The sequence below is a fragment of the Falco punctatus genome (genome assembly GCF_963210335.1).
Source record: "Falco punctatus genome assembly, chromosome: 9".
Classification (NCBI taxonomy): domain Eukaryota; kingdom Metazoa; phylum Chordata; class Aves; order Falconiformes; family Falconidae; genus Falco; species Falco punctatus.
The window spans coordinates 38,418,252-38,562,430 of NC_137589.1; the positions used below are offsets into that span (position 1 = coordinate 38,418,252).

General features: G+C 39.3%; 3 protein-coding genes and 1 long non-coding RNA gene across 6 annotated transcripts in view; 1 reads left to right on the forward strand and 3 right to left on the reverse strand.

Moving 5' to 3' along the window:
• Positions 1–252: 252 nt before the first annotated feature.
• On the reverse strand, positions 253–61,010 carry VCL (vinculin). 2 transcript variants are annotated; one of them, XM_080401206.1, is made up of 22 exons: positions 60,092–61,010; positions 40,160–40,230; positions 33,243–33,393; positions 31,178–31,286; positions 28,629–28,751; positions 28,206–28,366; positions 22,235–22,325; positions 20,859–21,006; positions 18,138–18,291; positions 16,966–17,141; positions 15,567–15,757; positions 14,904–15,103; positions 14,239–14,367; positions 13,054–13,203; positions 12,351–12,459; positions 11,044–11,346; positions 10,360–10,484; positions 9,851–10,036; positions 6,636–6,845; positions 4,271–4,474; positions 3,545–3,649; positions 253–2,823 (listed from the first exon to the last, which is right to left on the reverse strand). In XM_080401206.1, the coding sequence occupies exons 1-22, from the start codon at positions 60,257–60,259 to the stop codon at positions 2,677–2,679; spliced, it is 3,411 nt and encodes a 1,136-aa protein (XP_080257332.1). In that variant the 5' UTR covers positions 60,260–61,010; the 3' UTR covers positions 253–2,676. The 2 variants fall into 2 exon arrangements, with proteins under 2 accessions (XP_080257332.1, XP_080257331.1); XM_080401205.1 differs by lacking the exon at positions 6,636–6,845 and having other exon boundaries at positions 60,092–60,991.
• LOC308069261 lies at positions 43,599–60,085 on the reverse strand. The gene is made up of 2 exons (XR_013930327.1): positions 51,796–60,085; positions 43,599–51,332 (listed from the first exon to the last, which is right to left on the reverse strand). It is a non-coding gene; the product is annotated as an uncharacterized lncRNA (long non-coding RNA).
• Positions 61,011–109,296: 48,286 nt separating the features above from the next.
• PLAU (plasminogen activator, urokinase) lies at positions 109,297–118,476 on the reverse strand. Its single transcript, XM_080401246.1, has 11 exons — positions 118,427–118,476; positions 116,824–116,932; positions 115,668–115,722; positions 115,389–115,493; positions 114,691–114,856; positions 114,277–114,362; positions 113,988–114,177; positions 113,214–113,365; positions 112,083–112,223; positions 111,360–111,508; positions 109,297–110,526 (listed from the first exon to the last, which is right to left on the reverse strand). Exons 2-11 carry the CDS (start codon positions 116,881–116,883, stop codon positions 110,332–110,334), a joined length of 1,299 nt encoding a protein of 432 aa, XP_080257372.1. The 5' UTR covers positions 116,884–116,932; positions 118,427–118,476; the 3' UTR covers positions 109,297–110,331.
• Positions 118,477–119,807: 1,331 nt separating this feature from the next.
• Positions 119,808–144,179, forward strand: part of CAMK2G (calcium/calmodulin dependent protein kinase II gamma) — a 164,893-nt gene continuing 140,521 nt past the window's right edge. For both annotated transcript variants that reach the window (XM_080401228.1, XM_080401229.1), the window contains exon 1: positions 119,808–119,832. In XM_080401228.1, coding sequence (XP_080257354.1) covers positions 119,823–119,832 — 10 coding nt within the window. In that variant the 5' untranslated portion in view covers positions 119,808–119,822. The remainder of the gene's footprint in view (positions 119,833–144,179) is intronic.

Genomic DNA, 144,179 nt, shown 5'->3' on the forward strand with positions numbered 1-144,179 from the left:
CCGGTCAGGCAAAGCCCAAACTCCCATTTTCTCCTCCTGGACCACCACTTCCAGTAAGTTTTTTAATGACCAGTTTTACAGGCACAAAAGACAGAAGCAACTTGTTTTAATCTTCTGGTTGAGAAATGTTGCACTTTTTCCTGTTCAGAAAAATGCAGAAATAACTGTTGTTTTGCTTTAGTATTTCTGCTGCTTTGACTTGCTGCTGCTACACCGTTACCCACTGCTCCATTACCATTAAGGGTCACAAGCTGACATTTGTACAAATGCATTTTTATTGTTTCAACAGAACCAAAGAAAAGTTGAAAACATTAGACTATACAATACATTTTGGTTTATAAACAAAGTTTTATAGTGGTAAAACATTTCTAAGTGACATTCATGGTCTCTTTCAATTTTTTGCTGCATTTCAGGTCTGAAGACCAATAGTGTTCAAAAAAGCAGTAATTGCATAAGGTGGACAAGTATCTTAGCTGCTACAAAACAGTTCAAGAACTTAGAGCAAACATTCTGGAAGAATATCAAAGGCAACCATGATTCATAACTTTCCTGCAAACATTCCTCAAGAAACAAAAACTGATCTTTGGCATAAACAATTATGTATTAAAGGCATTAGTAATATTGCATTAATATCAGTCAAGCAACTAAACAGTGATGCTAAAAAAAAAAAAATCACAGAGAAGCTTGAATTGGGGGCGGGGAAGGGAAACATGAGGAGCATTGAAAAGTAATACGGGAAGACTATTTAGAAAATCCCTTCAAAATACCTATTCAGTGTTATTTACTATTAAATAGAAATGACTAGATCACCATTCTGTTGGAGAGCTGGTATAAACCAACCAAATGCAAGACATTCAGGTTAAGGCTCTGGCACCCCGGCCTCCCTCCTCCCCTTGCAGGTAACCGCAGGAAGGGAACGCTACGGGAAGACCCCAGGTACCGCGTATTCCCTAACAGCCAGCACACGGAGCCGGTTACAGGCGCTCACTGCCCCTGCCCAGCTCCGTTTGAGGCAGATTTATCGCAATCGCTTTAACTTCCCTTTTTAGCCATCAGTGCATCGAGGCGGGGGCAGGGAGCGAGCCCAGGGCAGAGTGACACTGCCAGGGGCAAAGGACAGGCACCTGCCCGGTGGCTCTTCCTTCCAGCTGCTGCCACTGAGCAGTTTTTCCACGAGGGCACTTCTGTTAGGGTGGGTCTGATCGTGCCACGATTGCCAGGGGATGCAGAGGGCAGCGGGTCTGGGCAAAGTGTTCCTCGCACGTGTACAGAGACTCGTGCTAAAATAATTCTCCGTTCTGTCAAATGCCAAAAGAGGCTGCAGAGCAATAATGTGTGTGCGAATATATATTCATATGTGTGAAGGCATGTTCAATTATGGAAGGATAAAAACACCCCCCAAGACTATTTTAGTAACTGGAGGGTTGTTTGGGGTTTTTTTATTGTCATTTTGTCTGGGGTTTTTTAAAGATACAGTAAACACTTTGTTCGATTCACTATTAATGGAACTTGATAAAGATTCTGAGCCTCCAAACTCCTGCTGTCAAGACCAGTAAAAATCCCCCAGTACGTTCAGCCCTAGGAACCACTGTCTGCTGGTAGCCGTCAGACTACCTGGAAAGGGTTTCATGTCCCTGCGGCGCTTGGCTTTCAGAAAGCTCATGCATTGTTGTAAACAAGGGCAGTGAAGCAAAAGCTCTTTTTCAATTGACGATCTTTCAATTCCCACCTTGAGTGGCTGGAGTAACATTAGATGGAGGGAAGAGTTAAAAAAGAATTAATTGCTTGTGCTCATTTGGTTTTCAAAAGGAAAGAGCCAGCATTGGAACATTGGGCATATTCTGGTCCTGGACATGCAGCAACCTTAAGGGAACCAGGAGTTTTCAGCTCAATGCATTGCTGAACTGAGCAAGAAGGGAAGAGTTCCGTGATTTAAGGTCTCCAGCTGTAAGGCTCAAGCTGCCAACAGTGTGCCACCAACATCCCTGGCGACGCATTTCAGTACGGACCAAGAGCCCTGGAGCGCCTACCCACAGGGTGATGGGGGGCTGACAAAGACAGCTCCAGTTTTTGTCAAAAGTACTGTTGCCATGCAAAAATCAAAAGCAAAAAAATACCATTTCAGACATGGAATTTTAATCCTCAGTTTACAACTGTTCTGCTGCCCCTCCTTTAAATGAACCCACACACACCTTCCATCATTTCTGCATGGTTTAAGAACAGCCAGCTAAAATCCTGTGGAAAAGTTGAATGTTTCTGTATCGATTGTCCCTAAAAAAACCTGCCAAGTAACCAGTCGTGTCCTAGACTCTCATCGCTAAGCTTAAAGTGAGGTCCACGTTTTATATCATCATGTGGGAACTACTGGAATACACAGTGCATAAATGAAATGTGCTTCTGGGAGTACAGAACTCATGAAGAGACTCTTCAAAAGGAAAAAAAAAGATAAAGGATAAGAACTGTCTACTGTCGGAAGCAGTTTTGAGGTGTTTGATATCAAATGCGTTCCGAAGACATTTGAAATGCATTCTCTTGTAATTCACACCCTTAGAATGGGGCATCAGCATAAGCTAATCTTAAGCTCACGTATACAGCACCTGTTGCCGTGACTGTATCTCTTCTGTTTCCAAAAAAAAAAGGCATTTTATGTTACAGAAAACGATACTCCTGTGGTGTTTACTGATACCAAGGGGTCTTTCTGACCCAGCGAAGAGTGAATCCAGCATCTGTTCTTATCTTAATGGACGCTGCTTCAGCTTCTCTCACAGTTTCCTTCACAGACTGCATGAGGTTCTGGGCATTATGAACCAACATCTCAGTTGCCTGTCAAGAAAAAGAAAACTTGCCAGTAGATCAGTGAATACCATGTGCAGGACCGCAGCATGGACACCCACTGTGCATGAGGGCTCCCAGTACAAACATCTAAATTAGTTTATTGCCGATTTAAACCGTGAAGAAGGAAATGAAACCACTAGCCTCTGGAAACCAGCAAGTGTTATCCCTGACTCAGAACAAGACTTCCCCATTTCTCACTGTGTATTTGTTCAAAATCTGAATAAGAGCTTAGTGTCTCAAAGCGGAATCATCTCCCTCAGAAGCCCAAACTGCAGGATTTCAACGGAAAACACGCATTTGGAAGGTAACACAAGTGCACGGCAAGCGCTCGCGATGTTGCTGGAGAATCAGCTGAAGTACAACCCACCAGAGCGTGCTGCTACGCCTCCCTCGTCAAACCCGCTCTGGAAGGCAAGTTCTTCCCTTGGCTTGCTTTTCACTCTTACTTAAATCAAGGAGACGAACCAACTGTTCGTATAAAAGTTTGAACCAGAGAAGCTTTTTGGCTTGGGAAGGATTTTGTGTTCCTCTATTAAACTGTAGCTTTTGAGCCAGAAAGCAAGGTGCTTTGCTAAAATTATCTTCACTGAACAGTGAGGTAAGCTTCCAAACACCGAGTTCCCAGAACAGCTGATAGTACGTGTTGTACATTCTTCCCCATAAAACTGATCAGCAATTCCACGCTACCATCAATTTTTACACTTCTTACCTGCTCCGACTCTTCATCGCTGATGTTGGTTCTGCCCAGCATGGTAGCTTTGACAGTGGAGAGAATTTTCAGTTGTGTGCTGATGGTTGGGATTCGCTCACAGACCTAAGGAAGGAATGGGGATAAAAACCACTTGGCATTGTAAAGTGAAGCCATACATTATCTGTTGTGTTTTCAGATATAGTTTCTTGTTTTGTTTTACTACCAGATAAGGAATAAGCACGGAGGCAACCTTATAACCTTTAAGACTGTCTGACAAATACTGGTAGGATACTTGAATCTGATTTTACATGCTTTAGGATTTTTTTGGGATGGAGCCAACTTTTTTCCTTTCTTCAAGATATTCTTTCCAAGGTCTGCTTGGTTAGGAATGGGATGACGTATATTTAGCTAAGACTGCAAAACTAAGGAGTGTTATATTTCTGCTACTACCCTTTGACACAAAGGAGTGAGTAGATGAAATACAAAGCAACACAGGCTTAGGTCAGAGCAGTGTTCCTAGCACAGTGTTTTTCAAAACCTCTTTGGACACAAGCATCTTCCACTCACCTGTAAACAAATCCTGACTTTACAGAATATATACGGCCATGGGATCTAAAACCAGACACAGAACCTGACAAAGCTTTACAAGCCCAGGATGTACACGATGTACTGCCACAACTCCTGTGCTCACTCACGCTAAGAAAGGCACAGAAAAAAGTATTTGAGGCATTTACAACCCATTACCTGCAAGAGGTTTGTTCTTATGCGCTTGTCAGTGCACTGCTTTGCCACCTCTTTGGCTAATCGAGTGACTTCATCCGACGCCTTAGCAATATCCTTCGCACACTGAATAAGGGCGCGCTTGTTTCCACTGCCTCCTCTCACCAGGCGCGACATCTCTGCCATTAGCAGCGCCATTCGTTTAGCGGCAGCAATGATGTCATTACCCTGAAGAGAACAACACGAGTTAGTGTTCATGCCGGGGCAGAAGCTTCACAGACGTCACGACAACAGCAGCGTACATTTTGGTAGCAACCCTTTCAAGAACTTAAGGATGGAAGAACCATTTGTGACAGAAGAGGTTTCTTCAAGGAACAGGAAAGATCTGTACTAATTATAGGTTTCTGACATTTTTCTTTCTAACACTCAGGAAAAAAGGTTCGCTTCAAAACTGGAAAAGAAGTGGTAAAAAAAAGTGTTAGTTTGTCCATGGAATGAGAGTTACTGCTCTGCTGGCTAGGTTTTAAGATAAAGCATGTTATTAGCATTTGAAATTCCAGATTTCCCATAAAAGGCTTTTTTCTCAATTAAAAAAAAAAGGTGCTAAATAGCTTGTTAAACTAAATAGCACTAATTAAGTTAAATAATTAGTCATAACAGTCAAGCATAAAATTTCCAGTGACATCTGAAACTGAAGCTGTGAAAGCATCAGAGCTATGCTGCTATAATGCTAAAGGACAAATGGAAGAGAATCTGTAACATACAAAAACTTTTGTCACAGGGAGATGCAACGATTACTTTTTTTTTAAGGTTATTTCTTGAAAATAAGTCTTCCTTTTTGACAAAATCTCCCCCTTTAAGATAAAGCTTCCAGGAGAGAAGAACATAGGCGCTCAAAAGATAATCTAGAGACGTTTCTTCATTAAAATCCAGGTTTCCTGTACATCAAAATTACAGTCACAGAAATACTCCTGAGAGATTAAGTAGGACTGAGGCTAAACCATTCCTTCTACACTGTTCCAGAGAGAAACCTAGTGCAAGGACAAGCAGACCCAGAGGATCAGTTGTTAGTAGTCTGTTAGTGTATGTAGGGACAAAAGCGAACTCTTTGGTGCCATGAAGCATCCCTATTGTGTGGGTGAAATATTAGCAGAGTGAGTTTAAGTATTAGCACGCTCTTTCCTCAGCATAATTGCACAACTAATGACCGATGCAGTTCGCAGCAGCGAGTACACAGTGAGAACCCAGCTTAGCACATGTATTCTCTATCCCTGTGGACATACCTCCCTGACTCACTACCAGCAAATTCAAGTCATCCCAGATATTTTACAAATACAGGCGACAAAAAGCTGAACTATTTGTTACCGTGACCTAAAAGCTAAACAGTTTGCTAGTGTAACCAGACAGGATACAAATGACATAACACAAAGCTTTTCCATGTTTTCACGTAGGAGGACCAAGAAATGAGGACCAGTGTCATTTACGAAGCCCTCTAACAAGTTATCCAAGCATCAGAATCTGAAAAGGACAAGAACAATTTTAAAGCCCTTTTTATTAAAATAGTTTAGTATGTCTATCTACGTCAACATATGCACGCACATATACATATACATACACACACATCCCTAACCCTTTTTTGTTATGGGACACCAACCTTACTTTTTGCAGCATGCTATATGAAAAGTGACCAGTCTTGCAAACATTTGTGTTCAGACAGAAGAGACAGGCTACTTGTGAATGTCTGAACCTCATGTTAGATTTCCATGGGTTCCATATAAACACACCCTCAATTCAGCAGCTACCAGCATTCAGTGCAGCTTCTTCATAAAAGAATTCTCTCAAGACCAGCAACTGCAATACAGCCAAGTGCAAGCCAGCAGACAGTCAGTCGTCCTCCATAAACACTGCCACACAAAGCCATTCCTCCTTGGAAGGTATTTTAATTGCTGGCATCAATGGAAGCAAAGCACAACAGACACATTAAATGACTTCTTGACTGCTGTATACTCTGCTGTATCTGGAAGTCATTAAGAAACCATTAACCATGGCTTCCCAGGTAGCCCAAACGAATGAAAAAAAGAACGGGGCAGGGGGAGGGAAGACGACCCCTACAACAGTCTGAAAACTGCCATAACAGAGAAGAACAGGCAGGTGCAAAGGGAGAGGAAGCCGCTGAATATTAATAAGTGACCCAAATCAAGCTTCAATCCGGCACTGACAAACAGATCTAGCAACTTGTGAAGCCACTCTCAGTCCTTAGAATGAAGTGCAGACACACTTATCCATTCAGAATGGCCGGGCCCAGCAGGGATCAAGAGTGATGCAAATGTGTCAGCGTTCCAAATGGCTGGATGCACACGGATCAGTCCCCGGGGAGACTCAGGAGTACCTTACTAGACCACTTGGTTGCTTCCCGATGTAGAGACTGAGCAGCAGCCAGAATGGGCTGGTTAACAGGCTGATTGGTTGGCATTAACAGCAGCTCAGGCTCGTAATCATCTTCAATGTCAGAGGGGAGAGTGAATTCAACATCTGCATCATCCTCCTCAGCTATATCTACACCAGCCTCAGCCGCTTCATTAATCACAGTCACATCAGGCTTTGCAGGTGGCAGCAAGGGTGGAGAAACAGGGGACAGTTAGTACAAGAAGCAGAATTTGGTAGAAGAGCATGAACTGAGCTGTTTTAGTGACCAAAACATCCTCTTGGTCTCCCAGGATCTGATAAGGCAGCTCTCGGTTCAGGTCAGAGGGAGGAGGGGAAGGAATACAAGATGAGCAGAAGGAAACAAACATTTCACCTGTGAAGCGAAGTTACCAAAAATTTTAAGAAGTTACGGTTCAAAGATGCAGCAACAGTTTTCATCGGAGCATACAGCTTCTACAGACAGAGGCTGGCTTGGAGAACAACATTTTACTGGCAAGACAATGGTGAAATGAATGGAGTTTCCGTTTCCACGAAAGCCGTTTCGACTGCATAGAAGCAGGCACAGCAGCCGATGACTGTGGTATCTGTGCCAATAGAAAGCTTTGTATGGAAAGCCGTTCATGTGTATGTTGCAAGGAAAGAGCGCAGCATGATAACAGAAAAAACACGGACACTGCTTGCGGTAGGGTTTAAAAAAAAAAAAAAAAAAAAAAAAAGGTGGGACAAGGGACACTGTAGAAGCGAGTATTGAACTACCGCAGATAATATGGAAAAGAAAAAAAGTGTTATGGGAAGAGGAGGTGATGCTGAATGCTATGAATGCTGTAGATATTACAGTTCTTAAAACCAGACTGGTACAGAATCAGTAGAATAAGAAGATTATGAAGCATGTGATACTGTTTTGCCACAATATGTTGTATCCATTACCTTAAAAAAAAAAAGAGAGGATGCAAGTATATTATAAATATAAAATATATTAATATATTAAATATATTGTGTTAGGATAGATCCCAAGGAAGAGGTAAGTGTTATAACAATATAGACATTTATAGTACAGCAACATTTCAATGCAAAAACATTCTACAAGTTTGCTAACTGTATTTCTTTTGACTAAAGCCAAGAGCGATAGAAGTCAAACTACCCCTACCAAAAACTACGTGTTTTCAGCTGTGTTTTGCTTAAGATATGGCCTTTTATAGAAAAAAACATCTACACGAATAAAAACACATTGAAGCTTTGGAAGGAAGCTGTAACTTTTATATACTGCCAAATTCACCCATCTTAAAAGACAACTTCTGTTTATGTCTTAATCTAATGAAAAGTTTCCAAATATCCCTCATTCTGTGATTTATCCGGATGAGTGGAAAGGCAGGGGAAGCTAAAGCAATAGGCAGTGTTCAGTTTGTGCTCCAGGAGAAACATGGCGTACACAAAAGCCCAGAATCCACTCAGCAGAGCTTTTGTAAAGATAGAGAAAAACTAAATCCATTTTAAATCTTACAAGAATGAAGAATGTTATCAATTTTTTTTTTAAGACTAAGCACTTGTTCATCCCCACTATAAGCGTAACACATGATGATGTCCCAGCAGACTAATGTAATTGGGCAAAAAAGTAGAAGACAGTTGACACACAGTCTGGTGCGATTTAGTATGAGCAAGAACTTACATTTCCGTCTTTCCAGGTCTAACCCATATTCCTCAGCACCACTGTCCATCAGTCCCTCTTCCACCCAGTAAGTGACTTCAGAGACTACAAAAATGTTTTTAAAAAGAACTTCTTCCCCCAAAACTACTGTCAGAGTAACTGTACTCATTACTAAAATGGGACTTTTCTAAAAAAGAATTAAAAGGACAAATGTAGGTCTCAAATCAAAGAAACAGCAATGAAAATAGTGGTTCATAAAACTAAAGGCACTAAGCTTAGAGCTTTCATAATCAAGGAGTTTTAAGGTCTGCTGCTTGACTCTGATAAATATTTTAACAGTTGTGCTATTTAATTTAGCTTGTGTATAGTATGTGTAAGTAATTTAGCGTGTATCTAGTAAAAGCATTTTATAACCTATTGTGTATTGTTGTTACCATTTTATGATTCAAACATCAAAACACTTTTAGGAAGCTGAAATTAAGGCTTTTGGCCTCAAAACTACCTTCTGAGATGACTAATACATTCCAATACTATCCCTTCAGTAAGATAAATAGGTATTTGGTATATCCAGAAGTATGGGGAAAATAGAGCTTTTTGTTTTATGGAAGGGACACTCAAACAGATTTGCAGGACGACTTCATAGTGTTTGATCTGTCCTTCCAAAAGAGATGTTCTCTAAGCACAAAGCACTGAGGTTGATGCTGTAAGCCATTCAAGTTCATCTTCTCATTCACCGCCTACTTTGGCAGAGAAAAAAAGTGGAGATTTGTAAAAGCCAAATTCTGACCTTTAATTTATACCTGCAGAAGCCTAAATCTCGGAAGTTCTTACTCAGTTGTTGCCAGAGGTAGAATGTAGCTCTTGGGGGAACAAAAAGAGTGTAAGCAAAAAAGTTATATTAGCGTTTATAATACTGATGAGTTCACGCTGCTTTGTCATAGCACTGAAATGGTAAATTAAATCCTTCGATTTTGACCTTGACAGTGAGTGTGACTCACTACAAAAAAGAATGAGACCAGTCTATCTATATATGGTCATTTTTCCAATCATAAATGTACCAGATTAACTACAAAGTAACTTGCAGCTCCTTCTGGAATTAAGACAAACCAGCTCACGATTCCTGCAGCTGGCATCTGCAACATCCATACAGACTTTTCAAAGTCACTTAAATATAGCAATGAGCTTGTCAGCCTAGAAAGGCGTAAGTATTAGTGGCTCTCGAGGCAATACCAGCACCAAGGATCACAAACAGCTTAGCGTACAAGGCATATTTGCGTTCACAGAGATATGATAATAAAGCATTCGAGCAATTCTGAGTATTAGAACATTTGACCCTAGTTCACTCCAACATTGAAAGGGTTTCCAATTCCTCCTTCAGCAGTGTTTTTACTATTTGGTCTATAAAAGGCTTTCTCTGTCATTGAGACAGCTGACTTTGGACCAAACACACTAATAAAAAAAAAAAAAAAAAAAAGAAAAAGAAAAGAAAAGAAAATTCCTTTTGCCACAAGACAGCTGTAACAACATCTTACCTTGCTAGACCATTTCCGGGCTTCATCATGCAGCTGCCTAGCAGCCATCATCATGGGCTGATTAATAGCTTCTCCTGCTTTCTGCTCTGGGAACTCTTCATCCTTTTCTTCAGGTGGTGGTGGTCTGGGTGGGGGAACCTCACCTTCTGGAAGTGGTGGTTTTGGAGGAGCCAGTTCATCAGTCAGCTAAGAAAGGCAAAAATGTTACTTAGTGCAATGGAATAGTATACAGATTGAGTAAAGGATAGTGTCACGGCAAGATGTGATTGCGTGGCCCCATGCCTCATCCATTTTTTTCAAGTGCGCCCTGTTAAAGGAAATACAGTCTTTAAATCTCTTCTTTTGAAAGCTGGATTGGTATTTTTTTAGACTTAAGGTTGCTTGTATGCATGGCTGGCCAGACAATGCATTTTATTTCTAAGCAATAAAAATATACTCAAGTAGTGTCAGCATGCAATCCACATGTCAGTGACAACTGTGTATTGTATTACAAACTATGCTGCACTTACATGAAGCTGCTCAAGGTCAGGAGGAGGAGGGGGAAAATCTGGCTCCTGAGGCTGGAAGGCTTCTCTGACTTTGGCCACAGCTCCCAGAATTCTGTATCCAGAATCCAAGAAACTCTTCTGCAAACCTTAACAAAAATCCCATTACCAGTTTAATGCCATCTTGTAATATTTAGAACTACAACACTACCCCAGAAAATTATTTCTATATCATACCGTGCCAAGTACACTTATATCTGGGAAAAAAATACATTTAAAAACTACCAAATTGTTCATAGTGAATTTACATGTTTGAAATGTTATTGTCATATGCAACATGCATTAGATAAAGCCAAAGTAATTCCCCAAACAACTTTTAGAATAGAAGAAATTATGTAATATTTTCTTATATGAAGTAGTACTGCTGATAACTCGTAACAAAACTTCTACTGAAGATTATGAAATCACATAATTAACGAGAATGCTGATTCCTTTTCCCTTGAATATGCCAAAGGTCTTTGACTGCATTTTAAAAGAGTAGGATTCAGCAGTTGGTGGTACAACCCCGATTTCACCATTCTGGGATTTGAGCGTACACAATATTTGCGTAAAAGGTGACACACAGCTGTAGAAGACAAAAGGAGCACTACTTCACATCATCTTTAGCCAGTAAACAACACACCTGAAATCAGCTGACTGAACCCTTACCAGGATCAGAAATGTTTCCTGCCACAGCTTTAGCATCCATTACCATCGGTGATATAGTTTTGCTTAGCTCATCAGAGGCTGCTTTAACAGCCTCCCGGAATTTAGGATCTTCTGAATTTTCAACCTCCCGTTTTGCTACCAGTAGGATGCGGTTCGCTCGTCTGGCAATGCTGGTGGCACCAGCTACCAGCATCTGAGGTTGCATGTTGGCCATTGCAACTTTACATTTATCAAGATCTTTCTTAATAGCCTCTTCTGATGCATCCAACAGAGATTTAGTATCAATGGCTTCATCCACTAACCCTAGAATAAAAGTTAGACATGTTAATATTCTAGTTTCATCTGTGGAAAGGGATATTTGGTTTTCCAGAGACTGTTCACAACCATAAAAGTAAGTATTTCCAACTCAGGGGGTGGGGAGTGGCGGAAGGGGTCATGGGATTCAGACCAAATGTATTACTGCAGTTTTACTTGTGATTATGTGGCACTTCTGTCACAGTAACCATGCTCAAGCTTGCTCCCACCAATGACCTCCCAAGCTCTTACCCATCTACCACAGAATGCTGCTTGAGTCAAGAACTGGCTTACACAATATATGCAGCAGAGTTTCCTTCCTCCCACCAAATGTCTTTAAGCATTTTCAGTACTTTCTGTACCTCTCCCATTCATTCAAAAGGAAAGATCCCTCTGGCTGCAGTTTTACTTAAGGGTCATATATAGCGATAAGGCAGTAAGATTTAAAATACCCACGATTTAATTAGGGGGTTGGAGAACGAGGTAGTATACAGTCAGATTAGCAGACCAGTGCAAAGGATCCGCACTTTGGAAGGACTGAAACATTGAAGTGCCTCAGCAAGATTCAGCACATCAGCAGCTTTCTTTTATTCACTGCTTTCATCAAGCTGGCATCATTCGGAGCATGTTTTCTTACCCCCACTTAATTATCTGTCCTCATTCAACGTGCCAAGATTCTGCAGGAAACCCCCCCCCCCCCCCAGTTTCTACAGTGATACGCTGCTAGCACAGCAATCGCAGGAGGGAGTAACGCTATTCTGTTTTTCCCACAAAAGAACTAAAACCAAATTTGCTCCCCTGCAGCTCAAAATTAACATGTATGAAGCAAGCTATTTTGTTTATGTTGTAACATACACATATTTCTGGATTTAGAGAGCTCATTCCCACTTCTCTTTATTTTTAATCAGTCATTACTCTTAGGCATGTTTCATCAATCCAAACAGAACGGGGAGAAAATCTATACCAGCTAGTTAGCCACAAAGCATAATCTTCAACAAAAATTCTTAGTTTACCTGTCATTTTTTCTACGTTATCAATCCATTGGTTTTTCATGGTCTCAAAATGTTCATAGGCAGCTTGATTTCCAGGATTTCTCAGGAGGATACGAGCAGCTGATACTACCTGCCAATGGAAACCATTTTTAATTATAGAAGTATCAGTATGTAATGACTTCGCACACAGTCTTGGAAATGCTTGGGGTTTTTTCAGGACTGGACATGTAGGTCCTCATTTGGAAAACTAGTTCGTTGATTCTAGTTCAACATCTAGCTGCTCAAAGATTTATGCTGCTTCAGGAATTTGTTGATACAAATACTTTTTTTCTGGAACTCCAATTACACGTAATATATCTTAAAACCACTTCTTGAAAGCACTAAAGTATAATACTTCCTACACTGCCAAAATTTGAGATGCAAGTTTAATCTGGAAAAAATTAATTAAAGAGCATTTTTTCCACTTATTTTACTAAGCTTCAAAGTAGTTCAAGGATAAGTCAGTAACACTTCTGTCCAAAAGGTGAAGAGTTAGGCATGTCATTTAATCAGTTTGTTCTGCTTGGTATCATATACACAAATATTTGCCATTCCCTTTTAGGGGCGTCAGCACTATGTTCCTTGCTGGTGTTAACATTTCTCTAGAACAGAGGCATAAAGGAAAGTCCACAGAAGCTGTTCCCAGCCCTTTTAACATAAGCCCTTTGAGACAAAGGAAGCAAACCTGCGGGGTAAGTTCCCTTGCTGATTTCACTGTCGCCTGAATGCCCTCCACAGTAGTTTTATTCGCAGTTCCAACTGCAGCTGCTTTTTCTGCTGTAGCTCCCAGTCTAGCAGCATGATTTTCAAAGTTTGCTGCTCTTTCATCAAACACCTAGTTGTCAGAAGAGAAAAGCCATTAAAACCGCCTAACTTCCCTAATAGAATACTATTTCTTCAAATTATCAAATACCAGAGACACCTTCGTAACATCCAAACTTAATTCATCTCCTGAGAGGATGAAAGAGGACACAAAAGCTTTGAGGCTGTTCTAATTTTTTAATCTTTACATTACTGGACTTTCTTCTTTACTAACTCATTTGGGCAACAAAGCATATTACCACACTTTATAGCTTTGAGATATTAAGGTCACTAATTCCTGACGACTACTGCTTTAACACATACCGCGTTAAAACCATTTTAGCTCACAGACATTACAAATTCGTAATTCAAAAGTAACTACATCTGAAAGACAGATACGGGGTTTTACCCTAAAAAATTGAAGGTTCGCATTGGAAAAAACCTCCCTCCCTCCACAGTCCTTAGCTATTCAAGGCACAGAATACTTTGACAAAAAGCTATCCTGTCATAAAGCTAAATTCCCCAAGGCCTTAGGAATCGTTGTGACCATGTTTAAATCAACTAGCCAAAAAGAGCTGCCAGTCAGAGTTTTAGACACTTCCTATGCACCCAGCAGCTTTGAAGTACAGGCAACATTATCCAGCAATAGAACAGATTAAATCTGTTGATCAATCCTGGCATAAATTTGACTATTATAATCAGCTTATATAATGCTGAGAGATACAGTCCCCTAACTGGTATGTCAGTGATTTTTGCACAAGAATTTTTAGCTTGCTGAAGGCAACGTGGTACAAACATCACAGGGAGAAATCTTTGACATTTACTGAAGTCAGAGACAATACAGTTTCCAGGGGTGTACAGCACACTTTGCAATCTCCAAGAGTCCTGAGAGATTTGCATGGCAATCATTCTGCTGTCAGAATTAATAAGCATGTATCACAAGCTTGAGAAAAAAAAAGTATCAATCCATTTTTCAAAATACTGCTTCATTTTTCAAAAGACCAATTCAGGCAAAATTAAACAATAACTGAAGGTTCACACGGGGGAAAGACCACCTGGGTATACTTGCCTCGTCTCTATTGGGAGCATCAGAGGGAGCAGTGGCTGCTACTGCTAACAATTTAATAGGAGTTGTGGTGTCACTAAAAACGTCAGAAACCTCCTGGGTCATTGCCTCTTGCATCCGTGTTTTAAGGTCCTTTGAAAAAAACAAAAAAAAAAAAGGAGAATTATTACTATATGGTACAGGAATATTAAGTTTGTAGGTATTCAAATCCCATAAAACCTCTTCTACAAAAAAAAAAAAAAAAAAAAAAAAAAAAAAAAAAAAAAGAGCCCAAAACAATGGCAGCCATTAAGATACAATGATCTTAAAAGCATGATCAATGATTCATTCTTTATGTAATTTGAAATACAAGAAGCTTACGTACCGCTCCTTGAAGTAGCATCAGAAGCTATGAACAGCACGATTTGAGACCTTGCCCCTCAAATCTGCAATGTTAGCATGCTATTTTCTTTTAAAATGAACTCAAATTTTACTTCTATAATTGTTCATTTGGAATTACAGCTTGATATCACGGCCTCCGCAGAAAGTTAGCTTTAAGCATCTCAGGTGAACCAACTGGGGGTTTGCTGCACTTTTTTATTGATGCCTCACACACACAAGCACTTTATCAGAGGAGTGCAAATACTTCAGCATGTCATGTGTTTCACTGCACAGGAGCAGATTTTTACCTTCAGCGAGTCCTGAAGCTGAGCAGCAATCGCCCTGGCCTGAGGGGATTCTCCCTCCCCTCTGGCCGCGAGGTCAGCCAGCTGGGCAGCCAGTTGGTCTACACGGTCACATTTGGCAAGCAGATCTTGACGATAGGGTCCCATCATGACATTGGCTAAACGACGGCCTTCTGCAACCAGACCCCGAATTGCTGCCTGGCCTACAATGCAAGAAGTGGTGTTGCATTAACAGACGGTGAAACAAAAAATTAAAAGCATAAGTTGGATGCACCATGAAGTAAGTGATGCTTCAGAATTCTTGGGTTTAAGAACACTTTTCTAAGTAGTGGAAAGGATCTTCTGCAGTTTATCACTGAGTAACTGCAGTTCAAACCCATAGAAAAATTCAATTCTCATTATGTTCTTTTTGCTTATTACAGCAACTCTGGCTAGAGATGCATCTTTTTGAACTAGGGTGGTCTGACAGGAGTTAACCATGACGGCTGTCAGGTACTCCTACATAACTAGCCTATTGACTCCACTAGAGAGCACTTAGAAATTCCAAGCACTGCAATTCATCTCCACATCATTACAAGTCATCAGAAGAGCAGGAAGAGGGGGAGAAAAGCCAAGTAGAAAACATACGTTAAAACCAAGGTGGGAAGAGCATGCAGAAGCACTTACCTACTCCCCGATCAGCAACTGTAGGATTGTCTATCCACCTTTGAGCTTGCTCAATCTTTCCCTCCAAATGGACAGCTGCTTTAACTGGCCTAGTATTTGCTACAGCCCTGTTTGTTTTGGACTGTAAATTCTGAAGTGATGTAGCTATTTGCTTAGCCAATGCACGGGCCTCAGGAGAGTCACCTTTCCCACTAAGGATTAAAAAGAAAAAAAAGTATAGTCGCATAAAGATCATTTACAGCTTATCCCAAATTCAGCAGGAAGGCACAACGAAAGGTACTTCATCTGCTTAAATAAGGTAAAATTTGACACTTCAGTCTCCAAGCAAGTAACGCAGATCTGTCATCCATAAATCCCTACCTCATGTTTCTCTGCTGCGGTACCTGGATATTACGTATGTTCAACAGAGCCCTGAGATGGGGGAAGGCATGGTACTGTCATTGATAATGCTGATTTATGACTTTGATTTCCCATACTTGTGGCTGTCTTATTAGCAACTGCAATAATGCCACACATATTACAAGCAGAAAAGTATACAGCAACAGACCCAAGGCTATATATAAACTTGAAAAGAGGTAAGCACGTCAAGGCCTCAAGCAGCTAAATCTCATGAAAATCTTGATTAAAGTTTTCAGCTGGTGAAGAAAGAAAGTTTTCTCCATGTTGCAGCTGGTCATAGATGAAGATCACAGTTTATACAAGAACTGTTTCTCCACTTCCATTCTCAAGCATCCTCTTTGCAAAACTGATACAGAAATATCATAATGTCTTATATATAGTTTGCAGTTGCAGCTTAGAACACTGACACTGACTGAAGTGGTAGATACTCCAATGTGCCATTTAGTGAACTGCTTAGCAAAAAAAAGTGATGACATTTGTCTGTATAAACCAACTTAAATTTCCCATTACTTCATTCCTTTGAATTGCCTTGACAGTACAAAGGAGCTCACTTTTGGCTTCAGTTTGCCTGTCAAATATTCCACAGGTAGGAGCAAGAAAATATTTTCTAGGTAATAGCACTCTGGTTACTTTCTTTGGTGTTTTTGGGGGGTTTGGGGGTTTTGTTTTGTTTTGTTTTTGAGGAGGGTAGTGCAAGCTGGGATTTGGAATAGAATTCATTAGGTTGAAGCATTAAAAAGGATACCATATTTTATAAATTGAATTTCTTAAAGAACATTAAAAAGTTAGCTTCCCCCCTCCAGGAAGTGTAAAATTCTTCACATTCAGTTTTTACTAAATGCAGGACAGAAACTCAGAAGTATAAGATGTCCATTCCCAGTTCCTCTTTCAGAGGAAAATATATTCTCCGATTAATCTTCAATCATCTGATTTTGCTCAGCACTCTGAGCTGCAAATGAAAGTAATTCAAATAAATCAATGGTGATAAAATAATACGTACTGTCGTCGCAGATCTGACAGCTTAGCTGTCAAAGCAGAGATTTCACCCAAGGAACGAAGAATATCATCTCTTTCTTTAGGCTCCTCACATAATTCTGCAACTTTCCTCGCTTCAGCCATAATTCCCCGAATACATTCTTCTCCTTCGCTGCCCCCATTAGGGTCTGCAAGCCAATTCTTAAAAGAAAGAAGTTGCGTACGAGTGAAGATAAATAGTAACATTATTTCTATAGAGACTTTTAAACAAAAATAAATACCAATACAGCTTTCAAAACTTTATTTAACAGAAAATACATTTCAAAAACAATTTATTAGATACCATGAAGTTGTTCTGTTGTCTGACAGATCCTATGTTTTGAAAAAGATGTCAAACTAGATATCTATCCAAAGATTTTACATTCTCTCTCTCTCTCCAACATTCGCCAACGTTTTTTTCAGAAGTAAAATTTAATGAGTGGCTCTAGAGACTCATGATCTGGCTTTCAGTAAAAGAAAAAACAAAACGCAGATGCTCTTTACAAAGCTTTTCCTAAAAAGTCTCATCATTTTATTCAATATTATAAATAATATTAATGTATTTTATATATATATATATATATATTTATAATTATATAGACATATACACATTCAGATAAGGTATATATAGAATTTCATTATTTTATGACCAACATCATCCCTGGGTAATAGGCTGACCACTAAGAGAAATTTAAGAGTTACAAAAAGAAAGGATCAACTAAAAGAAAAAGTAGTTTCATTACCATTGTTTCGGTTTTGTCATGAGTACAAAGTTCTAAATCCTGAACTCTGCTCCCAAAACATTGCCCAAGGAAAGGGCTCACAGGTAAATCTGTGCAGTCTGAAACTCCTCTTTTCTTTAATAAAGATCAGTTTATGTCCAAATTTAAGGTGTTTCCTCTTTTTAATGTCATAACCTTGAAATTTTTAGCAATGCTAGAAAAATTACAAAAAAATGTTCATAAGCTGTAGAAAAACTCATAGCACCCTGTAAACTACTGAATTTAAGATTTTTCTTTGTAAAAGCAAGAATCTCCTATACGTTTTTCCTAACAAGTAACTGTTGTGCTTGGAAACAACTACCATAGTTCAGTATAGCAGCTCTAACAACAGCAATGCAATCATGTTCTGATGTATTTATTAAATCATTAGTGGTACCTGAGCAGCATCAATCTTCTTAGCAATTGCCTGCTTCGAGTTTGTCATGGCCTCCAGTTTGCGGGCTGCATTCTCCACTTTTGCAGTGAGCAAATCCAGACCTTGAGAGACCTGCTGTGCTTTCTGCATAGCCATGGGTGTCGCACCCTGCCCTCTGCCCGAGACAAAAAGAGCACCACAGATTCAGCTCAGGATTGAACAAAGCTCTTTTCTAATGATGAGGCAACAAAACCTGTTTACGAGCTTTCCCATCAATTATTGCAAGAGATACAGTATTCAATCAGGTATTTTTTTTCTGTGGGAAAACAAAAATAACTGAGGAGAAACACCACAACAAGAAGAGTTTAAAACTAATAGCATATTTTCTCATTTCCAGAACTGGACTTATAGCATCCTCAGAAGAATGAATATTTCAAGTGTCCCAAACGAAGGTTATTTGAGGGTACAGGTCCATTAAAGTACCCACGGCAAGGCCTGTTATCTCCTCATTTATAGATCGCTGCAAGTCAGTCAGAACGTGCAGGAGTGATGTCAACATACCTGAGGGAGGACAGCAAGTCCGTAAGTGAAAACAAGATGCCTCAGTTGCCTCAATCACATTGACCAAGTAGATTAAAGGTTATGGGCTGTCAGTAAAACTTCTTAAAATGGTGAAAAGGGAGCTAGCAATAAAAATTTACAGGACTGCAAAAAACAATTTGAGCACTACCACTGTTTGTTCAAATGCTTAGGAGTTAAACGCTGGATAGAAAGATAACTTCAGATACATATGCCTGAGAACATTAGTTTTGCGTAAGAAATCTCATACTTCATTCCAAAATAACCTGACTACTGGAAAGCTTTTTGAGCGTGTTAACCTTATCAAACTACTAACTTTAAAAAGACCATAGTAATTGGAAGGATGAAAAGCATGCCTCTGAGATACTAAGGTGTATTTACACAGTCAGGCCAGAATCTCAAGATATGTTTCTTTATAATCTTTTTTCTCACAGGCTGCATTGTATTTATTTACACATTAAACCAGCAAATAAACTTCTTTGTTAGTAATTCTTAGTTCTGTCTCTTGCTCCACCTCCAAATATTTCACACAATACGAAGCTGACACCAGCTGCTACCTTACAAGAAAAGCAAGAGTTTAGCCTAACTTCCAACACTCCGTGCAAATACGGGTACACAGCAGCTCTTACGTTCTCTCAGATCAATCAGCTGGAAATCCAAGATAAACTATAACCAGCTTCCCATCCATTACCACTGTTATAACTAATATACATCAGTTTAATGACTATAACCAGTGTTCCTAAATTTTGGCCTGTTTTGCGTTTATATAGCAAACTAACCACTCTTCATGGAATTAAGTTATAGAACTATTCCAAGCTTGTGTACGTATCATTGCAACACTTGCGAGCCTGGCAGTCTATGGATTTAAAGTGATGGCAGGGAATCTGTTCTTAAGGTAATTCAAAACACAGTTCTCCAGATACTTTACATTTGCTCACGTCCTGTGCTTCACAAGAGCCTTAAGTCAGAAAAGCTGCTTATTTTCATAGAATCATAGAATGGGTTGCATTGGAAGGGACCTTGAAGATCTTCTAGTTCCAACCCCCTGCCGTGGGCACCTTCCACCAGCCCAGGCTGCCCAAAGCCCTGTCCAGCTTGGCCTTGTACACTGCCAGGGATGGGGCACCCACAGCTACCGTCTCCCCAGTTTAGAGACAAGGATGCCATGCAGGACCTAAAAGCTTTATTATTATTGTAATAAATAAAAACATCCTAACTTGCATTGCTTTCTTTAATTGAAAGACACATTAACATTTAGGATAAAATATAATACCACAAGACCATTACCTATATCCCTAGTGGATCACAATTAGTAGTTTTCTGGGGGTATGAGTGTTATATTTTTAGAGGGGTGGGGAGAAGTGTTAAAACAAAATAAAGAAACCAGTGTTAGAGAACTCTAGCTTAATGATTTACTACATTGATAAGCAGCTGAAAAATTCCTTATCCTCAAAGGAAGGGTTATAGTGTTCAAATTACATGGAGTAGTTATTTCTTAGCTCATTGCCTTTATGCCTTCACAAGGGATTATCATGCTTCCTACTTTCTGGCCAAAGAACAAAAGGCCATAGTACCCAACATTAAAAATATACAGTAAATTTAAAGAGACTCATCTGCTGCCTAAAACCAAAACCCCTTAAATTCAAAACACCATTGTGAAAGAATAACCAATTTCTAATGAGGAGGCAGAAGACTGATAACAGGCTCTGGTTAAATAAAACTGTGCAAGAAACGCACATGGAGTTCAGTAGAATTTATCAGTGCCTGACAACTTCAACAACTACTGCTTGTAGTCTAACATCCCCACAAACACCTAAAAACTAGAATATTCATCTATCTTATAGTTATTGGGGTATATCCTCATTGGAGAACAGATTTAAACAGAGTTTAAAATTTCATTTCTGCCTAATTTGGAGGAAGGTTATGTGTTTGACATTAAAAAACCTCCAAATTATCTACCTGAGCAATTTTGCTCATCATATTATATAATTAAGATTTCACATATTAAAACATATTAATATTTTCAGAAAAGATTGAAGTAAAAAAAGGCAAAATACAGCTACTGGCCTGCACTCCTACAGGTGAGGGAGTGACACAACTGCAAGTTCAGAAAAACTGTTTTAACAGTACTGGAAGATTGTGTGTTAAAAGTAATAGATTTACCTTGCTCGGAGGTCTGCCAGTTGATCAGTCATCTGGCCCAGAGTTTTGCATGTTCCCAGAATCTCTCTGCGTTCTTTGCCTGCACACAGTTCTCCTGCTTTTCCAGCTTCATCAAGGATCTGCCTGATTGCCTGCTCACCAACATCACCTAAGACGCAGAGTTAGTTAGTAAAACAAGCAAGACATTCCTTGACATGTATCAGTAAACTGCTAGTCTCATCATGTCCCATCACATTAATTGCACTAGGTTCAGCCATGAAAATACATATATCACAAACTATGAGATATACACCAAATGTGATAATTACAATGTGACAATATTTCTGAAACAATACAGCATAACCTTAATGTGCATCATGTATTTGAAGTAATTTAATCATTCCGTTATCATAGCTCAGTTTCTATAAATACCTTATTTATAGAATCTGTAACTCAGGAAGAGCAACATGGCAAGATCACGTAGAGTTTACTTCAGCTGTGCATCTGACTTCATTTTGGCTAAAGAAGATGCAAGACCATTCCATTTACTTGCAACCCACCCTGATTCCATAGTAACACAGCCAGTGAAATCTGATTTGCAGCAAGTTCTACAAATATATTTGCATTTGTCCTTAGCTACTGAATTTTTAATAGTTGATTTCATGAATTGTCAGTGGTGATGACAGAAGGCTTTGAAAGTAACTTTGAGGCTTCTGGAATTGAGTGTGGCAAGGGGAATGAGGTCAGAAGTAGTATAAGCAGCAGCTCGACAGATAACAATAATTCACGTCCAACTTCTACAACTATATTATTTTGGCTTCAGTTCCAGAGAGAGTCTTTCAGACTTTCGAAGTCCAAATAGAACAGACTTATATCCGGTTCTATATGTTTTAAAGAGGCACACAAAGGTGAAAAACCTTTATGTAAGTAAAGGTGATTGTAGTTACAGTATTTGTGGCAGATTTTCATGTTAAAAATCTTATGTCGAGACTGAAAGAAAAATGCTTAAAGAGATTCTGTTAGGCAAATCTGAGGTTACACAAATTTGAAAATACAAAAGGAGGAATGTTAAGTATTAGCAACGACTGCAGTTAAATACTGATCAATGCAAGTTACAGGGTTTTGATTTTACTAGTGGGATGCAAAGAAAAACCATGTATGTTATACACAGTATATTATATAGGCAACTGAAAAGAAGCCACACTTTCCAGGTCATTAGACACAACTTGTCCATCTCCAGTACCCACAGAAAGGAATAAATACAGGCTCCTTCAGCATGATCCACTATGTATGGGTTATTAATGCTTAAAGGCAATTTTGGCTTAAGCAACACAATTATTCAGACCTGTAAAAATCAAAATACTTTGTGCTGTTGGGGTCTTTTTTTAAAATATTACCTGGAGGTGCATTCGGATCTCTCAGCCAACCTTTTGCCTGATTCATCTTTGAATCTATTAAGGCTAAAGCTCTTTTCATGGCTTCAGTGTCCTTCACAAAAGAGAAACCACCAAAATGATTCTCAAAAAAATCAAAGCACAATCAACACAGCCAAAGCAAACAGAAGTTCTATAAAGCAGAGTCTGCTTACAGAAACACACCTGTATAAGCAGCTCAAAACCCAGTTTCAAACTAGCAGGTCAAAATCACTTATTTCCAATTAAGACAGACATTTAAATTTCACTCAAAATGCAGAAAATATGCATGCAATTTTAGTGATTTTTCTATTCCTTTACTAGTGTTTTAATTGCTAAAGTCAGAGCTCTAATAAGCACACATCTTGGAGTTAGTTCAATTTTTTTTCCTTAACGTACAGCAGGGCACATAGAAAAGTTGCAACAATGAGATTAAACTTTTTTAAAAAATGAAAATTGGCCAGTGAATTTTACTACTTACTTCAGTGTAAAAGGCTGCACATCTGCATTTTTCACCTGCTCTGCTGCTTAAAGTCAAACAACTGCTGTTTGCAGAGGAACAAACTGCCAGCTAATTCCTGGAATTCTCAAATACGGAGTTTCATGTCTTAGGAGACAAACACATCTATTCACATGTGGTTGTTTTAAAGTTAGAACTTCTCTGCTGGAGCATCAGAGAAGCTGCTGCTTTTGACTATTATGCTGCTATTATCGAACACCTCTTTCACTGAAGGAGATAAAACCATCCAGTTCTCTTTTCTCTGCACACTGTTAATTGTTCATGTGTCATCTGACCACTAGAGGCCAGAAGTTTTCTATCGACGCAAAGAATAACAAGTACCTTAAGTAGAAAGTTGGGAAAAAGCCAAAATAGCTTTTTACCACACATGGTATTAAAATAATTTGAAATACATCTAACGTCCCTTGATTAGCGTACAGATGATGAAAAGAAGCCTGGCTCTTGCATTAACTGAATTGAACTGTCCATGTCCAGCTCTTACAAAAAGCCTACTAGCATCAATGGTCAGTAACTGGTACAGCACATGATATCCTGACAACATTAAAGAACTGCCACATTTTTGTGGAGTTGTTCATTCTGCATGCTTAGCCTCAAAGATACATCACTGTAAACGTTTTGGCATTTTCATTCAGACAAGTTGGTCTGTCAACTATCCATATGGTGCTGTAATTCAGCAACCAACTTTCTAAAAGGTCATGAAACACTCTGCTGGATATTTTTAAGGGCTCTTGAATCACAGCCTGAGAGAGATCACCAAAAGCAGTATCATTTTCACCTGGATGGCTGGTTCTCAAATCTAGAAACTGGGTCTCAGAGCTTGGGCCAGGACCTTCTTTGAAAAAACTTCCAAAGGGTAGGATACACAGCTAGGGGCGGGAGGTGGGCACATTGTTTTAAAAGTCATCATCTCCATAGCTTGAGAATTATGCATTTAATAGATGATGATGAGACAAGTAAATAACCACTTAAGTATTCAAATGTATGTAAAAACCTTACTAGCTATGAAGGTAGGTGTTACAGCTTTCTGTTGTTTTATATATGGGCTGACAATACTTTAGTTCGCAATGAATGGTCTACTGCAGGCCTGTCTACCCAGAAATCATCCGAAACAAAGAACTAACTGAATTTTTATTGCCTCATGTGTTGATGAGATGATAGGTGTGGGATGGTTGAGCAAACCAGTGTGTTGGGAAAACTGTCTTTGCCCCTCCCTTTCTACTAACAGGCTTTTGTGTTGTCTCAGCTGCCCACAGAGCTGCAGTTTCAGCAAAATTAGACAGAAGCCTCTGAACCTAAATTCGTCTATCAGGGGATAAGATCAAGGGCATTTTAGCTTTTACTCTCATGATTTTGTAATTGCTAGGACTTCTCAAGCAATAACAGGAGCCATCTGCCCTATCATATGAAAGCTATATAACAGGATTGCTCTGCAGTGTACAGCGTGCCCTCCTGTGTGCCTCTGCATTTGCACGGTACCATCCCTTTTTCCTATTTAAAAAAATCTGGTGAAACCCCAGTGTTAGAGGACATCTGCTCTTAGAGCATAGATTGCTCATCTTCACAGCTCTAACTACCACAGCACGGAATCCTTCTCAGCTTTAGCTTGATAAGGAGTTTTCATTGCAATGAGACAACTTTTACATAGGTAATTAGAACACATCCTTCGCTAGGTTTGTTGGCATTGCACTTTTGTTTCTGCCACAGTGGGACGGTTTGTTCTGTGTCTGGTGTCAGATACCTTGCAAGTGACAAGGGTGTAGCAATCCTGAAATGTCTGGACTTATCCACCAATTCAGGCTATTAAGCAGGAAGATAAAAGTAGAAATACTCAATTTAAACAAAACAAAGCAACTTGCTCAAGGTTTTACTGGCTTGAAGTGTCTTGATACTCCTGATTTCTGGAGCTGTTTAAACATCTTGTTCCTTCCTGAACAGCTAAATGTTTAAAATTTTACTCCCTGGGATTTGCCAGCAGAATATCAATTGCTAGTAAGAAAAAAAAAAAAAATCCTACAGCTATCCTGCAAAAAAAGTTTCATATAGAGTAATTTTATCAGTAAAAAAGCATTCTTTCCGTCCTCTCCCCACAGTTCCCCTTTTGGCAAAAGAAATTTCATTAACAAAAGCAGCAGTATTACCTTTTCAGATGAGACAAAAACTTAAGTTAATCAAGTTAAACCAATAGGGCAATGTTTTCTGAAGGGAAAAGAGCAAGCTCGTGTTTTGTAAATCAGCTCCCCAAAGCAAATAAGCACTTATTCAAGATACCTTTATGCATCACTTCTGCCACTACCAAGAATTTTGAAATTATTCAGGGAGTAGGTGGGACTGGCACTGCTTTGAGAAGGAGCAAAATAAATCCTGCACAATGCCTTGTTGAATATAAAACACAACCTCTGACTCAATTAAGTGGTCTAGCCTACTGATATCTGCATTTCATTACCGAACAAGGCAATGTTGAAGGAAACGGGCAAAGCCAGCCTTCTGGCAGAACAGATAGCTTAGTCACCATCCTGGGTTCAATGCTGCAAGATGCAAGATACTTCTCAGCTTCCTCCAACTTTAAACTCCCTCCATTTCTAGAGAAATGGAAGATGTTTGAATTGAGTGTTACTTCAAGTTTATTTAAAAACAAACACTAGGAATATACAAAGAAAGCTAAACTCCTTTGTAAAATGAGACTTTCAAGGAAAAAAGGAACAAAACTATGAACAGAAGAAATAATTGCATATTTTTTTACTTTTTTTTTCTCTCCAAGATTTTGTCAGAGATCAGTATTTGCCCAGTATTTCAATTCTAAATCAGTACACTATTTTTAAAAAAATCAGTGTTGGTGCAAACAGAGGTTATTGCAATCCATTAACAGTAATGTGCATTTCAGAGTCCTGAAAGACCAACAAAATAGTTTGCAAAAAAGCCTGCAACTCTGGCTCCAGACACTTGTTCATTCTCCACTATCCTAGGTAGATTTTGTGATACTTCAATGTATAAACAAATAAAGATAAATAATAAACATAAAATAAACTCCAACATCAACAATAGGATGTACCACACAAGTGAAAATTCAAGGCTGTACATCCCCAAGCACACCTTACTTTGCTTGGGGAAAAGCATGGGGAAAATTATCTTTCCCCTGACCGCCAGGCACAAAATGCATGCAGCAGTAATCTCAAGCAGAATTAAAGAGCTCCTCCAGCTCCGTTCCAGAAAAATGAGTAAATCAACCATTAGATACATATGCAAATAGAGGAAAAGGTCTGTGATAGGTGCCATTAGCAAATGAGTTCCTGCTTCTTCATTCCACTGCAATTTTAATCTCAAATTCTTTGTCATAACTGTTTGATTAATGCCCATTGCTACAGTTTCAAATTGTCAATTAAAATTAATTGAAAACCAAAACACAATTAAGAAGTTCTCAACTCAGAACAGAATGATGCTTTGATTATACTAGTCCACACAACATATTTATACATGATGCCTAATGACCAGTATTTTCCACTTAGAAATACTGCCAATACAGCAACTATTTTCTTAATAAAATCCTTTGTTAATCTGCCTCACTAGCAAGAGGAGTAAGCATTTCCTAAGACTAAATTGCCAGCTTTTTGCAACAGTCATTTTTTTACCACATAGATTTCCAAATTTCTTGTGTAAAATAAAACCATATTTGTATTTCATAAAATACAGGAATGCTTAAATAAAAAAATAAAACTAAATGGAAAAAATGCACATACAAAACTGATGTTTTAGGCCTAGACCCGAAGAACACAAACCATTTGAACTGAAGGAAGCCTGCTGGCGAAATACTATGGAATGGACAAAATTCCTGATTTAATAAAGCTTTCTGGGCATGCAGAAAGCTTGTTCCTGCATGACTGGACCCTTTATTTGTAGCTACAGAGACTAGTAACATAAATTAACACAAAAGCATTCAGCAAGAATGTGCCCTGAAATCTTGGGGTAACTCTAATCAGGCTCATAAAGACAGTCAATGCAGTTCAGCTTGCGGTTACCATTCTCTCAGTGACAGCCGATTCTACACAGAGCTAGACAGAGCTACTAAGACCCTTTTAAAACTCCTGCGTGTATATATGTAAGTATGGTGTCACAGCTGGCACACAGATAAAAAGTTGCACAGCACACAGTCTGCACGCAGAACAAAATCCCACATACATGCTTTCCGGGGTTTAGTACAAGGTAGATGTGTAGGGTGTGGAAGAAAGCTTACCTTCTAAAGGTGAGAAAAGGGTAAGAAACAGGAGAATAAAAACAAAGATGCATAAAGTAGTCATAATAAGGAAGTGATAGTGACAAAATAACTCAAAAGGCAAACTAAGGGTCAAGTGCCAAACAATATAGGCCAAAGTGATTTTAATGCCTAGATGACATCAACGTTAGATTTTCTGCAAGATTTCACTGGTTAATACATCCAGCTTCAGGTCTCAATGTTTTTCTTTATATATATTTACAGTTACTTGCTGCTCACAGCACTAACCATTCAGAATATCCCTTCAGCAATTTACTTCAAGGTACCCAAAAAATAGGTAGGAATTTCAGTTATGCAGCTACATTTATTTCTAAGCTCACAACAACACTTTTACGATTTTGTCTGTCAGACCTGCTTTATGGTCTCCTAGACATATCTTCGGAGGTATCACTTAAGAGCACCATTTAACTCCAGGTAAGTGGCTGCAGTCACTTAACACCGAGTTGTAAGGAACAAATACTGTCCATGTGTCAGCTTCACAGACATCATACTTAACCCAGAAAGGATGTTCAGTCTAACATATATTTATTTGAGACAAGGCAAACACTTGAAATTTACTCCCATGTCCAGACTAGAAGTCAGGCAGGTGGAAAAGGAAGCAGTGTTCAAGGAGGGACCCCCAAAAATTCACTAAAATTTCTCAACTTCAGGCCTTTTGCACAAGGAATATGACAGCAGCCTATCTTTTTAGTAGCGGCCAGGAGAAAAATCTCAAGTAATCTCACTTATGAATGCCTAGCTACAAAACTAGTTTAACATGTAGAACAATAACTTTTATACCTAACTTTGTCAAATATGGTTATATAGGGTAGCTACATATAGGGAAAAAAATCCTTCTCTGAGAGGTATACACTGTATTCCAGGATTTTCTAGTAGTGTCAAAACTAAACAATGAACAAATCTGTCTTCTGTTTGACCATTCAGTTGCAGCAAATCACTGAGCCACCTTCAAATGCCATGATCCTTTAACTTAGCTTATTGAGAGAAAGCTAATTTTGAAAGATACATTAATACAATCATCTCTGAAAATGTTCTTTGACCTTGAAGAGATTATAATCATACAAATGTTACAAAATAGATGCACAAATAGGTATTTCGACAGTCTCCAAGCATATGACACAGTAGGTAAAAATTAGACTTCTATAAACAAATGCAGGTGGGAAACGTACCTTGCTTGCCCAGGCATCTTCATCCCAGGAAGTGAGTTGTAATACACGGATTATTTCATTTATCTCAGCACTCATTTTCTCTACTGTAAAATTGCGGTTTTTCAAGGCCTCTTCTATTCCCTGGCTTTTAGAATTTTTCGTGGTTACAAAAATCTTCATAGCTGTGAAAATACCACAGATTCGAAAAAGGTACATGCAAGATACGATCCATGCTGAATCTGATCTCATACTGCATTTATGTGGAGGCAGTACATTTTTTTTTTGCATGGACTGTTTTATCTCAAAGAGATTGTAGTTGTATTTCAAGAAGCACAGTTATTTGCAACGTCAAGGCTGTTACTTTTAATAATCATAAGACATTGGAACTCCAGCTCAAAATGGACAGCAATTCAGAGTGATATGAAAAATTAAAGCCAAAAATACCTGAAATAAGTACTGGCAATAGCTCCTTCACGGTATTCATGGAGTTTACCAGCATAACCCTGTGTTCCTGATGAGTTAATTCCTGTTGTCTCTCATCAATCATTTTGGCCATCTTTGTCATTCCTAAAGATTAAAGTAATTTAACATAGTCATAAATAAAGAAATGTAATATTAAGTCTAATTTGCAACAGTTGAGCTTTCTCTAAACAAGAACAAAGTGTAGTGAGTTATGACAACTATACTGAAGTTTAAAACAATTTTTATATTAGTAGCTGTTACTTAAAACACATTCCAGATGCTTCAGAGAAACCACTGATTCAAAACCTAGCCACTATGCAAAGCAGAACGGTCTCCTCAAAATTCTTGATTTAAAATCTCAGCAATAGAATAGGAAAATACCTGAAATGACTGCTTTAGGACATGAAGTCACTTCATGAACTCTGAAAGCTAATGTGTTTTTTTTCCTTATCTAATAAGACTTGATCCAAGACTTCAGTGTGAATGGCAGAAAAAGGAAACATCAGGGTCTTGTTTGCCTTGAGGTTCTACCATAATTCAAGAATTGTATCTACTTATATTTCAGTTCTACTAGAAATATTTCAGTGCTCTAGAAGTGTGGAAAGAATACAATTTATTCTAGAGCAAATCTGTTTTCAATAGCTAAGACTTGTGAGGTTTACCACACAGCACATGTGGAAACTTCAGACACAGCTTCATAAAAATTTAAGCTGATTTAAATTGCTGCTGCTGTGGTCCTACTCTCTCTGCTACAGGGGACAAAATTGGAAGAAAGATCTATACTCTTTGGCTGAATAACTTTTCTGCTGGTTAGCATCTTAGGCGTCTCAATATAAGAAAAAGGGTAAATGAGCTTTAATGGCAACACTGAAAAGTAGTAGAATCCCGGTATGTATGTCCTCTGAACCACCTTTCCTTTCAAATGACAAAAGCCTAAATAAGTAATCATGTTCTCCTCTCTACTTCCAACATAAAACCTATAAGCAGCTTGTTGATTTTAAGTGTACATACTCATAATCCTGTTATTTATATAGAGCTCACATTAACAGTTATGTTCAGATGTCCATTGATATAGTTGAAGGGAACAGGGACTACAGGCATAAAAAGTTTTGTGGGCCTGGGCTGAAAGTGTTGAGCAAACGAGCTACAGGTTAGCTCAGGCAAAGACAGTGCTTCTGGAGCATGCCAGAAGCACAAGACTAGCTACTTATTCACAACAGCAGAATCTAGAAAAGATTATTTGCAATTAAGGTACAAGCCTACGTTTCACTCAGAAATTAAGACACTTGCCCATCACCTGTTACCTCTATCGTATGCATGTAATAGCAAATTATGTCTGTAAGGTTCAATGAAAGCCAAATAAAGCAGTCTGAAGTTTGGGGAAACTTCCATTGTAAAGACACAGAAGACAATAACCACAGAGAAACTGGATTTGTATATACCAAATCAAAGAAAAAGTTTCATGGAAAGAGAAGATTGCCCTTTTGGCTTCATCTTTTCCTATTCAAAATGAGGCAAATTCTATTTAGTTGAAGGTAACTCCCCATGGGACAAAAAAAAAGTTTGTTTAGAGAACACTATACCTTCATACAGAACTTAAAAGTTTTTCACATCTAGAAACAAGGTAAAGTGTACATATGTCAAAAACAGGATGAGCTGCTAGTCATTTAATTTATGAGCTATTCTTACACTAGATATTTATTCTTATTTATATATACAAAGTACTAATGAGGTTCCTTCTCTGTTTATAGAAGCATTCTTTAGTTCAGTGTCACATTAATTCCAACATCTTCCTACAATACCACCACAACATCTAGATTTCATACATTGCTTTTGTTAAGTACCTGAACTACTTTATGCTTGCTGAAACTAAAGCATTTGGAGTAGCAGATGACAGAGATTAATGGTAGGTTTCCTCTGTAGCAACCCAGTACTTCACTTAATTTCCACCAGTGAAAGTGTGAGTTAACACAGTGTAGTAACAAGTAGTGAAGAAGCATCAAATAAGGAACAAAAAGAACCGTAGTACCTGGGCTTTTGTATTATACTGTAAGACAGCTATTTCTACAACCTCATTAAGATGCTATTATGACACATAGCTTTGCCTACTCCAAGAAATTCCTGCTAGGCCTAACCATCTCACTTAGTACAGATGTTTTATCAGCTTAATGGACTTTATAGCTGTGAGCACTTAATTACACAGCTTTTTTAGTTTGTTTTACTCTTACTAACGCATGCTTACTTCCCTCATATAATATAGTGTAGCAAAAGCACAGTGCACATCATATCTGTGTAGTATTTACCCACATCTTGATTCATCTACATTCTTAAAGAGAGAATGTGAATCAGAAAATAGTCACCATTCACACTGTAGCTTAAAACTCTTTCCAACAGATGCATTCAAAGCAACTGCTTTATCACTGTCCCAACACTTGAAACTTGGGTGAGGAAGGTGCTGGGGGGGGTGGGGGGGAAAGGTAGTGGAAAAGACTATACTTAGTATGTTTATGATAGGCTGTAGCAAATCAAACCTGGCCCTAGATTCTTTGTGTATGTCACCAAATCCTCCATAGTCTCTACTACTTCCGCCACAGTCAGATATTCCAATATTCCTTTGCAGACACGGATGATTTTACGGACCTAAAAGAGGAACATTCCATCATTTGTTAGATGAAGCCAAGTTACACTTGAATTAGAAATGCAAGCCTGTTATTAGAATGGAATACATACAGCATTTGCTAACGTGACGTACAGGCCAATCACAAAGGTCTGGGATACTGATTAAGTTACCCAAAATGTCATTACTCAACAGTGCTGTATTGACAAAGGTAGTATTTAATCAGCATTCTATTACTCAGAAATGCAAAATCCTGCTTCCAGTGTTTTCACTTTGTATGTTAAATGAAAGATAGCATTGGGAAAATAGGTTATAAGGAAGTGCGTTTCAGTGTGCTGGTATGCTTTTTCATTTCAAAGTTTTTCATTGCAATTTCATCAGTAAAGAATATTTAACTTAAATCACAAACCAACACGACATAGAAAACAGACTCCAAGCTTTCAGAGGAAGTATTATTCACCATACAGCTGTACATATGGATAAAGCATTATACAGCATTCCAGTGGGAAAGGTAGTTCCAACATCTTAAGCTTTCCAGAAAAATCTGTGAAGACTGTGCTTTATTTACCTCTAGACATCTGCTTCAGCTTAACTTTTTCAGTTCATACTTGATTCCAAAACAGAGTTCTCTGTCAGTTAATCTTTTAATCTCCTGAACAGCATTATTTCTGAGAACACCACATACAATTCTTATTGAAGAATGAGTTAATTACCATTTAATTTGTATCAACCACATGCAGTGTTCAGTCCCTAGAACAGATCATAGTTTCCTCTAAAACTCATTTCAGTTCTGTCCCAATGTTAGTTATCTTGAAACATGGTAGGACAGAGACATGCCAACTTTTGTGTTTGTGAGAAGTCAATCATTCCACACCAGTGTTTTTCTTTCAGTTAACATGCAGTTGTCAGACTAGTTCAATAAACCATTAACTCCATGGAAGTCAACACATTTCCTAAACACTGGAAGCAGGGAGATTAAAAGCTATTAACTTCCTTGCAATTCTGTCCCATAACACTTTGTAGTATCTATTAAAAAACACTTAAAGCAATGAGAATCACAAGCGCAACAGAGAAACCCTAGCATTCTCCTCATTTCAGAGGGACATGCTAACAGCACCATAAGCCGATTAAATGAGAGACAAGGATCCATGTTAGACTACTCAGAACTAGAGGAAAAGCAACACAATTTCATAGATTAACAGATTGTTGCATGGGTACAGTTTAGAATTAACATCAGCTTTTCTAACAGTGTGAGTTTCATTTCCTTATAGTAGCATGATATTTAGAAACAAGCAAGACTCCACACTCTCAGAAAGACGATTACAAGAGCAAGACTTGTAGCAAAGAAATGTTTTCAAAATGTTTTCAAAAGACACACAAAACCTCTCTTTTAAGTTTCCTTGCAACTCTGGCATTTTTGTCCATCTGAGGATGGGCAAACAGCACCTCAGAGCCACTTTTTGGCTTGTGCAGCAGACAAAATGTAGCAACTGTTAACATCTAACAGAACACATCTTCTGGCTGACCAGCCAGACAGTCCAAGTTTGTATTACCTCCCATGCCCCAAAGCCAATTAAACTGCCAAAGCTAATGAGTCAGACAGACATGTTCGGCAGTAGCCTAGGGCTTTTCAGTGAAGGGATACAGAGAATATAAAGATTAGTAATGGGTATGGTGAAGGGAATACAGGAAAGTGTAAGGAAGATCTAAGACAGGGTTGATGGGATCTGGCCTTTTTAAAGAACAATCACAAACAATGCCTAAACATTATGTCAAACAAAGATGCTCTTAACAAAACAGCAAAAAGCCTGAGCTCCTTCTGACAGAAAGCAATGCAAAATATGCTTCCAATCAAGCTGAAACCACCAAACCCACATTCATCTACTCAATAGTTGAGATTAGCTAATTCTGTTATATGGATATTTGAATTTATAATACTATTGCGCAGATATCTATGTCAGTCATGTTGGGATTCCTACCTCTGCTTCATCAAATGTCAAAAGTAAGTCTGACGTTCCAGAAAGAATGCCTCTTGATCCATCAATTAGATAGTCACGAGCTGGTACTGAATAAGGATCTGCTTGCAGCATCTGGGCTGCCCGAACAAGTTTGGTGCAGGCGTTCTCCACTCTGTGGAAAGTCATCAGACAAAACTTGATTATTTTCGGTCTGTACGACAACACGCTTGAGAAAATGCTGGATTTGTTTTCAACTTTCCTACTTAAAGCACTGCAAGCAAGCGGATCATTCCACACCTTTACAGTTTAAAAAGCAAGAGTATTCATTGCACGTGTTTTAACAAGAAAGTAACCAGCAATTGTATGACACAGTTTTTCAGAAATCATGCCATCTTCCAGTGCAGGGAATGTTTAAAGCATCCCACGTGCAGCAGTCAATACAGTGTCATTAGGGAGAGGTCCCAAGACAGCAAAATACCTTTCATTCTTAATGACAAGGACAGGGGAAAAAACAATTATTCTTTTAGGACTTCACAATCGAAGTACTTGCTAACCTTTATCAGCCTTATATTTCCATTGTCATTCAATAAGCAATTGCTATTAATAAATATTAAATGATAGCTATGCATTAAGACAAAGGAACATAGTATTAAGAAAACCAAGACACTGTGCCCTGTTCATTGAAGCTGTAGTCCAGTTCTTCAGAGTATTAAAACTCATGACAGAAACAGCATTTTAAATAGCCACACGATTCAGTGATAAGGTATAAACTTTAAATGCAGCTTGCACTTTCAGGCTTAAAAAAGGGAGTTTTGCAAGACATTACACTATGCAATTACAGTAACACAGAAGGTACTATGATAAACAAATGAGCTTTAAAATTAGTCCATCAAGCCATTTAACACAACAATTTTAAAATACCAAGAACTGGAACACTGAAAAGCTTCTGGTTTTGTTCTTTTGTTGTAATTGCTTCATGATAGCTTAGAGAAATACAAAATTCAGACTTCACTTCCACGTTAGCTATGCTACTCGTGACTGTACTTACTGACCTCACTGTGACTTGCCTCTGACAGAATGTAAGTGCAGTCTAATACATAGGCTCTATGCATGAGTGCCACGTGCTCATTCAAGTTACACTAGGTTCTGACAAACATTAAAACCTTTTATTAAAGCAATACTGTCTAGCCCATTTTCTACTGACCACTTGGACACACTCTTTTACCATACTTTCAGTTAAGTACTATTGGTAAGTTAGTTACCACATTTTCTCCCTTATGTTCCTTATTAACACAAATGGCAGAACTTAATGGTTACATCTAAATTTAACTATGTTAGAAATAAGACACGTATTACAGGAAAACATTATTGTTACTCAGAAAGTGAAGTTTTCAGCTAATGGCTCCCTAGAGTAGAACGAATTGGGCCATCTGACCCTATCATAACCTGCTCTTTAGTGAGACATCTGCTCAGCACATCAGATGGTGGTAACTCATAACTGAGTAAGAAAATACAGGAGAACTTCAAGCAGAAAGTGGGAATGGTCTGCTCATTACTATGCAGTGTACTTAGTTGTATTATCAAAGTCAACTGACTTCACCAAATTAGATTTCCGTGCTTGCTTCTCAATTTTATTCTTTTCAACTCTGCCAAGAAAGGGATTAAACAAATCACCTGTTCAGCCAGCTCAGAGCTATAGGCTCAGAAATACTTAATTTCCTCCAGTTCACTTTCATGGTCATCTGTTTAATACTAATAATTATCTCAAGGCTGGCTTTTTCATTTGTAAAGAAGGGAATTAACATAAATGTGTATTACCCCAGAAATCTCTGTAATTAACAAAAATAAAGTTTCTAAAGATTCAGCATTTTCTTTAACAGTTTTTAGAGTTTGCTCTGAGAGGCAAACTTGCATTTTACTTGTACACTGCCCATTTTGTATAAATTTCCCAAGGCATTTGAAAGACATCAGGAGTGTGCACTACGTACAAAAAAGCAGAGTAGTGTTTAAAAACCAGGCACACTCCATCCTCTGCAAAACGTACATGCTAGGAAACAAAAGATCAGATTTTTGGGAAAAAAGTAATTCAATTACATAAATTAAAAAAAAAACAACAATCACCAAACCATATCAAAAAACACTAAAAATATTGACTGCAATGAACTGCTTGGTCTATCACAAGAATCAAAAGTCTTGAATAGAAGTTCATTGCTATCATGTATTTTCTTCCTTGTATTATATCACAAGCTAAAAAAATCCCACGTTTATAAAAAAAATATTTTTTTGAGCCATGATTACAATAAAGCTATGTTAACACCAGCCAAATTCTTTGTGGAGAAGACAAAGGTCATGATATTTCCAACCATACTACTTTTGGTCGTCAGTCAGCTTCATTCCTGTTAGTGTGTTCCTTATGAAATGCGAGGAAAACACTGAAGCTTATGCTTAGCTACCGTTTTAGGTTTTCAGACTGACTTCTACTTTTCCCAGAGCTGCCTGCCCAAAAACACCAGACCATGCCTTTGATGCTTGAACAGTGCTCATTTCAGTTTCTAATCGCTTAAGTTGTAGTGACTTTACTCACTACAGTTTAGATCACTTGCAGTTCTAGAAATACAAATTAAAAGCAAATATTGTACATTAACGTCAATTTGTTAATACAATTACCAGCAACGCAGCCCCAGCTTGGCTACCAAAATGATGTTAATATAGACGAGCATTACTGCTTGATTTGTTAAATGGGTTTGTGTGTGCAAGTTAAACACAGACAAATTCTCAGTGTAAACAAATAGGGTTTTACTCTGTTCTTTGCCTAGAGATTTTTCCTTCCTTACAAAAGAAGTAGAACAAGTAATATGAACACACTGCAAAACATCTGATGTAAATTATATGCATTACTCATACTCCCTGGTGATTAAGACAATTTAGATAAAGAACTGCATTTTTTAACTCTAGGTCAATAGTTCCAACGTGGTTTATGTCAGTAGCAAGCAAAGGGATGCATGATAGCTTCTCAGAAGCCAAAAAACTATTTTGCTGCACAATCACACTCCTACCAAAAAACTTCTACAGATTACCATCATACATGCTCATTATGAAACCTCAGCACTAGGCTTAGGACAAGCCAAACCCCAAGTCTTTAAAAAGAATAAACAGATCTTCTCCCTCATCCTCCACCAGTGGTTCTGTCAAGACTGGTGGTCCTCTTGAATGCAGTAAATACCATCAGGAAATGCAGTGCTAGTGCATGCGCACTGCTCCTTACCCCATCATTCACGTGCCAGTACAAATTCTGCTGGAGCACCCCCTTAAAGAGCAATGCCAGTTCCCAAACAGTTTAGAAACAAAAATCCCTCCTCTCAGGAAAGAGAAGAGGAAAAAACCACACCACCCTCATCCGTTTCACTTCCTGCATCCAAATCCTGTCCTTCAACACTGGAAAAGGTGAGAATCCCTTAGCTCACCTGTGACTGTCACTTGTCCCTACAACAAAGGTATCGGTGAGAACACACTCCATAGTACTAACAAGGAACTGTCAACATATAGTAGTTTATTTAGATATAAACTCCAGATACACAAACCCCAACAAATACAATTCATAAAAGGCCACTGAATACTCCTAATTCACGTTATTGCATCTAGAATAGTAAGCGCTATGTGAAGTAGGTTACGTTACTGTAACAGGTAGCTTTGTTTCCCATTTTTCATTATGTCACAATAAAAGCAGTCATGAATTGCTGCAGGAAAAATTTATTGCACCCAGCATGAAGTGGTACTATTCAGCAGCGCTTGTATTACATTTCTACAGTAATTTAACTGTTTCAGTCTCCACAAACTGCTAAGTGTTGATCAAAGGCTGGATGCAGACAGCAATTAAAAAACATCTCTTTTCCTTCATCCCTTACTTGTCTAGGTGAAGAAGAAGAAGCTGGAATTTAACGAAAACCTCCACACGTCCTAGAAAATTAGCACAATCAAAGTTATATGTTTATATACAACTCATGAAGAGGCAAGAAAAAAGCTGTGGTCTCATTTCAATACATAAACACTCCCCTCAAAAAAAAAAAAAAAAATTAAAAGAAAAAATCAACCCCCTCTACAGCCAAACAAGATCACACACCAGGAAGACAGCATAATAAATACTGCAAGGATTGTTTCAAAGGCCCCATTTAGCTCAGTATCCTGCCTCCAAAAGTAGCTGCAAGTAGATGCCTGAACGAAGTTAAGCACAGAATAAGCATTTATCATACTTCCTCTGGGCGCTCTCCCATCCTTCAACTGTTTTCAGTTCTTGGGATTTCCTGCAGCTTGTCTATTTGATAACCCACAATGGATTCCTCTAAGTGCTTATCTATTAACCTCCAAACCTATATAAAGAATTTCAACAGTACGTGACTTGCTGTGCAAAGCAGCTCTCCCTATTGGTTTACAAACTATTAGCTTAAAGCAATGCCCCCAAGTTCTTGCACAGCAAAAGAAGTACCAATCCCCATCTCCTCCATGCTACTCATACTTCCTTAGACCTTTGTCAGGGCTTCAGGTCCCCCCGTCACCTTTCCCAGGCTGAAGAGTTCTAGCCTACTTAAGCTTTGCCTTATACAGAAGCAATTCCATACCTTTGTTCTCAAAGTCCTTCCATGAGCTTTTTCCAGTTCTACTAAAGCCTTTCTAAAATTTAGGGACCTCAAGTGCATGCAGTATTCAAGCTACAGGAGCAAAAAATAGTGACATGTTGGTCTCGTCCTTTGCTAATAAACCTAATTTTCATTTACTTTTTGACCACTACTGAGCATATAATGGATGCTCTCACCAATATATCACAGCTCCAAGACCTTGCTCACTATTGGTAACAGTCATTTCAGAGTCAATCATCCTATTTAATACTAGACTTGCTGCTCTCCCATAGGTTCATTATTTCAAACTTTCAAAATAATTTAATTCACATTTGATATCCAGTCACTCAGTTTAATAAGGTCCTGCTGTAATTTCTCAGTCACCCATTAATCTCACTGCCCTGTGTAAGACTTCAAGTTCTCAGCAAGTACTTTTGCCTCATAGCTCATCCTCATTTCCAGGGAGTTTGTGAACATGGTGAAAAGCACAATCCTAGCAGAGACCTGTACAGTCCTACTGCCTACCTCCTACTATTGTCAGGGTTAACCCAAGGAATTTTTCCTTCCACTAATAAGAACGAACCCTTCTTACTACCCTGTGGCTACTTAATTTTCCTAAAAGCCTTCAGACTTTGCCAAAAAGTTTAGAAACCTGTGTATACTGTATCACCCCTATCCCCGTTATGGTATTCCTAACACCAACAAATTTATAAGGCAGAATTTCCCTCCATGGAAACGCTGTCAATTCACCCAAAACAAAGCATTGGCATTTGGGATCTGTTAATTCTCTTCTCTAGTATAGAATGTCTAGTGATTTGCTCAAAAGGTATGTCAGACCTATAAAGCTCTTGTTCCTCAGAGTCCCCTAGAAAGTTTCCCAATCAGTAGCACCATCTTGACTGACATACTGGGTGGTCTCAAGTGGGTAACTGTACCTCACTAAATTTAGCTATTTCATTCTGTGACTCTTACACTAGTAGTGCCTGGTCCTAGGCATTATTTTTGTTAATTCATGTTGTTAGTGTACAATGCAACAAAGGAAATACTTTTTTACTGCCTAACAAATTTACTTTTAGACATAATCTCTGTTTTCCATTTTAGCATTTTGTTAGTTGCCTCGATGCTTTCTTGTTCTGAGTATGTGCCTGTTCCGTGGTGCTGGATCTAGCTCAGCCCTGAGTGCTGTGCTTGTACTGCTAACTGGAAAGGTGGAGATAACACACCTGTGTTTTGACTACTGCTAAACAGTGTTCTCACAGCATCAAGGCTATCTCTCCACCCCCAAACCAGTAAGCTGGATGGGATATTCCATACCATATGACATATGGCCAGATGTAAAAACTAAGAGAAAGAAGAGGAAAGGGGGCATTCTTCATTTACATTTGTCTTCCAGAGCAACTGCTACACACACACTGAAGCTCTGCTTCCTGGGAAGTAGCCAAACAACACCTGCTGATGGGAAGTAGAGAGTAACATCTTTTGTTCTCCTTTGCTTCCGTGCATGTGACTTTTGCCATTGCTTCATTAAACTGCCTTTATCTTGACCCACAAGGGTTTTTTTCATCTTACTTTCTCCCACCACCACCACCACTCTGCAGAGGAGGGGAACAATAGTGCAGCTTGGTGAACACCTAGCATCCAGCCAAAGTCAACCCATCAAATGTGTTTGGGAATACAGTAAAATATCCAGTCATTCTGTACACATTGGACAACACTAATGAAGTCACTACATTTAGTAGGTTGTAGGACAAAGTCACTTCAATGAAAGTTTGTCAGTTGGCAGTAAGAAGCTTGGCAAGTCATGCATCACTACTTGTTGTGGAATTAAGACTTCAGACAGCAGCAGGAGAAAGTCAGTTGTCCTTGACACAGAGCCATGGAATTAAGTGTCAGTCACCACTCCTCAAATGTCTTAGATTTCCAGGCAGTTATATCATGCAGCAGCTGCCTATACTAACAAATTCACACTGTTCCACCAACCAAGTAAATAGAAAAAAAGATTGATCATGTTATTTCTGACACCATTGGACAAAACTACAAGAGCACACAGGTAAGTACCACTGTTAATCTGATTTTTTATTTATTTTTTTTTTTTTTTTTAGAGGAACACATACTCTAGATATGTACCTGTGTATACAAAATATAACAGGAAAACTCACTGCTGCCAGAAAGGTCATTCCTGACAAAGGTCAGCCTCAAGACCCAAAAGAGCTATTGTAACAACAGTATTTTTTAATCTGTACAGCAGAAATTAGTAACAATGATCTATCATTGGAACATGTTTAATGTACCTACAATAGAAGGTTTACAATAAAATGAGTTTACTTGATAAATGCTGGTGGCATATCCCTTTTCAAGATCTGGTCTTCTGTTGTCTGCACAGTCTCTTTTCCAACCTGCAGGAGAAAGAAATCATACTTAAGAATTTCACTGCAAAGCCTAGATGAAAACAAATAGCAATTAAAAATTGATTTGTACTAATTCCTTTTGCTGGGTTTGCTTTGCTGCATATATTTTTCAGACCACCGTATATTGTGGTTAATCTACCTTTATCTAGCTTCAGAAATCATACACTGTTTCCTGCCAACATGTCTACTAAATTAACTGGGGGATACACACACTTTTCCCTCTTCCCACTCTCCCCAGAAGCAATATATTTGTCTGCTGCACTTAGTTGTAAAAACTTAAGTACTGTGAACTCTGTAGGCTTCCTTCCTCCCTAATCCCCACCAGTCAAAAATAGTGTTCCAAGTTAAAAAAAAATTACCCCCATTTTTCTATTCAATAGTCTATCAGAAATATATAGTTAAATACTGAGAACACACCCCACATCCACAGCATCCTCTAGGCAAAAATAATTATACAGAAGCTAATAAAGGAAGAGATAGAGTTAGATCTGGAGTTTTCTATGCACTAGCTCTTCTGTTACACAATAGAAGTCTTTTATAATTGGCAGTGGCTCTCTGAACTGTGAGATCACTAACTTGACAAAATATTTCCAGCTCCTTTGTTCACTGTACTTTCTAGCTGAATAAGCTATTCAGGAAGGCATCACAAAGCAGAAGGTCTTTAACCCAGACACTAGCTTGTGTTAAGAGCTGCCAGGCCTGCTCAAGCTAGACAAGATAGCCCTGAAAAATCCCTATCAGCTGGTATTTAAAGCTTTTCTGGTTCTGGACGTAAGTTGTAGTGCGCCAGTAGGCACAGCACTTGCCAATTCTCATGCTGTACAGCATTCCAGAAGCACCATTTCCTTGCAAATTTAAGCTGCTTGCCAAAACCGATCTCCCTAGTCTGGTCCTTTTTGGAGGGGCTTTACAGAAGTACATTGGCCCAAGTATTTTACTTGAATCAAACACAAAGTCAACCTAGCCTACTTTTTTTTAAATCTATTAGTACTAAGCTCATGGGTACCCACACAGATTATTTTTAAGTAAAAAAGGGAAGAGCAGAGAGGAGGTTAAAGGTCTTAAATTTTAAGACAGGTTTCTGTCTCTTATGTTCATTGTAGGCTCATCAACAGTCATGCCTCCTCCTAGAACACAGTACTGCAGTGTTGCTTTGACTCCTAAACTTCATGGAAATACATTTATAATTGCACTCCTTGAGGTATCTCATGCCCCATTACTTGAGACAGGATTACATGACCATATGCCTACTTTGTTTTATTCCCATTGCACTCATGAAACGTTCTTTTTATTTCTCACATGTTGGTATGCACACATGCATGATAAAGATGACACAGAAAAGGAGTAAATTTGCCTAAACTGTGGACTACACATCATTCAGGCAGAAGGCTGTTACCAGGTGAAAATGGAGAATAATACTTTATTTCCAAAGAACCATGTCCTCAAGACTTCAGCTGTACCAATCTGCATATACATCAGTATATTTTTTAAAGGCATATCTGAGTACATACAGTTTTTAAAGAACACATGAAAATAAGTTTACAACAGGTCATGAACATTCATCATTTATTTTATATTCATCAGTCAGAAGGAAGCAAGAAACAACTTCTGCTCAAGTTACAATGCATCAAGCATCAAGAGTTACTTCAAGTTTTATTAGACCATACCAGAAACATTTCTTTATTCAGCCTAGAAATCACAGGACTCTTCTATAAGGGGATATACCTAGGTTCACAACTCAAGGAAGCATTATCAACTAATTATCAGTGTGTATATATATACACACACTCTATATTTACACATATTTACATTCTTTCTATGACTAGCCAGGATCTTTAGCCTTCAAATGAAAAAGTGAAAATGGGAATAAACCCATATGCTGTGTTATGTGGGGAGTTTTAACATCAAAACTGTCCTAAACTCCAGACAGTTCTAAGTCCATCACAAAGCAGAAATACCAATTCCTCCAGTAGCCTCAGCACTAGCTCTTTACCATACTTTAAGCACCAATACAGCACACTCTTTACAGAATCTGTTTAAATATATAACCTTGTGACTCAAAGCATTTAATATTTACATAGCTACTAATTAACCTTTCCAGAAATTGCCTTTGTAGCCAAGGTATAGAGATGGCATTTAAAAAAAAAAAACATGCTCCACAGACCATTTAACAGGCAAAGTCTCAAAACAAGACGGAAATTTATAGCCTAAGCAGTTTTCAGACATGCTGCAATGTAAGACAAGATGGAGAGTCATTCAACTACCTTCTCCATACTCCAATATCAAGGGAAGATTTTTTATTAATATGCAATATCTACACATTACCTATTTAAGTCAGAATGCTTGTCAAGCTTCATGCCAATACAGAACAATTATCTGAGAGACTTGTATTTTATTTCTATCCAGCAGTACACAAAAGGAATAAAACCCCAGGATTCCTACTTGGGTTTCTGATATTCTCACCTACTAAGCTAATCTTTGTCTCCATGAAATAAAGCTCCTGCTTTTAAGTAATACTGAAGTGTCTATTACTCATGGCTCCAAAGAGACTGCACTGGTTAACACAGTAAAGAGACCAGAACTTCAACACTGTACCTGCTCAGAGCAGCACAGAGTAAGGGAAGCTCTGAAGTAAAATGGTTTACCAAGACAGTTACATAGTCACAACTTCTATCCATCCATATTCATTTCCATGCTCTTTGGGAGACTGGAGGCAAATTAGTTGAATAAAGAATGAGCTGCTTCCCTGCCACTCAACAACAGGGAACAAGAGGCAAGCAACTCTAGAAATTTAAAGAAATGGGACACACAAGTCTGAGGACATACATGGCCACTGAGAAGCCTTCTAGGAATACAGCTAGAAGAGCCAAGAGACTGAGATTTCCTACTGCTTTTGGCTTTTAACTTTGCTTGTAGGTCTTTGGCACTCTTATCTGCCACCGACTGACAGATCAGTATGTTTTAAGCTTTCTGCTGGGGAGTATTTTCCTCTATGGAAAAGCAAAAGGAAAACTTTCTGACCGGGCTGATCTTTTCCCTTATAACCAGTTTCACAGCTTTTTGTCATGTCTGCTTCTGCTGCAGGGAAGAGAAGACATGAGCACCCTACCAAGTCCCTTTCCCATCTTCTTAGCCTGCTGGATATAGCTGTTCAGTGAGAAGAGGAAATAGTTTCAGCATCTGCAATTCTCCAAGTTTAAACAAAGACACCACAAACACCCAGTAATAGCTAGTTATCTTAACTTCTAGAAGTTTGAGAGTACCAACTGCACATATCATATAGAATAAAACACACAAATATTTCAGCTGAGAGTCCAAAGCTTATTGTTTAGGGGTGGTTTGTTGTGTTTGTTTAAAAAAAAAATAAACCCACAAAGTTTCTTCTCTATGCTTATATTGACAACACCAATTTGACAATTTGCCAGATGTCTGAAGTAGACTTTTCCTTGCACCTTATATGGTTTCCCCAGTTAAAAAAGCAAGATAACCTTAGAAGAATTAGTTCTTGCAATGCTCCAGAAGCTGATTTAAAACATCTGTCAGTTTAGCAAGGAGCCTAAAAATACTCCCACATCATCAAGTGAACACATACAGCCCTAGCTTTAACACTAGCCAAGACCCCAGTTTCTCCCAAGAAAAAAAAAGCTACAGTATGAATTTAGCTTGACAAATCAGAATACCACTCAAAGTGATCTAGTCTATATGCTGTAAAAGCAACTTTACCATAAGCCATCTCACAGTAAAATCCAGTTGATGGTTTACACATACATGTTCTGCAAGCTTCCAGGAAGAATATTGACAAGGCAACAGAAGCATTAAATCTTGTTATACAATGCTCCAATGGGAGCATTAAAAATTTGTTATACATCAGTGCATTTCCATGAAGTGCTCTGCAACTTTTCTCAATTTTTGATGTCTGTCCTGAAAAAAAACACAACTTTAAGTATTTGCTAGCACTTTCTACATTGCATAGCCATATCCAAAATCCATTTTAAAACAAAGCTGCCCATCCTTCCCCCATCCTGCATTTTAAGAAAGCTAAACTGGCCTAGATGTCAAGACTATGAACAATCCATGAAGAAGAGGTCAAAGCAAGCCAAAACTACACCAAGTTTATGGCTACTCCTTGCTGGCCTAGATTATGTACATTTCAGCCCAGGCTAAAAAATACAAAATGGGCAGAGAATTAAGCCTTTGCAAAAGCATTCTGAATTCAGGTTACACACTGAGGGGTCTTACTTAAGTACACATGACAATGTAAGGAAAATGACAACTAGAGTTAGTGGTACAGCTGTGCATCCTATGCCTTGTAGGGTGGGATGAACTCTGAAAGGTTTGTCCACTGAAGGCCTAGAAAGCAGATGCTTTATCTCAAATTGAGTTCAGAGACAGCTCGTCTCAGTGGGTTCATAAGGGGCAAGGGCTCAGTAACTACTTCATAGTTGTTTGTTTTCCCCTTTACAAAATCAGTGATTGGAGCCAAGTTACACAGAAAGCTTTTGGGAAGGAACTCTGGTAGCACAAAAGCAGGACTTGGCTATTTACCTTTATTCTTGTCCGTCACAGCATTTTGATTGCAACCCTGGTTCTGTCTTTATTTACAGTATCAAGTAGATCCAGTTGGTGTTTCAAGCTATTTTGCTCAGCTCCTTTAGAAATACAACTGTTGGAGTGAATGTTGTTTTACCATGCCCCGACCCTCAGCTACCATAATCCATGCGGCAGATGTTAGCAAAACATAATTGCATACATTCTGGCACAGCAGCAAAGAATAAAATTTTGCCAGATGCAAGTCAAACAGCTTTGGGGTACAACATAACATTTCTTGATTGCACCTAGATTTCACAAGTGACTCAATTTATCATCAGATGACAAACAGCTTCCAGTGAAGATAAAACTTTCTGCAAACTGAATAAGAGACAAGCAATGTTGAAGTGTTTTAAGAAAAGCCTAAGAGAACAGGTTTACAGGTCACCACTCCTCACAATCTAATCCTTATTAAGTACTACTGAAACAAGTCCGTTGTCACAAGATTAACTAACACAAACCTAGGTTTTTTTTCCTTCAAAAGGTTCTGTTGGAAGCATTTAACAGAGCAAATTTCCCATTTCTTCATCATTCCACTCTCATCTTGTTTTGATTTAAAAACATGATTGATACATCACTTGCAATTAGTGAGTTTAACACTGGTTTAAGAAGCTTTAAGTTTTTCTACTTCTCTGGAAGGGAACAGGCCAATGCAATTAGAGACTGAAAAATAAGTTCAAAGAAATACGCAGCTGAACTCTCTTCCTGCTTCTAGTTTATGCCAAATGGGCAATACACTTATACTATCAGTGACATCAGTCAACAAGACCACTTTTCCTTCAAGCCTGGCACGAACCTGAAGAGACTGCTGAATCAGAGCCTATCCACTGTGCCTTTTAGTTAATATGGAAACTGTACACAGGCTCTGGTTTTCTCATGATTACCCTGGAGACTACATTCCAGGCATAGCAAAACTAAATTAGAACACTCCAGCCATCTGGTCCCTAATAGCAGCAAACTGACCTACCTGTCTACACTAGCGATTAAGACAAATTCAATTGGCTTGAGGCTAAGGAAATCCTGCTGTCCAAGTAAAATACGTAGCTATGTAACAAGAACCACATGGAAAACAAAGTGACATCATTCCAGTACGAAAATACTTTTATTCATGCTGCTAACAGTACAGAGCTGAGGCTTGGGTGGTTTCACCAATTACAGGATGCACAACTTAAACAGTATATGCTTTTGTTTCCTTATGAGACTTTTTACAGGACCATTATAATTGCAAAATTAGTTCTTTTATCAAGGAAAGAATTACTTCTTCTAAAACAGTACTTCTGAGTTAGAGCTACTTTAAAGACATTATAGCACCACTTCAGTCAAGTAAGTCAGCTCTGACCTTAGAGCATATATAAAACTCACCTGGAAGAATAAGATACAGCAATTGTCCTCTACAACAGATTCACAGCTGAAACTAGCTACTTTTATCTTACAAGGAAGTTTAAGTGCCTCATACCAAAAAAACTTGCAGACTGCAAAAGCTTTGTTTCTACACCTGTGAATCACCACCAAGTTTCAAAGCACCTCTTAACACAAATTCTGCTGCTGATGTATACACAGATTAGTACCATACTGAAAGATAATACATGTGATAGAGCTAAATTCTCTCATTATTCAGATGCCTGTTTGAAAAGCAAGCAGCCAAACACCATGATGCTGGTGGTAGGTTTGCATTATCTTTGACAATCTGCTTACATCTGTATGTTGGAGAGAATTTTATTTGATTAGGATCTCCCCCCACTTCAGTAACTGAGATGCATCCTGTCCACCCCAGCCTTCCAAGTGTTAACTATCTAGAAAGTTTACTTAAGATAAGCCTTTTCGGCTTTCTTGGTAACACAGTAATAACAAAAAGCCTCACCACAGGAAGTTCAGAAATTTTATCAAGTGGAACAAAGATTTCTTTCTAGGTACAGTACTGTCCTGTGAAAATCTGTGCTTCTAATATAGATCAATATTGTACTGTACAGCCAGTCTCTAAACCAACCCAAGCTGTAGTTTCACATAGGTAGTAACAGACTTTCTTCCCAGGCTTTGTTTCCTTTACCAGAAGATTAAGTTAAGTTGGCGGTGGTCTGTGTAACAACAATATTAAATCAGTATTTGGTTATCCATGTGTTGGCCCAGAAAATATTCAAGGAACTGGGAGGAAAAAAAAATTAAATTGAAATTTATTCTCTGTTATAGTAAGTTTCAGGTGCAAACAGTAGAGAAGTCTCTTCCTCCCAATTTTCTAAGATGTCTGACCGAATCTGATGCAAGGCAGATGTCCACTAGAGATGCCATAATTTTACTTTGATATTTAGTAACTAAACTACTAGTTTAGTAACAACTACAAGATCTGTTGCTACTTTTGATAACCCATTTAACTTTTTGAAAGCACTGCTAATTTGACAAGTACTAACTACATGAGTCATTGTAATAACACAAATCAAAGTGTAGGTAGGCTACCAGGCACTGAATTTTAAGATATTCTATTTGTTATATGCAAACTTGAATTCTGAATACCAGACTGCACAACACTGATTTTCCCTCTTCCATAGAGAGAAAAGGGAGCACTGTCCCTTATGAGCTCTTGCCTTTAGCACCAGTGGTTCCAGAGTAACAGAATTATTTTATTTTAAGTTCAAGACAGCAACAGTTTCCTGCAGGATGACAAAATTTATAAATATGAGAAAGGAAAGCAGTTTTGAACACCTCTGATAGCAGGGGGAGGAGGAATACCAATCATCATCGATTTCAAGAAACAACAAATCGGAATACTCACTTTTAGCACCTGACAGAGGCAAAGCATTTATCAGTAGGTAAACAGAAGTCTGTTCACTACATGACCCTGCTTTTTAGGGCATTCTAAATGTAACCATTTTGCCAAAGCCACTGTCATACCACCCTTCATCCTCAGCAATTCTGAAACTTTCACCACCACCACCCCCTCCACCTTTCCCATGACACTGTTGCAAATCACTGAACTTGTTCTCATCTGCCTGCCATCAGTGCTGGCTCATTTACTTGCTTGACAAGACCGCAGGTATCTACCTCCATTACCTTGGTGAGTTAGAAAAGCTAAATGGGTTTAGCACTACACAATTTATTGAGGCAGAGAAGGAATATGTAAGATAGTAAATAGATAAAGGTAGCCTAAGTCCATCTGCAAATGCAGGAACTAGACAAAGTTCTGTCCCTTATTGATTTTGTTCAATCCTGCTGTTTCCCTTAGACAAAACTCCTCTATAATTACCTTTATCAATAAAGTAAATTTTTTCACTGAGTTTAATATTGTATTAAAAAATATCTTTGTGTGCTCACTAATAGATGAAGCAACAGAAACTCACAGTATTCCTCTTTTGGCATAAGGCCTGCCACAGTAAGTGTTTCTTCACCAGCAAAATACATACTAACATGGTATTGTATGGTTATCATCTACCTCTGTAGCATTGTGCACAGTTCCTCTTTCAGAAGACTCTCATTTTACTTGACTAACAGTTAATTCAAATGTACAATGAGTTAATGGTGTAAATCACTGCTCACATGTTAAATGCAACATTTTAATTAGCTACAATATCTACTTACATTAGAGTAAGAACCAGAAATAGTGGGCTGCTTTCCAAGGGACATGCTCATTTATAGCACCATTAAAAACTTAAATGTGTCAGAAACTTGAAATTATGTGATTATTTTCAGATTGATTTGGCCTTCAGTGCTCACTACCACTTATACCAGCTCTGCAAGGAATTCAGCATGTAAAGATGGCCCACTTATGTGGGGAGTCATCACAAAGAATTTGCAAATATTATAAAGCAGCCACTCAGCAAGTTAAATGAAGACTTACGCAGCTGTTAAAATTAGTTCTTAATAAAACTCAAGCTTACTATTTGGTAAGGTAACAAACTACTTGACACATCAAAAAAGCTTTAATTATATATATAATTTTCCTGAAAAAGAAAAGTATTCTTTGAAGAGATTAAATGTTTTTCTGGTAAAAGTTAATAAACCATAGCATAGCAGCAGATGTTACCAATGTAACTCCTCTACCAATCTCCTACTAAAGGATGACATAACCAATAAGAGTAGTGTAATCTAATTCCTACTTGTCAGTGATTCCTTTAGGAATTTTTAATCATTTAATTAATTCTACAGACCTAATTTCTCACTCAGAAAAAATTATCTCCCATGCCATCTAGAATAGAACCCACTCTTAGCCAGTCTTTTACTCTTTTACAGTCTACATTCAGTCATTAAAACCTACTTCCACTCAAAACAGTGCTGGTGCCAGCCTACTTCTAAAACAGTGCTTTTGACTAACATTAATATACATTAAACTATAATTCCATGTTCACCCAATCAGAGCATTATAAAAACATTACTCTTACTCTTGTTCCTACTGGAAAGCTTAGTTTATATAATACCAAAATCTGCAGGACATGTCTTTGTACCGTGGAGTTGGTTGACCCTATTGCTGTAGACAGCAGCATCTGAACATGCTTGATGGGTTGCACAGACTTTTGTCAGTGTACCTCTGTAACATGAAGCTACTACTATGTTCAATTAAAAGCAAAGGGGGGAAATTAGGTAATTAAGCAAACAAAGGTTACAATCCAGTGCATACAAATATCTAGGTTACAACTGCTTATTTCATGAAGTTCCCATGATTGGCAAAGCTGGCCAAAGCCTGGCTTCACCTTGTGCACACAAAAGGTATAATCCTAATCACTGTTAATTTGAAGTTTTAGGGAAATAAAGCCTCTATAAACTTGTCTTCAAAATTAATCTTTAAATTTTACACTGAATCATGAAAAGATATCAGAAAGTTCAACTTCTTCAGAACAGAAGCGGTTATTTCCACTGTATTTTGTTAGCATTTTAGAGTTCCATTATGCCAGCCACTGTACAAATACATATAATCCAGTTGACATAAGAACAAACCATTGCTGTGTCACATTGAAAGGTTGACAAATCAACTCCACATTAGAAAAAGGATATTTAAGTGCCACCAACACTTGACAGTTTCATTACTACCACTTTGAGAAGTTATAGGTACCATGTCTAACTGTTAAAATAGTTTTAGAAGTTTAACAGGAATTAATGAAAAATCCTTTAAATCTTTGTAAAGTAAACACATTTAGAGATGCAGGTCCTTTACCTGCTATGAGAACATGATTGAAAAGAGAAACAGCAGCTGCAAATCTGACTAAAATTATCTCCTATGTAACAGTCAGCAACAATTGTTCCCAACATTTTGTCCTACTTCAGGAAGTTGCTCCACATTTAAAAGCAATGGAATAGAAGAGAACCAGTCCTCAGAGCAACCATTATAGTATGTTTAACAGAAAAAACATGGTTTTGGGCCAGCTAACAAGCAAACTGGAAAACCTGTCTGAAGAAAGGAATTACACTGAACTGTGAAAGCAGAAGCTAGATTCATTAAGCTTACAAACCCCTCCACAGCTTACTTCCTCCGTTGTCACACAGTACCAAGGTTAGTTATCTGAATCACCAACATTTTTCAAACTAGTAAGCCACAGGCAGGCAAATTTGCTTTTTGCAAGAAAAAGTGCCAGACAAGTAAGTCTAAGTCTGACACAACAAAGGCTAAGAAACAACTGTTTGTAACAGTCACTGCTTCAGGGTTGCAAAGTCTCTTCAGCATTTCACTGTCCTGAATAACTGGAGAACGGTTAGACATTCCACCTGCACACACATACCCCAAATTGCCAGCACAACTTATGCCAGAAATTAGCCTGCAGTTGAGGGATAAAACACTTTATATTCTACAGCTTTGAAGTATGATAATCACTGATACCAAGCTGGGAAAGGGGGGTGTGGGGGGAAGATCAACAGAAAAATACACTTGCTTGCTGCATGGGGAGGTGGGGTGGGCTTGGCTGGGCTGACAGCCCAAGTGTCAGTGGAGTCTCAGAGGGCGAAGGAATGCAGGTTTTCTCCAGCAGTAACAAGAGAAATAAAACAAATGCCGAACTATTCTGTTTTTCCCCCTCCTCAGAGAAAGAAGTCAGGCTGAAACCTACCTAAAACTTACTGAGGTTCCCACTCCCCACCCCTTGATTTTTTTGAGAAAATAGGAACTTTTTGTAAGTGTTGCAAAGAATCAGGCATCACTTCTTTAGTTGCTACAGTTAAGTCAGTGGTTTGGCAACTACTAAGCCCTTCACAATCCAGGGGGGTTTTTTGTCATTGTGTCAGGGCAAGCTAAATAAGTGACCTTTTCATTACTACTCCAGAGTTCGAGAGAAACTCCATTTGTCTAACTCTGTTACTCAGCACAACTATTATGATGTAAAAGCTGCAAAGACAGCTAGTCTTGTCAAAGTGACTTTTAGTGTAGTCCTCTACACCAGTCAGTTTACCAACCTGTTTACTTACCTAAAAACCTGTAAGAGTTATGCAATAATTTAAGGAAGTGTTTTTATATTTGAAAGTAGGTCTTCTTTCAATCAGCTGAAGGATATTTAGGATATCTAGATATCTGTATATACATTCAGAGGCTGAAATGGGAAACGTCGGATATCTTGAGCAAAGATTTTTTTAAAAAAGCCAAAAGACATAAAGCAAGTAACCTTCCCAATAACTTCTAACTGTATGCTTGAGACAGCATGTATTTTTTTAAAGTGATAACTCTCAATATAAATATTCAATACATCACACACTTTGGTAACAAAAACCTCTCCTAAGCAAGTTGAGATGACTAGGTTGATGTACATTAGCAACTGACAAGGTTTTTGTAGAGTTTAAATAGGAAGATTGAGCATGCCAGCTTGTACACTACTAAACCTTAGCACTAATCACTTTATTCAATTATGTACTACTATATCCCATTTTGAGATTAACGGTTTAACCATTCATTGCCTATGCACAGACAGACACTTTACTCGTAAGTCCATTTGTTCAAGAAATAACCAAGTTTGTGGTCATCACGAGCCAAATTAATCCAAAACTTTTGCAACTTACAAGTTACTGGCTCTCACAAGTACTATTATTCTGGCTGAAGTCTGTTTCTGCTCCTTCCATGGAAGGATCTGTGCAGCCAAACAAAACAAGGCCTGCATAAAAGAAAGTTTTATTAATGCCTCCCCCCTCAAAAACAGTTGCAATATACAGTCTCTTCTAAACTCAGGAAAATGTTTCAAGACAGCAGAGGAAGCAACTCAGCTGGAATAATTCAAGTTCCAGATGACAGCTTTTAATAGCTTCCCTGCTTGACAAGGGCAGTCTTCAGACTTTTCTGCAACTGAAGAGCTGATAGCCAGAAAACAGCTGGGAGATTAGAATGGGCAAGGAAATTGATATGGACTTTCCTGGCTCAGCCTTTAATAAGCTTCCCATTTTGATGCACCTGCTCCCCACATTACATAGCACATATTTGTTGAGAATTTAAAAGAACTAAAGATGGAAGAGAACAGTCATTCCTGTTTGCCTGGCTTACTGGCAGCTGGCTTAGTAAGGTGACATTTGTGACTTATCCAGTACAGTCCAGAGTGCTCCTCATCAATTCAGGGGTTACAAAAACAACCACCACTTCTCATACTGCTACTCTGGCACTTCTGTGACTACACCCATTTAAGAAATTAATTTTTATAGTTATTTCCTTGTGCACTCTTCAGCATTTAAGGAGGGACAGGGTTGTCTCTAATTCATGTAAAGACTTGGCTACTAAAATGCAGTTCAGGTTTAATACCATTGTACATCACTATTCCCACAAACAAAATAAACATTGAAAAGAACACAGTCTGGTACTGCCATCAGTGTGTGCCCATTAAAAAGAAAAGACAAAATGCCATCTTTTCTATCACCTTTTAAAAAAGATGCATTGCTGGATAAACACCACCCCAAGAATATCAAGTACTTCTGAATATCCTTATGAACTGCAAATACAGTTATATTTACATTCATTACAGAACAAGGCTTTTGGTCTTTGCCTACTGCTAGCCTGAACTCAGACCACCTTGAAGTAGTCTTTACCTTTTACAACAGTTAAGGAATTCAGACAATTTTGGAATTACCATACAATATTTACTGTATCTACTCAAGTGACTGAAAAGTGTTACAACTTTAGTTTGTAGAGCAACGAGACCAGAACAAGTTGCAGCATACCCAAACATATCTGAGCATAAAGCTTCTCAACTAGCCAAATCAGTACTTTTTCCTCAGTTCCGTTTTTCATCATTTCATTTATGCACGACATGTACCTGAGGACAAAGATTAAGCATGATAGTTGCCCAAGTCAAACTTTCTTAGGCCATGACAGAAAATCAGTTTAATATGAAAACTGCTTACCTTCACTGCCATGAGAAATACTGTACTTCTATCACATACTGTAAGCCCTAAATATCATCTTTCATCAGCAAATAGATAAAAATTGAGGAGCCAAAGATAGAAGGCACTCTGCTGTTAGAAACAAGGATGAACTTGTCAGGAATGCAAAGGTCAGGTGCAACCTTAGCTTCAGTGACCGTGAGACAGTGGAATTCAGAATCCTGAAAGGAAGAAACAAGACTAATCAGACCCTGAGCTGTAGACAGACTTCAGCCTCTTCAGGGATCTACTTTGAGAGAGAGATTCCAAGGGATACAGTCTTAGAAATAAGACAGGTTCTGGACAGCTGGGTGATTTTCAAGGATCACCTCCTCCAAGTTCAGGGATGGTTCACCCTGATAAGTGGTTAGTTAAGCAAAGGTGGCAGGAGGCCTGCATGGATGATGCAGGTGACTCAGGAGGAATACAGAGACACTATCTGAGCATGCAGTAATGGAGTCCATTTCAAAGGCTAGACAGGATTAAATCTGGTGAGGGACATGAAGGACAATGAAAAATGCTTATGGAAGTACAGCAGTAGCAAAATCATGACTAGGTAAAATGTCCTTTTTTCACTTTTCATTCACGCTGCTGAATAGGTGTGGGGGTGGTCACAACACAGAAAAGGCTGATATACTCGGTACCTTCTTTACCTCAGTCTTAACTGAGAAAAACTGCCTTCGGCAAATCCAGGTCCCCAAGACACACTGAAAGTTTGGCACAAAGAAAACTGATCCTCTGAGAAAGATCAGGTTACATTCTCTGTTCTGGGGGTGTAACCATTCATGGAAAATGCAATGCAGTTTTCTTACAATAGGTCTCTTCATAGGAATTCTAAGCCAACAGCAACAAGACACAGAAGTTTGCTACAAGAACGACTTGTTTCTTTTTTCCTGCTCTTTACTGGATAACCCTGACATGAATCACCAGTTTCCTACCCTACCCACGAAGTCAGGGTACTGAGAAACTGTCCCAACATGTGCTCTCTCAGTGAGAAAGAGATCATCATCAACAAAGAGTCAATATGAACTGACAGTTTCAGTCATCATGGAAAGCCTTCAGCAGTTGAGGGTTTTTTTTCTCCTTTCCTCTTTCCCTTTCATCAGTCAGTATTATTCATAATATTCAATGGATAACAATTTAAATAATTATTCTGAAGTATCAGAATATTATTTACTTCAGAGTAAGAGATTTGTTCCAAAGTGAGTTGTTCAGTATATTCTCCCAGAAAACTTTGGTTCTAGTCTCAGGATATGGGCAAGTACAAGTCATACTTCAGTAGACTTGAATTACTAGGTAAAATAAACAAAGGCGAGGTTTGCTCTCTCCACTGATTCTCTATCCAGTTTTTCATATTCTTACAGATGCACTAGAGCCTGAAATTAATACAGGGACAAACTAGACCTACTTCCAAATATTATGTGCATGGAGTTTCCCCACCACATCAGTTTTGAGCTGCTAGCATGCTAGGCTCATGTTTTAAATAGATATCTATTGATGAAATATTTGTGAATGAAAAGATCCAGCCTTTAATTCATCATTCCATCTCTCCATGCAGCAAGTCATCCTGTATCCAGAAACTATCTTCTGAAGTGCAGGTACTTGCAATAGCCGCTAATCTGTGGTGTATTGCCACGCATCAACACAAGTTCTTGTTTTAAACTCCAACTACAGGGCTTGATTTAGGGTTAATTCTCTCTTGCCTGTTGTCATAAAAATCACAAAATTATATAATTTAACATGACAATATAGTTGATGCACTTATAACTTTTAAGTAGTTAAAAAAGATACTTCACTCTTCGAATTAGGTAACAACAATGCTCCTTAGCAAGAACTCCTATCACTGTGTTTAAAGATTAATTCCAGGAAGGTTACCATTTTGCAGAAATTGAGAACTGTGGCCACAGCAGCAAGTTCTATATAAGACTAATTGCTTCTCAGCATTTGACTGAGCAAGTGGTAGAACAGAATTTGTGTTTTGAAAACATTATATTGCAATGTTTCTTAAAGGTCTAGTGTGCCAATCTGACTTGCTTTTCAAAGTGAGAAATGTCAGCAGAAGACTGATACTTAGTCTTCATATTTGAGGTGAAGAAATACAAAGCTAATAAGATTTAATAGAAAAAATGCAGTCAGAAACAAGAGCTTAGGAACAACACATACAAGCTGTACAACAGAGAAGTGGGGATAACAAGCTTGTCTTAGTTAAATGTGAAGCCACTACCAAAATTAAGCAACACTCAAGGCAAGGACTGACTAGGACTGGCCTATCCTTGCCTTTGGAAAATGGAAAAAAAGTGTCATTTCGTTTTTATTTAAGATTTCTAGCAGATTTGGAACAAGAGACAGACCCTACCATTTGCAACAACTAGTTAATGATTTCAGCCACCACTTCCAGTAACTAACACCACATGCTTGCGATTGCACCTTTAAAATCACTGCTTAACTACAGATACATCCTCTCAAAGATTTGCTTCATCAATCCAAATTTCAACTCTATTAGGAAGGGGAAGACACCTGAAAGTTACCCCACTTATGTTCTGAAGCTACACATTTCTAAACCTAAAACACACTGAACCATGTATTTGGTTCATTGTTTTATTAAACTCTATAAAAGGAATTTCATATCCACAATCCAATACCACTGGGCAGGGCGGGGGGGGGGGGGAAGTCATCTTGTTCCAAACCACAAAGCAAAACTACAAGACACTCTTAAGTTAAAGTCAGGAACAAGACTAAATCGCTAAACATCGGACTTTAATATGGGTTTAACAACTCCTCCCTCGCTAGTGTAATTCACTCATACAGCAGAAAGCGTATGTTAAGTTTTCCAGAGCAGGAATGGTATACACCATATTGCTGGCATATGGGACTTCTTAGTCCAAATGCCACTTTAAGGTTATCCATTCCACAAGGGTATCCTCAGTTTTTATGCCCAAAAAGCAAGCTGCCTGTGGAGGCATTCACCATCTTGATGCACATTTAAAGAAACAAAGAATGAAATATTCCTTTTAAAGCTCATGGAGGAGACTAGTATAAATTAAGCATCTGAGCCTAACAACAACACAAGGATTACTCCATTCAATCCAGAAGCTAATGTATCACTTGTGTAAAGATAATTCTTAACAGATAAACGCAAGAAAGAAGTTTGTGATGGTCTTTTGTTGTTACAAAGTTGCTTTCTGTCCAATTAATAATTAATCTATCTTTTTCCTGTCCCTCCCACACACACACCCTAATGGGTTTTTATCTCCTTTCTCAGAGCATATGGCCACAGTTCACACAATATCCTAAATTATCCCTAAATAAATTGTAGGTCCACTGAAGTAGAATGTTCTATTTCAAGAAAGAAGGAAGTTTACTATTTAAAAACAATTTCTCCTAACTCTAAGCACAAGTTTCTAGTACATACAGAAGACCTAGACACCTATAACAAAAAGACCTACTCTCTCATGAGATCATCGGGGCTTGTCTAGTACTCCCATTCACTTGTCACTAAGTTTGATTTCTGTAGAGTTCAGATGAACTGCTGTAACAACCCATTTCTTTCAGCTTAAAGATACTCCAGTACAATGACCTGGAGATGGGGAGGCACTGACCTATACACATCCCATGACAAGATTCAAACATCAAGAAAAAAATTCAGAACATTGCTATGATCCCTTGAGAGCCATCTTTTGTGCTATGCAGAAAATTCTTTCTCCATCCCATTCCTAGATACATAAATACTGCAAGCTAATTTTTCTCTCAATACAAGAAAAAGACTCAGCTGCCCTCAACAGCTCACTCCTCTTGTGTACCATGAGATACAGGCAAGTCAGCTATGCCAGAAGAAAACTGAGGGATGAAGATGCTGGTTTACTGCCCACTCCCCACAAGTCTGACCATTTCTCCTCATTCTAAGTGTTTAGCCATGTATTTGACTTCTACTGCTGCAATTGTCACAGGGATTTCAAGGAAGGCTGTATTTTTCACAAATTCATTGTTATAGGTGATTTCCAAGCTGATTGTTTGCAGGTGTTGGTCAGCAATTCACAGCCTGATCAGGGAAAACACACAGCTCTTTCTGCATGGCCCTGCAACCCCAGACAACCTCTCACTTGACAGAAGCTCATGGATATGCACCCAGAACATGCAGATTGCTTCAGGTGATTACTACTTCATCCACTAGGATGAGATAGGGCAGCTGACAGCTACACAAAATGCAACCCTTCAAAAGTTTTGGGGGTGTTTTTGTGGAGGTTTTTGTTGGTTTGTTTTACATTTTATGTCACTGCCTACATACTAGCATGGAGTTTCACCTGTTTTGAGAGTAACCTGTGTTGTTTTAGTTGTCCCTAGGTGGAGTAGGCTTCAGGTGATGGTAGTTTTAAGAGACTTACCTCAACTTTAGAAAGCAACAGAAGCCTCTGACACGAATGACTGACCTAGTGCTACAGGGTGTTGTTCTTATCAAGTGTGATCCCAGTTAAGCTTAATCTTACTCTAGACCACATTTATTTACTTTGAGTGAAAGTGCTCTACTTCAAGGAAACATCTGATAAACCATAACTACCAGACAGGCTATCTATAAGCTAAGAGACCCTTACCGATGATTTCCCTGACCTGCTAGTTGTGGTTAGCAACTGAGATATAGAAAGATGTCAGTATGGTTTCTCATTTCCTACCCCATTTCTCCACACAACCCATCTCCTAGGCCTTGCACAGGAATGGGTCTCAGCACTTCGAACAGTTGCTACCATCAGTTACTTACAGATGGAATAGTTTTATGAATCAAATATTCCACCTCCCAAACTGTGGAGTCCTTACTATAGGCTGGGGAGCCAGAGAATGGTGCTGCTGTGTGTGTCAAGTTATATCTTAAAAACTTCTCTGCTGGTCAGTACTTACTGTCACTTACTTTGTGACAGTCATGCTATGCGAAGAGCCCTGAGCAGACAGCAAGCAACAGAAAGAGCTAGCAGCTACATCACTGTCTTGGTGGTACTGGCAAATCCATCCTTGCTGTCACCTGTGAAGCCACCAGAAGGCTTGCAATTAGATAACCCATCTGCACAAATACTCCTGCTCCTGTGACACTGCAGTTTCACAAATCACCTTTACGCTTCAGAATGACACACTGAAAACACTGCTCCAGACAGTAAACAGAACTTTAGTTTATTTTTCCTAATGCAGTCAAAGCTGCATTCTACCAGATCAGGGAATCTTCCCTCTAAGTACCATCTCAGATTACACCACTTCTATTTGTTCTTTGTGAATTAACACAGAAAAATGATTCAACAGCCTTTCCTTCTACCTAGCTAGCAGAGGCTTCTGAAAAAGTCCAAAGTGAAATAAGAGCTGGCATTAGCAAGCTGTACAAAGAAATTAATTCTGTTTCTACATTTCTCTAATAAATGCTACTTTATCAGATCAGGTTTCAGGGTGGAATAGTCACACAATCCAGTGATACAGGCTAACATCAGAGAGGCCAGAGAGGCAAAGGGTTATTTTAAAGTTTTCCTTTCAAGGAAAAGTATTCCATACACTCAGGCTTCACACCCTTAAAGCCAACACACCTATTACCTCAGTTCATTGCTGCAGACTGACTGGTTTTTCACCCAAACCAGAGTTTCAGTGAAAGTCAGTAGAAAGCGCACATATTCCAGATGGTACATCCTGTAAAATTCATGGGGACCAAGAGTTGTTACACTCTAGTAAACTGTGAAACCTTGAAGTGTCATGTTATTCTAGCAATAGCAAGTTCCACAGGCCAAAAGCTGATAAATACATCACGTGCATTAGTCATCCTGACAGCTTCTTATACCCACAAGCCTCATTATTTCAAATGTGCACTAATACATCAGTTAGCATTGACGCAGTATTTTAACTATATGTAGCCAATTCATTAAGGTAAATTTCACTGGCAAGGGTTATTGCTTGCCACGAATGACTAAGAATTTTAGGCGATTCAGAGTGAGAAAGTAACATCTGATGTTCAGAAATTAGTTCCAAGTAGCACTAAGTGAACTTAACAGAAGTGCAAGTTCAGTATTACCAGGTAATTCTTCATGAATTCGAAGAGTATGCAATGCTGCAGTGAAAGAAGACATTTCTGCCTTGCAACAGTTTGCTATTCTTTTGAGGCAGTACAAAAGTATTAACACAACTAAAACATTTCCAATTTATTAGCCATTTGCGCCTCAGACTGGAAAGCCCGTATTGCCAATACTCCAGCCTTACAAGACACTCTACGGACAGCTGCTTTCAAGAAGTGGAGAGACTCAAGCCGATTCGGTTTTCGGTCACCTCCAGCTCCCCACAAGCTAACTGTTAACCGACACCCGGAGCTATGGAACAAACGGAGAAAATTCTAACTCCAGCTCCTGCCTGCAAACGGCAGGGCTGTCCCGCCTCGCCTCCCGCGCCGGCCGCCAGCTGCCTGCCTTCACAAGATAAAAATCCCAGTCAAATGCCTGGGAGGTTTGGAGTTGTTCTTTTTTTTTTTTTTTTTTTTTTTTTGAAGAAGAGGATCACAGCAAGTATTTTGCCTTTTATAGCGCATACACTTAAAATAGGAGTTTCCAAGACAGCAGAAGAGCCCCCAGCGTTGTCAGAGACATCTGCGCGGCGCCTCAGGACAGTACGAACCGCAGCGGCGCCCCCCGCCCTACCGCCGCTCCTCAGGTGGGCGCCAGGCGGGCTTCCCCCGACGGGAGGGCGGTGGGAGCCCGCTGCCCCGCCGAGCTCCCTCGCCGGCCGGGGCGGGAACAACCGGCGGCGGCTTCCAGACAGGAGCCGCAGAGGTCCAGAAAGCCTCCCCGGGTTAACCCCTTCGCGGCCGGCCGTGAGGTGGCGGAGCCACACCTGTAGGCGCCAGGCCGGCGCCGCCGGACCACGAAGTTGGCCGCGGCGGCCGAAGTTGCTGCCGTGAGACGAAGCGCGAGGAGGCGGGCCGGCCGCCGCTACTCACCCGCACCAGGTTGCTGACAGCGGCCTGCACGGCCGACACGGGGGCGGTGAGGTCCGGAATGGCCTTGCCGTCCACCTCTCCCTCCTCATGCATAATGACCAGGTGGGAGATCTGCTGGGCCACCGGCTCCAGGATGCTCTCGATGGTGCGTGTGTGGAAGACGGGCATGGCGGCGGCGGGGCGGGGGGCCGGGGCCCGAAGTCAGCACAAACTCCTGGCAAACTCTGTCCCTGCGGGCTGACGCCCCGCAGAGAAAGCCGCGGCCTCCGCGAAAGGGATTAAAAAACAATAATAAAATAAATTTAAAAAAAAGAACACAGCCACCCCCGCGGGCCTTCCCCTCGTCCCTCAGCAGATCGCAGCAGCCCGGAGCAGCGACTCCCGCTTCAGGCTGGCGGAGGCGGGACTCGAACTCGCTGCCCTCCTGCCTCCGCCTGGCAGTGCCCACCCCACACTGGCACCGCTCCTCCGCCCGGCGGCGGCTTTTCAACCACCACAACCTACCCCTCCCACAGCTCCCCGCCCCCTCGGCCGCCCTCACCCAATGGCCGAGCCGCCACCGCCGCTCCCAGTGGCGCAACGCCGCGTCCGTCAGCATTCCAGCACCTCCCTCCGCCCCCCACCCCCCCAGTCTTTCCCGCACCATCCTCCCGCCTTCCCAACTAAGCTTGGTTGCGCGGGCGGCTGGTTTCCCAGCGTTGAGGTGACATCAGACATTCTGGTGTCCATATAAGGAGACGATGAAAGCTGGGTACGACGGTGGCGGGATCCCTGCGCGCCGCCCCCGCCGCCGCCGTCCGCTGGGCTGATGCGAGCTGCCCCGGCGGGTGCGTGTGGCAGCTGTGCCCGGGGAGGGGGTGGCTGAGGAAAGAGGCTGCCCCTCGCCCGCCGCCCATCACCCGCCTCCTTTACCCCGCCGCCCTGTCCACAGGGCGCCCACAACCGGGCCGGCACGCCCCGGGCGCGGTCCCAGCCGCTTCCGCCCCCGCTGAGGAGAAGCCGCTTCCCGCCCCTCCTGAGGGGAGAGGGCAGCGCCCCGGCGGCGGGGGTGCCAGGGGGCCAGGCAGCGCCGAGCAAGGGGAGAGTGAGTGGCGGCTGGTGGTTTCTATAGGTTTCTACCCCTGTAGACCCCGGTGTAGCAGGGGTGAGGGGCCAGGGCCCCGCCGCTCGGTACAGGGCGGCCTACCGCCGCCAGTGGCCCGCTTCCCGCCTTGGTGGTGGCAGGAGCACAGCCCTGAGGCCTGGAAATGTCGTAGCCGGGCTTAATAAAACTTAGGGTGAGAGCTCATGCAGGGTGCTGGGCCGCCCTTGCTCTCTGGCATCGCTTGCCCGGTGTCTCGTGTGACATTGGGAGCACTCACAGTAATAAAATAAACCATAGGAGCAAGGGATTGGGCTCTGTGCTTCTTCCATGATAATGTGAGCACAGAATTAGATTTGGAAAATTATTCCTGGCTCTTAGATAGTTTTTTGTTCTGTCCTGGTGCTGCTATTTTCAGCTATAAATCAATGTTCCTGTCAGCCTGGCTTTCACCCCTCAGTGTTCCGGAGCAAACGGTATATGCTTTCTGGGCAGCCTTTGAATGCAGCTGGTCCCAGCAGCAGGCACCGGGACCTATAGACAGAGCAATTACATGAGTAAGGCTTCTGGTCTGTGCAAGGATCGGTCTATGGCTTCTAGTACCGGAGTTGCCATAGCTGGAGCTACAGGGGTAGTTACAGGTTGTAGGCCTGAAGAGCTAAGAAAAACAGATTTTGTGCAGGGTTAGAAATCTTTTTAATGCCTTTAGCTCTGAATTTCTGTATTTTGTTGTTCTCTTTTCTTTTAGTATGCTGGGAGTTGTGCTTACCTGTGTGTATTGAATCTGCAATAGTATAAGTCAGACGATGAATTTCCATCTTGTACAATCCAGTTTTGTTTGGAAAGAGGCTTGATAACAGGTAGCCAAATTATGTTATTGGCATTCAAAACATCCTTAAAGTACTGGCCTCTCAGCAGTGATGAGTGTTGCAAGTCACTTGAACTTGAACACTGTAAGAGTATTTTACATTGTTAGCTATTGGCTAAATAGCGTGTAGTTAACCATTTCTGGTACACGCGTTCCCAGCAGTGCCTCTTTAGCATACTATGGATCAGTAATAATGAGCATGCATAAAAATCCTTCTGGATAGTAATGTGCAGCAGCTGGGAATTACAGAAAGCAATTAGCCCATGTTATGAACTAATAATCTGCTAAATTCTGTTTTGTGAAAGTATGTGAACCTAATAAACCATGTATTTAGTCATCTGTGGCACTTGCACATAAGCTAAGTTTTCTGATTAAAAATAATTGCTTTAAGTTTGGGATCTTGTATGCTTGTTCTTGATGCTCAGTTCTGGCTGAAATATGCATGTGCATGCATATGTTTTAAAGAAAAAAGTGTTATCTGATCATTATAAAGGCCATCTTGATGGCTCTAATAGGTATAGTTACTACAGTCAAAATAAAATATAGAACAGATGGACAACTTTGGTAACCTGTTGAAACTTTACTCATCTACAGGGCCAAAATATGTGTGTCTGTATTTGGGGCTGTGTCGGTATCAAGTTTGTTTCACTGTTTGGGTTAATTGGTGTTATTTCTGCCTAATTTTGCAAAAATCAATTTTTATTGCCTGTAGTACATGCCTGTAGTACATGACCATAATGCAGGCCCATCCCTGAAGTTCTCTGCCTGCTATTGCTGTGGCTACCTAATTTTTGAAGCCACATCCAGCAAAATTCCATGCAACTAACAGCAATACATGTAGCACTGCTTTTGGGGGGATTTTTTTCTTTTTTAGTACCACCTTTACAGTGTTTTCTCTTTCCTTTGCAGTATCCAGATGTCACATTGATGTCATATGAGTAACAGCTATGCAGCAGGTACTTTTTTGAAAAAATCAGTTTCCTTTGCCCTTCACACTATTCTGTCTGTAATTATACATTAATTGAGCTACTACTGTGAGATTGCATCTCCAGTTTATACAGTTTCATTAACTCTCCAGGTCGTAACAGATGGTTAGAAAGTAACAATAGATTTGATCCCAGTATCTTCCATTTATTGAGCCCAGGGTGGCGATGTATGAATTCTTTTGTCCTCTCAAGTATGGTATTACACATGTGACAATAGATTCTCCACTGAGGAAAAAAAGAGATGCTGAACCTCCTTTCCACGGGCTCAAAATCTTAGTATTGTTAGGAAGCAGTATCTATTATCAGCATGACAGTGGTGATTAGCATCTCAAGTAAGTTAAAGTGGTTAGAATGAAAGGATTAGCTTTTAAGTCGCTCTTTCCATGCCTTTTACTGTTCCATAAGAACTCAGCTGAGTCCAGTCAAATCCATATCTGCAGAGAACTTGATGTCACCAGACTCTTCTGCTGATGAAAATCTACATTGACTTTAGGGCCATAATGTGCCTCTGTCCCAGATGATCAGATGAATTCTCCTTTTCTCACACATAATGAAGTCTTTAATGAAGCAAAGAAATCCTCTGCTTCCACTGAAGTGAGATGTACAGATACAGAGGTAATAGGCTTTGCTAGAAAAAGGGAGAACACTGCGCTTACAAACAATGTAGCTGCAATGCAGCTTCTTCCAACAGTATCTTTCAGAGAGTTCTGTGTCCTGCAGTCAAGGTAATGGCATTGCAGCTCCAAGTGGTAGGAGCAGTGGAACAGAACTATTTTCAAAGAGCTTCACGAACTTGCGGGTGTCTGTAATTATAAGGTGGTTTTGCTAGTATTAATACCTCATTGAAGGGTATGTGTCTGGTTAGCTCTAAGCACCAACCTGTTTTACAGTGGTTATTTTCAGTGTTAGCTACCACACCAGAGAAAGATTTGGTTTTCTAGGCAGATGCACTTGTCCGTGATTAATCACTTTTCCCTGGAATGAACTGATTTTCCTTGGCTGCACCAACTCCTAACTTTTCTGAGTAACACCTCATCAGCTGCCTGAGAAAGTTTACAGAAAAGCTGTATTCATATATTGCATAAACTGAATTGCATTACTGTCTTGGTCCTATGAAGAAGATTTAAGCATATGTTGAAATTTAGGGATTAGAGTCTCTTTTTAGCTTCTGGAGGATTGGAGGCTACTGTTGATCAGTGGACATAGACTGTAAGGTCCATGCATTCTGCACTTCCTCTCATCAAGCATTAACTTTGGGTAATCTGGGGAGTAAGCAATGGATGAGTGAAGTTAAAAAACAAAAATTTTTTTTTTCCCCTTTCTCTGGTCATGTCTGCCTTAAACATAAATTTTACATTTGTCATGGTTTTGTTGTGGAATGGTAGTACTATACTCATAGCTGACTGGCACAAAAGGAAGACATTTCACACCTAATAAATGACAACCTAGAGGAAAGAAAGAGCAGATTACCAAGGAGGTATGACAGTTTAATTTCACCATAACAGTCTGTCAGTGTGCCTTGCCATTATAAAGATGAGTCCTGCCATGAAACTAGGTTAGGTTCTGTTTAGTTCTGGGTAGTGACTGGCTGTGTTCTAGGAACTGCAAGAAACCAATGTTTCAGGATTTTTCTGTAATGACTCATCATCAGTCACTATCAGAGCTAGATGGGAGCAGCCTATTAGGACTGGAAAATTTAAATCACTGTTGTCAGCCACCTCCCAAATATGAACTTTGTTCCATCACACAACACTGCTTGGTTCCTAGCTGCCCTTCTGTAGGTGTGTTGTGTTGTTAAAATGCAGCGGGGCTTAGATCTGCAGAGAATGCTGCTACCAATTCACTATCTCCGTCAAGGAGTTTCTTGCTAGTAGTTCTACACAGCTATGTAGCATCTACTGAGAAACCAAGAATGCAAATGTAGTTTATTTTTTCATCATCTTAGTTACTGTGCCAACTGCTCTGAATGCAAAGCATTTTATTAACTACACTGCATTCTTAAGTGGTTTATTGTGAAGTATCACAACTGTAAAAACAATTCAAGGAATGTTTTCAAGAACATAAATAATCTAGAAAAGATGAGCATATTAAATACATATGTGTGCATATATATGTTAATGCTTGTCCTAGAAACTGCTAACTAGGAATGAGGCTCAAAAAACCAGTTTTTCCTACTTTTTTTTCCCTAAATAATTCCAGATGAGAATACATTATCATGTATATGTAAAGCATGTATGATTTTGTATAGTCCTTCAAGCCTTTCTAGTCTTGTGACAACATTATTATGAACTTTTTATAGACTTTAGTTTTTCCAAAAGCAACAGGTAGTTTTCAGGAAAAAGAATTTTAAAAACTCTTCCTATATATTCCACCAAATATCACATTTGTTATGGAAGTGTTCTTTGAAATAGCATTTTTAGGCAATGAGAGATGTATACTTGTGTTCTGAGTGTATGTATGCTGGCTCAGACCTTGTCAATATAATTGACTATCTGATAAACAATCTAAGTGCTTTATTTACAGTAGGTGACCATTTTACTAGTCTAAACATTCATTTTACCACTAGTGATTTTGGTTAATATTTATGGTCACATGGACACAGGGAAACTGAGGCAAATAAACTGAAGATGTTAAACGTGTTTGGGCTAAGAATATTAAACCTATGTGGATGCTGTCATTCAGCTTACCATGATTCTTTTCGAAAAATATGCTTTTTGGGAGCAGTAGGATTCTTGTGATCAAGCAGTTCACAGAGGTACTGCATCTACTAGCTGAGATGTGGCAACTGACTTCTTGTATGCTCTTTGTGCATTTCTTTAAAAAGAGGAAGGTTGGCTTAAATCACTCTTTTTGATAAGTTTAAGCTTCCCTGTTTTACTTTGCACTGAAATGCACAGATGTACCTCAGCTGAGATGCCTACAGTAAGTTCTCAAATTTATCTGCCTTGCAAAAACACATCTTGATACTCAGTTCTTGATTAAGTATTTTTGCATGTAATTATGCTCAATTCAATTTCAAGGACCCCTGTATCCGAATCAAACTGTAAGATGACCTGTGCAATACTTGCATTCTCTTGCCTATACGTTTATCAGTGCCTCTGCAGGCTTCCCCTCCCAGCACCTCACCCTGTAATATTAGATGTTTGTATGTATCAACTCCTTTCCTAGTAGTTCCTCATAGTGGATTTGATTTACTGAAGTATGAAAGCATGTGTGTATTGGTAAGTGTAAGATTAGTCTGAAATTTTAAGTGTTTTGCTGCTTTGGAGTCGCATAAATTATATATATCCCTACTGCAGAATGAACATGCTCAGGAGTTTCTGCAGTTTTGTGTCCATTCCAATTCACCACAAAGCCAAAGCCTTCAGACTGGCCAAGACTTCTGGAAAGGCCACTGGCTAAAATTAAATAATACTGTATTTGGTGATAATGAACTCTTTGAATACATGCATCTATGCAATTGCTTTTTAACTGGATAATCATGAAGGTCTTTAACTCTTTCATAGATTCTTTATGGCTTAAATAATTATCTTATTTAGCATGCATACTAAAGACTAAAAGCAGCATCTTATTAGTAGATATAGGAGTTCACTGCAATCAGCAAGTAACTAAATGGCCAAATTAGGCAATAATTTAAAAATGAAGTTGCTAGATAGCACCAAATTTCTGTATATATGTGTAAACTTCTTCTGTGTACAGTGGAGATATAAATCCACAGAATAAGTCACATTGACATACTTTTGACTTTCATGTCTGTGCCATATGCATTAATTCATCTTGACTCAAACTCTTTTAGTGTCTCAGATCTCAGAGGAGCTTCAAGTAATTACAATAAAGAAAGAAAATTAACCTAATACAAAAATACTTCCTTCTTCCTGCCTTGAGATCTTGAACCTAGAGTTAGTGTCACATAATTGGACCTTGTACTTGCAGAGAATTTGGTAGGACCCGTTGTAAGATTGCTCTGTGAATGTATACATTTTGTTCTCTGTTCCTCATAAAAAGGCAGTGGTGTCACAGAATGAACAGTGTATTCAGCACTGTGCTACTCACAGTTTTAAAGATGATTAGGACTGTAGTGAGAGTTTTGCCCTCTTGCAAAGGGAAAAATCCAGAATAACACTGATCCATGTGACACTTGTTGGCTTGAAAAAATTGTCCTTGTGACATGTTGCACCCCTAAGATTTGTTTTAGAATCTTTTTGAAGTATACTGAAAACATGATCATCATTTTCTTAGTCTCCTCTATAGCTAGATTCATAGTATTAAGAACAAAATTGTGAATTACTTACACATAGAGAAGATCCCTGTCCTTTGCCTTGCTTTCCTGTTAGGGGTTAAGTGTTAGTGGGCTGGATTTTTATCCCATTACACAGGTGAGTATTCAGAGATAAGAACAAGAGGTTCATAAACCTGTTCTAGAGGAGCTTGGCTATAAACTGTTAGTTCTGTTAAAATATTTTAAAATCACTCTTATTTAAAGTATTACATTCCATATGATATCATTTATTCAGTTCACTGACAAAAAATAACACTCAATAAAAAAATTAACTTTTTTTGAAGCTAGCGGATATTTGGGTTTTGCCATCTTGGAGTTGCTGGAAGATAAGAAGCAAAAATGAAGGGTTACTAAGTTTGCTGCAAATGCCCTAGAATCTCAGGGGTGAAATGAAATTCTTGTTTAGGTTTTGGGCTCTGTGTTTAGAAAAATACCCCTGATGCCAAGCAACGGTATCTTCCATGTGAGTGTGTCATTCTTTGCAGTTGCATACTGTGTCAGTATTGCCAATTAAATGTGGTACACAGCGGTGAAGTGCGCGCAGACTGCTGCCAAATGAGGGTCAATAGCCTCAGCAACGTCACACTGTGCAAAGCATGCTGCACTTGTGAAACATTTTCTCCTGAGACAAATTTTCTGCATTCGTTACAGTTTCCCCTCACAAAGCAGTTAGCCAAGCCTGTGCTCGCATTTTTCACTCATATTGTATTTGATTTACATCAGCTGAAGGAAATGGTAATGTGCAGCAGTGACTCTGGAATCTAAACAGAAACCCACAAGGGATCTCCGTACTGCAGGCCAACTTCCAAATATGGGAGAAGCAGCCATAGTAGTCTGGGAAGCCATCCCCAGCACAGCAAGGGACAGAATAGCTGGGAGTACACGAGCTTCTTGGAATTTGTTCAGAAAGGTAACTGCTGTAATGCTTTAGTCAGGATAACGGAATGAAATATAAATACTGTGACAGCAGAAAGAAGCATTGTTGAATGTTAACAGCCTAGGGTCTGAACAACAGAAGTGCAGCTTTTTTTTTTTTTCAGTATGTAATAGTGCACTTACCCCAAATCCAAATGTGTATCCATACTCTGCCAATACAAATCTGTTGCGTTTGCAGATTTATCAGGAAGACCCATAAGAAGGCTTGTGAGAAGTCTTAGTGGGGTCTGCTACAAGATCTGGTTGAAATTCTGCCAGAACTGTCTCAACACAACTAAATTCACCTATATTTAGACCCCACACTCTGCAAATCCTTATTCAAAGGCTTAACAAGAGCTTTTAATATGCATTTAACATAGGGAGGACCTTTAAAAAAAAAACCAACAACCCAACAAAGTAGAGAGCAACAGATTCCAACTACTAGGTGGTAGATTCACTCATATTTAGCTGTTGCAGATTTCGAGGCTTCTGACTGCTAAGTAGCGGTAGCTGCGTGTCAGCCAGGCACAGAGAGAAGCAGTGGCCTACAGGCCAAAGGAGTAAAGAGACAAACCAGCAAGGGCAAGTCTGACAGAGTAGAGGCTGCAAAGTGGTTCATGTTTCTAGTGAGCCACTGTTTACAGAACACTTTGTAGGTGGTACCCTCATTGGCTCATTCTAGACAAGGTTTGGGATCATTTGTTATTGTGAGGATAAATCTGGCTTTTAGAAATAATCAAGGAAAATTAAGTCAATGTCTTATAAATTGAAATGCCATTAGAAAAGCCCTCTTAGGGAGGTGGGCTTTTTATGAAGGAAACTAATTTGTAGGCTATTTTCCCTTACTCATTGTGAAAGAGTTGTGAATTTTCTAGAAGAATAGCTCAGGCAAGAAAGGCTGTGGAAGAGAAAGGGTGCTTGTTGTCCTGGGAGAGTCTCTTAAGGTGAAGGTGGAGGTAGAAGAGTCTATTTTTCTTTCAGACTGTCTAAAAGAAGTATCCTGTGTTCTGTTAGCAAAACATTCGCATGTACTATGTTTCAGATTTCTGAAACTGACTTCACTGTCTGAACAATTGATTTTGAGTTTCTTTAGGGTGGTATATTCTGGTGGCATATATGACAGCATAGTATTTATGTCATTAGGCAAAAGCATCAATGTTTCTCTCTGCAGGTTCTAAACAACTTCTTGTGTGTCTTCATGCCTTTCCTCTGCCACTGCTGCCAAAATAAAGATACCATGTGCAAGTTGTAATGGGAAGGACTACTAAATTTCAAGTCAAAAGTCTCTCAAATTAGGATTGAAATGTTAAAGTTGAGTCATAGTGATTCAGCTAATGTGCCACTAAGTGAAGGATTTAGTAGGAGTGCTACTAAATTACACCATTAGCTTTCAGAACTGTCTGAAATAGGAAATGTTGCAACTTTGATAATGTTATTTCTGTCTAACTGCAGAAATTTTGTACTTTGTTCTGTAAGAAGACGTTGCTTTGGTTGGTGTTTGAAAGATATATTTTACCTCTCCAAAGGTAAACCCTAACACCTGATTTGGTTCTCCTTTTCACCTTCCATCCCTGTACATGATCACAGAGTCTGAAAATCAGTTTGCAAAGATTTAAACGGCTTTCCCTTGCAGTACATGCTTAAACTGCTCAGACTTCAGTTAGAGATTAAAAAAAAAAATAAAATAGTTGTTCTATCTATAGCTGTAAATGACAAAATATGGGGTTCTGAATGTTACGTGCTTATAACTTAAATAGAGATCTGTTTTCACTATATCATCATAAAAAGATGTTACTGATTCCAAAAGTTTATATGGAACAAAGTTCAAAAGTCCAAAATGTTCAAAAGCTATTTGAACAAATTCTCAGTAAATAATCCCATCAGCATCTATTAAACACAGACACACTATTTTTGGCTCAAGAAGATCCTCAGCTTTAGATTTTTCAGCTGGATATGTACTTTGGAATTGTTATTTTATTCTTGCCCTGCTTTTGTACTTTCATAGACATCATCTGTTGACCACTGTTACAGCTGGGATAGTGTGCTAGAAGACAAATACAGCCAGACTTTGTGTGTCTTTATGTTGTTCCTGTAAAATGATTCTGCTCTAACACCTCACATCAAGAAAGAAGGACCAAAATTGGTGTCAGAGTAATAAGAAACTTCAGGGTGATGATGTGCAATATGAAAGTAACTTGTTATCTGCTGTTGGTGTTACTTCCTCTTTTGTGTGACTGAGCTTTTCTTCTGCTAGAATAGAGTCATCTCTGTTACAACAAAAATACATATTGTATAAACACAGCACTGTTCCTGTTTCAAATTCAGTGATAATGTGAGGGAAAACAGAATGCATGCTGCATCATCGTGTCCTGACCCTATGGACAGCTATGGACACAGTGATCTGAGAGGCACAGCTGTGGGTCAGGTCATGGAGTGGGCTTGCATCTAGTCACGTGGCAAAGACTGCCTGCTGGACAAACCTCTAACTGCCACGTGTGCTTTTAGCCCTCAAAACATGATCTGTAAGAAAAATTTTTTTTAAGATACCCATTTGTGTACTTCCAGGAACCTTATTTACGTACTTATGACACTGTCTGTGTCATAATCCTTGTGTCTCCTTCAAGTAACCTGGGAGTAAACTTGTGGCATCTCTCTTCCAAAAAAGCCTGGAAACAACTTCCCAAGGCCTCATGCAAACCTGTTTTCTTTCCAATTTCTAACTGTCTCAAACTAACGTAGCCTAAAAATTCCATGTGTCTTTCATTAGGTTTGCATTTCTCTTGGAGCCTGGAAGAGAGGGCAGAGAGAACAGAATGCAATAGAATCCCAGGGAAAATTAGATCTGAAAATGAGGTAAAGAAAACAGTCCCTGAACAAAAGACTGAGATGGGGAGAAAATTTCTTTTGGGAAAATCATGTCAGCATTCTACAGACAGGACTACCTTTAGTATCTGACAGCTTTCATGAAGGGAGGAGAAGATTTTATTCTGCCCACAAATGATAGTGAGGATAGACTTCCTTTTAGCAAAGGAAACATACCTTCTGTATTTTAATTTCAAAGTAATAATAAAGGAGAGGAAGAATATAGGTTTAGACTGAAGCAAAACATTTCAAGAAATCCCCCCACATCTGAGTTGATACAGTTCAAGCATCTACAGCACAAAACCCTTGGGACGTCAGCTTCCTTCAGCCCCTGTAGGAAACCAGTGCTTCTATAGCTTTCAGGAAGAGTTAAAAATAATATCACTAAGTGTATTTCCAAATGTGACTATCAGCAGGGAAGGTCCTGTGCTGTGCTAGCTGTTGTCAGTAAAGCTCTGTACAGGCAATGTGCTTCTGAGGGCTCGTGATACTCCGTGGCTATGAAGTTTATCATCTCGGCACAGTTGCTTTCCAAATCTTTCAACTGAGAGAATCCTGGGGATAACATAGTAACCTTCGCTACTGGATGCTGGATTCTGGTTCTCCTTCTAGCTGTCTAGTTGCAAAATATGGGATTAACATCAGTCTAATATCTCAAGTACAAAGAGAATCATGGTTCATGGATTTACACAGCTCAAACCCTAAAAGCAAGTACCTTTCAAGTGGAAACAGGAAGGGCTTTGACAATCTGGGGACCCTTTTGATTGCATGTCAGATGTCTAATGCCAAGATGAGATATAAATGTTAATTGCCACATGTTATAGTAGGAAGTAAACCTGCCAGTGCAGGAACAGATGGCATTGCATGAGGGCTTTCTTACATGGAATGTGAGAGATTATTATGTCCACAGTACTAACCAGCTGCAGAACACAACAGATGACATGGTCTTTGGATTTGTGGGTTTGTATTTGTTGATAGGCTTTACTTAAGAAAATTTATGTCCCATTCCACGCTAGCAGACAAGTGTCATTACTCTTCTTAAAAAAAAAAAAAAGTGAATGCAGAAAAAGCATGGGTATTTCTTTAAGAAGTAATATCATCACAGATGACCTATGACAGCACAAAAATTCAAAGCAGTTATGCTGATTATAGTAGTGAGAGGCCCGTGTTTCCTTTTTTTCATACAGCTTTTAATAGTGGGTGCAAGTAGATAAGCTCAGAGATGCCGTATGAGTGGGAGACTGTGGCCTTTGCACTGAAATCCTGCAGCTCATACTGATTCATGCAAAGGTCTACAGCACTGTAGAGGGAAGGAGGAAGTGTCAGCAACCCATCCTGCCTGCTGCCATTCTGCTCTCACCATTGCCCACAAAGTGGGAAGGAGTAGAGTTGCAACTCTGGCCTGACCTTGACTTGTGTCTCTAAGAGAACATTAGGAAAACAGCAAATAAAACAAAACAATCCACAAACAAACAAATAAAAAACACTAACCTAATGCACAAACAACCCAATATGCTGAATCTGCATAGCTTAGATTCTGCTCAGGGTCTCTCCAATCCAGGACTGGAATTGCGGGAACTGAATATAGGCAAAAAGTTGGGAGGCCCAGGAGTAGAACAAGAGGGAGTGTGGATGTACAGGGAACAGAGAGGCAACTCCCTAGTAAATGTAGGACCAGAAGAACAACAGGTGTCAGAGGCTAAGGGTTGAGGTCCCTTGTCACAGAAGAGCTATGTAAAGAATCCTGCTCAGCACCTGTCCGTAGTGTCCCAGGCTTGGTTGTTCTGTGATAACTTCAAAAGCTGCCAATATATTTAATTTTGAAAAAGAAGAGGAAAGGACGAGAAAAGAAAAGGAATAGAAAAGATGAGAAAAGAAGACAACAGTGATAATGATGGCATGCATTTGGAAAGATTCAACTCTGGGACAAGCTGAGACAAAAAGGTATCGTAAGGAAAGAAGTAGCCATTATGATAAAATAACTTTTTTTTACTGAGAAGAAAATAAAGTAAAAGTACATGCAAACATAAATCGAGTTGTATTTCAAACAGTGATAATGGCCTACAATCAGCTTTGAGTCTGCAATAAAACATGTCAAGTACTGTTAAGTTACAGCTTACTTTTAGTACATTTGAATGTATGGACACTGCAGGACCATTCCAGGGAATGAACCATGCAGCTGATAGTACTGCAGAATGGAGAACTGTGCTTCTTCCATTTATATCCCTTGTGTGGCTCTCCCACCCCACCCATAATCAAAGGATTTTTTTTTTCTTTCTTCTGCAGTTTCCCCTTCTGCTCTCTGCAGGCTGAATTTCGAACAGGGCAATACATGGGAAAGAAGGTGGCATTGTCCCCCTGACCTGCAAAATTAAACTGCAGATGTCAGATGGCAGCTGACACCTTAGAAATGTATTTTCTTGCAGTGGTCTTTGCCAGAAGATAGCCATGAATAATATACACAGGGAAGAGGTAATCTGGCACTACTGTTAATGCTAATGCAGACATTTCCATATGCGTGCCCCAGAGCTTCTTCAAAATCTCCAGGCTGTTTCTCTTTTCTCTTTTTTCATTCCTAGCTAACACCCTACAGCCACACTGAGTTCAGGCTTCTTAGTATTCCAGAAGCAGACCAAGATACTTTTATGTGATATAAGAAATAGAAAGTACTTTCTATTTACATTTTCCTAGGAGCACAAATACTTAGACTTTTCATAGGAAGGTAGCAGTTGTTATATAGATCAGACCTGTCAAGTCCACTCAGATTGTGGCCAGTCCTGACACTTTCAGAGAAAGGTATAATTCCCTACTTAGGAATTCCCACACAAGGTAGGAGACTAGAGTGGTTTTTTTCATCCCTGTAATGTGGCAGTGAATTTATCCTGTTACTTTTCTTGTCACCTGAAAGGCTGAGCAAGCTCATTTCTGCCATGAAATAGTACATGCTGGATCAGGATTTAGATGCATGCATTCCACTACATATGAGAATCCCATTAGGGTCGTCTTTTTTACAGGCTGTGTGAATCACTTACTGGCAAAATGACATTAAGAAGTATTTGGACTTACAAAACTGCAGAGCTCGCAAAATTCCCATTGTAGTCTACAAGAGATACAAATACATCACATAATGGTTTGACATTATCAACTTTGAATACTCCTATCTGATTACTACTAAAATTTACTATTATTAAGTAACTGAAAGTAGTAGATTGTTTAGCAGTAATATTAATATCAATTTATCTGCTGGTAGATTGATCTCCCTGTTTGTGGATGTTCTGTCTTCTCTGCAGGTAATGATATTACATCTGTTGATGCTGTTGCAAGTCATTCAGCACTACCTATTTTTCAAAGGGTGGGTTAGATATTAGCTAATGTGTAGTATTCTCCTCTGGGATTGGCATGGTATAAGTCCTTATTTTAGAAAAGAAAGAACTGAGACTATTTTAAAATAAACATTTTTTCATTGTTTTATAGGGCCTGGAAATTGCTAAGTCATATTTTTAGGCTTAGTTTGTGGACAGCTCTTTTTGAGCCCTTTGAGAGCCCTGTTTCTATGTGTGTTTATTTTATGTGATTTGACAAGAACACAGTAATCAGACAATTACCTTACTGTTAATGCACTCAAATGTGTTAAAAGGTGGTCTCAATTAGCTTTCCAGTTCAATGATATTATGGGTTTTAGCCAGTGGCCTTGGACACAGCGCTGAATTAGTATCTGAGTACACTGTTGGTTCTCTTCTGCTGATTCTGGATAGTCTAAGCTAATTCTTTTAACTTCTTTAGTCCAGTAATATACATAGCTGCTCTTGAATTCTTAACTTTAGGCGTCAGATTCCAGATAGAGATGATGTGATGCTCCTTATGTCATTCAAACTCTTAAATGAATATGTCTAGTTTCCATATCTATTTTGGGGAGAAAAGCTCGGGAATGGGGCAGTCTAATTCTGAAATCCCAGAAAGTAGTGTGAGTCACAACACTTAGTTACAACACTACATTTAATTACAATACTACATGACTTTTCAGGATCTGACTTATTTTTGTTTGTCCGCATTGAATGTTTACTAATGTGTTTACTTTGAGCTGGGCTAAGCTGTATCAGTGGCCAGCAAGGCCTAGGAAGGGATTCAGAATTTTCCCCTATTTAATGTTAATTATTTTTGTACTGTGGATACTGTCTATAAATCTGTTGCAAAGGAAGTTGCTGGTGCTCTGATTGCTTCTGAGACATAATAATCTCAGAGGTGGTGACTCCTAGAAAATACCTTATGTCCCTTAGGAAATAAGCTTCTCAAAGCAGGATGCTGTAGTTCATAAATATAAACACTACTGCAGGAGTTCCCAGGTTCGGTTGGGGTCTTGATGGTTCTATGGTGTTTCCCTTACTGAGAACTATCAGGGAAGCTGTATCACCATTTCCATCTTCGATTTAAAGCTGTGTGATAGCAGAAAGCTAACAGCTAGACTTCTATAAAATAAATCAATCATCTTTATGATGTTTTTTGGATTTATTTCTTTGAAGTGTCGGGTCATACTTTTTAAAGTTCATACTTTTTAAAGTACTGTTTAAAGAGCAGTTTGATTCTGAGAAGGGATTATGAAGTGGCTTTGGAACGCTCTGTGTTTGCATGTTGGTAGCTATCTCAGATCTTACCTGTTTATAAATAAAATGTTATTTCTGTCAGCTAATGCTACAAATTCTGTTCAGAAAGGTCAAGCCAGGGAGGGTTTTCTTCCCATTCATTAGTTCCTTGCAGTAAAGAGCTCAAGTACATTAGGAAAGATGCAACATGAGAGCCTTTGTAAAGACTATTTGTTGATAGCCAGTCAGGAACCAGAATAAACAGCACTTTCCCACAGTGGCATAGAATGAGCAGGTACTATAGGAATAAAAGCAGAAGATGCCAATTTTTCTTACCAGTATTCAAAAATCTGGTTTGGTATATTTCTTCAAAAAAAAAAACCAACAAAACCACACAAAACCCCCACAAAACCCCAACCAACCTACCAACCAAAAAACCCCAAATAGATATGTTTGGGTTTTAACTGACACTTTCGGAAGTAATGAAACTGTTAGTGTAAAAGGAACCAGGTGTCTTTTGCTGAGGAAATAGGACACTAAGTTATTGTATAGAATCCCTAGAGTACGACAATCTTTTGAACAACCATTGATTCTAGCAATGTGTAGACAACTCAGATATTTTCTTCCAGATTTCTTGCAACTGTAGTGCATGCTTATTGCAAGCTACATCTTCTTCAAGACCACCAGCTGTTGTAACAACATGATCCACTAAAGTTGCCAGTATTGTTCTAAATTTCTGAAATCTGTAAATCCACGCTTGCTATCAGTCATACACAAAATAGGAGAAAGACTCAAAAATAGTAAGGCTGATGAAGATTGCTGTAAAACAAAATCAAATCCAGTTTAACAGCAACTGAAGCTATGAGGTTTTGACAATCAGATGTTTTTTGCTTTAGTGGAAAAAAGAGATTTGGGATCTTGTAATGTCAAATCCTAACTTTTCATCCCACTAAGTGATCTGTGAAAATACTTTCTATAATCTAAAATAAGACATGTGGACCGGAAGCATAGAGCTGCTGTTTTTCTGTGGGAAACTAAAGGCAGATTCAGACTTCCACAAGCCAGGCTTTTTGCATTATTTATTTGTAAAGATGTGGATTTCTGTTGTTTTGTCAGTGTAAGTCATACAAGAAGAAAATTCATCGAAGTGTGATTGTTAACATGGAGAAGAATCCCTTTCCCCCGCTCCCTTTCACTCGGATGTCACTGGCTGTACAACTGGCACAAGCACAAATGAACTCTCCTGGCCCTGAGAAAAGCCTTGGGGGATTAGCTGCTATAGAAATTAAAATTTCAGTTTGTTCCTGTTTTCCTTTATCTGTTGACAAAAATATGATGCTTGTACAGCTCTCTCAGGCTAATTATTAAGAAAGCTTTGCCAGTTTTTTTTTCTGTTGTACTGACTTGCTCTGCCCCTGTGAAAGAACATACATTTCAGTATTGAATTCTTTCTGAAATTTTAGTTGCTAATTTTTTTCCCTGCAACGCTGAAGAGTAGTTCAGGGTCACGAATGATCATCAAATAGCAGAGACAGAATAGCTTGTAGTCCCATTTGGAAAGCTATGCTGTCTTGGTACCAGTATCTTTGCCAGAATGTTTTAGGCTGGAGCTGTAGTGTCTTGTTTATGGCAAAGTGAATTGCTTGTCTGTCACAGCTGCTGTGTGTCACAGTGGTTGAAGGTCATTTCTTATTTTGGGGGAGACAAGAAAAGGTGGGGAAATGGGACATCTGTTAATTCCTAGATGAGTATGCCTTGGTTGGTACAGTGGTCAGAACCCTTGAGGATAACTCAGGAACTGACTGATTCACAAGACTGGGCACCACGCAACCCCTCAGTAGCTATAGGTCTTATATGGTGCTAAGACCTTGTACTGGCTCTGTACGCATGATGACTATCAGCGCACCTGCTGTGTATCAAGCTGAGCAAGTATTGATGAGGTCATACTGCTAGTAACTGTAGGAAACAATACGTGTGAGAGGAGTGAGGGTTAAGCCCTTGTGTCGGTGCAGTATCCACTTTGCCATGGTGTAAACGGCCAGAACTGCCCTCCATCTGGTTTCCTGTCTTCCTCACTGAGCTGTATACAGCTAAACGGTGCTCTGTCTAGAGATCATCTTGATTCTTGCTGTTGTACACTGCTAGGAAATTTTCATGAGCTGCCACACTTCTAAGACAAATCAATCCTTCTTCCCATTCTGCCCTACCATATCCTCCTTGATATGGAATCTTTTATGTCAAAACCAAACCATTTTCAATTACCTTCCATAGCAGATCTCGCTAAATGAATGACTATATATTGCTGTGGCTCTTTTTCTATATACATACATTTAACTTACCCGCAGTATGATCAGGGCAGGAGCAAAACCTCATCATGTTATGCTTATCTGTACTGCACCTTTTTTCTGTTTCTTGCAAAACAATACTAGTGCTAAATTATTGCACAGTTACCCAAAATACTGCAATTACTTTGTCTGTCTTATCTCTCAATAATAATGGCAATCTCTGAGTTAACCAGAATCAGTGCCCTTAATATGTTCCCTGATATATAACTGCCATGATTTTCCGACCCCAGTAGCCAAATAATTTATTTAGACAAGTTTGATTCAAGGAGTCCTAGAATGTCATGACACAATGCTGAAAAGTACAGAGACTGTTATATTAACTTTATGTAATTTAAAAATAAATGTTATTTCATTGTGACTTAAAAATTATAAGTTGCCTAAAGTACTGGGAGCACAGTACAAAGAAGAGTTGATTTTGACTATTGTTTGAGTAATAAGCCTTCTGCTTATTATTATTATAATTATTATCTGCTAGGATAATAGGAATATCCTTTAATAAATAATGTCCTGCTACATGTCCATTTCCCACCCCTGCTTGAAATCTTTCACAAAATTATTGCAGGTAACTTGATAATAACTTTAGAGCAAAACTTGTAATGCAAGAACACTTGAGTCATTCCCACAGCGATCAGAAAATGTGACGCTCCCAGTGGTCATTAGTATGATCTTGTGACCAGCAGGAGGGAGAAGCATGGCTTAAAAATCACTAAGACATCCTACAGACTGATGCAAACACTTTCTTATCTTCTAGAAAGCAAAGCCTGCTGCTCCTATTCAGTGATGTCTTCCTTATAGTGATTCATTTCTTGAGATTACTCTCAGAGTGCAAACATTTCTTTCAGGTAAAATAAAATCTTGAGTCCAGATTTTTGTGGTATCTTTTCAGCTCTGCCACTGATGTCTGTCTAGTATCAGACAAGTATGAGCCATCATGGCTGCAACAGATTTAATATTTACACATCTCAGAGCAATGAGTCACATCTTGGTTCTGTCCAGTAAAGCACACAGAGTTCATCATGAAATACAGAGTTATTTCCAGACAGGGCCCCTCTCTGAAAAATGTTAACAGGTGGAAACCCTAGTAGATAAATTAACGTCTGCTCTTTCAAGAGAGGGTTATTTTTACCACCAGCCTGAGTTTGGTCAGGGCAAGTGTACCATGCAATACTACACAGAAAGCATTTATAGCTAAAGTGCTCTGGGCCTGTCCCTCCCACATTTTTAAAGGAGAAGAGGCAAACAGTCTGATAATGTGTGTGCATTTGTATATTCCTAACAGCTACATAAGGAGATTATTTGATTTCTAGGCACAGAATTAATTTGATCATGCAGACTGAGAGAACTGGATCATGAATAGAAGGCACTTGACACCAAGTCCATGGGTGCTTTGATGAAAATAAATGTACAGAATTATTTTTTATGAAAATGCAGCTTGTGTTTGTGGGGTTACTGATCACAATAAGCTTACAGCCGCCATGTGAACATATCTAGAATTTTCATATTCTTGTATATGAGACAATGTCTAAGGAAAGAGGAAATGTTTCTCCCTCCACCCCTTTTTTGCTTGGAAAAATACTGATTTGTAGCTTCTCAGAAAATCTGTGCCTTTCCCCCAGTGTCTAGCTTTGTTTTCTACACTTGAAGAAATATGCATGCCCATGAAGCTGAAAATGCAAAAGGCTGAGCTGGTAACTGGATGCAGTAATGTTGTCTGCTGGCAACTCTGTGAAGCAAGAAAGAGAGCTGATCACTTGTGGAGTTCCTACTCTCTCATGGGTGGGCAATGACCTGCACGCTCCCCCCTGGCCTGGCAGTGCTGGTCATGGCTCATCATAGTGACTTCAGTGCTGTTGACATCAACTGTCTGCTCAAGCATTTGAGGCCCACCCATGTCCCTTATGTGTGTAGTGTAGTGGTGTCTTATAAAGCATGAGACAATCCTACAGTGTTCCTGACAGAAAGGAGTCTGGCTTTTTCTGGGGCCAGTTTTGTGGGGAAGGACAAAAGAAAAGCCCACTACAACACTGTGAAATTATGTCATGTTAACGCTATAAAGAGAGTTTAGGTTTAGGAATGAGGAATTCAGTGGTGAATCACATGAACTCTCCTTCCCACTTACTGAATATATTACATGTTTTTTAGAAAATTCTGCATTAGTGATACTATAAAAATCTGCTTTTATTCATGGATTGCATTGCATATCCACAACTGAAAAAGGGAGGTTGTGCTCCCCACCTGCTATTCTAGCTAGGCTGCTAATATCACATATTTTAAGAGAACTGCTCTGTGTATTTTCATTTCTTGGTCTTGTCTGAAACACCCAGTATGAATGCCAAATAGAGGCATGGTTTTGATGAGTATCTTTTCTCTAGAAACTGGGCTGAGAGCCACAGACTTGCTTCCAGTGAACCACCAAAGCTTCTTTTAATTTGATGACCTAAGTTGCTGTTGAATTTGGATGAACTCAGACAAGTTTATGTGTGAAAGTGTCTGTCTTTCATTGCTAATCCTTTAAGCTATTGAGTCCTTTTAAATCCTCTTCTCTTTAGTTTTAAAAAGGCTACATCTTTTTCCAGACTCTTTCAATATTCTGCTTTCAGGGCTTTAAAGCACATTTAAAGGTTCCTCCTGTATTTAAGACGATACTGATACGGCAAAGAAATCTTTTTAGCAAAGATGTTTGCAACATCAGCCAGCATATAATACTCTTTTTATTGTGATATAGATGTGCTTAATTAACTAAAATACATTGCTTGCATATTTTAAAATCAACTTTTCTATGAAAAAAGTATGAATCATGCAGTCAGGTCATTTGATGTCTTGCTTAAAAAAATTCTCCACCAATAAAATATCACAAAATCTCCTTTCAAGAAAGGAGTCAGCAAATCACGTCTTGATTTTCAAGGTAACATAACTAGAGACTGGAATACAGGAAAACCACAATGAAATAGAATAACATGCCTGCATTCAGAATAGTCAGTGCTTCAAATAAATAGGCTTTGAGACAGGGATAGAAGAAAGTTTCGTGTCATAGGCTCTTGCATGTTGAGCACACTTTGACATTGCAGCCTTCTTTCCAAACCTGGGCACTTGGAGAAATCACCATTGTTGTGCTGTCATGCTGGAGAGAAGTGCAAGTTCCCCTAACCGAGCTCCTTCAAGTGCATAAACTTCTGAAAAATTACTTCCCTGTTTATGAATTTTTTTTTCCTATTTTTAATTTTTATTTAGTGTCAGGCTGAAACCTTTTATGTATTTAATAGCCAAAAAAAGTGTAAGTAAAGGAAGTGTGAGTATGAAATCAATAAATTTGTGGTTATTAAATCTGTAAGTTCTACAGAATTTCAGTGATTCTTAGTGTCTTCTGACAAAAAGATTCCCCATCTTTATCTTTAAGCTTATGACTTGAATTGAGATGGTGATCATTAACGCACCTAAATTTTAAGACAGATGGATAGTGACATAAAAGTGCTTTTTAATTTTTTTTTGCTTTTCTTGGTTTTAGTTAAAATCAAGCACTTCACAGAACATAATATATGTTGTGCAGAAGTTGCCATCTTTTACTGAACAAATTACAACTTCTAGCTACTCGCAGAAATTGTTCTTAGAATACTCTTTGAAGGTCATGGAAAGTCAAATGTAATCAATCATCCTGGAAATGGAGCTGTGCAGACTCAGAGAATCTGAAATTGTCTGAACTTGTCAGCATACAGAACTCCGTGCTTGCTTAGTGTGAAATAAAAATGTTCACAGCTACAATGAGCAGTAGGAGACAGAAGATACTTAATTTCTTCTGAACTTCAATAAGCATCTTAACAGACACTCATGTAGCTGCTGTACTCATGGGGTAAGGTGGCATGGCACTAGCATCTACTGTCTTAATCTGATACAAAGTTACTAGGCAAGCACATTCCTACCTCTTACCATACATTAAAAAGGTATCAGGAAATGCTATATGTAAAAATGGAGAGGCAGCTCAGCCTTCAAAAGGCAGGCTTTCATTTTTCTCTGGTGGAAGTCAAGATTTAAAGAAATTACTCATAACCTTTTGGAGACTCCAGAAAGAACTGCACTGAAGATGGGCTTGCTTTGGTTTTAAATCCCTTCTCTTACAAGTGCCCCATCCTACTACAGTACGCAAAATCTGATGCTTAGAAGTCCAAGAGCTACAATACACTTTACATCCTGAAACAATCATCTGTGCTGGCTGTCAGCTCTATCATGGAGATTGATGCTAAAAATCTTGACATGTTCCTCACTGTGAAACACAATATTTTAAATAAAAGAGGACAGTTCAGTTTAAGGCATGCTAACAGATGAAAACAAATGTCTGAGAAGCAGAGCCTGACCCCCCTAGTGTGTTTTTTTCTTCCTGGGCCTTACACTAGAAACTTTAACAAAATGCTTCCACTTATCACAAAGCCTCCCTTGTGCGGATGAAAAGGAAATGCCTCCGTTTCCATGCACCCTGGGGGGCTCCCTGAAACACCCCTGTGTTGCCCTGCCACACTGGTGCCCTGGGAGCAGCCTGACTGAGCGGAACATCGGATTTGTTCCAGGCGCTCTGGCTGCCAGCACGTTGTAGGACTAACTTGTGAGGAATGTTCCCCTTGGCAGGCAGCCTCCTCCTGGCACCGGCGCCAAATGCTATCAACCGTAATTGTTGCTATTTATGATTTTTCTTGTTGTTTATATGAATCACTGCTAAGACAGCTAGCTTATCCCAAATCTTTGAACAACTCGTATAGTGGGAAGCCTGACAGTAAGTAGAGGAAAATATAGATATTTTGAATTGAATCTACAATTTTTTGAGCTGAGAGACAAAAGCGTATTCTGCTTGAGTTTGGAGCTCCAAATCCAAAAAACTGCTGAGACATAGTACTCCAGCATCAACACTGTCTTTCTATGTGTCCCAGAAGAAGTTTCTTCAATGTCTCTTCTGGTTTTCTTTCACTTATACTTTTCTTTATTTCCTGTTAATTTGCTTTCTGTTCAGCTGCTTTGAAACTAATGTAAGCAAGCAGGCCCACATGTAAATAAATATTCCAGCATATAATATGCAATGTCACCAGTTATCACCAAACCTTATCACTAATGATTTCACCTGCGTGCAATGGGTCTGATTGTGTGTTAAACCCTGAGCTTCTTTGTGTATGGATGAAACATAAATAAAAATGGTAATTCTGGTTCAGGCTAAAACTAACAAACAATTAAAAACATAACAATGACCCTGTCCTATTTCACTTTTTCTGAATAAGCAAAATGCCAATATACCAGAGAATATATAAAATTCCTGAGCTGCATGCTGCTGTAAGTGTCCAACAACTCTGATCCCATTTTGCACTTCCAGAAACCCTGGGCACAGTCACTGTCACAGGCATTCTGGAAAATGTTGAGTGAAACAGCTATGCACACAGTAATTCTGGTGTGTCCTAAAAGCAGGTGACTTTACTGTGCAAGTACATGTTGTATAAATGCAGGCAGCTTTGATCAGGAAAGCCCAAACAGAAATGTATTTGTCCTTTTTCTGTGTGTCACTACTAAAGGCAGACAAAAAATCCGTTTTCTGCAGAGAGAACATTGTATATGGGGCGGTCCTGTGGGGGATTTTTGGATGCCTACTGTAACAGCACAGGCAAATCTACGCTTTGGTACTGTAGAATAACCTTCTGCAGCACACACTGGCTAGCAGAGCCTTCTGAGGTAATATTTGAAGAATACTTCAAGTTCTAAACAAGCAAGTTTGTAAGTGGTTTTCTCCACTTCTTGTGGGATAAAATAGTACACACCTCTGCTTGCATTTGCACAGTGTGTTTAGTGTCTCTGCAATTATGTTATATAAATAATATTGCTCATTTAAACTTAGATAAGGTTACTGAGTGCCAATAATACTCGTGGCAGAGTTTGTGTTTTGCATTGCTTTTAGCTACTACTATGCATTTAACTCTAAATGCAGTACTTCATATTTCATATTGCAAATGAGGAGCACCTATCAAACATCACTGTTTATGATGTCAAAATTATGAAATGTGCTATTCAGGTATAATATAATGTTCTTTTTAAAGTGTAGGATCTGTATAGTCAGAAGAGGGCAAATTCCAACGTGGGCATATAATGCAACAGTGACTATCCCCAAATATGTGCATTTTCATTAGATCATCCTAAGCTACATGAAGAATGAGTTGTTAGTCAGTGTAACAGACAGACCACAGATGTGAAGCATCCAGAGACTCAAGAAAGCAAGGCACCACAACTACGTTATGCCACCAGTGATCATGCAGCTTATACAGAAATAGAAGGGTTGGTGACTTGGAAACAAGACATAGAATGTTTGATCTGACTGGAGACACCCTGCCAATGCCAGTGCTTTCTGTTGCCTTCAGACTGGTATTGTGTCAGAGCACGCACAATACTTAGCCTGTGTAGAAGGGCAGGATGTTGCTTACTACAAGGCATGAAAAGAAGTGAAAAAGTTTTAAGGTACACTGTGTAGGTGACTTACTCAGAGGAAAGGGTATGGTAAAATTTTCAGTGTCTCAAACGTAAGACTGAACTGCAGGGGGAAGCCACTAAGATGCTCTCAATGCACGTGCTGGGGCAGCAAGCAATCTCTGCAGCACCAAGAGAATGTGTCACTGTGCGTCCTCACTCCTGGTGTCCAAAGCAGCAGTCTCAGGCTCAAATGCAAAAGATGCACAAGCTCAGTTGTTTGCCATCCTGACACAGTCACTTTAATGTGCAGAATTATTTATCATATCTCATTTACTTTCTTCCAAACTCCAGTTAGTGCAAAACTCTGAAAACACAGTTTTGTGGAGGACAGTTGAGATGCTTTATTATGATGCAGTTGCAGAGTCAAGAATCAAAGGAATCTTTGGTGTAATCCTACCTAGAAATTTTTGTGATACAACCGGGAAATCTTCATGTGTCATAAACATGAAGTACAGAAACAAGAACCAGTGTTATGTTTGAGGGTGTTCTGAATTAATGGATCTAGACATACTGCTATTTATAGATGGTAACCAACCACAAACTTGCTTTTAGTTGTTCAGGTTCCTCTTTTTTTTTTTTTTTTTCTTCATCTTTGTAATTTGTAGAAAACAGAATACAGTCTTGGGAAGGGTGGCAGGAGAGTAGTAGTTCCTTTGGTAAATGCTACACTGAAATGTTACTTCTACCTTTTCTAGTGAAGAAAAGGCTTTTCCAGGATTGAATTATTTTTTCCCCAAACCTGTAGTAATGTTGCAATTAAATTACCATATATGTTAAATTTCAGCAGTTGCCTGGCCCACCCAGGGCAGTGAGTCCTCTGTTTTCCCACTATTAACAGCTTAGAGCTAAAACTCTCCCATATTTTAATTACTACAGATCTATCAAAGTGCCAACCATCTATGACTAGTTTGGCTTTTTTTAATTTTTACTTTAAATGTGTTTGAGCTCACTTAGCTTTCCTCTGCCCTGAAGACAGTATTCAGCAGATTGCAAGGTCTTGGGTGTGTGACATTATGTATGGTCTGTTCAGGTCTATCTTTTTCCTTCCTAAGAACAAAATTTCTTCTGCTTTAGGCCCTGACTGTTCTCTGCTGATGGTTGTGACAGTTTTGAACACACCAGGAAAGCAGTGGCCAGAGTGATGGTTTCGCTTTACTGGCGTATTTCTCAGAAGCCATCCAAATGCCATAGTGATGAATGGCTTTGAAATACATATTTAAGCTTATAAATTTGCAATTAAAGAGCCTATCTGTTATTTCATAGCAAGAGAGAAGTCTTGGAAATCAATTTTAGAAAGCCTGAACTAGCCACAAGCAAAATTTTGATGCATTGGCCTTTTTCACTTCTGCCTCTCTTATGTGTGGTGGTTCCTAGTGACCAGACTGTAACAGAATGCAATATTTTTTTCTTTTTTTATTATTTTGATTTTCCTTGAGCTATTCTATTCTTTATAGAACTCCCACTATATCCTTTTTCTAACTTTTTACACTAATGTAATTTCTCTTTGCGTAGTATCTAACAGTATCTGACCTGAAGTCAGATGCAAAATCTGAAGATTATTGATGCCGAAGTATTGGAAGGTTAGAGTTGTAAACATGCACGTAAACATGCAAGCTGGAGCACTGCTGGAAAGCGAACCAAAAAGGACAAAATTACTAAATATTGTCTACACAAGACTACTGTCTGGTACATGGCTATTCTCATTGTACTATAAAATTACTTGCATCAGAAATGCAACTCTTGCATTAGTTATTGTTGCAGGCCACAATGTTGCTGCTTGTTTCCATCTCACAACTGATTAAACAGAAGGAAAAAGAGAACAGACTAGCCTAAATTTCTTAGGTTTCTGTTCTAAGTCCTATTCAGGATCTTTATTTTGACAAGCATTGCTGAAATTGGGTAGGTTTACTGCAGTGCTGTGGAGTTGGCTTCCTTCTATTGTGCTTGCTTGCCATAAATTGTAGCTTTGTCTAATCTAATGCCTTTGTAATTGTACTGGTAATGCTGCTGGGCTGTCAGGACACTTTATGAAGAGGATCTGTTGCAGGAGTCTCCACAAATAAGGTGTAGCACAGATGGCTTTATGATCATTAGTATCTAGCAGTTTTAGCAACCTGCCTGACTACATTTTGCTCTTTAGGAATGTATGTTTAAATAGTTGCATTTTTAAATTAGTGGTATCTTATTTCTTGCTCTTGATGAATTAGGAGCTTTCTGCACTTTGAACTCTCAGACTATAGTCTAACAGGTAGCAACAGCATTTTAATACAGCATTTTTTAGAGCAGGGATTACAAGGCAGAAAATTCCAGCCTGGAACAGCTGGCTGATAAATTACAGTGCACATTAATCAGCGTGTCATGGTGGAGGATTACATGGTTGATAGCAAGTGCTAGCCAATTATAAAGCAAATACATCACTATTTCTGTCTCTCCAACCAGAGCACTATCTGTATAGTAATTTGCCTCTGTACCCACTAAGCTGTAATTTCCCAGTCATCCGGAGAAAGATGCAATTACCAATAGCAAGACTGATTCTGGGGGGAGAAATGTGAGTGTGCTTGGACATCATAAGCTGAAAAATTTAAAAATAATGTTCATAAATCAGCTTCAGGAAATATATATTTAACTTTATTAGGAGATACTGTTTTCCATTTGTGAGATGGCACAATGACTCTAAGAAGTGACATTTTCTTCCAGATCCTTAGAATCAAGTTATGATTCTGAGTAGACACGATGCTTGTAGAAGAATCTCTGCTTCCATTTCATACAGGAAGCCAAGCATCAGATAGCATGTAAGTGTGTGGCACATGCACACAAGAGATGTGCCTGTACACAGCTGTCAAAGTAGGTGGGCAAGGACAGGAAAGATGACTAACAAAAAACAGTTAACAGAGCTGTAGTTTGTGTTCCTTCGTCGTGATTTTTGTTGTTCACTGATGACTGAAGATTTCTTGCTCTGTGAGGCATTAGTCCTGACAAAAGAGAGTAGAGTTCCTACAGATCTTTAGTTGTTGGACTTGGAGTAGTGGTGCACCTTAACACCTGCAGAATATAATGCTTCACTTCTGGTTGTAGGAAATATTGTAGAGCTCTAATATTCGCCTCTGTTTTGATATTTTGTCTGGTAATGAGCCATTGTGTTCTTCAGCCACTCATCAGTGTAATACTAATTCTGGATGACTGATGAGCAATGCCAGCTCATTTAGCTAAGTTTACAATCACTTTATGTGGAGCTGGGGCTTTCTAGGCATCAGTAGAACTCCTTTTTGTTGCTGCCTTGTGTACATGCTGCTAGGCAGCAGCAGCACCAAATTTCAGATCTAAGCCTGCACTGAGTGAAGAACAAGTGAGGAATGGAAGTCTGAAAGGGGGAACGTTTCCATTTCTGATAAACTTTCACTGCTTCCTTAAATGATCAATTAGTTAAAATTGTGTTTGTGTTGGTTCTGAAAATTTCCACATAGGCTTCTGTTATATGGATCTATACTGTTGATGAGACAAACACATAAGAAAACGAGTAAGTCATATTGTGCCTAGTTGATTTCTGCTGTTAAAGATGGTTCTAGGTGGATGTGAATTAATGGAAATACAGCATACTGTTGAGCCCATGGTGGCTGGGTTTTACCAGTCAAGGAGGGCAATACGTGTCAATCCGCTGAAGGAAACAGTATGAAGATACACCGTATTTCTGAAGAGGAATCATAACTGACAGTTCATTTATCTGACTTTGACTTCACTTGCCTTTATGTTGAAATCTTCCTGTCACAATGAATGGGGGCTCCCCATAAAATCCACTCCTTGACTGTTGACTTGCATATATTTGTTTAGACTTTGTGATTTTTGCTTATGCTGTCTTAAGGTTGGGTCCATAAGCAATACCTACGCAATGGTGCTGGAGGAAAGAAAATGAATGTACTTCAACAGATAAGAATGCTGTCCTCTTACTACTCAAAATTAGGAGATTTTTCTTATTTAAGGAGTGAGTAACAAACCACACTGACACAAGCTATTTGCTCAGCTCAGTGGTTTAACTGCCATTATGTCTGATTTTGAGTATGCATGTGTTGCAATGTCTAATTTAGGGAAAAAAACCATAACACTCACTTATGTATAGGGAATTATTTATGAATTAATGGTACTATGGAGACAGATTTGAGTTTCCAGGAGTGCCCTCTGACTTCAAGGACTACAAATATTTGCAAATTTAATTAATAAAAAAATATTTGGAAGCATAGATGGAGATGAGACAAAGGATCACTATGAAATTTACCTCAAATCAAAGTTCCACCTCCATGTTTGCAGCTAGACTTTCTTTAAATCTAAGTCCCTGGAATCGGTTGTGTGTCTCATAGGGTTCTTCAGCAATCCCAAGGGATTGCTTCAGGGTTAACTAAAAAATATTCTTGCATTATTTACCAATGACTCATCTGTAGCCATCTGCCACACCTCTTTCTTTAGTAAATATTGGCAAATGTTGTTGCTGCAGAAATGACAGTCAGCTCTACATCACAGCTCTCTCAGATACTGGCACAATGGCTGTGCCAGGATAAGCCAAAGAGCTTATCTGGAAGCTGTAAAATCCATCTGGGGCTTTCTCACATAATGCCAGCCTGAGTAACCCTAAAACTGTGCCATCTGATGATGGGAAAATCAGGACTGAGGTCAGGAAATAACAAAGATCTATCCCTTAGTCGTTTCAGTTGTATCAGAGGACCTGAACAGTTTCATTTTAGCTAAGAAAAGAGCACGTGCAGATGATGGTTCTGTGAAATCCATTGGGGTTCTCAGGTCTGGGGAAAGATTTTGGATGCTAGTGTTGCCTAGTCTTCTTGCTTTCTTCAACAGGACCATGGAAGAGAAAAGACCTCTCACGTATATATATATTACTTCCATGCTGTGACATGCAGTTGTATCTAATTTCCGTGCTTTCAGCTTCTCCTTCATCTTCACTGTAGAATTGTGAAATCCTCTCTGATCTCATGCTGAATACAGATTATTCAAAAAGTGGCATCTTGGCATAAAAGAACAGACTGCTTTTTTCCTACTTCTATGAGTTGTTCTGTTTTTTAAAAATGATCAGAATATCTTTGTTGCATTCTTACCTACAAATAGTGATCCAAAATTATATCTTCATTGATTTGGCACTTACCAGCTTTCCCAAATAAGACATTAAGATTCTTAATGGCTGTGCTTTTGAGGCTTTGTAGTGGACTGACTCCTGTTTGCTTTCAAGGTAACCTTTTATGTTTGCTGTGTTTTCAGAACACTTTGAATATATGCCCAAAACCACCAGAGACATTCATCCTGCTCCATCTAACTTCAAAGACTATTTCAGTCACTCTTTTCTGAGCCAGCAAGGTTGTGGTAAGAGGATGACTTGTCAAAGTGTCTTTCTTCCCTCTACACTGGTAGTAGTCATTGCATGCCGAGTACTTTGCAGTGCAGCGTGGAGGTGCCCTGTTAAGTCTGGGCAGTTTAGTCTGGCTACTGGAAACAGTGTGGTTATACAATTGTGTGTGTGGCTTCACCTCAGCTAAAATTCTCAGCTTCGTGCTTGGCCTCATCATGCTGAAGACAGTGTAGAGTGAAATACTGCCTAGCCTCCAAGAGGAAAAGAAAACCCATACTTTTTCATATTCTGATGTATTATTCTGGTTTATTCTAGTAGTATGTATCAGGTCCTTGCAAGGCAGCTTTTCAACGAAGAAGAAACCAGTGATGTGGAAGTCTGCTACATCCTTCTTGCTACACAAGGCCTAGAAAACAAACTTTTCCTCTAAGACTTAAAAGTTGCTGGCACATGAAGAAAAAGGGTTCTTAAGAGACTGCAGTGATACTGCTGGGTAATATATAGACCTAGTTTGTGGAACATAGATCTTTGGTAAAATTATTGGGTAATGTGAAAATTCTGTGAAACAGGCAGAAGGAGGTATGTAAAGACCAAGTTACAGCCTGCTGGCTGGCTACAGGTTGAAAAGTAGGGCTACTGCCATGATGTGTGGAAAAGCCCATCGAAAACCATGCTCTGCCTGATTTAGAGTTATGTAGGATGAAAATCCACAGTAAATACCCATAATCCATATTCAAATATTAGAGCAGAAACTCATATCAGATTGTCCTGAACCCTTGCATTATTGCAAGTGTTGATTTTGGCCAGGATAGAGTTAATTTTGTTCTCAGTAGCTGGTACAATGCTGTAGTTTGGGTTTAGTATGAGATTAATGTTGATAACACACTGGTGTTTTCAGTTGTTGCTAAGTAATGTTTATATAAAGCCAAGGACTTTTTGGTTGTTTAGGCCTTGCCAGCCAGAAGGCTGGAGAGGCACAAGAAATTGGGAGGAGACACAGCCAGGACAGCTGACCTGGACCAGCCAAAGGGGTATTCCATACCATAGGACGTCATGCTAAGTATATAAACTGGGGTGGGGGTGCTGGCTGGGGTGGGCTGACTGCCGCTCGGGGTCTGGCTGCGCATCCGTCAGTGAGTGGTGAGCAATTGTATTGTGCATCACTTGTTTTGGTTTTTTCCTATTGGATTTTATTCCTCTGTCCCTCTCTTTCCTTTTCTTCTTTTTCTTCATCATAATAATTACTATTATTGTATTATTATTATAATGCTTAATTTTATGTCAATTATTAAATTGTTCTTATCTCAGCCAATGAGTTTTACCTTTTTCCTGATTCTCCTCCTCATCCCACTGTGGCAGGGGAAGGAGTGAGCAAGCGGCTGCATGGTACTTGCTTGCCGACTGGGGTTAAAGTACGACAAAAAGCACTGAAAATCTTTGCCTGCTTTCATTACAAAGGGAAAATAACACTAATTTTGGAAGCCTGAAAGATTCTGCAGGACAGAATTACGATATGCTGGTCTAGTTCTGTGTTCTTGTTCTTGTGGTGCAGCGTGTGAAAATGAAATACAAATCTTAGTGATATTATAACCACTCAGATTTGTCTTCTGTTTGCTTAGGCTTCCCTGTGGATGTTCTTTATAATACACTGCATCACAAATATAGTTGTACAGAGGTCAAGTATATTAATATTGTGCAGACTCCTGTATCCCTTCTCTCCTGTCCCCAGTCATCCTGTAAAATCACAGGCTTTTCTTTGTGATTCATAGGATGGTTTCATTTCTTTCTTTGTTTTGTATAAGGAAACACCTAAGTCATGATTTCACCTTTTTTTTTCTTTTTGCAACCATGAGAGATACAATTTTTCTTGTAAATTGAAAGCTTAAATCCCTTGACTCTGGGCTTTAAGCAAAACACCAATTATCATTACAAGTTCTCATAGCTTTTGTTATCCCACTTTAGGATGAATGGTATTATTTCTAACTAAACACACTGTTCAATACCAGTGGTGCTTCATTTAGTGCTAGAAACTCACAGAGAACTATTTAGCTTGTTCTGCAGTACAGGGTTCTTGTTGGCTAGGCTGCTTGTTTTAAACCATGTCTTATTTGTGACTATGAGAGAGATGCTGAGGTGAAGGAAGACAAAAACTTTTCAGGTTCAAGCTTCATATCTTTGCATCCAGAGAATGGTAAGTGAAATGGAGAGCTAATGTTAAAGTTATTTTATATACTTGACACACCAGCCCCAGCTGAGACACATAATTGTAGTTGATACCACTGCTGTGCCATGATCTTTCCCAGTATGATAATAAGCATTTAGCGGCTTGGTGAGACCAGGATAAAGTTATCTTAGGAAGCACTCTGTGGTTTTATTTGTGAGTATCAGGGATGTAGAAGCACCCTTTGGCCTCTTTGAACACAGAGAATAGGGAAAAAAAGAACAACCCGTGTATTTGCTGCAAATCATCTTCTGACATCAGTACTTAGCTGTTCTTCAAGCATGCTGGCTTGCATCATAGTCATTTCTCAAAGCTGTCATTACTCTCCTCCTAATTCCACCGAGATCAATGTCAGCCGAAGGAGAAGCTGAAAGTACCTTTCACAGTGGGAGGTTGCTTTGATTGTCGGTATTTGCAACCAGTCATCAAGCAGCGTACTAAAGGCTGGTAGTCCCACATGGGAATGACCACTCATGAAATCTAATACCTCCTTTCTTTTGGTTTGTATACCTTCTAACTTGTTTTTTAATTTGAAAAATACTGATAATGGCTATCTGGGAGTATCAGAATGTTTTTATATGAACAACCATCTTCACAACCAAAATGCCATTTTTTTAATGCATTAACTGCTCTTATGGATTCCAAATAGAGATTCATCTCCATGCCCATTTCCTTTGTGTTGGAATTACCTGCTTTAATTAGTCTAAATGCCTGAAGAGTTTTATGTCTTCATGCACCGCTGAGCTTATTTTCCTTCTGAACATACAAGCAACCATTTCAGTACAGAATACATGACATTGCAGTGTTGTTCACCTGGCTTGGTAGTGCAGCTTTTGCAGCAAATTCAATTAAGGTATCAATTTTAGGCAATGCTGATGATAATAAATTCACCATTTAATAGAAGTTATGCTTTGATGGTTTTTCACATGTCGTTTTAATTAATCAATATAAGTGCTAATGAAACAATGAAGTGGTTTGAGCCATAGAAATGACTACCTTCTTGCAAAGTACTGTGCAAGAAGGAGTAACGACACTTACCAGACAGATTCATAAATTAATGTGTCTTCCCTGAGTTTACGGTTTTCAGCTTTTTTAATTTTGTATTTTCATTAGTCCTAGGAATGTGTCACAAAATTAAGTAAAACTACTAAAAGCATTAAAGTAATGCAAGAAGTTAATGCTTAAGTTGTCTAATTACAGTCAGTAGAGGATGTGATTTTGTAAGTACAATTAGTTCATATTGAACTTTGTATTGAAATGGGAGTCACTACTGTATCTAAGAACCTATGCAAAATGTAGCACTTTGCTTTGAGAAACATTGCAGACAAGCTGTGGCTTTTGCATGATGGGCAGGCTTCCACTCTGAGTGCACACTGGTTTCAGAAGTGAAGCTGGGACCGCAGGCACTCCTGCCTCAGTCAGTGACTGGGCTCCATTCACCGCTTGGAGCAGGGGAAGGTTGCAGCCTAGTTGGTGACAAGTTACCAGTCCACATGAAGCTGACAGTGTTGGCTGTTTGCTTCTGGTAGGCTTCACTTGAGTGCAAAGACTATCTAATTAGGCATTGAGAGATTTGTTGAATTATATTCCCTTTGCTCACTTGGTCGATGCTCGGAGCATGAATCTTCTAGCAGATATTGACGCTGACTCATGGGACTCTAGCTAATGAGGGAGAAGGTCGTGCATCTGGCGTGCACAGGGTCATGTCATGGATTCATGTGTTTGTGGGTAAGTGCAGAGCTGCTAGGCAGCTGCCCAGAAAATGTGTATTGCTGCCACCATCTGCTCCTTCTGAAACCCCACGAACAAGGCACAGCAAAGAGCTACAGGAAAATTGCGGCACTGCAAATACATGAAATAGACTGTGGCAGAAGTGGGAAAGTGCATAAACTGAGGTCTAATTGAGTGAGTCATATGTTCATAGCAATGAGATTTGACAGATCTAAGTGAGGGAAGCCCCAGAGGGGCTCTTCAGAGAAAGAGCACTATTGCTACAGCAGTTCCATTCCTTCTCAGCCTCTTGCTGGAGATGCAGCCTAGCCTTCAAACTATGACTTGCAAATGTTTGCAAAATATGAACTGCATAGGAAGCTCATACTTGTGCATTTTGTGTGTCTTGAATCTCTTGACTGAGAGTTGTCTTTGCAGGCATTTGATCTCACTGAGGTATATTTCTATTTCATGTCAGTCTGGACTTCAGGGTAAAAGAAAGTTGACAGAATCTGCCTCTGCAACAGGTACTCGTTGCCTGTGAGATTCAATGGGAGGAGCTGCTGGCATTGAGGAGGACAGGGCTGAATATTTGGGCTTGATCCTGAAAAAAATTTAAAGTCCTGCTGTTTTATTCATTAGAATATAATCTAGTCAAACAGGATTTACAGAGGACTTTAGGACTTTTTTTTTTTTTTTTTTTAATGAGGGACTCTTTAGCATGGATTTTATTTTTGGTAAAATAGCTGTTTGAAAAATGATGTGCAACACAAATATAATTTCTGAATTTGTCTCAAGCTGGGGGAAGACCCATGCAGAGGAGATGGAAAAGGATGCATAATGAGAAATCTGACCTTAACTTATTCCCTTGCTGGGTGCATGCTCTTTTACTTGAGAGGCCCATAAAAAATAGATTCTAAAAACATTTAATTTACACTTTTAAAACACTTAAATCACCAATTCCTTTGAATAAATATGTTTAGCTATTCCTTTCTGACTAACAACTGCTATGGTGTTTGGTTCCCCAACACCACGCTGTTAAAGCAATTGCAGGATAATCTATTCTACACCTACCTGACTTTTGTCAGTTCTGAGTAGTCAAGCAAGTCCTGCAGCTTAGTTTTATTCCTCTCCCGTCACAGAGGCAGGGAAATAGCCCTATTGCTAGTCTTGTTCAATGATGAAATTGCTCTTGAGTCTCATTAATATAATGAATCAATATGTTCTCCTGGACTGACACGTTTTATGGTCTTAGTCTCTGCTCCCTAGGAAGATACTGCTATTTACCTATCTATCAAATCTATCCAGCAAAGTAAAATGGAGTAATTTCCCTCCCTCTTTACGTATTTTTCTAGCTAAGGAGTATTCCAAGCAGCATTCTAAATTAGTCAAGACTGTGTAGCCTGTGGAATTTTCAGTCTCTTGGAAACAGCTGAAAAATAAAACCCACATGCTCCACTGGCTCTGCAGACAAGAGTGCATTTTGAACCAGAGCTGCTGCATACTCTGTAGCTTGTGCCTGTGTTGTTCGGTGTTGACATCTGCATTATGATGAGGGGAATTATTCAAAGCCAAATTACTATTCAGAATGGTAGTGTGAAACAATGAAAATGAGATCACTAGAGGGAAAAATGTATGCAACAGTTTGTATAGTTAGGAAAGAAAATTGGGTTCATTTGCTGAAGCACTGCTTTCCGCTTTAGCAGTTTAACCCCTTTACAACAACTAAAATAAAGCTGTGATGTTTCATGACAAAATGCAAGTGTTTTCTATGTGCTTTTTAAACTGACATAGCTATATTGTTTATAGACCTAGACTGAAAATGTCCTGTAGGGTAGTATATACTTGATTTATATATGTGTTTATACCTTGTTGGAACAGTGGGAATAATTTGCTTCAAAAAGAAAAATATGACAAAGAATCACCGCTTTTCCTCTTATTAAGCTGTGAATAGTCTGATTTTTTAATTTTTTTTTTTGCATATATAAAAGCTCCTTTAACAAATACATTTTGATCTTTAGTGAACTGGGCCTGCGCATTGTGAATATTCTGCCACATCCTGTATTAACTTCATAGCTTGGGATATTAATTTCTGTCCCTAAAAATGTTTTCTTTTTTAGCTAACCAAGACAGTCTGACTTGTGAATGCTGAAATATAGTATTAGAACTGGTGGTTGGTTTGTACAAGTTTGTGCTAGTCTATACCTGCTTTAGAAGTAGGGTCCCAACATTCTCCAGTTACCCAACCATTCAGAAGCCCTAATAAAACTTGTGGAAAGTTATCCTCATCTTGTATCCTACCTCTGCAGAGCTTCCAGAGAAGGAAAGAATCATCCATAGATTATAGATTCCTTCTTACACTTAACAATTGTCTACAATAGCCATAAATTAAAGAGATTCTCTGAGAATTGTTGTCAGAAATCCAGGTTTGCATATCACATCCTGCCCATGAAACACACTATTTGGAGCACATCTGTTTTACAGCTCATTGGCAGAGCAAAACTTGCACCTATTCTCAAAAGTTTTATGCCAAAGTGTAGCTCCAGCTTAATTTGCTGCCTCTGAGTCCTCCCTCCTTTTTCTTGTCTGTCCAGTTATTTTATAAAATGGCTTCAGTATCTTTGGTCTGAAGGGGGAGTGATAACATTCCCATTTAACAACTTTACTTCCTGAGTTGTATGCCAGACCGAACACTAGCATATGAATACATTTCAACTGTATGCTAAATAAGGAATAGACACTTGCCTTTCTCCCTGAAGGCGGTTTGCTTACCTGAAGTTTAGCTTCACTTACCTGTATTTTAACTCGTGGCAATAACAGCTTCTATGTGTGATTACAGAGCTCACAAAATTCCTTATTGACTGAAGAGATAATTCTAAGGAAACAACAAAGAACTGGAAATTCAAATTTAAGACATGAGACAAATTGACTAATGCTTTTAAGGCTAGCTTTACTTCTATTAATATTGGGATTGTTGATTTATTGACTCTTTATTAAAACAAACAAAACCCCCTGACTGAGTTGTTTCTTTTATAGCAAGATGATGTTTTTAACAACATACATTCACAACAGAATAAATAAATGAGTTGTTACAATTCCCTGATTACCTGTGAAAGGATTATAAGAAGGAGATACTTGGTTTTTTTCGATAAAAGAAAAGACAGTGAAAAACCAGATTTACAGAAAATAATCTTCTCTCCATGGCACATAGTACCTTTTCTCCTGATGGAATTCTGCACTTTCTTGTAGTAAGGAATTTTATTCTATATATATGTGCATGATGTGCCTTTTATGTGTAAAGGTAGAAATACTTATCCAGTGAAAAGAGAAATGTTGCAACTGTTAAACCTGTTTTTAGAGATGGACAAAAACAGAGGCAGAAAGGAGGCACACAAGTTAGAGTAGGTTTTGTGCTGAAGAGACCAGGGCTACGTCCAAAGACTACAGGAGGTACACACCAGCTCTTGCAGTGTCTGCAACTACTCCTAGACTGACCATCTCATACTAAGGTTTGATAGCTGAATACTGATGTAACTGCATTGTCTTGCAAAAAATCTGAAGAACTTACTAGCTATGTAAGCGCTGTGAAAGACACAATAAGCTTTGATCTCAGAGAGCTGGGAAATCAGGAGTTGTCCACGATGAAAGACACTGACAGATGAATTAACTTATAGGAGCCAATAAGTGCATATTTGCACTAAGGTGCAGAATTTTGTATTCATACATATGCTAGAAGGTACCAGTTCTCTGGACCCTGTTCAGTGCCCCAGCAATACATGTTAAATACCCCCCATCGCTGTGTCTTTAATAACCGTCTCGCAGATACTGGAAGGCTGCCCCGCAGAGTGAGCCTGGGCAGTAGCAGTAGGAGCTTCCTTAAACTTCATTCTCCAGCAGGGCCTGGAAATGACAGCTACTTAATCGCCATCTTTTGCATGAAATAGATTTTTCCTGTGTAATGCCATCTGGAGTTTATGTAGCATATGTTAATAGGTCAAATGCATGTTGTTGAAGAAAACTAATTACTTGACTGTTACCTTTCATTTAGTTTGTAACTGAATGCTGTGGAAAAATGTCTTCTACATTAAATTGTCTTCACATTTTCAGTCAGAATTTATCCTTTTTTTTTTTTTTTTTAATCTACTTACTTATCCTTGGCATCTGAACCACCATTTTTTGCAAAAGGTATCCACTCTAGAAATAACTCTGAAAATTACTGAAGATCATGAAAATTTTCTATCTCCTCCTTTAACTTCTGGTTCAATCACCTCAGCTTAATCTCATTTGCTTTCAAAACATGGTATATCATATACTTGTGGCAGAAATTACTATAAAAGGAAGGAGTGATTTGGCATAATTTTAGAATGTAACTGATCCATAATGAAGATCAATTGTAACCTAGAAACTGGATAATTTTTGTATGCTGTGCTCTTGTAATAGTCTAACTGAGCATGTAACAAACTTTAAACATTACAAAACCAGTTTCTAATGGGGGCAGGTGGTTTGTGAGAAATGCAGGATATCTCAGGCACTCTGACTGATGTCAGATATCTACAGAATGAGATTGAAATAAGTCTTTAGTTTTGATCTAGAAAAGTAGCATTTGCTTCTTTGAGCAATACTGAGTTCTCTTCGTAAGTCAAGGGGAAAATAATCTTCAAAGTGCTCCTTAGTGGAATGATGAAGTAGGATTTTTTTTATCTTTGCCATATATTTACTATTTCTCTTATAGCAATGTATTTAAAAAAAAAAAAGTAAATGTGATAAATCAGAGCCTGAAAAAGTTTCTTGACCTTACAATATATGTTTTCCAGTCCCAGGTGTTTTAACAGCTTCATATTTCCCAGATTCAGAATGACAAGGATTCCTAATGATTGGGTCATGGGCTTCATAATATTTGGCAACAAATAGTAACAGAGATCAGATACCTGTAGCAAAGGGGCGTGCAGACTTATTTGTTAAACATATGCAAGTGCTTTCTGGCTGGATGTTATGTTAATCTTTGTGTCACCTATTTTGATATTGTAATACCATTTTTGTTTTCAAACTAGGACAACTTCTTGAACAAACTGTTAAGAACTGTCTTTTTAGCTGTGCCTTGATGCCTGAATAGATTACAATAATTACTCAGTGTAAAAGCAGTTGTGTTCTGAAAATGTTCATACACCTTCTGGTGGAAGCATGTTGTCAAAAGTCATTTGACAGTATTTTGCTTCCCTGCCTGAAAGTGTCAGATGTCAGATGTGATGGCCCATGAAAGATAAATTGTAAAAAAATATGTTGACCATTACCTGTGTATGTACTATTACCATCAGAATGTAGCTAAGGACTGAGTTCTCCAAGCACCCATAGAAACTTTGTAGGTGTTGTCTTGAAGTTAAACTTAAAGCACCCAAACCCCAGGAGATTAAACCAATTCAAAGCAAATGGCAGTATGTTGTTGTAACGGGTACAAAAAAGTACTTGTCTCTGTGTGTAGCATGTAATGGAAGTGGTCTGGAGAAAACTGGCTGACTGTTAGTGCTAGGAAGACCTTAATCCCTGGAGGTGTTTAAAAAACACGTAGACACAGTGCTTAGGGACATGGGTTAGGGGTGGGCTTGGCAGTGCTGGGTTAACGGTTGGACTTGATGATCTCAAGGGTCTTTTACAACCTAAATGAATCTGTGATTCTTTGATTCTATGATTCTATGTTTGGGATGCCACCTCTAGCCTCACAAGTACCTCCATCTGAGAAGCAGCAATACTCTGAAACTCTCAGGCCAGGGCACTGACCTGATTCATATTTAGACGTGGCCACATGGCCTGAGGTTAGTATTTTCATAATAATATGAAAATTAATATTTTCATGGGCAGGGGTTACAGTCTCACATCACTGTGGGTGTCTGGGATGTCCTGAGGGAAAGGCATCTTCCCCTCCCCTTGGGGTTTGTATTACAACATGCACGCCTGGCATCGCTCTCACTTAAAACTGTTAAAACTGTTATTCTCCTTATGTAAGATATAGCGTTGTCAGGTTTGCTGGTATTTTATATGCCAGTTTATCTTTGCCTATGCTATTTTAGTCAAACTCATGCATCAAAGAAGGAAAATGGTAATGTACTGTACTGTGCTTTTGCAGGTTTTCTTCTTTTTTCCTTCTTGAGCTTTTTTTCTTGTTGAACACTTTTCCCTCTGTTTTCATGCCTTCCTGTGAGTGTGACATGAAATAACTGGCTTTTTTTTTTGTTCGTGAAGGCTTTGTTGTGACAACAGATTCTTGTAAGGGCAGCATTCTGGCTATTCTGCTGCTAAGAAGTGTGCTAGTGTTGCCTGAAATCTAGATAAATCGGGAAGATGCAAGATTATGAATGTCAATGAGGAATCACAGTCTTGTTTGGCAGGGTCATGGTAAGCAGTGCAGGGTTATATATGTAAATGGACGGGTACCTACTGTTTATCCCTTGCTGATCTTTTCATAAGTGCTGAGGTGGATGGGGAGCGAAGGTTACGCTATAAATAAAACCACTTCATTGTGATTTACACGCAGCGGCTCAGTAAAGTGAGCTCACTGGCTGTGAGCGACAGTATCTCCTTTTTGTGAGGCTGCTCCCCCATCTAGTGGCGCTTGTGTACATTGGGTAGCGTGAGGAAATTAGATGCTCCTCACAGCCTGGGATATCTCTTGCAGGCACATAACTTAAAAATAGATTTGAACAAAGGCAAATGCAGCCCATCAAAGTTTGAGTGTATCTAGGCCAATCAATGAAAGACATAATTACTTTTTCTTCAGATGTTCATAAAAGCTTTAATAGAGAATAGTGGCATTTAACAACCGGGAAGATGCTCTATCTGCTGGGAGCTTTATAGGTGTGAGATTGTTTCCTCTAAAACAAGAGATGAAGTTGGCCCTAACAAGTAGGAGTAAATCTGAACTAAGAAGTAAATTTCTTTCGTAATAATAAAGGTGTCTTTTTGAGGGTGGAGGCTTTCCTCAGTGCTATATTTACATTCCCCCTTTCATTATTTCTCTGATAGCTCACAAATCTCCAAACTGATCTGATTACCCATATCTTTGATCTGAGGGGTTTTAAATTTAATTTCTGTTGCTGAATTTGTATAAAGACTACCTTGATGCATCTTTGTTTTCATAGCAAGATTCTATAACTAAAAATACAAGCCTAACAGTTCTGTTTGCTCGTGGTTTTTTTACTATCAACAATGAGCCACTGGCTCCTGTGCAGTGAAACCAGCAACATGGCTGGGGTACTGGTAACCTTCTAAGAAAGCTCCTACAGCAATGCTCTTTACCATTTGAAGAGCCCACAGACTGTGATTGTAGTTGTAGTGGCTGGAAAAGTGTAACAGATACCCAGACAATGAAAAAAAACAAAACCTAAATAGCATCTGATCTTGATTGTCCCTATAGAAACTAGGATTTAACAGCTGATATATCCACCTTCTCCAGCTGTTGAATGCAGGAGCTTAAATGCTGGGGTTTTGCAGGATCCTTTGATGTTAAGTCAGTGAAATACATCATAGATATATGTAAAAACTTCAGCCTTTGTCATGAATGATTGATAGGAAAAAAATTATCATAAAAGTTCATGTATTTGTGAAATTCAGGCCTTGTTACCACACAGTCTCTGTAGCTGTAAATTTATCAAACAGGGAAAGATGGTTAGCTTATTTAAACCAGTGTAGTCAAAACTATAAAACCAATGTAGTGAAAACTATACAATTTTGTAATACCTGTATACTTGTCTCTTTTCTTACACTGACACAAAGTCTATCAGCATCAATGCCAGCATAGGTAGTTTAGCCTGACACTTTGGTCTGGTATATTTTCATTGAGATGCTGTATCTAGTTCCTGAGAGGTCTTTAAACATTTCTGCCTCCTGACATTTTCAATGCTGAAATTAGTAATAAATATTTTTGTTATTATTGCAAGTTTATTGAATTAAAAGACTGCTGAATAGATCACAGTCAGGTAACAAACTTTAGTTCTAAGCTTTGCAATTCAAAGCACTCATAAACTAGCATCCTTGAGAGGCTGGAGTCCACTGCATCTTCGTCTCCTTCTCACCATTTGTCAGCTTATATGCTTGACAGCTCATTTGCCTCTGAACAGTCTGTGTTATTCCTGTCCATGCAATTGTTTTCATGCTTCAGAAGGATATATGTGTATTTTAAGTCTAGAATATGACTGTATAAACAGAAATTCTTCCAAATTTTTTAGAGCAAAGCTAGTAGCTTATGTAATTTTCCCCCTAGAGTGTTCTAAAAGTCCCTTTAACATAATTTTAAGACTGAGTCAAGCTGACCATCTAAAAATATTTCCATAGCCTGGTTTCACCTACAGAATATGATAAATTTCTCTGCTTTCCTTCCCTATGTAATAAACAAAAGAGCTTTTGATCCTGTGTGTCCTAAAGAAAGCCTATTGTAAATGAAGGATACAGTTAATGTAAAACAGAAGTGTCTTTAAATGCCTGAAGATATAATATGTAGGATAAACCTAGTTGCAGTTATTTTAGATGAAAATGGGTTGTCTGGGAAAAGATTTCAAATGTATCTGTTTACATCTGGTTTGAAATGTAATTAGCAATCATTTGTTGTTAAAGATGATACATAAAATGTGAAGCCTGTGACCAAAGAAATTTAATCCCAAAGACAAGGTGTCTAAAGGAAATGAAACAGCCAAGTTTAAATTCAGGCTCTCCAGTGATCCTCTATACTAAATATTTCTGTTGTGCCCGGTCTTCACATGACAGACCCGATGAAAATTTCATCCCCACTTTTTTGAGGGATTCTTCCACCTCAGTTTCCGCCCCTGCACCTCTATTTGGCATTCAAAGCCATGTCAAATACCCAAACAAGGATGTCTAGGACATATTCTGTGAACAATCACAATTGTAAAGTGACAGCTAAGATCCTTCCAGAAATAAATCAGAAGCTGTTAACCACATAAGGAGGTAAAACTGTCTTCCCACTTGAATGATGGCACTTGAATTCTGTCACTGATTTAAGTCCGATAGTTTCTCACATTTTTCTGGAAGATTATTAGTCAGAATCATTTCTGAGACAAATCAATTAATTTTTGAATGGTAGCTACTTAAAGCTGCTTGTTCTGCAATGTTGGCTCAGGTTCTGGCTAGCAAGTTCTAGAGCAAAACATGACTGAGATGGTCAAAGGTACCTGTTCAAGGCAGTTCTTCATGTGGCTGGGACTGCTACTAATATAGCATGGAAACGTGTTTAAAAATAAAAAACTTACCCAACATCAATTTGCAATGTGTCAGACTTTGCAGGTGCATTTGAAGATGAAGGAGTTGGAACGGTAGTGAAGATTTTTTTATCATGGGTGCTGATGTGCTATAGTAATCCTAAGTACATGCTGTGATCTTCACGGAACAGCTGCAATTTCAACAGCTGTAGTGATGTTCTGTCGGATTGATGTCACTTGGGAATGTTTTGTTTTAACTTAGGCTAAAGTTTTGTGCCACAACACAAGAAAATCTAGGGAAGAATTAATAAGTGGTGGTTCTTAATTACTGTGGCTGAAGTTATGAATATACTGAATTTAGAACATCCAAGCCATGGCTAGCAGAGATATCTTGCTTCATTTCTAATAAATTATGAAACTGCCCGTGGATGTTTTTTATTTGTAAATGTGCCCATCTGGTTTTCTGGAATTCCGCTGTCACCAGATAGGCATCAGATCCTAAAATGCGTAAGCCTGTAACTGGCAAAGTCTGGTGGTTGCCTGTGATTTTCAGCTTCTTTCATGATTGCTTCCTTATGATAGTACTGTTCTTTGGAAGGTTTTATCACACCCAGAGGCCTCTAGCTTGAAAAATACTGAGGTAATTCATACATATGATGCCAAGTCATAGCATTACATACAAAACACTTTCCAGTTATTCAGTAGAGAAATAACATTTCCACTTTCCAATGGGGGATAATAATTTTACTCTCTTGCCATTTGCACATGTTATTCATTGAAAATATTTTGCCCAGTGGGACATGGAAGCAATTAATTTGATTGTAATTCTGTCTGGAATATTATTTTGTTAAGAGTCACTGAAAGGTTTGCTCAAAAATTTTTACAGTTGTTAGTCTACCATTAAGAAGTTTGCCTTTAATTGTTAATTCAGAAATCCAGACCCCGTTTTCTCTCACAGGGGCCATTTTTTCTAAAGCCACTTTTAAAAAAGACAGGTAAATTGTGTAATACTATGTCTAAATGTCCCTACGGTGTCTGTGTTTTCATGCAGTCATCTCAGTCACTGAGCTTGTTCATTTAGTTCGTAATAAAACAGGGAACCTGAGATTAGATGATTTCTCAAAATCTCTTCAAGTTTCACTGCAAGAGCCCTAAACAACCGGTTTATCTCTGTCTAAATGGTTCTGACAAATTCCACCAGAGGAGGTTCAGCACCACTCAATGCCATTTATTGTCATGCTTCACTACTCTTACCAGTAGAGTAATTTCATAATGCTTTGATTCAGCTTTCCTTCCTGCAGCCAGGCTTACTGCTTCTCACCCTACCTCCCAGAGACACAGAGGACAGTTTATTCCCTTCTCTGCTGCAGCCTTTTCCCCTTTGAAGAAAACGTCCCTTGTAGATTTTGTTTCTCTGGATAAAGTCAGTCAGGTTTTTTCAGTCTTTTCTCCTTGTCATGTTCTAGACCATTGATTATTATTGTTGTGTTCTCATCAAGAAGAATGATGCTCAAAACAAGGCACAGCTGAGTATCTGCATAGTTCCTCGATTTACAAACTGCACTCTGGTGTATGTGTCAGTATGTGCACATTTTTTTCACTAAGTACTGCTGACTTAAACCCAGCTTGTGGTCTGCTGTGCCCTCTGGATCTGCTCTAACACCAGTTGTCGCTCATCTACATCTGTGCGCTTGGTTATTCCTGTTTGTCTTTATTAGATTGTTCATTTTGGATAATTCTGGTTTGTTAAGCTCATTCTAAATTCTGTTTGGATGCTGGTATACCTGCAGTCCTTCCCAGCTCTGTATCATACCAGGCAGATGCAGCCTAAATCTGAAAGTCAGCTAGTTGGCTGTAGCTACAGAACAATGTGCAGGAATTGAACATGCTGCTCATGTGGGTCTGCATATGTTTTCATGCTTGACTTGTGGGTCTACATCTCATTTTACTCTGCATGAAGTACATAGCACTTGTTCCATAAATTTCTTGCATTTTTAAAGTTCCACTTCCCTCACTTGCCAAAAGGTTAAACAACACAATCCAAATTCTGCTCAGATTGCCCTTAGGTATAAATGTGTGGGAAGGAGTACGCCCGACCAAGTGTGAACCCAGATTTGCTCTTTAATGAACATGTGTTGTTTCAAGTGTGTCACTTACTTTTTTACTTTGGCTGGAGATAAAGGTATCTGAAACTTCAGATTACAAGCCTGTTGAATGCAGAACGATTTGATTCTCTTTTCATGGACAAGCTGTGTTTTCATTTGCCCCAAAGCAAGTGCTCTGGTTAAGTGTCAGAAGTGAGCTGAAGACTTGGTGACCAAATAGTCATATTGCTCTTTCTTAGCTCAGGTTTTTGCACAAACAAAATCCTCCCACGCATACAATTCCACGTGGAAGTGGTGCAACATATGCAACAGATAGGTGACTGTGTATCATGTTTCCCCACAACTTAGTTTATTTAAAACAGATTTTATTTTTAGGTGCTGTGAGTCACGTTTTAGTTTCACATCCATGAGGAAAGAGTCAGCCATATAAGGTAAGCGGCTGGTCCGTCCAGGATGCATCACTTCCTTCTTAGAGCTGGCAGGTTAAACCAGCTTCCTAGGCCCTGGACACATCAGATACTGCTTTATCTTCAGTGGTTATTATGTTTCTTCTGTGGAGGAAAGTAGGGACTTGAATTCATATTAGTTATGCTCCTAAGGCTTCTGAGAGTATGATCTCTTCTCTTTGGCTGATGCCTACCTCTCAGCCTTTTCTAAGTATTTGTTGGACTCCCATTCTGCTCCTTTCTGTTGCCTGCCACATATCTGAAATCAAGGAACAATATGCTTAAAAGCAGATTTATGGTATCAACATTTGTCTTGCATGTATGTTAGTACCCACCCAATATCTGATATTTTTCAAAAATGTCCTCTCTCTAGTATCTCTCTTGTCATTCTACAGTGGTGTTTGCCAAGCTCCATGCAGTTTTCCAAACTGTTTCTCTTGATCCTCACCAGCACTCTCTGTAAGCAGGGAAAGAAAATGTTTCTTGTGGATTTTGTTGCGGGAAGTTGCACTGCTCTCATCTTCTGCCCTTCTTTCTCCCAGTCTCTGATAACTAACCAGCTAGATGATAGTGCAATTGTGGGGCCGAAGTCAGGCAGAGAACATTGGGGGTCTATGAAGTATTACAGGAGCCAAAGCAGAGATGTATGTATGTTGTATGTTTGTTTAAAGATCTCGTTTTTGTTGGGGCAGTTTCTCTAACATAAACTAAAGAATAAATAAGATTGCACATCCAAAACACCACCTAAATTTCCTCTGCTCTCAAGACTGTCTTTATTTATACTGTCTCCAGAGCTTTCTGAATTTCAAAATGACAGAGACCTGAGGGCAATTTTTGTTTATCGCTCTTTTTTCATTCTTACTTATATTCATAACAATGGGAGTAAGATGAAATTTAAATTGTCTTAAATTTATTCATATAAAAAGCCCATAGAAATTGATTACTAACGTGCCATTCATTACAGTGATAATAATATGCAATTTCCCTGAAGCTATTTGTATTCTCCACCTGCTGGAAATTCATTGACTTTAGTACTTTGATAAATGTTTGAATGAAATAAATACTGAAGTGAGAAAGCTGTAGCATCCCAAAAGACATGATTAAAACATAGTACATTTTTGTCTAAAACTATATTACTATTGCTTTGAGCCCAGAATACTCTCTGGCAACACTGATCAGGCTGTCCTGGTAGTTACGGTCTAGAAAAGCAGTGAAGAGGTGCCTTCCTTCTCTTCTTGCACGGCCTCCAGTCTCACAGTCTCTCACAGGAGATCTCAAATTTGTTCTCTAGAAAGAAGGCAATTTTACTTCTGTGCACAAACTTGAATCAGCAGCCCACAAGCAGCATACTTTTGCTGAATAACTACCACACACAGTGGTAACCTCTAGTAATAAATTTCTGTTTGCAGATCCCAACCACAAATTGTATTGGCAAACCGTTCAGGATCCAGTGTTGTCGGTAATCATTTTGTGTTTAAGTAGTGCTTGCTGAACCTGTATGAGACTGGGATGTCAGCATGTTACTCACAGTACATTCACACAGTTGCCAGCTCTCCATCCTCCTGACAAACCATACTCGGGCAGATCTGTGGGAGAAAGGAAGTACTGTCCCACCATTTTACAGAAGGGAAATAGAACTATAAAGACATGTAACTCAACAATAACAGAGCTGGAAATAGTCCATGTTACATGCTTCAGTCTTGAGTCTAAAGGGCAAGACTTCATTAAGATTCTTATTCCTATCATTTCATCATCAACATGTAAGGTTTGAGTACCATACCACAATAAGCTACAAGATGTAGCATACTTCTCACAAATATCAGTGTGCTTTTTGGGAAGAGAGAATTTAGTTTAGGCATTTTCCCTTGATTTTTGAAAGGATTGCTATAGTTGAATTTGTACCTGAGCAACTCTGAATTCACAGTTGCCTTGATAAGAGATGAAGACATCAATCAATCTAACAATGAGTTGAACTTAGCTAGCTCATCTAAAAAAAAACAACAGAAAAAAGGAAAAATAAGTTTGTCTCTCTTTGGAGGTCTTTTTACGTCCTTTGGTGTGTATAACTTGAAAAAAAAATATTTGACCAAAATGTTATTATGAGTACTTTTTCAAAAGAGCCAATTCTGCTCCTTTTGGCCAGAGCACTGCTTGTAGGTCATAACAAATTTCTTGCTCAAGACTTTTCTGAAATGTTTCTGAAATCTGTAGTCATTTATCATTAAACAGGTAGTGACTGAGACCAAAAGGTTTGTATGAGAGCTCTGTAAGGAATGATTGCACATACACATTTGCATATTTTTTCCTGAATTATTAAATGAACTATAATAAGAAAGTAAAGGTTAATATGGTCTACAAAAATCTGTTAAATTTTGCTAGCAGGCCTGTAATTTGACCTCAAATTCTGCATTTGTGAGAGGAAATGGATAACTAACAAAACACTTGGGTAGAACTCTTAAAAACAGGCCAAAAAATGACAAGCAAAATTGCTAGTCTGAGATCTTTTGACCGTAACTACAAGAGCCTTGCTGGTTCACTGTGTTACTTGGTTAGGGTAGATGGGACTACTAACTTAAGAAATTAGCCTGCTGATGGGCTGCTAATTTGTTCCACGATGGCCATCTCAGTGTAGGAAGTCATTTAATACTTTCCAGGATATTCTTACGGTACATGCAAGCCTTTTACTTTCACAGTTATAAACATCACACACATACATGGCATCTTGATGCTGTGATACAGACTCTTCTCTGTAAACTTGCTATAAACACTGTTTATAGTAGTATCTTCAGCCTGCCTTATAGCTTCCTTAAAAAAAACAAAATCAAAGCAGGCAGCGCATGCTCTTTAGGATGTTGAAGCGATGCTAGGATCTCACTGTGTTCCCTTAACCACCCAAAAGAGAAGAGCTTGATGATATTTTCTGCCTTTGTTGTCTGCCCAAACAAAAGAATGTATCGTCTGCAAGGACTTATTTTGTGTTCAATTGTGACATTTCATCCAGAATTAGAAATGCAGTTGGCTTTAATTTGGCTTCTTTGTTCTTAGCATGGTGTAACTGAACTTCTTGAAGGAGAAAATAAACAGATATAAATAAATATTGCTGTTCAGATATAATTTCTACTGAGACATTGCTTAGCAGTACTTAAGGTCAACTGCAAATTCTTCTTTTCCAAAATTAGTGCCCATAAAGAAGTACTGAGGAAAGATGAAACTATTGCTTTCCTTTTAGCACCTTCCCCTGGTGTTGCTTGATCACATTCTTCCACATGCAGTAGCTTTTTAGCTAAGTTAGGAAACTAATCTCTTGGTCCTTCCCTCACTGCCACCCCTCCCCCCCCCCCCCCCCCCATCCCGCGATTTGGATCTTATTGAAGAGCAGTTCCTGAGCAGTAAAACTAGTCCCTTGGGGTGAAGCCCACATAGGATATTTTGCTTTACATGTTGACCGAATGTTCTGCAACCACTTGAAAACAGTTAGTCCATAGGACTAGATGGCAATCCTAAAGCACACAGCACAGATACCGGATCCTCGTCACTGTTGTTGAACCTATGCTTTGTGTCTTGGTACTGCACACACAGTTCTCTAGCACTCCAGCCCAGAGCAGAAGACATTACTTTCTCATACAAAATGCTTTATAAACAGGAACTTCAAACATTTCTGTTTTACCAAGGGACTTAATGGTTCAGATTAGAACTTAATAATAGCAGCTCTCCTTGAAATCATACCCTTCCCCTTTGAAGAGAGAAGGAACAGACACATAAGAATAATAGGAGTTTCTTTAATGATATTTTAACATCTTTAATACAAACAATAAGTTAAACACAGTAAAAATAATTAAATAAAGGGTGAGGTTCCAGCCCTCATAGAAATAACACAAATCTATAAAACAAAAAAGTTTCAAAATAAAATCAGCGTAAGTCTTGGGGGGGGAAAAAAAGAAGCAGTTACCATATAATATCAGTAAAATTAATGGCAATAAGTTTTGACTTGGCACCTGCAGCATTCAGTGCGTGCACAGTCCTTAAATCCTCTCCTGGGTGCAGAGGTACTGGAAAAGGGTTACATAATCAGGCTTTCCCGTGACCCAGACACCTTCAAATGGGACCTGGAAATCAGTCAGGTTTCCATTTGCCTTCTTGCAGCATAGTTCTTAAATGGAACACATTAAGAGTTTGTAACACGGACACAGCTACAGGTGATATCCTTAAGATGTTACTATATGTTGGGTCTGTTGCAATGAACCCTGCACACCAACTGTTGTGTCAGTCTAAGCAGGCTTTGGTCCTCCTTTACACATTAGTGATAATAATGCCAATTCAGCTTCTTTCACCTTCTGATGCTAAACCTGATCACTCTTCTCAGTACTGGTCTTAACAGGTTAGGTTTCCAAGACCTGAATCTTAGTATTGTTCAGTGTGATGAGGAAAGATTTTAAACTCAGGCCATGTATAAAAATGAAGACTTGAGTCAAATAAGTTAAAACTGTACCAATACTTCCAGACCAATGCTGGTTCATAAATTAGAGTGGACAGATAACTTAATATTGCATAGTATTGTGCATGGGAATATTCATTTAAGAGTTAAATATTTTAGCTTCCCACTGAGTGGTTTTCAGGCAATTCAGAGTAAGTAAGATAATACATCAACCATCTCTCTGCCTCAGGAGCACCGATGGGAGTGGCAGACCACACAAGCATTTAAAACAAAAGCCTCTCATGTCATTCAGGACTTCAGTGTCCTGGCATCAGTATAGGCTTAATCTTGTGCATTTGAGTCCAGCTGTAGACAAAAGGTCACTTTGGTTCAGGAACAAAACGATTCTTGGTAGTAACTGCATTCATATTGGAGTCAATCCAGTTAAGGTATCGAGTAACTCTAGTGTAAACACCAGGCTTGTTTTCCCTTGCACAGCCATCTCCCCAGCTGATAATCCCATAAAGTATCATCCTGCCATTGTGCTCACAGACCATGGGGCCACCGGAATCTCCCTGACAACAGAAAGAACATATTAGACCATTTTCTGCATATTGGAGAATTTGTAACAGGGAGCATGTTATGATTAGGTTTTTTAGAGTGAAAAAAGCTAGTAAATACCTATGAGCTAAAGTTTTGATTTTTGAGAACACTGCATAGATGGAGCAGAAGGTTCAGCATCTGCTGTGACTTGAACAGTCTGTCAGGTAAGGAGCTCTCTAGATGCCCCCTAGCAGGGCACAGAGAGAATAGTTACTTTGCACACAACATCCTAAGTTTATAGTCACAGATACTAGGCTAGTGATACAAGGTCAAAGCCAACACACCCAGTTCAATTGCCTCCCTGTCTATAAGGTACTTGTAAACTTAATGACAAAACTTGCTCTTTTCAGTGGCTCACATAATCACTCTGCCCAGTAAGAGTGCAGGGAAGTAAATCTAGTTTTGAGAAAACTGGGGGGGGTGTCAGTGTGCCCCCAAGTCTACTTTTATCCCTTCGCTGAGCTATAGTTAGCGCTAAGGAAGTGCAGGCTGAGACTGGAACTGATGCATATCTACCAGCCATTGCTTGAATGGATTGATTCATAAATCAAATAAGGCCTTGAGGAATAACTGTGGCTGAGCTACTGCACTTCTTGCACCACCAAAGGAGGGTCCGGAGGAGGGGGTAACACCTAACTATGTCCCAGCCTTCTTCCATGTGTTTAGTCACACTACTGAATGTACTAAATTCCTGCTACACAAACACAGCCTCTTCTGACTAGTAGGATGACAAGTTGCCACTACCCAATTCATATAGTGTCTATGCATTTAACATTATACAGAATATAGAACAAACCAGTTTTACCTTGCATGCATCAGTCATCCATGTGGGATCTCCAGCACAGACCATGTTGTCAGTAACTCTGATATCATCATAGTATTGATATTTGCATTTTCTCTGTGATATTAAGTTTACAGTGGCTGACATCAGTCTTTGAGCATAAGAATAGTCATCTGCAAACAAAAGAGTATTTAACTATTTTCACCATCCAGGACAAAACCAACCAACCAAACCATAACACACACATTCAGCACTTAAAATTAGCATAACCCTTCCAGATCTGATTTGAGGCTCTTACTTCCACCTTATGCAGTACTGCCTCAATTTTGCTGTTAAGGAAGAGGTTTTAAAGAGAAAAAACAAGTGTTACTGAGCTTTATAGTTTGCATTTGGTTTTAGAGAGAAAGAGTTTGATAGTTTTTGAAGGAAGCTCTGCACAAACACAGTTATTGGTTAATCCTTAACAGCTTAATTTTTTTTACTCCCTATCACATCAGGAATGAAGAAATTGCTGTGGTTTGCATCTTGGCTTACTTTGCATGCTTAAGTGTAAGAAACATCAGATAGGAAAAATGCCACTGACAGCTAGAGAAGATGACAGCAAAGATCACCTTAGGGAAGCACAGGAAGTACATTGAATAATAGAATGAAATATTTTTTTTTAATCCTTGGCAGATCATGGTATAAATAACATCCAGTTCCCACATTGTGGAAGTACAACATTGGAAAGAGAAGTTATTCACTTACAAAGATCTTGTTTCCCATAGCCAGATATTTCACACCGAGTGTGCTCTTGTAAGTCAAGGTTCTTCTCTGGCAAGCAGACTGTTCTGACATATTTGGATTCTACTGCACACTGCCCAGTAGATGTTCTTATCCTTATCAAAGCTGAGAAACAAGCGAGAGAAGATACTTAGATTTGTAAGCAAAGTTTTCCCCCCTTAAGTTATCTGACAATAGTAGTATTTGGTACACTTAATGGGAATAGTTGTAATTACATTTAGTTCTGGTTACATACAAGTTCTCTCATTCCTTTTGGAATGACACTAGGTCATTATTTAGTAACAACAAAATTAATCTCCTAGCACTAAAATTGGCAAATGTTCCAACTTGAACTTCCTTCCTGGAAGGATACAGCCCAATAGCTCAGAGAAAATTATTCTGCAAGTGTATCTTCAGGTGTTTTAAAACCTCAACTTCCTGAACAGCTGTAGAGGGTGGCATCCGCTGCCCTGCTGAAAAAGGGGGCAGTTTAAACTCAACTTCTCACCAGAAGGGCTTATGAAGCTATTCTTTGAGTATTTTTCCCTTAGTAGCAGGAATTTTGAAGGAGTGGTAGAGTCCCAAGTGTTGAATGCAAGTGACAAGTCTGTTCTGTCCAAGTTGCAAAAACCCACCTCCTGATTTTCTCAGTTTAGGGATTGGCCAGACAGATTTACAGAAATCTGGATTAATTCTTATTTCAGGATAACTTTGGCTAATGTGGTACCCAGTATAGCATTCCCCTACTATGATGAAACATACTGTGCATGCATTTTTTTCCTCCATTTACTATACATAGTGTGATCTCTGCAGACAGAGAATAGATTGTAGCAGTGGGATGCTGCCACCAGTGCTTATGGTAAAGCCATGCCTTGTACAGGTCCAGAGATAAGACAGGCTTATAGTTGACTGTGTGCCAGGTAATGCATCTGATGTACCACAAAGTTTATACAAGTAGAAAATCCTTGTTTAGCACAGGCCTAGTTCTCAGAAATACCTAGTTCCTGCTCCCCTTTATCTCATCTCTGGTTCTACTTTTAGAAGATGCATGCCCTCAAATATGTAGCCTTCACCTATCCTCAGTGTTTAAAAGGCTCATATTAAGATGACACTTACCAATATCATTGTCATCGCCACCTGTCTCATCTGTAAATTCTGGGTGAGAAATGATGTCATCAACCATGAATACTTGTTCATTATCATCAGTAACGTTCAGCATGGACTTTCCAAGGTAGACTTTGTACCTGGATTTGTCTAGTGGGTTTGACCTGAGCGAGAGTAAAGAGATTCATGAAGACTACCAGTTTTTGAGAGAGGGGTCAAACAGTTTAGAACCAGTCCCAGGGTTTTTTGTGTTTAATGCTGACAAGAAAAAGTAAAATTTAGTCAGCTTTAAAATTGATACATTAAAGGAAATCATCCTGATTTTCCATTTGAAGGGATTAAGACAGGTGTTCAGGCATTTTGAAATGCACCCCTAGCTAGCTGCTACTAATGCCAGATATTGGCAATGAGAATCCTCTGCAGGAGATCAGGAGGATCAGTTTTCTGAAGGAAAGACAACAAAAAACACCTATAAATGTATTGCTCAACAGCTTGTCACCTTTCAGCACACTTTTTGTTTTGCAAACAGCTAAGATAAAATGAAACCCTGGCTCCAATTTTGGCTAAATTTGTTTAAATTGCATAATCCACCAAGACATTTGTATCTTGCTAGCTCGTTCTGCTAGACTTGGACTCCCACAGGCTTAATGTTTATGGCTGTCGTCTTGTTTTACTCAATCAAAAGCACATTCTTACTATGCTACACTTTGAAGGGTTGTTCAGCAAGCATCACGCAAAGAAATCACAAGGAAGTTGCAAGTAAGAAGGATGCAGAACTAAACTTACGGGTCATGAAAACAGTGTGCTGCTGTAAGCACCCAGCAGGGGTCAATGAGGCTGCCACCACACAGGAATTGGTCAGTGCCCCTTCTAGTTTGGAAGATGCCAGCTATCCAAGGCTGAGACTCAACCTCTGCCTGGCTTCCACCAACAATCTTGAAGTACTTGCTGATGCTCCTTTGACCACATGCAGGTCCTATGGAAGGAGAAATTTTGTTCAGATATTCTTACAACTAAGAATCAACCTTGTGCTATTAAAAAAATAATCAGTTGTATTGAGGCTGATATTACTTACCACACTTGTCCATGTTGCAGGGTGTTTCTCGAATGGTGAATCTCTTTTTGGTGTAACACCAGGGCTTGCTCCTTCCATTTGGGTTTCTAGAAGATAAAGGAAGTGTTCTTTTCATAAAGGCAGTTTTTAAAAATGTGATAGTGTCTTAGAATTCTAACTGTCCTGAAAAGCCAGAAGTGTTCTGTTGCAAGATATGCCAGAGAAACTAATTAACTATTGCTGTTTCAGTACAGGGAATTTTGCAGTACAATCAGCTTCGGTGGTAAGCAAGAACACTAAACACTTCAGAGTCACATTCCAGATTTTAGTCAAAATTCACCTCTCTGATAATCTAATAAAACATGTACTATCACTTGAGGTGCTTCTGGGGCTGTGACAATAGAAGTCGTCCCAGGAAGACTGACTTTTTCTTACCTGCAGTAGCTGTGCTTTCCCAGTCCAAGCTGCAAAGCATTCTTCAAGTGAGCATGGAAGGGAGCCCTCCTGATTACAGAGGGAAGGTCCCATGGCAGACACTCATATTCTGTTGCCATTCCTCTGTAGTCCTCCCCATTCTCAGTGTAGCACATGCTGTCAACATCTGAGAAAAGTGTTTTGTTAGCAGCATATTCTTGTTTATAATATGTATGTTATTGAGACAGTAAATCTTCTGCATGGATTCTTCCAATGAGAAAGAAGTTCATGCATTACACTTGAAAACAGATGATGCAAAATATCGAGTGATAATGTATTTTTGTTAAAATTTTTCAATATGAATTTTGAGCATCAAGTATCTTATGCTTTAAAGCATGCTTATTTTCTTTAGTAGTTTCAGTGTACTTGACAATATAATCAGTTCTGTTCCTGAACACTCCCAAATAAGTTCACTTTTTTCACATCTAACTAAAGTGCTTGTGAGGTAGGCAACATCAGTGAGGCGGTAGGGACACAAAAAATTAAGAGATCCTGCTTTTGTGCCAATATTTAGTTGTTTCTCCTCACTTAGTCTGTTCGCATAAAATGCTAAAGGATATCTAGTCATGTGTTTATAGGTAATACTTTCACTTAGCATTTCACATTCATTAGATCTTTTCAATCAATTTAGCTAGGATTAAGGAAAATAGATACTCTACCTAGTTCACAGTGAGTCCCAGTGTATCCTTCTGGGCATATGCAATGGGTAATTCCCCTGAAGACGTAATAGGTAATGCAGGTTCCTCCATTCAAACAATGGCATTCTGCAAGTAAAAGGCATCACTAATTAGAGACAAAACATTGAATGATGAAGTGAAATGTAATTGCAAACTAAATTTTAGGTGTTTAAGTATCATTAAGAGTCTTCCTTCTTGTATGAAGATGTAATTACAGGATCAAGTTCTTTTTAGGTTCAAGCAGAACAGGCAGATATTTACCTTTGTGATATGATCTGTGTTTATATGGCAGATTGTAGTGCTTCTTGCTATAAGTCTAAAGGAAAAGAAAAAAGTATTTTAGGGAAACAGATTCTTTTATGTGATTTGATTATCTTTTATGGGCCCAAGCTCTGTTCTCTACTGCATACCTTTAACAGTTTTTTGCATGTAGTTACCAGCTGAACCGGCTCTGTGGAATGATGATGTGAATGAGAAGTGGCACCCTACTTGAGCAAAGCAGTATGGCTCCCCATTCTGCTTGGTTTGGAAAAAAACATCAAACCACAAAAAGCCTCAGAAAAGCCCCACCAAGCTGGTCTGCTGCATCAGGTCAACATTGCAGTTATTGCTGCTATAAGGACCTAAGTGTCACTCAGTGGCAAGTGTCCCTGAAACAGGGAAGTGAACTTCTCCCTCTCCACCTCTCAGCCACTAAGTAGTGCAGCAAAGATGCAGTATTCTCCAGCTGCCTCTTATTTTGGTGACCTTCACATTTGTACTGTGGAATAAAAGCCAGTAGATTTATGCAACAGATTCTTGCCCTGTACTTCAAGTCCTGCCTTTGCTTTCCAGGCTGGATATTTCTTTCTCTGTGGAATTAAATGAGATTAAGCTTTTGGTATACCTTTCCCAGAGGTCAAGCGTGCTTGTCTGAGCTAGAACAATTAACAGTGCTGGTGAATGGCTCTGCTGACGAACTATCATACAAGTTGTTAGTAAAAAATATTCAGATTTGTATCTGTTGCTCCTTTTTTAGTGTCACACTTTCAAGTAGGGGGAGGTGGAAATTTAGTTAATGTCTAATATCCACCTCTGTGAAAGACCAGTGAGCATTTGGTGCTCAGTGTCCAGGTCTAAATCCCATTAAGACAAAAACAGAAAAGCTAGACTTCTTCATTATGGCATATCTTCACTATTTGAATGCGAGCAGACATCTTAGGGTGGAACAGAATCAAAAGAAAACTCAAAGGGTTCAAAAACATGTTTCTTGGAGGTGTATGTGGAACAGATGTACGTGCAAAGGCAGCAAAAAGGAGAATTCAATTCAAGAGCCTACACTGTCCAAAGCAGACATATAAACCAAGCCACAAGTGGTTCCAAGTGACACCACCCCACCGCCCCCCCCCCCGACACCCTACCCCATTTCAAAACTTACAGAATCTAGTCCAGTGGCAAGTGTGCCCAGGGTTACTGTGAGGAAGATTAATAACTTCATGTTGTTATTTAACTTCTCAGTTCGTTCCTCTATCAGTATTATTTTGTTTCTGAAAATAAGAAGAACTTAGTGTTATGTTGTAGTTTGCGGTGTCAGCTTTCTTGCTTCTACTGTCTTCAAAAATAAGTCACAACACTATTGACAGAAGAATTAACCATTGACTTGCTGTGGAATATCTGCTTATTATTTCCATATAATAAATTAGAGATTATAGTTTGAAGTTTGTTGTGGTGGTTTGGTTTTTTGTGTGTGTGGTTTTGTTGTTTTTTTTTTTTTTTACTTTTAGCAATACAACCAGTTTAAATGAAGCAGAGGGAAGGAAATCAGAAAAATCCATACTCAGTTTCTGCAGCATGGACTCACACCATTAAGGAATTGGAAGATGGTTTTAGTTGCTGTCCAGCTGTTTGTACCTATTTAACTAATTTATTACTACCATGCAACAAAAGCACTGAACATCTGCATTTAGGGTATGAAAGGGAAGCCTCTGTTTTCGATTACCTCTCTAGTTGCTGACTGCACCTTGTTGAGGCTAGGTGCTTGCATCAGCCTAGCCACCTCACTGAGTGCCTCTGACCACTGCAAACTCCTGCAAGTCTAGTCTTGATGTTACCTCCCTTATTTACAGTGGTAGAGAGACTTAGGACATATTCAGTCTTGATTTCTTATACACAGCTAGATCTTCTTGTAGCCAAGCACATACAGCAATCTTCACAAGAGTAACTCTTAAAAAATAACTTGTAAAAATGATGGGGGAAGAAAGCTGTAAAGTACCGGTATGTCTTTTTCTTTATTGCAATGCAAGTCATGGGATCATTTCTTTTAAACTGTTCTCAGTTCTAGAAAACTTGATTTTTTAAAAAAGGTTTCATGTGAAACTTAATTTACATCAGCAAGTCATGCATTGCAGTAGGAGAGGGTATGCAGAACCCAGTTGGTGCTAAAGACCTGCTCCACACTGTACCTGCTTCAGAGGTTTCCACATCGCCCTAGCTCATGTCTGGTCCTGCAGATTGAATGCCTGCTGGTACTTGGAGTGCATTTCCCAGTTCAGTTTTATTCAGAAAAAAATACAGCCCCGGTACTTTAAGGCCATTCAGTGGTAAGATCCAAAACATGGGGAATACAAAAGATCACTGGATTTGTTTGAAAAAGAGTTGACATGACCCAGACCAAAAGACTGCTCCAGATGTACCCTTTACTTACGAGGTTTCATAATGCAAGAAAGCAAATCCTACCTCAGATACTTGGACATGCACCCTCCTCAGATTCAGCTGTGCTATCAGCAGATACGTTTTCCCTTAAACATTATTCATATTAACATAATTTTTAGCATATCTGGCAGCTCTGCAAACCTGTCATTTGCAACTCTAACGAGTTTCCCAGGCCCAGCCCTAGCAGCACCAGCGCCGCCGATTTCTCGTGCAGACGGCACAGCGCAGATCTCTTGTTTGCGATTCATTTACAAAAGCGACCGCGGCATCCCGTGCGACCGAGAGCTAGCGGCTTCTCCCGGAACCGGGCTGGAGGGCACGGCACTTACCGACGGAGGAGCGCGGCGGACAGGCTCGGAGGCAGAAGCTGGTGCTGGTGCGGGTGCCGGCGGCCGCTATAAAGGCCGTGCCGAGGCGGGGCCGTGCCCGCTGCTGCCGCCCCGGGGCGGGGCCGCGCCCGCCCGCCGGGACCTGGGGCGGGACCGGGGGCGCTCACCGCGATGCGGGCACGGCCGCGGACCTGACTCAGGGCTGAGGGGGGCGGATTTTAAAACGTTGAGGTTTAGTTTCGAGGGCGAGGGGAGTTGGCAAGCCACCAGCTTCGTTGGGGGTGGGATTGCTGGAAGTGGCTCCCCGGGGTCCCCGCGGCAGGCAGCAACCTCTCAGGGGCATTAAAAAAATAAAAATGTGCGTGAGAGCTACGAGATGAGTGACTCGAAATACGCCTAAAGAAATGAACGTGCGTGGTGTATTTTGTTCATACGGTGCGATCCATAACGAGAGAAGCGCTAATGATTTATTAATTAATAGTTTAGTAACTAGATTCAGGTGTGAGTTAAACAGCCCACTGGGAGGGGGTATTGGGCCAGGATGTCTGCTTGAGGCGACGAATGTGTGTTCAGAGAGCCGCCTCCAGCTGAAACACAGGACATTAGGGGCCAGCCCGGTGCATCCCTAGAGGCAGCTGGCATCTCTTAGGACAGGGGGCTCACAGCAGGGGCTAAACTCATCCTCTCCAAAGCAATTTGCACTTCCCTCACCCCTGAGCAATCTTCTGCTTCCAAGAACTTGGTCATGGTTTTCCCATAATTTCTGCCTTTCAAAGAGGGATCATTTCATAAGATATGGGTGGAGATGTGAACTGACAGGTGTCTGTCTAAGAATGCAGGTGTAGCAAAACAGGTAGTCTTTCCTAGCCCAGTCAAATGTGGTTTTTTTCATGTTATGCTGTGTTGTTGTAGCAATGTGGTGAATAACAGCAAACCAGTACACAATATTTGTGGGTATATTCATAGGCTTTAGCTTCAGCTAGTGCAGGTGACCGAGCTGAGAGAGGGCTCCATAGGCTGTGTAGCTGATGAAAAGCATTTTTTTCAGAGGCTAGGTTAGAGCAGGAGTTGACCTGACTTCCCCTCAAGAGGCATGTTTTCAGAACTGGATGATTCAGGTCCTAAGGAGACCACCGTTCTGTGTTTGACATCTAACTTCACTGGTATGAGTATGGCTTAGCTTTCTTTTTCCCTCCCCACCTTCTATTTCTGTGGGGTCTGTGGTATAACCATTCCTTTATTGGGGCACCAGCCACTTATATTGTATGTTACTTTCTGTTCAGGTCTTCAAGCTCGCTTCAGAACAGACCTCATGTCTGCCGAAAGCACCCTGAACTCACTTCACTGAATGGCAGGAACAGAGTCAGGAGAAACAGCTCAAGCTGGAAGCCAAAAAATGAACATAGGTAAGGAACAAACCTTTCTGAATTTCAGGAGAGCAATTTTCCTCTGTTGTTGTGGTGACTGAATACATCAACATCATAAGCAAATAGATCCTCTAAGAAAGAGGACAGAAAGTATCAAGGCAGAATCCCCATGGTGCGCTTTTCACTTTAGAGGAGTGGCAATGCAGGAAACTTATCCTAGGGAATAAATTCCGGACAAGGAAATAATGCAGATTTTAAAAGTGGTCTGGAACATTTACTCACTTAATGAATCTTAATACACTAATAAATGAAGAAATGGGTTGTGGTTTGATTCATCAGGGAGAGTAGGGAAGGGACAAGGTGCCAGGAAGAGGAGGGCTTCTCGGAGCTGGACAGCTCCTCTCCTTCCTCCGCCATGCTCCCGAGGAAGAGGTGCTAGGCGTTGCTGGCTTCCTCAAACTCTATTTCTGGAAAAAGAGTCAACCCTAGAGCATCTGGGTTTCCTCCTTCACATGTGTTGTTCCCTGAGAAGTTCTGTAGAAGTGTGAGCAATGACCTTTCTGAACCTTGGACCACGCTGTGTAGATGTCCCCTATTCATCATTTTCCCCCTAAAACCTGAAGCTTCGTACCTGTTTCCCAGGTCCAAGAGCCAAAAACTTTTGTTGTCTTTGCTCTGGCACACAAGACAAAGCAAGATCCAAAACTCCCTTTTTGTACCATTTGTTATATACTTAGGTTTTACTGAAATACTGTATTTATTCTCAATGATAAAACACATCTAAAAGGACAGGAGGAGAAGCAACCTGGGCTGTGGTGTCACTTTGTTTTATTTGGACTGGTAACAGTTACTGATCAGAAACTCTGGCATGTTTGCAGTACTGCTTTAGTGCCATCAAATTCCTCTGGTCTGAATATTTGCACCTAGACAGGTAAATGAATTATAGTTGTATGATTGAACTGAAACTATGGTTTAGAAGAGAGATAGCCAAGCTAGCTGCAAATGAGTATGCTTTGGTACTGCAAGTAATCTCACAGCAAACACAGCCACATGATCTCTGTGAGTGTTAACTCTTAGGGAAGCAGCAATTGATGAGATAATTGCCAGTGCCTGAGTTCATTGAGCTGGCTGATGGGTGGCAGAATGAGACCTGAAGTGAGCTTTCAGGTGGAGTAAACCTTTGGATCCTTGTGATGTGCCCTGCCTTAATGCAGAGACCTTGTAAAATCTGTAGCCTGGCAGTTCTGGCAGGATCTTCACCTGACCTCAAAGCTGGACCCACCTGCACAGATAGGAAATGCACAGACCCAGGGGATGAGAGGGGTGAAATATCAGCCGTTCTGCTACCAAGGGGCTTTTGGTAGCTTCAGGCTCAGGATTTGTTCACTACTGCCTGTTCTGAGAGTTTAGAAGGGTCCTGTTACAAGCCATGTCATCTCTCTAGATTAAGATTGTAATAGTTCAGAGGAAAATAAGGTCTTTATAACTCAAAATCAAAGTTGTTTGGAAAGAATGGTGAACAAACCAAAATGCTTACTGAAAGGCCCCTGGTGGAAACTATTTACCCAGTAGATACTGATTAATGACAAGCCATAGATCTTGAGAAGAACTCCTGTACAGACCCATGAACAAGTTTTATATTTTGAGACCTCCTTTCTGCTTTTCACTCTTTAATTCTTTTTTCCTTATATGTTTCTGGTTTCATTACTTTGGTCTCTTATATAAATTTGGAAGTGTTGTGGGCAGGATGGTAGAGGGGAAGACTTCTGAAGAAGAAAGGTGCTACAGGAAGTGTTATGAGTGGCCTTGTAGAAGACAATTAACCACTTAGAAGTACAGCGTCTAAACAAGACAACATAATTCACAAAAGTCTAAAGTCATTCTCTCATTTACGTAGTCAGGGATGTTAATAATAGGGCTTTATTTCTTTTGTTGGTACCTGCGTTATAGCATAAAGTAAAGAAAATCTATAGAGCTATTACGAGCTGCTCGTGTGATCCAAGTCTGTGAACCCCTTGCAGTTGTATAGTACTTCTCTCAAACAGAGGTCAGGTGCAGTGGATCCAACCCTGAAGCTACAGTCAGGAATCTCTTGGTTTATTGTGATTCTGTGATTTATTTTTCAATTGCTGATAAAAATCCTGCTGATTCTTTTAATTTATAGTTGAAGTAACTTGAATGTTTCAGACTAGGAGGCCAGCCTGACTTAGCAAATTTAGAAAAGATAACATTCCATTCCAACTAGATGAGGACATCAACCTTTTTAAAGAAATAGAGGGGGTTTATCTCATGGTGGTGCACTGAAAGAGATTGTGAGGTTTGCATTGTTTGCAGAAGTTGCCAGGGTGGAGGTATTATTAGTTCCAGTGTTCATTTTCACAGCTGATGATAAAACATCAAAACTAGAGAGAAACACCATCCGCCACACATTGATTCTGGTGGTCCATCAGTCAACCCAAGAAGGACAGAATTCATGGAGAGGTAAGTAACCCTGTAAATGTTAGTAAAAAGACCTGCCACAGAAGTGCTGTTCTATCACGAAAAAATTACCTTACTGTGGTGCCCCGATATTTCACATAGATTTTCTCAGTCAGGGACATTCACTAGCCTAATAGGAATCTCCACATGCTTGAAATTACAACCATGCTTAGAAATCTGCCCTAAACCTTAAATCCTGGCTCTGTGAGCAGGCGTTTCTGCAAGTCCCTGCTGAAGGTAATGGGGCTTCGTGCAGGGGGAGCAGTCACCTCTGTGCAAGGCACTTTCAGGGTCACAGCTCAGATATGCCTGAAGCTTTGTATTGCCTTAAGTCTGGTGGTGTGTGGAACACATTCTGGATTGTATCACAAATAATATCACTCATATCTCTGTTAGTCCTTTGACTAGTCAAAATATCTGTTTTGCCAACATGGCTTCCCATGAAATAGAAAAATTATTTGCAAGTCCTCTCTGTTCCTGGTGGATTAAGAGTAGAAAGATCTGCATTTGCATATGAGCAGTTATGTGTGCCTAAACCTCTGTCATCTACATAAAAGAGCAGGGTTAAGCCTCATGTTTGGTATTTAGTTAGTGATTAAGAATACAAAAGCTAAGAAAACACCTAGATCCTTTTGACATGACTTGTCATCCTTGTAATGATAATAGTTTGTTGTTGGGTTGTTTTTTTCTAAACAAAACAGCTTGTCACTGAATTAAATGGCCCCAACTATGGATATAGAATATAAAGAATATAGTTTATTTACAACTGCTTTTTGTATTGGAATGTGGCTTCAAAATCAGACAGCATTGCATTACAATAAATTTTGGATTATGGCAGAAAGTTCTTCAAGGCAGCCATAAAATATGTTACAAGTTTGATTTTCAAGTATAAAGTTGTTTTAGAATATTCTAGCTTCACTGTTAAAAACACTTGCACTTTTACAGTAAAACATTTTATATTGCCCCTTTGATATTAGCTAAGTTAATTGTTTAGATCAGTTTACTTCTAGCTCTTAAGATGATAACAGGTGTGACTGAATAAGCCAATAGATTTCAAATGTTATGTTTGTCACCATTCATAAAGTTAAAAATGTACAGCTTGCTCTTGAATCTTATTCTCTCAAATTACAGCTTGCATGAGTCCCAGGAATTTCCAGAGTAGCTGATTTTAAGTCCAATATGATTCATAAAAATTCTTGTACTTTAATGACTCTTGATTACTTGTCAGTTGTTTGTGGTTGGAATCTGAAGCAAATGGTGATCTCATTTCCTTTAGGTACAGTTCAGCTACTCGTTTCTTTGTTTATTTAAAATTTTGTTCCTTGTCCTTGCTGCCTACTGTTTATTTTTGATCTATGTTATCTGCATGGGTCAAAATAGCAGAGTGTATCAGCTGAGGGCCATGGAGTCTCTCTGGGTGCTTGTTGGTACTACTTGTTGCTTTACAAGCAGCAAGAGTAGCCAGCCTTTATATCTGAATGAAGCCATTGTAATCAAAACCTTTCAAACTTGCTTCAGTCACAACAAGCAACCGACTGCTGTTGGCTCAGCTATTTCATTACACTCGGAGAGGATGTGGTTGAAGTTTTAGATCAATACAATCCCTCTCAAGCAAAGTTTTGTTGGATACTCCAGCTGCATTCTTCAAAGTGACTGACGGTGCTGGTAGTCGACTCTCGGTACAGGCTGAGCACCTTGAGCACCTGTGAAATCCCCTATCACTGGGCCCATTTCATTCATGCGTAGAAAGCAGCTACTTGATGTTCTTTTTTTGTGTACAATGTTTTGTTGTTTCAGTGAGCTGTCCGGATACAGGTATTTTTTTGAACAGCAATGATCAATCACACCTGAGGATTTCATCATCAGCTATTGATTATGAAAAACCTATTGATTATGAAAATCACTGATCTGTTTGACTTTTGTGAAATTGCTTAGTTGAGACAGCTAATATTGAAAGCAAAGATTAGTCTGAGCTACAGATGTTGCACCCAGATCCTAAATAACATAAATTCTGTTTGCGTTTAGGTCTAGGGCTATCTTTGGTTTTTAGTTGCTGGTAGCACTGGAGGAAACCCAGAAAAGAAGACCTCTGAGAGTGAAGCTAGAAGGCAGAAAGCAAATACAGTTTTTTAGGGATTAAGCCATGCGTCTTTAGGTGATCTTAAGTTCCAGAGTAATAGTTCCCTATTTTTCAAGGGAATCCTGTGTCTGTCTGCCATTTACTGATCTGAAACAGCATAATGAAATCATAACATTGGGAATTTACAGAAACAGCTGCCTTGGAATATTATTTCTGCAGTGCGTCAGTCAATCAGATTTACATTCCACAGGAAAACCAACAGAGAGCATGCCAGTTGGCATGCTTCTGGGAAAAAAGAGATTTGCTAAAAACTGGGAAGAAAGCAAATTTTGAGAGATGAGTTCTGCATGCTGTATCCCAGTGATGGTGCATCCAGGGAAGCAGCATACTCTAACCCTCTGTGCAATACAGCCCTGGTGATAAAATTGGCACTGCTCCGTGAGAGGCTGCCTGGGAAGATCATTTAGGATTCCACTCCTTCCTTCTCTGTCTTTGGCTTTCGTACTCCTGAGGGAAGATAAATGCTTAAACTAACACAGACAGTTCCTACCTCTGGGGAAGGAAACATTGATTTTACAGGCTGCCCTTCCAAGCAGCACTAATACCATAACAGATGTCTTAGTAGAGAGACAGTTAATTGTTCCTGCTCTCAGTAGGGTGTAACACTGCCTGCTCTTATCAGTTTGGCCTGCATGGTGTGTAGGTGTTGTACCTCTTGGGTAGAATCCAGAGGTGTGGGATCAGTGGCAGGGAGCCCTGTCTGCCCAGAGGGTAGCAGCTGGGCTGAGTGTATCCCTTGCTGCTCACCAGAGGTGCAGGTTGCTGGCAGCCACGGCACGGAATTGTGCTACGATCCTGAAATGCTGGATTGTTTTGGCTGTGAATATCCAGGTACCATAACGGTGGGCAGCAGTATAAATTTGTAAAGCATTAATTATCTAAATAAATAAAAGCTACAGAAAAATAACTCTGTAGTCATTAGTCACGGACTGTTCTATGAAAAGCTCTGAAGAAAAAGACACCCCTGTGAATTGACAGCTGAAGGAAAAGGATACCAAATGCAAAAAAATGGGAGTTTAGAGAGCCCATAGGGCAGTACTGCCCAGTGTGTCAGACAGTCTCAAAACACTTGCAGGTGAACACCTGTCGAACAATTCAGATGAAAAAGAGTTTGAAAGGAGGAAAAATAAGTTGCTTCCTGGGTGCTGTTGAACAACAGCATTCTTCCTGCATAAGCTTATAAAGAAACTGTCTGTACTAAGAAATGGGAAACAGAATTAACTCAAGTACTCTAATAATAGCGTGTACCTCATGTACTCTAATAATAGTCTTTATCTTTTCTCCCCCTCCCACTCTTTTGGATGTTTTGACTGCAGTCTTCCTTTTCTTTCTAGTTAGCTTCCTGTAACTAATTTCTAGTATAGACATTGTGCTACTTTCCCTAATCTTTGTTTGCAGATTGTTATTTAAAGTTTATAGAATTAAAGTAAATACATCTCTAAGGAAAGTTGTGCTTTCTTTGCTGCAGGAACTTTAACACCTATCCTGTCTATGGCAGTTGCAGCATTTATTGATAGACAGAGGACCAAAAAAATAAACAAAGAGAGATTACAGAGCCTTCTCATATACGATAATCACAACACAAAAAACCCGAAACCTTTAAAAAACACTTTTTGTTTGCAAAATAGGCCTTTTATTCCATCCTTCTGCAAAGTTTTCCAGAGGGAGGTCTGACCTATAGTGACCTATCATCAGTACCACCAAGGATATTCCAGCCAGAAAGCAGAAATACTTAGTTTCTGTCTCCCTCCTCTGTCTCCATGGCTCTTCCTTGGCAATACAGACCACTTAGGTAATTATGTGATTTTGGTTAGAACCGCTGGAAATGACAGTGTTTTATTTCTTCTGAAATATATGTGGTTTTTTGAGAAAAATATCTCAAATTGAGATACAACAAAGCCTCCTTCATTGGAAGTTTTTGAAACAACTTTGGAGTGCATCTTCCCTTGGCTTCCCAAGTGGTGTCAGGAGTATGCTCACTTGTCTCTGCAGACCAAACAGTGAGTGAGACAGGCATTTATAGAGGAGATGGAGAAGGCAAGGTGTAGAGCAGAGTCCATGATAATAAATCTCTAAAGCTCAGCATCTTAGGCTGCATGCTGGTACTGTTGTAGTCAGGATCAGAAAGGCAGGGTGTAAGGTGGAGGGGGTGAAGAGGCACTGTTAAGCGTCATTTACCTTTCAGAAAAGTGGTTTAGCAGGAGAAGGTTAAGAAAGAAGTGTTATTAAATAAGTAGTTGTCAGAAATGGCAGGAGAAGACGTTAGCAAATGAAGGTTGTACTGGAAAAGGTTGAAAGTCACTTATCTATGGACTTAATATCAGAAAAGTTAGTAAATGGACAGTGGAGGCTGGCCACGCAGGTTATTCAGGAGTCAGCATCCAAAGGATGAATGCAAGAGGATAGGCCTAGATAGCATAGGTCATGAGGTGCTCTGAGAGTGAAAACAAATTATGTGTGGTTGACTCAGTGAAGAACAGGCAGATGATACAGGATGACTTGATTGAAGAGAATTCCGTAAGAAAAGACTTTGCAGGAGCTTTTCAGAGCACAGACAAGAGAAGCAGAATTGCATTTGTCAAGGCTTCTGGCAGGCTGAAAAGTTGTATTGCTTTCAGTGACAGAGGAAGAAGGTGGAAGACAGTGGTCCTGGACCCAAAAGGACCAGAAAAGATGGAACGTTATAATTAAGTTGAGTTTGATCTTATGAAAGGTCTTACAAAAGATGATACCAGAGAGATGTGCAGATTTATTCTCTGACAGAGTGAGGAAGGTTTACAGTAGAGGGGTAACATCACCTGCACAGAGATGGCAAATTAGTTGGTGTTTCCAAGGGAGATGTAAGGTGAAGGAAAAAGAGAACAAAAAGAGCCATTTCAAGGAAAGAAGTGATGAGTTGGAAGAGTATGAAGAGAAGCAGTGAAGGAGAGAGCTGTGGAATCTGCGAAGTGATGTGTAAAGGGAGTTCCCAAGCCCAGGAGAATGGCAGAGCTCTGGCTCTGAATAGCTTCCATTCCATGCAAAGGACAGAGGAGGATTAGAGAAAGCCTAAACTAGAGCTGGAGGAGAAACTCCACTGTTAAGTTTGGCTTTGGTGAGCTGAAAAGCGGTCAATGTGCAAAGGAGTTGCCAGTAGTGCAAAGTGTGGGATATTGTCAAGGTAAGACAGACTACAGGAAAGAATTGGATTTTCCCTCCTGGCACCTGGTGATAAACATTCATGTTGTCGTCTATTAGGAAAGCTTTTGCCAGCCTGTGTGAATTCCCCTGAGATAAGTGGAAATTTCTAATATAGTCTGTGTAACACAATTCATTATATGGAACTACTTCTATGAATAAGCATTACTCAGTGGGAGTAAGGAATGTCAGGACAAATCCTAGGCTACTGTGTTATGCTGTACTGAATATTACTTAAAACTACCTTAGGCTGCACTGAGTATTATTTAAAAGAAAACTAGCTTAGGGAGATCTTTGTCTTCTGCCCATTCCAATGGAATGGGTCTGGGTACCAAAATACCTACTAAATCAGGGACCCAAACCCTCTTCTGAAATATGCATCTGTAAGCCAAATTACTGCATAACAAGTTTATACTGGTGTAACAGGGATCAGCATTTGGCCCATAATAACTCATCACTGTTTCTTGTATCCACAAAATTATACAAAAAGCCCACTGTAGAACATATGTGCCAATGGAACAGCTTTTCCTGGAAAGCTACGTAGTTACTCAGTCTCTTGGGCCTCATAAATGCCCCATTTCTTGCTCTGCAGGACCTCATTCTCATCAGGAAATGATGGAGGCTGACTCCTGCCCTAGGTCACCCTCTTCATTGCAAAAGCTAGAAATTCATGCTTTAGGCTGACAAGAGCCTGGAATCCCAATCTATCCTTTCAGGGTAACTGCAAAAAGTGGGTGCTGCTACTGCTGGCTGTTTTGTCAAACTCCTGCTCTTAGAAGATAACTTGATATTAGTCTTAAGGGAGGAAAGGACATTTCTAGTGCAGGCACTGAATGTCAGTTTTGCAATGGTTCTGCAGAAGCGTGATGTTGTGTACTGTAGAACCTGTTAAAGGCTTTTAGGGGTGCTCTCATGGGACATGAGCACATCAGATATAAGGCAGATAACTGCCTTAGGCATGCTGAACCAGGTGAAGCACCTTTTTTTAAAAAAAAAATAAATGTTTCCATGCCTAGATTTGATACATATGGACATTAAGCTCATAAGAGTGATGATTTTCAAGCCAAATTCCAATAAAGGCAATATAGGCTACTAGGTCACTTGCTTCAGATAGTTTTAGGTGATTAATACTATTCCTTCTGTTCTTCCCACTGTGTGATTCATATTGAAAAAAGAATTTATCCTGTCTTTGACAGTCTGGTGATATATTAGTAGGTGATTCCACAATAGTATTCAGTGCCAGGCAGAGGTGTTTGCTTTAATCCTCAAAGCATGTCACTACTTTAACATGAGATAATTCCTGAAAGTGTGGCTCATTAAACTGACAGTGCTGCACAGCTACAGTTTCACAGCTTTCTGTTGTGCAGCAAGATCATTTGGCACACTTGGACCTCTGTGTTTCTCCACATTGCCTTCTATAGGCATGCTTGACATTTTCTCCCTAGCTGTGATAAGTTTTGAGGACTGATTCCTACAAAAAAAAAAAAAAACAAACCACCAGAGAAAAACAGAAAAGACAAAAATAATTTAAGGAGCATAAGGGAACCACAGTTAGAGCATGTGACATCCAAGTCTGTGCGAGCATATATATGAAGTATTATAACTTGAAACAGTTTGTGTAAGTAACTTCAGACTAGACACACAAACAAACTTTAACTGTCTTCAAAAACCTATCAAAAATATAAATACAAGCTCTAATACGTATCTATGTAGTACAGGCACTTCAAAAGGCAAAAGAAATATTATAAGCTATGCTTTGGTTATTTATAAATGACACTGATTTTTTCAAGCAATTTAATGAAAGTGAAAATAAGAATAGATACCTAAATACCTAGTGTGATTTTCCTGTTATGAGAGGATTTCTTCAGATGTGAGATGGACCAATGCTATTACAGCCAGTAGAGTCCCACGAGCTGACTCATCAGGAACGCTGAGGCACCTTTGGTTTGACAGGTAGTTCTCTGAACACTGACAGGAGATTTAACTTTTGAAGCAGTAGAAACAGTTCTTTTGAAGAAGTCTTTATAGGAAGAGAAGGAGCCAGAAAGCTGAGCAGTCAACATCGCATTTTCTTTTTTACTACTTGACAAAACAGAAGTTTATAAGCATTGCTTTTAAGCAGGTGATTAGCAGTAGGAGTATGTCCTTGTCTGATGCTCTATCCCAAAGCCTTGGAACGGTATATCATATGCAGTGACTGAAGGCAACAGTGAACTCATGAGTTCTTGTATAGTACTATTGCCATCTCACCTCTGCTGAAACCTGTAGTCCACAGCACGGCAATCTTCTGTAGCACCATGTTGGGTTGTGGCTATGGGAAATTCTACAATAATGTACTTAGGAGCTGAAGTTTTGGGTATATAGGAATATTGTGAATGTATGGAGCTATTTGGGCTGCCTGTATGAGTTAAAAATATCCACAGCTGCCTGTATGAGTTAAAAATACCCACTGCAAAATATTTGGTTCAGATCTTAGTGCCTGGCACACACACAGCCCGCCTTATGTCATCTGAGAATTTCTGATTTGATTTTTCAAGTTTGCCAGTGGTTCTTGTTTTCATCATTCCAGTACTGGATCAGTGCTGTTAAAGTAACAGCAAAATAATGTCCTAGGCCCTTGTGCACTAAACATAAGAAGGAAATTTGAATGTGTTAGCAGCCCACGGTCAGGCTTATACAGTTCTCTTCTTGTACCACTACACTCCTCTTGGACAAATGTCTTCAAAAATCTAGTTAATTGAGTGTCCAGACTAAATAAATTTTCAGTCACTCTTAGAATGAAAACTGACTTACTACTTACTACCAAGTAAAGCAAATACTCTATGTGAAATATTGGCTTCTTTGGCAGGCATGCAAGTAGTCAAATGTATTTTAAACAAGCTCCCAAAGAATAGCTACAGCTGGGCTAACAATGAGAAATCTGAACAGAAGCTTGCATTACTTCTGATTTGAATACAGCTTTATTTCATGTATATTCCTAGTACTTAACAAGTATTTTTATAAGCACAACTTGCCCAGACTTTTGCTAATGGAAATCATAGCAGGAGAGTCACGAAACTGTAGGAGAGTGCCTAGGCTTGGCTGAGTTGCAAAAACATCTCTGCGGTCCCATGTACAGCTGAAGTGGTTAGCACGGGCAGGAAAGTATGCCCTCATGATAAACCTACGGACCCTTACTAGGAATTAACCATTTAGCTACTTGCAGCCGACAGCCTGTCACCAAGAGGAAGAGTTTGCACTCTGTTGCCTATCAAAAAGAAAAGTACATTTACCAGCATTATTGACCAGAGACTTGGCAATAAATTAATGAGCTGGGGAAAGTCATGTGCAAGATCTGTGCATGAAATTATATGTGTAATTTCTGATAATAGTACCATGTGTAGTACCAAAATCCCCACCCCACGAACTTTATTTGTTTTCAAAATGTGTAATATTACAGTGACCTAAGAGTTGCTTGTCTTGGTTTTGTCTGACTCTAAAAGTGATTTACAGCCTAAGATATGGAAATCCAACACACTCAGAAAGTTTTAGCTATCATGACTTCCTGACAAGGAAAAATCATCCTATTCATTAAGATGTCTGTTCTGTTACAATGATGTGCTTTGCAGCACTGTTGAAGAAGGTCACAAAGCAAGACAAGCATATAGATAGGCATCCTTTCTGGTTTTTCATTTGAAAAAACTAAAGTTTATCTTCCTAAGAAAAATGAGTATTGTATAACCTGTGTGAAACCCTACTATATTTGAATAACCTCATTCAGAGTCAATGGGATGGGACAGTGTATTTGTTCAAATGCTGCACAAACTGTGCATGTTCTACCACTTCATTATCTTAAGTTGTGAGGTTGATTTTCAGCTAGCCAGCCAAGCACTCCTTCAAAATACTACGGGCAAAAACAGTCCTGCAGGAAGTGGTACTTGTGATTCAGTAAACGGCACCTTGCCCACTGAGTCAGTGTTGAGCCAGTGTCCAAATCTCTTTCTAGTGTGTGGAATATAAAACTAAAGTCGTGACTGTTTGTGGCCACAGGGAAATTCATTGAACTATCGATGAGAACAGGGATATTACCCACATCATCCCATATTTCAGACATGGATAATTATGACTTTCTCCCACTTACCTCATTGGGAGAATAATTCCTCTCCTTTCCTCTAAGCTCGTACGTTTTTCCTGCACTTAGCTGGTCACCATCCTGTAGGCATGTTGGAAAGATGAGCACCACAACTCAGATGTGCAGTCTGTCTTTCTGTGGGCACTCCAGGAAATACCAGGCTTGGCACCTGCAGTTTTGCAATCCCATTACTTATCCCACTTGGAAGCTGTCTTTTAGACAGACACCATCACTGTAACCTGTCCAAGGGTTTTCAGCTAGTTCAGTTTTGCAGCTGAAGGGATGCACTGAGGCATTTGCAGTCCATTTCCTTTCAGGACTCGTGACCCAGTAGAAGTGCACAGTGACTCAGAACAGCTTTTTCTAAACAAAGTCTTTATGGATAGAATTGAACAAACCTCAGCAAAGTTTAAAGCGAAGATGCTCCACACATGTGATCTTTCCTACTGGCTTTTGCAAGGTCCAGTACAGAATTATCTACTGTAGATACTAAGTTATCTACTCCAGAGTTTTCTGTTTGTTTTGTTTTTTTTAAATCCCATTATTATATAGACCTCCCCACACACCCCCAACTTTACAGTTTAAGAAAAATAAGTCCTCAAAACAGATGCTTAATGTCATTCATCCACACAGTCATTTATGTGAAGGTTTGTGGCAAAAAAATTTGGCACCTGGATTTACAAAGTAATGCCAGAATCTGCTGTGAAAGTTTGCAGCTTCAAATCTGAAGTTGTCCAACAGGCAGCATAGATGTTGTGATCCTGCATGTAGCCGATGACATAGTGCTTAGAATTGTAAATCTTTTTTGTGTTTAGTTGTTCATAGAAATATTTTTATAGTTTTCCTGATTTCATATTTGTAATTATGAAATAATACCTACCTGCATTTGATTTAATTTTAGAGAACTTTTAGTAGGACCCTTGGCAACATTTGTTTTGGACCTGCTAGCATTACTGTTAAAATTGCTACTAGCTGCATAGAAATGGTTTGGATTTTGCAGCAGGAAGATGTTTGGGACCATTTAGTTAACCTCTGTAATCTGTATGTAATGGTGAACTGATTTCTGGGGTTATGGAGCATGTTAAATGTTAGGTAGCTCATTTAACAGGTGGATGTAGATGGAGTTTGTCAACATGTAAGTACCTCCATTAACGCTGAGAATGTGTTTAAACATCAGATATACCATGTTAGCAAGAAGATGCCGTTTGTCAAGGGTGATGCAGTAGCTTCCACAGCAGAGAAGGGGACATAAGCATGCAAAATTCAGTTCCCTGGGCACAACAGTACCAACATGGACCACTGGCTGGAACTGGGCTTGCAGGTCCAAGCCCCTTTGCTCTTAAAGGAGTAAATCATTCCATCAGAGTAAGGAATAGTGTATTACTTAATGTGACAAACAGTGGCAAGATTTCACTCTGGAACGTGATCAAGAAGTTCTCTTGGTGTCATATAAAGAATGCACTCATCGTGCACAGCACACCAATAAAACCTGGTCTCTTCCCTTCCACTTCCTTTACCTTTCCTCCACCCTCTAAAACAAAATTTTCCACTAGATCATGAAGGAAGTGAGGGAGCCTGTATGCTACCCCAGGAGGGAAAGCTAGAGGAAGGGCTGGGTGACTTAGTCAGGCAAAGGGGAGGAGAAGGAAATGGCCATTGAAAAGCAAGGTTCAAAATACAGGGCATTAAACTAGAAATATGTTGAAACACTTCTAATGAAATGAGAAAAGGGGATAATATAGTCAAAGCAGTTTAATCATATGCAGTTAGTAAGGGGAGCTGTCAAAGTCTGTGGCCTTGTGTGAGACCATGTGCCAGCAACGTAATGCAGAGTGCCAGTTCTCACTATGTACGGAACCAGAAAAGCCAGTCGTTATGAAATTCCTGAATCCCTGTGCCCTGCGGTTCACTCACAGAGCAGCCTGCCTATGCTGAAGTTCACTAGTTGACCGTAACTCCATTTTGAACAGAATCTTTCCTGAGGCCTTCATCTGTAAAATCCTGTCGGCGCCTTTCTTTGTGGCTTCTGTGTCCCCCTCAGATGTGATGATTTAGGCTGTGTATGTTCTGAAAGTCTAAAAAACATACAACAACAAAAGAAATTGTTTGCATCGTATCCAGTTTCCAAAGTATATCGGTATATTTTGCACATGTATATTAGTGTCTGTTTATTCAAAACAAATGAATAATTGTTGGCCTTTGTACTGTGCAAACATACACTAATGTTTTTCATGTTAGCCCATCCTAAGTTAAGTCGGTTTTAATTGAATTTTTCAAATTTTGTTTATTTTAAGTGTTGCTTTTAGGGTATTTCTTCAACTAGCACGTTTTCTTCCTGTTGTTCCGTGAGCAGCTATAGAAGCCAAGCAACCTGTTAGCGAGCACGTTCGGGTTTTTTAGGTGTATCGTTCTCACTTTACAATGCTGAAAAGACTTACACAGTGCAGAAAATTAAAAACTTTGAAAAAAGCTCTTCAGTCAGAAATGCTTGTATTTTACACCTGCATTGCCATAGCGTGGATGGTCCCAGGGTACGGGTGATGAGTTGGGCTACTTGGTGAGAGCTGCAGCATCACAGGCAGTAGAGTCCCTCTGCAAGTGCTCTGGCTCCCCAAGGAACTGTGCTTTTAGGGGCTGGCAAAAGAAAACTGAAAAAAGTAGTAGCATTGGTATTTTGAGATTTTATAACATGACTACCTGTTTCCCAGCCTTTAGAGAGCTCTGAAGATACAGCTATCATGCTGAAGCAGTTACTCATTTCAAGTCATGGGGAAGGGTTAGTAGCTGAACACTTATCAGCAGGGTCTTACATTGCCAAGTAACTAGGCAGCACAAATCCCTTCTAACTTTAGCTTTAGGGAAATTTTTTTACAGCATATCAGTGAAAAATCATTAAGCAAACAAAAGGCATTGTCCCTGCTTGTACTAAACCTGGTTCATGAATAGGATTTGTTGCGGCTTCCTGCGCTCTGCTATTTCTGAACCTCACGGGATCATGAACAGCTAAAACTGTTATGTATCTGATTAAGAATTGAAAGGGCAGGCTTATTTCACCTTTTCCTTGGGACTGCAAGTTGAAGATAAAATGTCTAAGATGGGGTTTTTACTGCTTCAGAATTCAAGCATGTGTCAGTGCTTATGGTTTGTGAGCATTCAGTGAGTTTTGCAAGGGGATGAGTAGCTGGCACTACTCCTTGATGTCTGCTTACATTGCTTTTATAAAACTCATCTGCTTACAGTGAACATCTTTGCTTTATGCAGCCTGCTCAGCAAGCAAAAAATAGATGCTGTCTCACCTAACTGTAAGAGTTTTAGCCAGGGTACACACAGCTTTGTGGGATGAAGATGAAGAGACTCAAGGTCAAATATTGAGAAGCTTGTCTATCACCAAAAGGTCTTTTTAGGTATATGGGGGCAATTTCCCCATTTCCTTCAGCTACATAAACAAGAACACCATGTTTAGTGGCAGCAGGAAGTTTCTGTTTCTTTCACTTCCTGAGAAAGTACTTTCTTCACTATTTCTTTCCTGTAGCAAACAAGGCTCTGCTAGTAGATTCTTCCCCAATGGTTCACCCTGGTGAAAAATGATTGTCAGCCCATTCTCTGAAAGCAGCTCATTGAGGTTATTTGTGGGTGCATGATAACATCACTGCATTTTCATAGAACCCTTTCTAGTCATGAGATTGCTTTCTGAAGTGTGTGGCAGTAGGCGTAGTCACCAGATGTAGACCTCTGTCATCCATATTACTTGTCATCTAGCTGAAGATGTTCATCTTAGCATCTTACCTGACTCTGCCTCACACATTTATTTGCCTAAACTTCTTATCTACAAATGCAGGGGGGGAAGAAAATTTTTCAGGGTCATAAGCAGTCAGAGTGAAGAGAAGGACAGAAATCTGCTTTTTATTGTAGTGCTTGAATTTCAAGCCAGAACTTTCCCAGACTGCTGCCTGAAGAAGGCTGGGTGATTATTCAGTACAAGTCCTCATTCTGTTAATTCCAGCTGCCACAAAAAAAACCCTCAAAACTTTTGACACCTAGCAGTGTGAAAACAAGCAGATCAGCCAAAGAAATGGAAGCAAAGCTCAACCATCTCCCCTCTACCTCTTCTTCAGACTTCAGGGCAGAAGAAAAGTAATTTTCAGGCCCACTAGGTATATTTACCCCTCAGCAATTATCAGGAGTACCACAGATAGCAAAGACAGGGAACATTAATTTTCTTGAAGCTGCAGGAAACAACCACATCTTTAGCCTTACAGACATTTATTCATATCATTTACTGCACTTTCCTAATACTTTTTTGAGTTCCCATGGGTTGCTAGGGAGGTCGTGAATGTGAATGAAAGGTAGGCATATGATGGCAGCTACGGAAGAAAGTAAGCATATGGCAAGTTCCTTACTGAGATGTGATTCACTTGATCAGGATATTCCTGAAGAGTTCATAATCCTTTGATCATCCGTTTCATGGATAAAGAGTCAAGTATTTGAGAATGGATGATATTAAAAGTTAAGACAAGTTCATTGTCTCTAATGAACTTCATACAAATTTAATTCTTTTTCATTGTCCTTCTTTCAAAATAAAGTGTTAGAAATGGAAGTCCGGTTTTGATTCATCTTCTCTAGCTTGGCAGAAATTAGTTCTGTTTCCAAATTCCATTTTTGAATGCTTATCCAGTTTCAAAACATGAGAAGAAAAAGTTGATAGTTTTGACCTTACAAGAACTAGAAGGTGCCAGGCATCCTGAAACCTGCTTAGTTTTGGAGGTGACCAGGCAGGAATGACTTCCACATTATGAAATTGTAGTTGACTTTGTAGTAAAGTGAATAATTTTGTCTGCACAATAAATATGTTTGACTGCTTTCAAGAAAAAAACATTAGTCCTTTCACAGAGATAATTTCAGGAAGGCCTTCTAAGAAAAAAAAAAGAAAAATTCTTACACAGCTGCTCTTGTCAAAAAGGAGCAGAATGTTCCCTGAAGTATTATTCCACAAAAATCAAAACCATCTGACACACTTGGAAAAGATTTAAAGAGAAACAGTTCCATGGAGGAAGGCTAGAGCTCTTCTCTCCACTGCACTGGACTGGTAGGATAGGAACTAAACCTATTGCCAGTGGGATCTGTTCGGGAGGAAGTGTCTTTTCTTGGAGTTCCAGATAAATCAACAAAACAGCTCTCACCTGAAAGTAAGGCGTAGCTGGGTATTGCACACAAGTAAATGAAAGAAGTTTATCTTTCTCATATTCATTCTAAAAGATACCTGACACGCAAGAGTCATGGGTTGAAATGACATCATGTCCTCACAGGAAAGAAATCCTGGCTTACTCCAAAGACATGCAGAGAGAGGTTTCTGCAATATGTTTATAAGGAGCCTGTGATAACAGAATGACAAATTTTCAAACACTAAAGCAAGGGACTCAATTACCTGGTGTTGCATTAAAAAGCAAGCTGCATAACATATTTTATCCTATTATAGATACTGTTTATTTTGACCCTTCCAAATGAGTCAAAACGTGCAAAGGGATGTGTTTCAGGGAATGCTAGTAGTATGAATTTCTTAATAAAACGCCCTGTGTGTTCTCACTGCTAGTCTGCAACATCTCAGAACTCAGCAGTGCATCCTGCCATCTGACATTGCATGGGCATTGGTCACCTCATATTTGAACCCATTCTGTGTAAACAAGAGGGAACTGTTTAGTTTTGTTTAGTTTTTAAAGATTTTTAAAGTATGATAAGAATATCCCAGTGTGCTGTAGTAAATTCCCTGTGGACTTCAAAGTCATTGTTGGGTTATCGTGTAATCTAGAACTGATATTGACAAGAAGTATGACTGTAAACGCAGCTGAAATTAATTAAGATATTTTCTTGTTAAAAAGAAAAGGGTAAGGTTTGGGCTGGCTTTTTAATTTTTTTTTTTCAAATAAAACAGTTCAAACCAAAACAATTCTTTGATATCTTTTGCTAATAGCTGAATAACCAAAATGACCATTTAAATACAGGAAGATTGAGGCAGGTAACCTCTTAATTATCATGAAAAATATTTTAAAGAGTGGGCTTTGGAGGAAAGATATGTAGCTGTCACACAGCATCTCCAGTTCTTGCTAGATTCCACACACATGAAGAAGCACGGCTTTTTTAGGGCAGAACTGAAAAGACCTAACAGCAAACATGCATTTCACAGGATGTTACTGATTTGTATGCCTTACAGCTTGCATGAGGTTTACGTTAACTGAAATTTCCCATAATCCAGATGGGAAGCCCACTTGGTGTAGGTATTCCTAAGGTGGCTTTACGCTTGCTAACTTAGCTACATCTAGTAGAGCTGTAGGGGCATACAGTTTTCATCATTAGACCTAGAGTCCCTTTTGGGCATGTGGAGCTGAAGCTGCCACAGCTATGCTGGCAGCACTGAAGATTTGTGCTTAAAGCCTCTTGGGATATGTCTAGACAAGTTGCAGTACCAGTAGATTGCTCTGTAGACAGCTTCGAAAGTATGAACCTCACTCGAACCTCTGTTGCACAGGCATCCAAGTTACAACCATTTCTAAATTGCTCTTCTATGAGTTGCCCCACTGTCACAAATCTGTAGAGCATGTCTTGTTGATCTCCAGTTCTCCAGCACATCTCTTAGGACAAGGCTCTCAAACAGGTCCTCTGAGCAGCACTGTCCTGCTGTCTGCTGAAGTGCCAACCCAGTGATGCAATGATCCAGCTTCTAGGCATAAAGATAGTGGGGCAAGCTAAGATCTCACCTAAAGCACATGTTTCCTTGTCCTACATAAGTTTTGTATATCACCCCTGAAATTAGTCAAGCTGTACATGCTTCTTGTCATTCTGTTTGCTGAGGTACACGTAACGTATTGTGTTGGGGAGGTATGTCATAAAATTGCTTGTTGACTTTATAGTGCAGGAAGCTTTTTATTAAGTCAGTAACTGAGAAGAGGAAAAGCAAGGTAGTATGAGCAAAGTAGCTGAGTGATGGAGGACTATGAATTAGTCATATTTACTGTAGAATGTATTTACAATAGGATATGTTCTAAGATGGATGTCTGTGGGTGCTGTTCTCTGTAAAATTTATGTGAAAGTTGTTGATGACTTGTCCGTTTTCCTCCTACCTTCTGTCCTATGAACAGTTAGCTTGCCACATTCAACCGTTTTCCCCACCTATCTCATTGTGGGCAATCTTCCTGGACAGCCCAGAATATACTCCCACAAAGATCCCTTGTACTATGGGAGGCAAAGACTGCTAACTCAACTTCCCTTTCATCAGCTCCCCCCATCTCTCATGGGTTTTGCTTCCTCCCTCTCAGATTGTTTGCTACTCGTGGCAATCATGTGGCTGTTTATATAGATTGTTTTTCTGGTCTGAATGCTGTGTGGAGCTATGAATGGCATGTTGTGTGACTCCACAAGGATGGGGCAAAAAGGAAGGTTATCTTTTACTACTTTGCTAGCTGTATGTTAAATGCTGCTGAGTTGGGTATTTAAATCACCAATGTATTCACAGTAGAGGGTGACTACAAGAGGAAGGGGATCAGAACTTGCAAGCCTAACAAGCACCTTTCAGTCTGTTTTTGTAAGGTCGAGTTATTATCTTCTATCAAATTACAAAAGAATTGCAGGTGTTTGTTGTTTTGGGGTTTGCTTTGCTTTTTTTTGTTTTAAAGCATGAAAGTTTGGATCAGTTAAGGTTTCCTGTGTGTCTTGGTTTCCATCTATACCTGAGCATTTCTATCTGATGATAATTCTGCAGACAATAACCAACATAGTTCTCTAGGATAGGTATAGTGGGAACTGCTGCTGCTGTTCTATGACTGCTGAAGTAGAGATAGGGCTCAGAAATGACAGAAATGGCTCACATTACCAGCTGGGCTGAAAACGTAGGAACACCGGGGGGTCTGCCACAGTACCCAGTGCCCAGATAGCATCTCAGCGAGAAGCCAGTATTCACAGGTGGAATAAAGAAACTGTCACATTGTCCACAGTCTCAAATTATTAAATAGACTCAACAAAAGCTTGTGATTAGAAGTATGTAAACAGCTTACCTCTTTACCTTTCAGTGTTTCAAAAACAACTCAACCAGTTGTATCTGCAAGTTCCTGCCTATTGTTCCCCATAAGCAAAGATATAGCCCAGGGCTGTGCAATCTTGACAGCTGACAGTAATTTTGAGAAGATACTGTGGCACTACCAGATATTGTGCTTGTCACACTGTGTTTTAAAAGTCAGGTATTTAAAAGTAAACTATCAGTGCATTATAGGAAGAGAGCAGCATTGCATTTTTGTTGCTAACATATGAATGTTACTTGAATAATTTGAACAATTTCTAGAAAAATGGTAAACATCTTCCGCTGTGATGAAATAGCTCACTATCACAGTAGTCATTAGGCTGATTGTTTACAAATAGTGAGTCAAAATTTGTCACTAGGTAAACCCTCACAGTTCCACTGACGTCACAGCTTGTGACGCTCAAACAGTTATATTCATAGCTATCAATGATACACTTTGTATCATTGTAAATGTAAATGATGTAAAGATGGTGGTATTGCACGTTACATTTACAGAACCATTAGCTGTAATAGTAAGAGCTCCAGTTATAAGAATACAATTAGCGGGAAGAAGTAGCACCAATAGTCACAGCCGCAAAATACTTTTCTGTGGTGCTTTTGGTCAATAGGGGTGCCATTTAATATTTTTTTCCATAATGAAGATGGACAACTCTTTTCAACCCCTTGAGATCAACTGGGAACAAGGTCATCCAAGTTTCAGCCTGGTTTCCAGTTAATCCATTAAAAATTTCTATCACAAAAATTACAAATAAAAGTAGTATTTTATTTGCCATTCTCATTCAGCAAAAATTAAAGTGCTTAAATGCTTCCTAGCTAGCAGATCAGCTCTTGTTTTGCCCTTTTTAAAAGCAAGACACCAAACAAAACCCATGCCCATAAAACTGGCATACACAGGTTAAACTGGAGGACAGACCAACTTGCTGCTTTTGGTGTTCCGAAGTGTGTGTGAGGGATGGAAGGAAAGCCATGGCAGAGGCTGGTGTAACTAAGGGGATATACTCCCCTCACTGCCAGCAGGAGCTGTCATCTCCCACACCCTGATCTTTCCTTTAAAGGCAACCACAGGAGCACACCTGACTGCTTGCAGCTCTGGTCATTACTCATTTCCAATTGTGCCCTACTAATCAGCTACTCTAGGCAACTGCCAGCACTTCAGCTATACCAAAACTGACCCCACTCAGAAATATAAGAATAAGTCTCCATGCAAAGTCTTAAACTTCTCCTGAATAGTCTTAAAGTTAAATTTCTGTAACACATGGACTAGACTAAACACCCCAATAAACACACTACATTTGTGGGGGATACCAGCGGTAAATTACATCTGGTATTGTGGGCAAACGAGAGTATAAACAAATGGCTTAGCTGCAGCAGGAGACCCCAAAAGATTTAAATTATATTGCTTATAGGTCAATGGGAAACCAGGGTGTAAATGTAAGTCTTGTGAGTTCCATTCCAGGGCTTTACTTACAGGTATCTTCAGTGAAATCACATGAGCATTGCAGTGCCCTGAGGGCAGTGTGTGTGGCTGTGCATAATGGGTTTGGTTTCATTATTTCCACTTTTTAATAGCTCCATCGTGATAAGTTCCCTTGACTATTATTTCTCTCTTTCAGAGAAGATTAAGAAAAGTAGCCTCCTGTTCTAGAGACTACAGAGTAGTTTTGGAAAAATTCCTAAAGAACAGTAAACCCCCTTGAAATTAAGACTTCTCGGTTGCCCGTGTTTCTCTGACTTCCATATAAGCCTTTTCTTGGGAACTTCAGGTTTATAATGTAAAATCAATGATAAATATTTGTTTTTTTTCATGTTGTTGCATACTCCACATTCTTTCATGGCATTTTAATGTGTTCCTGTTAGTAAACACAAGCTGTTACAGGAATCCTTAAGACTTAGTAATTGGAACAGATTTGTTTTCTCATGAAGATTGAAATATAACAGTCTGTGAGTCCCAAGTGTACTGCTCTCCCACAGCGCGTAGGACATTGCATTTCCTGGCATGCCTGCTGTCTCTAATGGAGTTGAAGGAATTCTGGGTCATTCATGGTAGATTAGTTTAGTTTGGGTGTGGAGTAATTTGTAAGATTACATAAGAGACCTTGATATGTGTGGTCTATTTTTAGAATAAAAAAACTAGTGAAACTGCTGTGACATGCTAACAGGTAATACAAGTCCATAAAGGGTATGGAATTACCTTGAGTACTGTACAAGTGCTGCATTTTTTTTATATGTGGGTGCTTCAGTTCACTCCTTTTAAAGATTCTTGGTTTAGCACCTAAGTTTGATGAAAAGTATCTTAAGCTGACCACCCAAAAACATGCTATATCTTTTTTTTTCCCCAAGTATTTTTAAAAAGCTGTTGCAGTCTATACGTATTGTCTGGGTTGTGTCCTTCAAAAGCCTAAAACAGAATAAGATTTTGTTGTTTTAAGCATTTTTTAAATGCGTAGAAAGTCACGCTTTCAAAAAATTCACAATTCAACTAATACACCACTATTTAGTAGGACAGCAAATGAGAAACTGGGGTATGGAAAGTTCAGCTTGCTAGATCAAGGTCATAAAAATTAAATCTGGAAAGAGAAATCAATGACACTACTAGAAAGATTTCCCACATTATTTTCATCAGCTGCAAAGTCAATTCCTATATATCTCTTTTCTTTTAAAATGATCATTGCTTATAGACATCTGCCCACCTAACAGATTTCAGATGTGTGTTGGAATGTTGACAAATTGAGATCTCCAATCTGAAAGATGATATGTCTATCAGAAATCATCTTTGCTATGGTATGATATAGTGTTAATTTCTGTGGAGATTAGGGGTTTGTGTTTGATTGCCCAGTACATAACTCAGTTCCTCCATTTGAGACATTAGAGTAAATGGGGAGATGTTTACTTTCCACTGATACTTGGTGTTGGTATTCTAGCTGGAATGGTTACTGTCTGCCAAAGATATATTTATATGCTAGTTGTCTGGAGAACACAACACTTGAGAAATGAAACTTCAAGCTTTTTTAAAAAATATATGCATGCTTAGCATCAGCAGTCCCGTTTGTTGCTTCCCAGCTTCAGCAGTATTATCTGCTATTATCTGTCAATTCCTATAATTAATATCTCCACCAGATGAAAACCTGGACTATTGTTCTTTGAACTAGGATCAGTCAGTACTGATAATTTTATATTTTTCCCTGTTGGATATTTCATAGATCCTGCATCTTTCAAGCAAAATGTTGTTCATTTTAAGTTGAAGTGTCCTGAAAAAAAAAGAGCCCTGTTAGGGAAAACAGCTTCCCATGTGGAAGGCAAAGTTCAGCAGCTGGTAATGGTGACAGTGTATCTAGCCAATCACTGTGAAACAGTGGACAAATCTGTAATTTCAACTATTTGGAATAAGACTGCCACAGAATACAGATGTTAGAGTAACCAAAGCCCATGTTTTAAGAAAATTTCAAGTGTCTTTATTTTTTGGTTTATGATGATAGATATTGTGAGTTGGCAGCAAAGAAAGAAAACTTCTGTAGAATTCCTGCCCCTGAGCTGGAAAGGTGCATCAATCCCTATCATTACACCCTTAAATATTTACAAAGTTCAGTTAACAAACATGTCTCACGTGCCAAGTACCCAAAGGGATTGAAGGATTTCAACAATTCTTCTGCTGTCAGTCACTCATTTTCATTTTGATATGTCTTGCAAGGGAAGGAGAGTATGTACAGTGTGTTGGCACACATCACATGCGTTGTCCTGCAATGAAGTACGGCACTCATGCAAGTGGAGAACTGCATTCATCCCTAGGAAGATGAAAAGGAGATACTTTTTGTATCACCATTCCCATTTCCTGACTTTTTTAGTCATTGAAATCTGTAGAAATTCTGAATCAGACTTCCTCTTCTCTGGAGATGTTAATTTTTATGAGGAAGAGAAAAGAATAGGATATTGTGTTTGCTGTTTGACTGATAATGATGCCCCTGCTTCCAATGCTGATAAGGATTTCCTTCCTATGATTAGTATCTGTACCAGCTGAAAAGCTGGACTAATGTTCTTCAAACAAGGATTGGTCAATACTGATAATTCTGTATTTTTCCCTGTCCGTTATTTCACAGATCTCACATATTTCACACGAAAGCTGTTCAGTATGCATGCAAATTATAAGTTAAAGCTAGAGGTTCAGAAGATAAAATTGTCACACTTCTTGCATTAATCCTTTATGCTTATTTCAAGTGAGCTTCTGAATGAGTTGGAGTTCAATGAGATTTATCATACCAGTTTTTCATGTTCTTTAGAAAATCCCTGCCTCAGGCCTAGTTCATTATAGAAATTTTTATTTGGAATACTTTGCAGATTGAGCACATAGTAGTTTTGTGAGGAAAATAAAATATGTTAGTATATTTAATCCTCTTCCATTCTAGCATAGTGGTACC

What these genes read in the sequence shown, in the direction of transcription:
- VCL (XM_080401206.1), bottom strand. Translation starts at nt 60,259, where the DNA reads ATGCCCGTCTTCCACACACGCACCATCGAGAGCATCCTGGAGCCGGTG. An exon ending in ATGCCACCAGCATTTATCAA is followed by an intron (nt 33,394 to 40,159) that starts GTAAACTCATTT and finishes GACTTTCCACAG; the next exon opens with AGTGGAGAACGCCTGCACCA. An exon ending in CTGACCTTGAGCAGCTTCAT is followed by an intron (nt 10,037 to 10,359) that starts GTAAGTGCAGCA and finishes TGCCTTTCTTAG; the next exon opens with CTGACTGATGAACTGGCTCC.
- PLAU (XM_080401246.1), bottom strand. Translation starts at nt 116,883, where the DNA reads ATGAAGTTATTAATCTTCCTCACAGTAACCCTGGGCACACTTGCCACT. An exon ending in CTATGGGAAACAAGATCTTT is followed by an intron (nt 111,509 to 112,082) that starts GTAAGTGAATAA and finishes TTTTGTTTGCAG; the next exon opens with ATGACTATTCTTATGCTCAA. An exon ending in GGATGACTGATGCATGCAAG is followed by an intron (nt 110,527 to 111,359) that starts GTAAAACTGGTT and finishes TTCTGTTGTCAG; the next exon opens with GGAGATTCCGGTGGCCCCAT.